This window comes from Monodon monoceros, unplaced genomic scaffold, assembly GCF_005190385.1.
Source record: "Monodon monoceros isolate NGI ecotype Baffin Bay Population unplaced genomic scaffold, NGI_Narwhal_1 Super_Scaffold_8, whole genome shotgun sequence".
Lineage (NCBI taxonomy): Eukaryota > Metazoa > Chordata > Mammalia > Artiodactyla > Monodontidae > Monodon > Monodon monoceros.
Window position 1 is genome coordinate 72827284 of NW_021703785.1, and position 144179 is coordinate 72971462.

The window sequence follows — 144179 nt, forward strand, 5'->3', positions numbered from 1 at the left end:
GGAGAACATTTTCCAGAAGGGGCTAATTAATTGTTTCCCTCTGATCAAAGATATGCTATCAGGCGCATACCAGTTTGTAAAATCACAAAGCATTGTTTCAGGGGAAGTTAACCTGAGCCTGGAGCTATGCTTCTAAACTGCAGTGTGAGATTGCAAATGGACCAGAATAAAAATTTAAGAGTTTTTACACTGGATTGGACTGGCATTTTGATGATTACCCTGGATAGGATTTTCAGTCACTAAAATGTGTCCATATTAGGAACTGGAAGATTTTCATCATCTAAGAGTGATGGGGAAGCTGGGGCCCATGCAATGCCAGATTACGTCATCCAGGGAAAGAGAGAGAAAGCACCAGGGCAAGTTAAAACAGGGATCATGAGAAGGAATAACATTGTTCTCTGCGTCCTGCTGACTCCAGCTTGTCCAATAAAACAGCTTCATTTGCCCGTCTCTATAACTGAAACAGGCTCAGAGGGTGGTCCCATGACCCCCTCCTATCTTACTGATTTGGACTCGTTCTAAAAGAAAGGACTAAAGCTTCGGCTTCTTGCTGTTCTGCATTTGATAATAGGTTCCTACAGAATGAATATAAGGCTCAGCTTAACACTTCTTAGAATACATTTTGCAGATTTCCTTCTTATCATACGTAATGGTGACGTTTCATGAACAGATATTCAACAGTTACGAAGTCTGTGCACTTTTGAAAAATTAAAATACCCATACTTATTAAAAATGAAACGACCATACTTATTCATCGGGTTAAGCAGCCTAAGACATTTCTTCTCAATGGAAAGTTAGGCAGTTAATAGAAATGAGATTTACACAGTGATAAAAACATTGAAAACTACTATGTGTTCATGGTATAATTACCATCATATTAAAAACCCTTAAATTTATGGCCATGTATAAAATTGTTGTTTGTATTAAGGTTGGTGTTAGAATTATGAATAATGTTTGAGTTTACACTTTTCTGTATTTTCCAGATATTTATTCATTCCTTCTTTTCCCTCTCTCCCTCTTTTCCTCCCTCCCTCCCTCAGTCCTTCCTTCCTTTCTTTGTATGTATTTACTGAGCACCTATTCTGTGTTAGGACCTTTTCCAGGCCCCGGGAAGCCACCAGTAACAGGAGACACTAATTCCAAATCTGAGTTTGTGTGGGGTTGGGCATGGATCAGAGAGAGAACTGGAAGAGGGGGAAGAATTAGGCAGCGACACCAAGTGCAGGTGAAAGAGGAGGGGAGTGTGAGCTGCACCAGTTCTCTGCCCCCTTTGTAAGTTCTCTTTGGATAAGCTCATCTTCTTGTGTTTCACCCAGGCCTCTGCTGTCACTTCTTAGGAAGAAGTTCTGCGACCATCCGAGTGCCTTTCCTGTCCCATCTTGCACTGCCCCAACGCCCTCCCCTCACTTAAACAGAACTGGCTGACCTCATAGCGTGAATTTATGTATCATTTGTCCACTTGTTTATTATTGTCTTCTTCCTGAAAATGTGAGCATGACATAGGGACTCTGTTTTGTTCATTGCTGTATTCCTGCAATTTAGAAGTGTGTGCCTCTAGAACACAGGAGAGGTTTAACAAATATCAACAGAGTGATTAAAAGAATGATTCCCTAATCTATATGCTTAGCTTTGACACCTTGCCTGAGTTCCAGATTTGCATTCCCCATGCTGACCAACCCTTTAAAGGATATCCTGAGTGTACTTTGAACTACAGGTGTTCAAAGCTTTTTGTGATCAGCCTCCTTCCCTAGCCAAATCTGCTTCACTTCTTGTGAAATCCTCTCCCTTCAGGTCATTTCTTTGTCTCTCGAGTCTTCACTCTGCACCTTTGTTCCTTTGCCACTACACCCTGTTTGCCTGGCTCCTTAAGGAAATCAGAGATCTGAGGGTTATCAAAGGATTGAGGTGTGAAAGATTTGTCCTGGCACTTTAGCAGAGGGCTGAGCGCTCACAGTCTTTCCACTTGTTGATATTCTAATGCACTTGCTTGTATGGCCTCGTCTGATTGAAGAAGTGAACGTGAACGTTCATCCGTTAGGGTTTTCTGGCCTGATCTTTATATTGAATTTGCATGTTCTCCTGTAATTGATTGAACATGCTTACTTGTTCCAAGTAGGGAAAAACCTGCATGACTTGTAGCAACTTCACTTTTAAATACGGTTGGAAGGAAGGGATGGAACAGCTGTAAGGGTGTTTTGTATCTTTATGACTGATAGTGATTTCTGAGTAATATTTTCTGTGGAGGAGGGGGTAAAATTGAAAAACAGTATTTAATATCATTTTGGGGGTCAACACTAAAATTTAATTCTATTAAGGGTATTTAAACAAGAAGCACACAAGTTTACCTGTTCACGACAGAACCTTTGAGTTGCCTGAGTAGACGTTGCCTTTTTTTTTTTTTGCAATGTGTCTCTTCCACACCTACGAGAGACTTAGCCGGAAGAAAGGACTGACATGTTCTGAAGCGTCAACAAGCCACATACACTTTCAAATTACAAGGCAACGTTAGTCACTCTGGGGCGATTCCATCAACTCTGAGACTCGTGCTTCTGATTTCAAGGAGCTTGCAGGTGTGATGGGAAACGGGCCACAACAACAGAAGACAATATTGCCAAAATAAGTTGCATATGTTTTAGCGCGTCATAGGATACGCTCGCGTGCATTCTCATCTATCACTTTCCTGCTGGCAGTCCTTACTCCATCAGGAAACCGAATCATCGATCCTCCTTTTGTACCTTAAAAACAAAGAGGAAACGAATCCGCGGGGACACTGTTCTGCGGCCGCCTCGTTCCCCGCTGGTGCCCGAGAGGCCACCGTCAACCTCATTTGGAGATGCTTCCAGAGACTCATATCACTACGGTTGAAGGAGACGTAGGCCCTGCAGGTCTAGTTCTGCATGTCCTGGCACTTTTGAACTCGGTCAAGGAAAACACAAGTCTTCTGTAAACCTGCGTCCCGCGTTTCCAGCGGAGTGTTGCAGGCGGTCCCTGCCTTGCATTGTCGCAGACGGATGGAGGGCGGGCGGGGGCGGGGCGTGAGGGAGGGGCGGGGCCAGGCAGCTTCTCAACTACAGATCCGGGTGGGGTGAAGCCTGTAGGCGGGTCGAGCCCTGATGGGCGGGGCGGGGCCTGAGGGAGGGGCGGGGCCTGGTGGGTCTAGGGTCTCCTCAAGGAAAGGTGAGGGAGACGCGGGGCTTGACGGGAGAGGCATCTCCTCCGGAACGGTCCATGAGGGGAGGGGCCTTAGGATGGGCGGGGCCTGGGGCGGGGCCTGGGGCCTGGGGCAGGGCCTGCGGGTGGGCCTTAAGCGCAGGCCAGGCGTCTCCTCAGCTAACGGTCCTGGCGGGCGCGTGCCCGCGGGCGGCGCCTCTGGGGCCCTTGCGGCCGGGAGCGCGCCGCCGCCTCTGCCGGCCCCTGCTCGGCCGAGGCTTCCTGCAGCGGCTCCCTGTCGGCGGGCCGGGCCGGGAGGCGCGGGCTGCGGCGGGAGCATGGTGCGGGCGCGGCAGCGCCGGCGGTGAGGACAAGTCATGGGCGACAGGTGAGCGCGGGTCGGCCCAGGGCACGGCCCCACGTGGCGCCCGCTGAGGCCTTTGCCTTCACACAGGTGGCTCCGGGTGACCGTGCTTCCCGGCTGCGTGGGCTGCAGGACGATGGCGGTGCCCGCGACCTGGACGGTGCGCGACGTGAAGCGGCGCCTCGCGGCCGAGACGGGCTTCCCCGCGTCGGAGCAGCGTCTGTGGCTCGGAGGCCGGCAGGTAGGGCGGGGACGGGGTCCCGGGGACGGGGGTGGGGCCTGGGGATGGGGCGGCTGGGGCGCGGGGCTTGGGGACGGGGCCTGGGGACGGCAGGACCGGGGACTGGGCCCGGGGATGGGGCCTGGGGACCGGGGACGGGGACCCGGGGACGGGGGCGGAGGACGGGGGGTACCGGGGGATGGGGTCTGGGGGGAGAGGCCGGGGATGGGGCGGCCGGGACGGGCGACCGGGCTCCCGCTCGCCTGGGAATGATCATGCCTGGTGGATACCGATCGAATGACGGGGCTGTGTGCCTGTCACTGCTGTGATTTCTGTCGATTTGCCGTTTCAGCATTGTTTCCCCCTCCCCCCTTTTGTCTGAATCTTCACTTCCTGAAATTAAGATACTTTTTTGATGGGCGCTTTAGCAAGAGGGGTTTTTTTTTGGTTGTTTTTTTGGTTTGCTTCTTCGGAGCCATAACCACTGAAGTGACTTCATCATTACTCATATATTTCTGACTTTGTTATGCATTTAACTGGAATCCTGGTCAGTACTTTTTCACCTTTTATGTCTTAGATGTTTCTACCCATCTCTGAATCACAGAAATTTAGGACTGAGAGGCTCTTCAGGCATACTTTTACATGGAAGCTGTGATTTTGAGGAGGAAATTTATAGTGCAAATGAATGATTTAACAGATCAAAACTTTGGAAAATTGGAGTATTTCATGTTATATATAACCTTTAAGACTGGGGGAAATACTACAGTTTTCTTAAAGGAGGTGTTAAATGGAGGCGTTTTACTAGAAATTAACTTGTTATTTTATCCTAGTAAATATCTTCACTTTTTAAGCGATAAGGAGGTAAAAAAGGGTTGAACCAGAGACACAGGACTGCTTGAACACCCAGGATGGCATTTCAAGTATTGGATTTCCTTACTACACACTACAAATATTGGGGACATGCTTGGTACCCGTGATTTGTAACCTCTCAGTGTAATCTTGGCCTTCTGTGTGCCTGGGTGCACCTTCTGGTCTCTTGCCCTCTTAGACAGATCCTTGTGTTCCTCCAGGGATCAGTTCTCCTTACTCCTTGGTTCCCCAGGGTCTTTGGTGTGAGACAGTGGCTTGATTGAGGGCTTTGGGCAGGACTGAAGAGGAAAGCTTCTCATTCTTACCTCTTTATCTGTGTCTGCCCCAGACTCTTGACCTTCCTGTGTACCCACCCGGGTCCTCTACCTACTTCTTTGGTTGTTCCTCTGGTCCTCCTTTGTCATCTTATCCCCTAGATGTGGTCAGAGCCAAAGAGTCAGTTGGGGCTCTGTCTTGCTATTGGAAAGGTTTCTGGAAGTGTCTCTGCAAAGCACTGCTGTGGGATGGTGGACGCGGGCGTGGTGTGCAGCGTGTTTCAGATTGAGTGGGTGCGCGGCGGGGAGTCTAGTTAGGAAGCTTGTGCTAGAGCGAGGGGTGAGCTTCCAGCCTTCGATCGTGGAGCTGAAACTGAGAGGAAAGGAGGCACAGCGGGCTTTGTAAAAGACAAAATTATGGTGGTTTGGTACCGGACGGGGGTGTGTATTTGTGCAGACCGAGGGAGGGGTGGTGGCGGTGTTGGATGTAGAATAAGGGAGAAGGCCCGGCCAAGGATGTTCACAGGCCTTGAGTCAGACCAGGAAAAGAATGCTCAGTTAGCAGAGATGAACAAGTTCCGGGGGATCCAAGTTTCAGTTCGCTTTTGCATATGTTTGAGCTGGTGGCAGAGTATAAAGCATCTAGGAAAATGCATGAAGAGGTAAATGACCTAGATCCTGTTCCTGTATTACCAGCGGGTAACAGAGGCCAAGTTAAGTAACATGTTAGAGTCTGTTTTCCTGTTTCTGGAAGGAATGGGATAAAATGAATTCTAACCAGTTCTGAGGTCTCTGGTGTGTAAGAGTCTAGGGCATGATCGTCAACAGGCAGCTATGGCTCTGGCACTGAAGCTCAAGGGATAGCGGTCAGGGCTGGGGACATGATTTTGGGAAGCAACTTGCTTAGTGTGTTTCTCCTCCTGCACCTTGGTAAACTCACTGGGAATATGATTAACATTTGCTGAGCACTTAACCATGTTCCACACACTGTTCTGCTGGGGACTTTCCATGTATCATCTCATTTACTACTCAGAACAGCCAGCCTCATGAGATGGTTGTGACTAGTCCATTTTGTAGAAGAGCAAAGCTAAGATTCAGAGAGATAAAGTATCAAGTCAGGATTTGAACCCACGTCTGTCTGATTCCAAAGTCTATGGACTTCTGACTGTTCCACATCAGAGAGCACCTGTCAGGCTGTCTATTGCGAATAAATAAAAGTTAAATGTAAAGTTCTTTAAAACAGAGAAGAGCTTAAACCATTAAAAGTGAACTTTGAACTCAAGGATGGAGCTCTCCTAGAAAACAGTCAGAGGGCACAGTTCTCTCCTGATGCAGAGGACGGGCTGTGACTTCTACTGAACCGGTGAACTTAGTGATGCTAACGCGTGTCATCAAGAAGGGTCTCCTTTTTATAAGCGAATCTTTCACAGAGGTGGTTTCTTTCCGTTTTTATTCAGTGCCGCTCAGAACCTCTTAGATTTGAATCATTGGTGAGACTTCTGCATATTTCAGGGTAAAAAGAAACAAAAGCTGCTGACACCTCGGTGTCACTCGCTGGCTCTGGTTGGTTTTGGACTTAGCATTGGGCACTTACTTGGTCCTCAGTCTTTCCAGGTCACCTACCATCCTTTTTCTCCTTGTCTCTCTTGCTTTTCCTGGTCTGGAAGAGGAATCTGTAAGTTCTTCCTGTCCTGTGAAGAGAGTGAAGCTGTTCGTTAGAGCTGCGTATCTTCCTGACACTTTCTCCTCGAGCCAAATGTGTTTGAGCCTCAAACCCGGAGGTTTGAAGTATTGCTTACCTTTCCTGTCTTTTAGTTGATCAGCAATGTCCTGCCTATCAGCTCTTGAATCTTGAGAACCTCCTTGTGTTCTTGACAGCTGAACAGAGGAAGAAGTGTTGGGAGATCCAATATTATACTATCTGCTTCACAACTTGGAGAGAGTTATTGTTTCCTAGTAAAAGAAAGTGAGCGTCTCTGAGGTCCTTAAGGGAGGCTTAGGCTGGCCTGAACAGAGACCCGGCGTTCAAAGTATTTTGTCATCATTCTGTTTGAAACAAAATATGAAGACTGAAATGGGCAACGTTTAAGGTTTCGTTGCCTCTGGAGGTGAACACGACCAGTGTCACTTTGCTTGGTTAAATGATTTAGGGTCCAAGGAGAGAGGCCCAAGCAGAACTCCCAAGTCTTGGCAGGCTCAGGGGGAGAAAGCAGGTAGCACTGTTGAGGTTATCTCTGCTGCTTGATTTCTCTTTGGGAGAATCACCGCCTTGCTATGGGCCACTGATTAGAATCTACCAAAAGCATTCAGTGTCAAGCTCACACAGCAGTTGGATGTGTTGTCACCAACAGGGTTCTACTCCGTGTATTCTTCATTTTCAAGTCCTCTTTAACACCTGGAGACATCTTCCTGTGTTACAGATTTCCTTCCTTCCTCCCTTCTTGCTGTTCTTCTTTAAAAGTACCTTTGCTAACTGAATTGGACTACTAGTCCTTGGCTTATGCATAGCTCTCTTTTAGTAATCAATTAATTAGTTAATTAATAATAGAATGAACAACCTTGATGACATCATCCAACTGGAGAACTAGAATGCTGTTGCCGGTTTCCTTTCCCTCTGTTCTTTTCTTCCCCAGCCTGTATGCCTGTCTCTTTTGCCTTACCTCTTCGTGTGTTTTATTCTGTTGCCTTTTTATAGTTGTTTCGATAGTTTTATCGTAAGTGTGTGTGTGTGTGTGTGTGTGTGTGTATACCTGTGTTTGTATGGATGTGTGTGTATAAGCTAAACAATATACTGTTTACTTTTAGTTGTTTATGAACTTAACAAGAAGCTTATTACGCTATATGTAGCAACTTGGATTTAGCTTTTTTCACTCAATATTATGTTATGAATATTCACCCCAATTTATGTACAGTTTAGTTAAGTCATTTTCATTGCTGGATAATATTCCACTGTATGAATATGTCATAGGATTTGGGTTGTTTCTGAATTTTTGTTGTTAACAACAGTACTGTTGTGATTATCTTTGTCCGTATTTCCTGTGCACAGAGGTTTTTTTTTACAGGCTTGCCTTAAGATTCAGTGGGAACACGTATATGAAAGTGCTTTATAAACTGGGAGCTGTAACAACCGTTAACAACCATGTTCAGATTTATATTTTAGAAATGGGGACTAGAATGAAGATGATGTACAGAAAGTAAGGAGACCAGATGGGAGATGGTTATAAAAATCCAACAGAAGTTGAGAGTCTGAACAACTGGAAGTGGAGAAGACCGAGTTAGATGTGAGGGGAACTGGGAATGGACACGCTGGTGCCACTGTCGGTGGAGGAGGGCCGCTGAAGCCGCCTTTTGGCAGGCCGAGCTCTGGGAGCCTGGAGGGCAGCCGTGTGAGGTGGGGGGTGGACGATGGAGATGGTGGAGTCGTGATATGGAGAGCAGTGTCCTTCAGAACCCTGTCCTCCCTGTCAAGGAAGGGTCAGTTGCAGAGGCAGTTCTCACCTCTTCTACCAGAGGCGAGAGCTGGGGTAGCGATTGCAGACTGTTGCCTGAAAGTCACTCCTCAGTAGCATGAGTGCGCTGCTGGGGAGAAGTGGATCTGGCTTTTTTTTCAGAAAAGCAGTCCATTACCTGCTCCTGTGGGTCATGATCACACACTGTACCCTGCATTTGTGGGAAACAGAGCAGTCACCGAAAGGAAAACGTATATTGAGGCATTTTTCAGGAAAGCCAGTTGGGGAAATCATAGACCCAAGCAGCTTCAGAGGTTGGAGTCCTCACTTATCTCTTCCTTTCACATCATAGCTTTTTTATAACAACGTCTATAAGCAGTTTACCAAAGTGTATTTCTAGGAACAGTATCTTACAAGATGCTCTTCAAAATAAATGAAAAAAAAATTACTGCTAAAATTTGTGAAATACCACATAGTATAATCCTTTTAAAGAAGGTTACCATAATATTAATATGTTGAATGCCCTAAAAACCAAATTATTCCAACAAATTAAAGCTTTTTTTTGGTCCTCTAATATCTGTCGAATCCCATGGAGCTCTGTTCTGAGTAATACTCTCTGGAAATGCCGATCAAAAGAATGATTTTGTTTATGTTGATAATCCTGATTCACCATAAAATTTTAAAAATTATTCTAAAGCAGAATCTATATATCTTTATCTATTTGTAATTATTTAAGGAAAAAGCATTTACATTTTAAAATAAAATTTATGACTAAATTTTTGTTCTCTGGAATATTCACTTCTCCAGAACAACTTATTTCCTTATATGAACACTTAACAAACAATATTTCTTTTTTGTTGTTATGCATATACATAAATCCACTCTTTTTTAGATTCTTTTCCCATATAGGCCATTACAGAGTATTGAGTAGAGTTCCCTGTGCTATACAGTAGGTCTTTATTAATTATCTATTTCATATATAGTAGTGTGTGCATGTCAATCCCAATCTCCCAATTTATCCCTCCCCCATTTCCCCCCTGGTAATCATAGGTTTGTTTTCTACATCTGTGACTCTATTACTGTTTTGTAAAACAAACATTTCTTAGGTGAAAAAAAATGAGGTAAAGTTTTGAACTTACAGAATTAGGAACTATACTGCTTGTCATAATTTTATTTTCTTTTTTCAGTTATCTGACTGGATCAGGATTGGAGATCTGACTTCCCAAAATTGTCATCTTTTTGTAAACCTTCAATCAAGAGGCTTAAAAGGGGGAGGTATAACATTGACTTTACCAGGAGTAAATTCCATTTTTAGTCGCATAAAGATTATGTTTTAAAAATAAAATGAATGTACATAACATTTGGATGTGATGAGGGGATGTCAGGGCCAGAGGAACACAGGTGTGGGTGGAGCCAGTGAGCTGTAAGGATGCATTGGGTGGAGTAGTCTGTGGGCAGGGTCCTGTGGATGCTTGGTCGTGGCGGGTAGTTGTACCAAAATGATGCAGATAAATTCATAGTGATGATTTTGTCTTAAGCACAGATTTCTTTTTTACTTATAAACAGATGTATTTTTATTCTGTGCATCTGAGAAATTATTTCCCTTCCCCCATGCTCCCTACGCTTTGCTGTCACCTGTCTGAAAGTGACCTGGTCGGTCAGTTCTGAGAATCTCCAGTTTAGGAGAGACTTTAGGGTATTTGAACTGGGCAGCCGTTGAGACATTGTGCCATGTTTCAAAACACTCAGAACATTGGTTGAGTTTGCGACCATTAAGGATGTCATAACAGGCACCAGAGTCTCTGGCTTATTACTTAGTGGCAAAGCAGCCACAAAATAGCGCCATTTATTTCATTTGCTTCGGAAAATAGCAACACCCCGCCATGCTCTTTATTTTTGAATTAATAATCTTATGTGACATTTGGTATATGTTTGAACATTTTTTAAAAACCTAATTTGTAGTTTAATTAAAAATCTTGAGATTTGATAAAATTGAGTCTGCTTTACTTTGTACTGAATCTGTTTAGTCAGGTAGCCCTCGTACCAGAGGGCTGCAGTGAAGTGTGTGAAGTCAGAACTTGCACACCTTCATTGTGTCTCAGAACCAAATAACATGTTGATAATAGGCCAGAGGACTGGACTTTCTTCTAAATTGTTTTACCCGTGTTCTCAGGTCGATTTGGTCAAACAACTCCCCCACTTGTTGATTTCCTCAAGGACATTTTAAGAAGATATCCAGAAGGAGGACAGATTCTTAAGGTGAGGTGTGGGTGTGTGCATGTGTGCATTTACATTGATAAAAATGAGACAGAGTAGTATTACTTACAAGGCCTGTTAGTATTTACATGTTAGAATTTTGTCTAGATTTGAATGGCTGTGTCTGTTTCCCTCTGCACCTGCAGTGCATACGCTGGATGTGATGGCTTGAGATGCAGTCCATGTAAATATGTGAGGTTTCAGAGGCAAAGGAGCCCCCTAAACCGCAGTGTGCTGTAGTCATGCAGTGTTGCTCTAGGAACATTTATTTGGTAATTTTATGTAATTCTATAATGTAATTTTATGTAAAACATTGTGCAGGGGCATTACAAACCAACCAGCCGACCAAATAAAATAAGACAAAACCCACATTCAGGGGCCATGAACCCATGCCTGTTTGACTCCCGTAGATTTAGAAGTTTGCTTTTTGGGAGAGTTTATTTAAAAGGATAATTGTTTTAGTTAAGTATTTCTATTTACAGTATATTCTTTTAGTTTGAATAGACTCATTAAAAAAACAAACTGAACAATCATAAAAGAATGCAAATGGAAGACACTGCAAAAGTTAGATTTTGTATTTAAGCTTAATAAGAAACTTCCTTAATTAAGTGTAAAAGTAGATCAATTATTATGCATTTTCCTCTAATTAGTTTTTATTATGTTGAATATCTTAGCTCTTATTATATTTTCTAGTTTAGATGGTAACATTTTAGAGAATAAGCACTAGGTCAGTTTAGCTTACCTTAGTATTAGTCATACTCAGGCAGGCGCTGACTGAGGAGTGCTGTACCCTAGGGAGCTTAATAATGATGAGGCACTGGGGCAGTTTAAGTCTGTCTCTGAGAACAGGCATCGGTGGCTCACAGAAGGCTTATTTGAAAGCCATTTTTATATTGAGATATTAGGAAAGTGAAGGTGGGAAGAGTGTCATTATTGGGTTATGGGGGTAGAGAGAGGTGAACAGAATAAATTTAAGACAGGATTTAGTAGGGCCTCATCAATTCGAAAATGAGTGATAGAGATCCTGTTGGCAAACAAGGCAGTGGTCGTGAGCAAGGTCTTTGTACATTCTTAGGGTCAGCAAGCGCTGTGTGTAGTCCTTCCACTTTGCTTATTGTGTAGATATGTGTGCCAGCCAACTCAGTATGATTTTTGTCCCTTGGATATTTTAGTAGAATTCTACCACTTTAGATGTAATAGGAATCTTAGAATTACCTAGACGTAGGCCACCACCTTGTGTGATGTTTGCTGAAATAGATCCAGAGAAATTTTAGTGACTAGCTCAAGATCTTACGCAAATTGGCACATTTATTGCCTCTTCTTCTCAGAGTCGGTTTGAAAGAGATCCCCTGAGAAGAAGGGCCCCATCGTATTTTTTGTTCAACTTGAGACTGATAGTTGGAATCTGGGACTTGGGATGTTATCTTGTTTTCTTCATCTCTGTTGCCTAAAATACACATAAGTCTCAAGTAGCTATCCAGATGAAAGCAAGATCCAGCCTCTAAAGTGCTGTCATCCTGTAAGTTAAACTTGCATTTTGCTACCTATTTAATTTTTATTTCTACCTTTAATATTATTTTATATTATACCCTAATGTAAATAAGATTGCTAATTTTTAGGGATTCTCCTAGACTAAGCAGGGTGGGAGTGAGTCTTAAAAGTCCCACGAGAAATAGGAAGCTGCGTGAACAGGAAGACTTCGCCACTGATGAGGAGGTAGATAAAGCGTGGCCACGTGTCCGTGTTTGGGGTTGAACGGCATGTGGGATAACTGTCCCCAGCCTTCTGGTGTGCACGGGGTGAACGAACCACCCACCTGATGTCACAACCAGCTCTCATTTGCACATTGCTCCCGCACTCAGTCTGATGCTTATCTTGTTGCATGCAGGCAGTGTGCTGTGTCACCCGCTCTGATGAAGGCTTTGCTGTCGGCATGGCTGTAGTATCAGTGTACGCCCTCTGCAGTTCCTGCCCATCCCTGCCACCCCCCACCCCCGTTAGTGATTCCAGGGTGCTGGGAAAGTAAAAAATAGTGCCCCCCAAAGTTAGAGGTTCACGAGTGTGCTAATACAGGGTGGATTATTCTGTGTCTAAAGACCCATCCATTTAAAATATAACCCCTTGATTTGGTTTGGTCTAATTCAGAGCTCATCCAGGAAATTGTCACCTGTTCTGTTTTTTTTTTTTTTTTTTTTTTTTTTTTTTTTTCGCGGGCCTCTCACTGTTGTGGCCTCTCCCGCTGTGGAGCACAGGCTCCGGACGCGCAGGCTCAGTGGCCATGGCTCACGGGCCCAGCCACTCCGCGGCACGTGGGATCTTCCCAGACCGGGGAATGAACCCACATCCCCTGAATCGGCAGGCGGACTCTCAACCACTGCGCCACCAGGGAAGCCCTGTCACCTGGTCTTTACGTTAGACTAAACTAGGTCGAATTCTACTAAAATATCCAAGGGAGAAAAATTATCCTGAGTTGGCTGGCGCACAGATCTACACAATAAGCAATGTGGAAGGAGTACACATCAGCGCTTGCTGACTGTAAGAATGTACAGAGACCTCGCTCACGACGCAAATAGTGGGTTTCCTTTACTTATGTGTAATTACTTTTTAAATATTATAGGTAAATACAAAGATGGGCAGTAGATTACTGTTTTATTAAATATTATTTTTTGGTGTATTTCTTGACTAGGAATTAATTCAGAATGCAGAAGATGCTGGGGCCACAGAAGTTAAATTTTTATATGATGAAACTCAGTATGGAACAGAGACTCTTTGGTCAAAAGATATGGCACAATATCAGGGTAAGAATCAATAATTAGTTATGGACAAGTTTTATTTTATGTACTAACAGGTGAGTTTTAGTGATTTACAATTGAGTGTTTAGTGAACAGTCAAGTTACCACCTGTCCTTCACTTCTTGGCGTATTTAACTCCAAGAGATGTTTTTCTCTGCTTTTTGTGGGCAGATGTCTCTGCTAGTTGGTATTTTTACAGAGCGAAGAATAAAAATCTTGAAACTCAGAGTAATAAGCAATGTAAATACATAAATCTCTTATTCTGTTCAGTCAACTTGTGAGCATTTATATCATTAGCGAGACAAATAGAACACTTCTGTGCATTTGGAAAGAAGTTAGAGGCTGTGGCTTTGTGTATTACTTCGTGCTTTGAGACTGCCCTTGAATTATTTTGAAGTAGGGTGAGAAGAAAGATTGAAGGAGAGAAGTGAGTAAGGAAAATGAAAGTAAAGACAGTAAGAAGCGATAACGAACGTAAAGACTGCTGAAGTCCTGCGCTTTGAAGTGCTGTGTTGAAAAGAATATTTGTAACTTTTAGTGCAGCTTTAAAGTCAGTAGGGTGATTGTGAATGACTGTGTGTGGTAGAAAGTTATCGAGAAAAGGGAGGGTCAGTTCAGACTTTCCTGGACATATTTTTAAGGAGATTAAGTCATATATTTTTTAAGAGGTTTCATGATTTAGGAGGGTAATCAACATTACTGTTAAACATCTAAATACTAAATATTTAGCATTTATGATATATTTATTATATAAATAAACACATATATTTATTCTTAGGTCATATTTGTGATATGGAAGTTGCATTTTTAAAATTCTATAAGGAGATGGGATGAGACGTAGTATGGCAGGAGGTTTTCATTCTAGCCCTGACTCCTGCCCCCTTCATGATCTTGGGCAAGTCAGCTCACCCCCATTGTTCATTTGTTCGGTGAGAGGGTGAAACCAGTCAGGTTTCCTGGCTCTGAGAGTCTGTGATTTAATGTAGTCATTGTTGAAAGATACCCCCCGTAGATATGAGGGACTTTTGTCTGAACCCTGATCCTGCACGGGGCTCCCCGTGGCCCACGTCCGTGGGGTGCTGGTGTGTGGAGTGTCAGTCGGGCCCGCCCCTCGTGTTTCCTCCCTGTGCCTGGGCGGGGCCCTGAGGCTGGCTGCCTGTCAGCCTTCTCCCCTGTGGAGCGGCGAGAACATAGTCCCCCGCCCCAGTCACTTTGAGGGTTCAAGGAGATTGTGTGTGTCACAATGCTTTCTGTCTGGTGTCATCCTGATTTGGGGAGTGTCCTGTAGAACTGTATACAGGAAGAGATCGGGAAGAGATCCTGGAAGTATTCTGCTTCACAATTCTCTCGTGTCTAGGAGTTTTTCCTTCCAGCCCTGACTTCACCTCATTAAAAGAAAAAATTATGAAACAAGATTATTTAGCTGAGTTTATGCGTAAGCATACTTAGAGAGAGGCTCTTTAAAGTGACGTCAGATTAGACAATTTTTTAAAACTTGCACATACAGAAGGAAGTGGACATGATCTTGATCTCTTTAATTAACAAATGTTTGTTGAGGGCCCTCCATGCTTGTGGTGTTTGAGGGTCTTTCTCTCTCATACAGACATGAGCGGTATCTTGGCTGGTGTCATCTTCTTGGGTCACAGTTTTTTCCCTTTACTGACATTTAGTGTTGTACACGAGAACTCTTGAGTTCAACTTGTTTGTTATGTAATGAGATTACAAAAGACTCAGAATGTCAGATCCGATGTAGAAAACTCAGAGATCTTCCCCAGTTTCTCACTTTACTAAGGATTTCAAGGATGTGGTTAATTAAGAGGTACAAGTGAAGGAGTGTGGCGAAATCTGGGGCTCCCCCAGGCCCTTTTCTGCTGTGTCTGAGGACACCCTGTGGCCTGGGTTTAGCAGAGGCAGCCTCCACGTGCTTGTCCTTCCTACAAAAGCCTCGCGGTCTTGGCCTTTTCATATCCCCACTTTGACTATTTTCCAAGTAGCAGCCACGCCATTTTTGTAAAGCAAACTGTGGCCAGCATCCCCATATCTGTGCTTGAATTCATAGGCACGTGAGAAGGGTTATTTTTCACCCTATGAAATAATATATTAACAGGGTTTCTTTAGTCTTCTTATACATTTACAGGTAATTCCATTCACAAAAATAAATAAATATTCTATTTAGGAACAAATTTAAAAGTAGTACACTGTGGTTAATTTTCTTCTTTGCCCTGTGTTTTGAGTATCTAAGTCCATAATTTTTCCTTTTTGGATTTTTGGTCAACAATACTATATTTCTTCTGCTGGTAATTTTTACCATTAATTTGTAATTTCTGTTTTTTTTTTTTTTTTGCGGTACGCGGGCCTCTCACTGTTGTGGCCTCTCCCGTTGCGGAGCACAGGCCCCGATGCGCAGGCTCAGCGGCCATGGCTCACGGGCCCAGCCGCTCCGCGGCATGTGGGATCTTCTCGGACCGGGGCACGAACCCGTGTCCCCTGCATCGGCAGGTGGACTCTCAACCACTGCGCCACCAGGGAAGCCCCGTAATTTCTGTTTTTAATGTGAAAACAACCAAACTGTAATGCTCAATCAGTCACTCCATTCATTTCTTTCCATCTTCCCATCAAATAAGCAATGTTATGTAGAGGAAGTTATCGTAAGAGAAGTGAACACCCAGGCTCCCTTCTTTCTCAACACCTGCATGTGCCTCTCGATGCCCAGGGCCAGCTCTCTACGTGTACAACAATGCGGTTTTCACCCCGGAGGACTGGCATGGCATTCAGGAGATAGCACGGAGCCGGAAAAAGGACGACCCTCTGAAGGTCGGGAGATTTGGAATTGGGTTCAATTCTGTCTATCATATAACAGGTATGGTGTTTGGCTTTTCAGTCTTGAGACTGAAAATTATTTTAGCCTATATTTTGTACTTTATTGGGTTAACTTCAGAGATGATACTGTTTTAAAAGGCATTTTTCCCAAATTCTCTGTCAGTGGCAAGAAGTATATCAATGAAATATCAGTGCGTCTTGTGTTTTCTCAGGTTACCATGGTAACTATGCCGAATCGTCATCATGTGATGCAAAAGTTAATGCATCATTTCCGGTGGAATCCGTGTAGTACATTAAGTCATTTGATGTGAGGCTTGAGATTTTACGTGAGCTGTTGAAAGCCTACACAAAATTGTTACTCTAAAAACTTTTACACTGCAGATCTTTAAGAGTCAGGCAAACTGATTTTCACAGATTTTCCTGTACATAGGTTTAAATAACAGGAAGAAGAAAGTAGAATATCCAGTGGTATTGAATAACTGACAAGGGGAGGACCTTTGAAATGACTCTGGTTTCTCACTTTCCTCATAAAAATTTTACTCTCTTTAAACTTACGAGTATTTTAACCATTACTTTGAAATCATGCTTGTAATCTAGAAAGAATATGAGGTTTCTGATTCATAGTTATAGTAGGAAATACTTGAAACTCTTAGGGTAGACACCTCTAAGGGTATATGGCTGTTCTTCCAGAATCAGAGCTCTTAGTATTTACTATAGTTTTGTGATAAAACTTTTTTATGAAATTAGCACTTGTTATCGTTTAGTTTGAAACCGTTTGTGCATTTTGAACTTGCAGGAGAAGGAGGGTTGAGCTGGCAGAGCTGTAGCTGTAGCTAGAGTGGCACATAATTTATTGCCCAAACTGGGACACTGCTGAGAGCGAAAAGAGGTGGTATTATTCTCAGACACTGGCCTGAATTGGGACTTCCCTGGGCAAGTGGGATATAGGGTCACCATCACTATGGCCCACTTTTAGTAAGCCTATTTTTTAAATTGCATTTACATTATTATGATATATTGTATGATATTGTGTTAAGTAATATTAGTTATGTGTTATGTAATAACGGTGATGAAATCATTATATAACAATTGTATGAATATTAATATTCATGTGTTCAAGTATTTGTGAGTTACTCCTCACATCTGTGTCATGTAGTAGTTTTTAAATTTTATGGGGGCACACACGTGAGTTGCATAAGCATGGAGCCAGTTGTACAGGAGTGAATTGTTTAGAGATTCCCCTGATGGCCAGCATCTGCTCTCACTGTGGATTTGTTCGCTATCGGAGAACGAGCACATTTATGTGGGACAGTGTTACCCGGGGTGCTGTTCTCTAATCCGAGGATTCGCGAAGTTCTTGAGTCCTGCTTTACAACCATCAGGAGCCTCCCTGACGTAGTTTCAATAGTGGGAGTGGAACAGGGAGTGTGGATGAGGGGGCCGTGGACCGGCGTTGCTGGTGGACATGGTGGCTCGGCCGGTGGATGTAACATTTCCTACTTAAAATACCCGAGAGCTTAGGAGTCGGCGGTTGTGACACCTGAGGCTGTGGTCAGTGACCATGCGTATTACAGGTGGACCTCACGGAGTTGTGTCTTGTGTGAAGGTTAGGCCCTCAAGCCACTGCCCATTTCTCACTCGCTCCAGGGCACGGTGCTTGCTGATCATCTGTGTTGTTCTTTCCCTTCCCTCTTTTCTCAGAGAATCTGTGGTTGAAGTTTTATTTTGAGCATAGGCTGCAACTCTGTTCTGTTTAATTGGGTTCACTCGGCTATGGGGAGAGTGTAAATATCCAAATTCTCTTTACGTATTTTAATTGTTTAATTAGTGTTTGAAGATGTATCTTAGGTTTTCACAACAATCATGTAAAGTCTCTCAATGCCTGGTACTTTTTGAATCAAAAGAGAAATCATTTCTTCTGCTCAAAGAATTATATTTCCAAAGCTAGATTTAGTTTGTTTTTAGATAAATCTGTGTAGAGTCATCTTGTGGCTCATGCTTTTTCGTGTGTAATGTATGATAGTAACTATGTATTGTAGTTGTACTTACAATTGTCCTTTAAATTTCAGAGCTGATCATGACTCGAATTTTCCTTTACAGACGTTCCTTGTATCTTTAGTGGTGATCAGATTGGGGTGTTAGATCCTCATCAGACACTTTTTGGTCCACATGAATCAGGCCAATGTTGGAATCTCAAGGAGGACAGCAGAGAAATTAGCGAACTTTCAGACCAGTTTGCACCATTTATTGGCATCTTTGGAAGCACCAAGGAGACGTTTATAAATGGCCGTTTTCCAGGAACATTTTTCCGTTTCCCCCTTCGGCTACAGCCCTCCCAGCTTAGTAGTAACCTCTACAATAAGCAGAAGGTTCTCGAGTTGTTTGAGTCTTTCAGGGCAGATGCAGACACGGTGCTGCTCTTTCTGAAAAGTGTGCAGGACATCTCCTTACACGTCCGCGAGGCCGATGGGACGGAGAAGCTGGTCTTCAGAGTGACTGCTAGTGAGAGCGCGGCCCTGACACAGGAGCGGCCGGATTCTATAAAGATCCTGGGGGCCGCCATCAGTAACTATTGTGAAAAGATTCCCAGCAACAGCATAACCTGTGTCACGTACCCTATAAATATAGTTTTAGAAGATGAGAGTGCCAGGGGTGCACAGAAAACGTCTTGGCTGGTGTGTAACAGCGTGGGTGGGCGAGGGATTAGTAGTAGGCTTGATGCGTTGGCTGATGAGTTGAAGTTCGTCCCCGTCATTGGAATAGCCATGCTGCTGTCAAGTGGAGATGAGCAGGAGGGAGGAGCAGCGTCCGAGTTCTCCGGGAAAGCCTTCTGCTTCCTTCCTTTACCGCCTGGCGAGGAAAGCAAAACTGGCCTCCCAGCTCACATCAGTGGCTTCTTTGGCCTGACGGACAATCGCAGGAGCATCAAATGGAGAGAGCTGGACCAGTGGAGGGACCCGGCCGCCTTGTGGAATGAGTTTCTCGTCCTGAACGTCGTCCCTAGAGCCTACGCCACTCTGATCTTAGACTCCATAGAACGTCTGCAAGCGGGAAGGAGCCCCGACCTGCCCCTGTCGGTGGACGTCATCTACAAGCTGTGGCCCGACGTCAAGCGGGCCACGGCGCACTGGCAGCCCGTGTTGGAGCCTCTGTTTCACGAGCTGTTCCAGCACGCAGTCCTGTATTCCCTCAGCGGCCACTGGGTCCCCTTGGAGCAGGCGTGCTTCTCGGAACTGGACGAGAGTCTGGAATGCACCAGGTCCGTGCTCAGCTATCTCCAGAGCTCAGGGAAGCAGGTCGTCAGGGTCCCGGCCCACGTGGCCGCTGCCGTTCAGCTCGCGGTGTCCAGCGTGAGGCCCGTGAGGAAGGTGACGCCCGCGTGGACCCGGCGGGTGCTGCGGAAGGCAGCGCACCTGGGCAGTACCAGCGCCGCTGAGAAGCTGCATCTGCTAGAGTTCGTGCTCTCCGACCAGGCCTACGGCGAGCTGCTGGGGCTGGAGCTGCTGCCCCTACAGAATGGAAGTTTCATCCCTTTCTCCTCGTCTGTGTCCGATCAAGATGTGATCTATATAAGCTCAGAAAACTATCCCAGGTATGCGCGGAGCCCACCTTCTGCCCCTGCCCGCACTTCCAATCGGCTGCTGTGAAATTCGTCAGCTGTCAGTGTGGATGTTACCTTAGGGTGACTTTTGCAGAGCTGCTTTGTTAAAATAGGAAAGGATACATTTTTACATTCTAAGGTGAAAGGCATCCAGATGTTTACCAGTTAAAGAGCGGGTCCAAGCAGTTGTTTTTCTTGGAAATTCCAATAACAGAACGCAGAAAAGAATGGTTATAAAGAGCTAATAGTAACTACAGTTAGTCAAAAGTGAATTATTTTGATGAAGTTAATTTAAATTAATTAAAATACCACACTAAGTAATTCTTTATAACTCAGGGTGTGTATTGACATTTCAGAAAATAAAATGAATTTTGTTCTAAGAAGTTTAGACAATTTCTGGATTTAGATATGGTCCATGATGTCCTCATGTTTTAAAGTGAAGCCTGGGTAATACTTGATCAAAAAGTGTTGCCGTGTGATTAGATGTGTGCCTTATAATTGATGTAATATAGTAATTACATTTAACTGGCTTGACATTATATGATTGAATTTCTGTATCTTAGAATTGTTAGAAGATTAAAATTGCTGTGTTTCTTTCACTCTTTAGGTCCCTTTTCCCAGGTCTCGAAGGAAAATTTATTTTGGATAACTTGAAGCCTCACCTTCTGGCTGCTTTAAAGGAAGCTGCCCAAACCCGAGGTATTATAGCTGTTTAGTTGTTGTTGTTTTTTTAATATATGTATTGATAAAAATGACAGTTTATGTAAGTTTCCTATTAAGTCGAACTGTTAGGAAATTATTAGTTATCCATTTTAGACGTTATCACTCAGCAGTTCCATGTGGTTCAACTTCACGTACTTGTTGTAGTTTAAGATGTGTCAGTGCTGGATTCTGACATCCAAAAGAATCCGAACGTGATACTGTATTTAAAAGTCTCTTGTCATGGTCTGGCGGTGTGCCTTTATGCATGTGGTCCCTGGCACGTGCGCAGTGCTTTGCAGGTTTCAGTGCTCCCCGTTTCTTTTCCATTTGTGCCCCCAGCCTCATCCCTTGTAGCCTATCCGGTGGTGAGGGCGCTCTCGTGGGTTAGAGGGCGCATACGCGGAGAGAAGGTCGTCAGCCTTGCTCTGTCCTCACACCACCTGCCTCCTCAGTTCTGTGTGGCTGTCCTGAGGCAGCGTCGAGGAGATGCAGGCTGACAAAATGACCTCTGCCGCAGGGCCAGGAAAGGGCACTCCTGGGGTCGTAGCGAAGGCTGGGTGTCCTTTATTGGGAATCCTTTTTGGGAAAAAAATCACCATGGTTCTGTTTAGTATTATCTTTCAACTTTTGTGAGCATCCTTTCTCTTGTGAGACTGTTGCCTGATCTTTTTCTAAGTTAGATATTGGCCTGAAAAATTCTAGATTTGTCCTACTAGTTGAGGTTGTAAAGCATCTTCTTTGTTATGTGTCTTTTATACTATATGCTGTTTTCTTTTCAAAGGTAATGACTGTGCATCATTCATGTAAACAGAAGGGAAAGGAGCTGGAATGGGGGAGGCAAGTTCAGGATGGAGCAGAGTGACGCTGAAGGGAGTGCGGGTGTGAACTGGGAGGGTGTCCCTGGGACACTGCTGTTCCCAATATCGAGATCCCTTCCTTAACTGGGAATTGTCATCTTCAGAGTAGCCTTTTTGGGAGTCTAAACGTGGATTCCTATTACTTTGCCATTCTTTGCTCCAAAGTTTTAGAAATCCTTACTTTTCAAATTCTCTATTACATTCTTACATAAAAACGTTACGTTGAAATATAATGTACGTACAGAAAAGTATACATATCTTAAATGTAGGCCTAATGAAGTCTTATAAACTGAACATGCCCAGATCAAAACCAGAAGACTGCCAACACCCAGGGACTCCTGGCTGCCTTTTCTGTGACCGTCCTGTCCACTCAAGGGTAACCGTGACCCTGACTCTTAATAGCACCGATTGATTCAGCGAGTTATTGTACTCCCTGTGGGGGGATCACAGTGTGCACTCTGTCCGCTGCTTTCACTTACTCCGAGTTTGTGAGATCCGTCCAGGTTGGTGCACGCAGTTGTAGATCATCCTTTCTCATGGCTGCGCTATTTCATTGTGTGGTTTTACTTTCTTTTGAAGACAGATTTTTTGTTAATGGCCAGTAGTTTCTGAGGTAGATAGGGGTTTGGAAATCAGTCAGAAGTTATTCAGAATCAAATCGGGTGAAAGGGGTAGAGAACCAGCAGAATCATACTGCTTTTACTCAAAATGTTCAAGTACCCTGTAGCACAGAACATGGCCACAACTTGCTTCTCGGGCCTTAGATGGGTGGGGTACCTACTGTAATATTTTTAGTGACAAATTAAATTCATATACTCTTAACTTTGGTAATTTGACATTGTTATAACGCTAAGTCTTCCCACTCTGTATGTCTTTTCATTTTCTCACCTGCTGTGGATTCTGATTTGTTATTGTAGGATCATACCAATACCATGTTTTATCTCTGGCTCCTGGTTAATTTTTTTTGACTGTTAAACTAGAAGAGATGTCTTCACTGTGTTTGTTGCCCGTAACCTGTGGCTCAGTTACCCCAGAAGTTGTCTTCGTGGTCACTTTTCCTATCTTGATTAAAGTATTGGCCTGCCACCCTTGTGATTATTTAATAATCCTGATCTCTAGCCTTTCCGGTATTTTTATCTGGCCATATGGGTGATGGGTAACTGCTTCCTGGGTATCTTCTCTATTGCTTTTACACCATTGGTTCCAGACAAAAATTTGTTTTTGATACTACTTTATTGCCATGTTTTGGGAACATTAAACATGAAACATGTGTAGGGGCTGATGGGGACCCAATAAATGACACCTCTGCTTTCCTGAGAGCCGCGTCAGTGAAGAGATGCACAGAGAGGGATCCAGCAGGTAGACGTCGCCAGTCTCCCCCGTGTTACTGATAATCCTGGTAGTGGGGCTCCTGGCTTGCGGCGCATGGTGGACTTGTGCTGTGACCCCTCCAGAGGCGGGTGAGCTCGCCAGGCCAGTTGCAGGGGCACTGGGAGACCTCGGGCTTCCTTCCCGGGTACACCCTGCCCCACGAGTCTCCCTGGGCAGGGGCAGAGCCTCTTCACCCTGACTGGTTGATAAGTCGTTCCTCTTTCTGGTGTGTGGGGCAGGTGGGGAATTACGAGTGGGGAGGGGAGAGGCCGAGAGTATTACGTCTGTGTAGCTCCCTTCCTATGGTAGGGAACGTCCCAGATGTCTAACAGCACTGGATCTTTTTTGCTCTAAATAATGACTGTGTGATTGTTTTGCTGACACAAAGCACTGTGGACTTCTGTTTACCAATTATCAGTAAAATCTGATTGGCCAGTTTTGAAAGTACTGCTGCATACAATTGAAGTATGCAGTTTTTTTCCTCTGCAATGGGTATTTCTCTAATTCTGTAGCCCAAGCAAAATCTGTCTCATTGTGTGGTAGTTTTACCTTTCACTTGCTTCACATTTAAAATCCTGAGCTAAGTATTAAGTTACTACTTGTACTTTCACCGTTTAGCTCTGTTGCCTCTTTCCCATTGGCAATTACATGCTTCTGTCTTTTCCGTTTGGGGGAAAACAAAACAGACCTTGACTTTGGTTCGCTTTCTTGCATGCCGACATAGTCCAGCTTCTGGAAGGAGTGGCGTGTGTCTGTTGTCTGTACTTTCTCATCATCTGTTGCCACAGCACACGGGCTTTTGCTTCTACATCATTCCAGTAAAATTGCCTGACTGAGGCCACCAGCTAATGACTGTTTAAAAATGATAAAATCTAGTGGAATGTTCTGTTCTTTTTACCTGATCTCCCTGGTCACTCCCTCTTTGAACTCCCTGGCTTTGATGATACCACTCTCTCGGTGTCCTTATACTTCTTTGCCTGCTTCTGAGGATTATTTGTGAATTCCCGTTCCTCAGCTTACCCCCTAAATGGGATTAGTTCAGGAACTCCTTGCTCAGCTCTCATTTTGTTCCTTACTTTCTTCGAGTATACTCATTCACCCCCAGGCATCCACTGTCACACATATGTAATGGTCTCCATACCTTCAGTTGTCACCCCAGTCTCAAGAGGGGCAGTGTAGTGCAGTGTAGTGGTTACAAGCCTGGGCTCTGTGGCCGCACAGATCTGGGCTCAGACTCGACTCCTCCATCGTGTGACTTTGAACAAATTACCCGACCTGTCTGAGCCTCTCTTTCCTCATCAGTATCATGGCAGTACAGGAACATCCTTCCATTAAGAGTATATCAGGGAGATCAGCTCAGTGCTTTGTGACCACCTAGAGGGGCGGGATAGGGAGGGTGGGAGGGAGGGAGATGCAAGAGGGAGGAGACATAGGGATATATATATATGTATAACTGATTCACTTTGTTATAAAGCAGAAACGAACACACCATTGTAAAGCAATTACACTCCAATAAAGATGTAAAAAAAAGAGTATATGTATATCAATTACATGAAATGCAAGATTGCTTTCTTACAAGTGGAATGAAATGAGAAAAAGGGTTGAGTGGAGGATGGCAGGCAGTCACAACTTACCAACTGAATTTTATCCAGTTTGCATTATCGCAGCGGGGCAGCTTATTGATAACCTCAATTGTAATATTTTAGTCGTGGTAGGTGTTTCTCTGAAGATCGGATGATGTGTACAGAACGTGTACAGTTTAACACGCTACCTGCTCATAAGAAATGGTGATGAAATGGCAGCTGCTATCATTCTGCCCTTGGAGTTCCTTAGGAGTCTCAAGGTCGGCATTCTCCCAGCTGGGGTCCTCATCCTCTCTCGGCATCTGTCTCTTCTTTTGCCCGGTCCTTCCTCCTGAGAAAGGCGCCCGTTACCATGCCCAGGAATGAAACCCTCGCTCGCCATCCTTGTTCTCCAGTCTCCGGGGTCTGGGGATTGCATTGTCTCTGGCTGTGCTGCAGGCCCTCTGTCTCGGGGACACGCCGTCACTGTGCCCACATCCCTCCTCTCATCACCGCCTGCCCCACTCGCGGGTTTCGAGCAGATCCTGACGCGGGACAGGCGCGGTCTTGTTCGTGTGGCCTGCGGGGCGTCCCGTGGTTGGCCCCTCGGTGTCCCTCTTCTGTTCTCGTCACCACAGGCGCTTGCAGGTGCACAAACTTGAGTTCCCTGCACCCTGTGAGACCAGAACCCTGTGAGATTTGTCACCGCCGTGCAGCACAGCGCCCACTTCAAGGTGGGTGCTTGGTAAATTTTTTTTTACCCGAATTAAGGTTTTCTCATACCTGTGTTTTGCACACGGTGTTCCTTTTGCTTAGACTACTGGCTCCCTCCTCCACTTGGCCCTGTGACTTTCCTTCACCTTCTAACCCTCAGCCCACGCACCTCGGCCAAGCGGCTCCCTTTCCCACTCTCGCGTCTCTGACCCTGCCCGGCACCGCAGACCTGAGGGGCCGTCTCTGGTTCAAGCCCGGACCCTGTCGCAGTCCATGTGCTCCCCTTTGCCTGGTCACAGGCACGTTTTCACTGTGCCAGACTACGAATCCTTGAGAGCAGGGGCCGTCTGTTACTTCTTTTGTACTCCCAGTGCCTGGGTGACAAGCTAATGCTAAGCCCCCGCGGCTGGGCCAGGTGGGATGGTGTTGCACGGACAAGGACGAAAAGGCAGACCCTCCACTGTGCCTGTGAGTCAGGATTTCTTGTGTCTTCAGTATCTCCTTTGCTCTCCACAATCCTGAGATAAGCGTCACCCTCCTTTGAGGGCTGGGGACATTGAAGCCGAAAGAATTTGAAGGATTTACGTGACCTGCTAGAGCTGCAGAGTTGGAACGATGATTCTGTTTGGTTTCGTTTTTCCTATTACAGGTCGAGATTATTTCTGTGTTAGGTTACCTGAGCAAACGGGTGACAGTCAGAAGTTAGAGGAGCCGGTCAATGGGTTTTGGAGGAAATAAACAGAAAAAAAGTTGAGTCAGACAAATGGTAGGAATGGCTAATAGTTTGGTTTTAGTTCATATTGAAATACATCTTTAAATCTTAAATGTACATTCTGCTACGTTTGGAGTTTTGTTTATGGCTTTTCTTTTACATAATGATGGGTAAGATTCTGCAAACTGTGTTATCTTAAGATACAGAATAATTCCTGTAGCCATCATGTGAAAATTGTGACAATTCTGGGTTTTTCTAAGAACGGATTTAATTATATTCTAGCACAACAACTTCTCTGGGGATATTCAGGTATGATGACTAAATGTGTTCATTTGTAGCCTGATGTTTTTGTTCATTTGATTCTTTGAATCCTGGTTTTTCATTTACCTAAGTAGCTAGAAGTAACATCCGTATTTTTTTCTGGTGGTAATTATTAAAGGAGAGAGGAAACTATACTAGTGGAGTATATAGGCGGTTGTTACACATACCACAATAAAACCATATTCAAATGACTTGGAAACATTCACTTCATAGGACATTTAGTCTCAAATGAAAGAATTATGTTGAAGTTGGTGTTTTAAGCTGTGGTATTTAATGGGTAGGTGTGAGAGTGCACACACCTATTATGTGGTGCACGTAAATATTGAGATTAAAAGGGTCAGAGGGGGAGCCGTTCTGGGATCTGTGCCGATGAAGTGAGAGGCCCTGCGTGGACTGGCCACCGAGGAGCGTGGTCCAGTGTGCCTAGTGCCCCCGGGGAACGAGCAAAGGTAGAGTGGCCGCCAGCTCCCATTAGGGACGGCCGCTGACTGTTCGCACAATGCTGAGTGTCAGTTATTGACTGTTTTTTTTTAATAACAAGTTTTGACTCAACTTGTATTATTTCCCCCCAGTTCATGTTTCACTTGGAAGATCAGAGGATGTAAGATTTGCTTTACAGAAATTGTTTTTATAGTAAACATTATTTTTTGAGTCAGTCTCTTCCTTGAAGCTGAAATAAATTTAGAAACCAAGTCATTGTTATAGTGATAATTCATATAAATATTAACTTTGGTTTCTAGCTTGTGTTAAAAGCGGCTGATCATCCACACCTGCTATGACTATATTCTTATATTTTTAAGGTGTGAGCAAAGAGGAAGACAGGCTCTTGATGTCAGCAGGCTGCACAGTTAGCGCCTGCCCTGGGGACTCTCTGGGTTGTGTCAGCCATCTCCCCGCTTGTTGTCCGTCTCCTATTAGGGATGGAAACTAGGAAGCCGAAGCAGTGTCAGTGATGACTTCTGGAGAGAAGTTGATCACGAGTGCTATTCTGAATGACGCTGGTGCCTTCCGACGTAGAATGAGGTTTCCGCCAGCCCCCTTGGGGTGTTAGGTGCTGCCGCCAGGCTTGCAGAGAGCCCAAGGGAGTGCTGAGCCTGCCGGCGGGCTGTCCTCGCCTTCCCTCTGTGCTCATTTTCTTTCCCTTTTTTCCTTTTCTTTTGAAGGTTTGCCTGACTGATGGCATACCATTTAATTGGCCCCTCACCTTATTTTGAAGTAGACTGTAATATCCTATTTCCATTCATGATGAAAATCTTTCTCAAAGTTAGGACTGAACATAAACACATAAATAAACAAAAAACGTAGTGCAGTCCTTGAATAGTGATTCAGCATGTCGATGTGATTATCTTGAACCGATCTATAGGAAAGCACAAACTACCCTGAGAAGAGCTATTTCTAAACAGACACATCTGTTGAGAGTTTAGATAAGCACTTTCTGTCTCCAGGGACACCTAACAGTACTACTTAACCTCTTTTGACAGTGCTGATGACTTTAAAGGCTAGGCCACAGAAACACAAGTCATTTATTAAAACACTGTGAAATTATTTTACTGATACTGTTGGAGATGCTTTACAGTTTCAGTGACTTTCTAATCCAGGGCAGGGAGACTTCTTTCTGTGTTAACATTTATATTTTAGGGTAAAAGCTAAAGGCTTAAATATGAAATAAACAGAAATCGGGACTTCAGATTGAATTGACTTTTGTACTTAGAATTGTGTCCTACTACATTTTCTCTCTCCTTTGTTTTCCCTGCTGTTTTTTCATTTGAGCATGACTGGTGTTAATCGCATGTTACGTGTGGTGTGCAGGTTTTATTGGCATTTTATTTATACATTGATATTAGATAACTTTCCTGAAGGTAGGCATGTTTTATAAGTTCCAAAGTTCATGCAAGGATACTGGATAGGATTATCTACAAAATGCATGTCATGTGCCAATTATTAACGCAGGACACAGTGTGGTGCGTATTTGATTTTTTTGTTGAGTGTTCTGATTTTTAACTTCTAACCCTTTTTTGTATCTTTGGTATTGTATCCTTGCCTTACTGGTGATTTGGAAATTCTATTATAGTTAATTCAATTCAGTAAGCATTTTTTAGAACATTAAACAAATTAATTAAAACAATTATATCTTAATGGGACTCATAGACCGAGGAGGCTATGCTAGTCAGACTATTGACAAGATTTTATGACTTCTTAAATATTACTACTTGACTTACCCTAAGTCACACACACAGTGTAGAAACTGATAATAATCAGAATGTGGGTATTGATGTCTTCAAAAGTTGCAAAAGTATGCCCTTGCTTAAACTTCTATGGCAGTAATTTTAAATGTCTTACTGTAACATGAAAGATAATTTTCTTGGTAGAAAGTAAGGTCAACTTCCTGATGTGTGAGTCTGTGGAACAAGGGTGTCCTTCCTTGGTTAACAAATGCTGATACAGAAAAATTTCAAGGGGCTTGAGGTGTGCCCCCTTTATAAGTTTTTCCAAAATTAGTCTTTTAAGAGTCTAGAAATTACGTGTACCTAGGGAGAAAATGGAATATTCGTTTTCCATAAGATTGAATTTGAGGTGCTTTTTATTTCTCTATATGGGCAAATAACATACCTATAGGTACCTAGTGTTATTTTAAAATTTTGTTACTCCTGGTATTGCAGATAAAATACTCTGAAACACAACATGCACTTAGAAATAAAATGTTATTTTCTAGACCACTGATTAAAAGTCAGCAAAAATCTTTTCTTCCCCAGAGAAAACCTTATTAGTCTCCTCGTTTATAAAACATCTGGGAGTGGAGCTGCCTTGTTGGGGGTAACCCTGCCTTCACAGCACGGCCCGCTTCCCCTGTTGCTTGTCCCTGAAGCACTTCTGCAAAGCCCAGATCCCAGAAGAACACACTTTACTTTGTGCTAAGTACCAAGTAAGCACTGCCTCGGAGGGTTGTGACTGTGCTCCGTACCCGGACACGTGCACAGAGCAGTCTTAGAGCTAGAACCTCAGCCTCATCCTTTCTCCAGATGAGAGACTTCCAGTCCCAGAGAGGCTGCGTGACCCCTAACTCCTCACACATCTAGTTACTGGTGGAGAGGAAAGTCCAGTGTCCTGGCGGCCTCAGCTCCTGGCAGCCTTGGTCAGCTGGGACAGGGTGCTAGCCCCCGTGCGCTCACTTGGGCCTTGCTTTATCCTGTGGCCACCCGGCTCCTGGAAACTGGGCCTCCTTATAAATTACTTACCCTTAAATAAAAGGGTATTTATTTAAACTTTATCCATATTTTCTTTGGTGCTTTTATTTGTGAACAAATCACCACTAAAAATTATTTTCCATGTTGATTCTATTTGTAGGGCATTATAGGATAATTTTTAAAACACATCTAAATGCATTTTAGATATTTATTTAAAATAAGCACTTTCTCCAGAGAGAATTATCACTCCCACAGGCTATTATAAATATGGATTTATGTGTGATCAGCCCAGTTATGCCCTATTTTTGCGTTTTCACGGCGTACTTAAAACTCTCAAAATGACTTTCTAGTACTATTTAATCTGTCTAATCTATGAGAATAGAAAGTTAAATAAGTTACAGTAGAATTGTATGTATTAATAACATTTCTTTATGTGATTTACAGGAAGACCGTGTACCCAGCTACAGCTTCTAAACCCAGAACGTTTTGCACGTCTTATCAAAGAAGTAGTGAACACATTCTGGCCTGGCAGGGAGTTGATTGTTCAGTGGTATCCATGTGATGAAGACAAAAAGCACCCATCTATTTCATGGCTTAAAATGGTGTGGAAGCATCTCTATATACATTTTTCAGAGGATTTGACTTTATTTGATGAGATGCCACTAATCCCTAGAACTGCACTAGAAGAAGGTCAGACGTGCGTGGAACTCATCAGACTCAGGATCCCCTCATTAGTCATTTTAGATGATGAATCTGAAGCACAGCTCCCAGAATTTTTAGCTGACGTTGTACAAAAACTTGGAGGGATTGTCCTTAAGCAATTAGATGCCTCCATACAACATCCACTTATTAAAAAATACATCCGTTCGCCATCTCCAAGCGCTGTTCTGCAGATGATGGAGAAGATGCCTCTGCAGAAGCTGTGCCACCAGGTTGCGTCGCTCCTTCCAACGCACAAAGACGCCCTAAGGAAGTTCTTAGCTAACTTAACTGATAGCAGTGAAAAGGAGAAAAGAGTAATTCAGGAACTGACAATATTCAAGCGCATTAACTATTCATCCAGTCAGGGGATCTCCTCCTACACCAAGCTGAAGGGCTGCAGGGTCCTGCACCACACATCCAGGCTCCCGGCGGGCCTGCGGCTCTCCATCTCAGTCGTGGACAGCAGTGACGAGGCCACCATCCGCCTGGCAAACCTGCTCAAGGTGGAGAAGGTAAAGACCACCAGCTGCCTAAAGCTTATCCTAAAAGACATCGAAAATGCATTTTATTCACACGAGGAGATGACACACCTTATGCTGTGGGTCCTCGAGAATCTATCCTCTCTTAAAAATGAGAATCCAAATGTGCTTGATTGGCTAACGCCATTAAAATTCATTCAGATCTCACAGGAGCGGCTGGTGTCGGCCAGTGAGCTCTTTGACCCTGATGTGGAAGTATTAAAGGACCTCTTCTATGATGAAGAAGAAACTTGTTTCCCACCCTCAGCTTTTACCTCACCAGATATTCTTCACTCTTTAAGACAGATTGGTTTAAAAAACGAAGCCAGTCTCAAAGAGAAAGATGTTGTGCAAGTGGCTAAAAAAATTGAAGCTTTACAGGCCAGCTCTTGTCCAAATCAGGAAATTCTCCTGAAGAAAGCCAGAACACTCTTACTGGTCTTAAATAAGAACCACACCCTGCTGCGGTCACCTGAAGGGAAGATGGCCCTGAAGAAAATAAAATGGGCTCCAGCTTGCAAGCAAAGGCCTCCAAACTACCCAGGATCCTTAGTCTGGAAAGGGGATCTCTGGGATCTCTGTGCACCCGCGGACATGTGCGACGCGGCCCATGCCATTCTGGTCGGCTCATCACTTCCTCTTGTTGAGAGTGTCCATGTGAACTTGGAAGAAGCTTTAGGTATCTTCACAAAACCTGATATCAATGCTGTCTTAAAGCACTTTAAAATTGTTGTCGATTGGTACACTTCGAACACCTTTAGTGATGAAGACTACTATCAGTTCCAGCACATTTTGCTCGAAATTTATGGATTCATGCATGATCATTTAAATGAAGGGAAGGATGCTTTTAGAGCCTTAAAATTTCCATGGGTTTGGACTGGCAAAAAGTTCTGTCCTCTCGCCCAAGCTGTGATAAAACCGTTTTATGATCTTGACCTTCAGCCTTATTTGCACAGTGTGCCTAAGACCATGGCAAAGTTCCACCAGCTGTTCAAGGCCTGCGGTTCAGTAGAGGAGCTGACGCCAGATCACATTTCCATGGTCATTCAGAAGGTGTACCTCAAAAGCGGCCAAGACCTCAGTGACCAAGAAAGCAAACAGAATCTTCATCTTATGTTGAATATTATCCGATGGCTTTATAGCAATCAGATTCCAGCAAGCCTCAACACACCAGTTCCTATACATCATAGCAGAGATCCTTCCAAGCTTATCATGAAGCCAATTCATGAATGCTGTTACTGTGACATCAAAGTTGATGACCTGAATGACTTACTGGAAGATTCCGTGGAACCAATCATTTTGGTGCATGAGGACATACCCATGAAAACTGCAGAGTGGCTGAAAGTCCCGTGCCTCAGTACAAGACTGATCAACCCCGAAAACATGGGCTTTGAGCAGTCAGGACAAAGAGAACCACTGACTGTAAGAATTAAAAATATTCTGGAAGAATACCCTTCAGTGTCAGATATCTTTAAAGAACTTCTTCAAAATGCTGACGACGCAAATGCAACAGAATGCAGCTTCATGATTGACATGAGAAGAAACATGGACATTCGAGAGAATCTCCTGGACCCGGGGATGGCAGCGTGTCATGGGCCGGCTCTGTGGTCATTCAACAACTCTCAATTCTCAGATTCGGACTTTGTGAACATAACAAGGCTAGGGGAATCTTTAAAGAGGGCAGAAGTTGACAAAGTTGGGAAATTTGGTCTTGGGTTTAATTCCGTGTACCACATCACCGACATTCCCATCATCATGAGTCGAGAATTCATGATAATGTTTGATCCCAACATAAACCACATCAGTAAACACATTAAAGACAGATCTAATCCCGGGATCAAAATTAATTGGAGTAAACAGCAGAAAAGACTTAGGAAATTTCCTAATCAGTTCAAACCATTCATAGACGTATTTGGCTGTCAGTTACCTCTGACCGTGGAAGCACCTTACAGCTACAGTGGGACTCTGTTCCGACTGTCCTTTAGAACTCAGCAGGAAGCCAGAGTGAGTGAAGTTAGCAGCACCTGCTACAACACAGCAGACATTTACTCTCTCGTGGATGAATTCAGTCTCTGTGGACACAGGCTTATCATTTTCACTCAGAGTGTAACCTCAATGTATCTGAAGTACTTGAAAATTGAGGAAACCAACCCCAGCTTAGCTCAAGATACAATCATAATTAAAAAAAAATTGTGCTCTTCCAAAGCACTGATTGCACCTGTCATCAGTGTTTTAAAAGAAGCTGCTAAGCTCATGAAGACTTGCGACAGCAGTAACAAGAAGCTCCCCGCTGACGCACCCAAGTCAGCTTGCATCCTTCAGATCACAGTGGAGGAATTTCACCACGTGTTCAGAAGGATTGCTGATTTACAGTCGCCACTTTTTAGAGGTCCAGATGACGACCCAGCTGCTCTCTTTGAAATGGCTAAGTCCGGCCAATCCAAAAAGCCATCGGATGAGTTACCACAAAAAACAATGGAGTGTACCATGTGGCTTATATGTACCTGCATGGATACAGGAGAGGCTCTCAAGTTTTCCCTGAGTGAGAGCGGGAGAAGGCTGGGAGTGGTTCCTTGTGGGGCTGTGGGAGTTTTTCTGGCTGAGATCCAGGACCGGAAGTGGGCTGTGAGACCACAGGCTGGAGAGGTGTTCTGCTATTTGCCCCTACGAATCAAAACAGGATTGCCGGTTCACATCAACGGGTGCTTTGCTGTTACTTCAAACAGGAAAGAGATCTGGAAGACAGACACGAAAGGACGCTGGAACACCACCTTCATGAGACACGTGGTTGTGAAAGCTTACCTAGAGGCACTCAGCATCCTGCGTGACCTGGCCATGAGTGGGGAGCTGATGGACTATACTTACCATGCAGTGTGGCCTGACCCTGATCTGGTTCATGATGACTTCTCTGTAATTTGTCAAGGGTTTTATGAAGATATAGCTCACGGGAAAGGGAAGGAATTGACAAGAGTCTTCTCTGATGGATCCACATGGGTTTCCATGAAGAATGTGAGATTTCTAGATGAATGTATACTTAAGAGAAGAGATGTTGGTCCAGCAGCCTTCAAGATATTTTTGAAATACCTCAAGAAGACTGGGTCGAAAAACCTCTGTGCTGTTGAACTTCCTTCTTCAGTAAAATTAGGATTTGAAGAAGCTGGCTGCAAACAGATACTGCTTGAAAATACATTTTCAGAGAAACAGTTTTTTTCAGAAGTGTTTTTTCCAAATATTCAAGAAATTGAAGCAGAACTCAGAGATCCTTTAATGAATTTTGTTCTGAATGAGAAAGTCGATGAGTTCTCAGGAATTCTTCGTGTTACTCCATGTATCCCTTGCTCTCTGGAGGGGCATCCTCTGGTTTTACCATCAAGATTAATCCACCCTGAAGGACGGGTTGCAAAGTTATTTGATACTAAAGACGGACGATTTCCTTACGGGTCTACTCAGGACTACCTAAATCCTATTATTCTGATTAAACTCGTCCAGTTAGGTATGGCAAAAGATGATATTTTATGGGATGACATGCTAGAACGTGCCGAGTCAGTAGCTGAAATTAATAAAAGTGATCACGGTGCTGCTTGTCTAAGAAGTAGCATCCTGTTAAGTCTTATTGATGAAAAACTAAAAATAAGGGATCCTAGAGCAAAGGATTTTGCTGCAAAATATCAAACAATCCCCTTCCTCCCATTTCTCACAAAACCAGCAGGTTTTTCTTTGGACTGGAAAGGTAACAGTTTTAAGCCTGAGACCATGTTTGCAGCAACCGACCTTTATACAGCTGAGCATCAGGATATAGTTTGTCTTTTGCAGCCAGTTCTAAACGAAAATTCACATTCCTTCAGAGGCTGCGGTTCAGTGCCACTGGCTGTTAAAGAGTTTTTGGGGTTACTGCGGAAGCCCACAGTTGACCTGGTCATAAACCAATTGAAAGAAGTTGCAAAATCAGTTGATGATGGAATCACATTGTACCAGGAGAACATCACCAATGCTTGCTACAAATACCTTCATGAAGCAATGATGCAAAGTGACATCACTAAGATATCAATTATTGAAAAGTTAAAAACGTTTAGCTTCATTCTAGTTGAGAGTGCATATGTTGACTCAGAAAAAATTGCTTTTCATTTGAATTTTGAAGCAGCCCCATACCTTTATCAGTTGCCTAATAAATATAAAAATAGTTTCCGTGAACTTTTTGAAAGTGTGGGTGTGAGGCAGTCTTTTACTGTTGAAGATTTTGCCCTTGTTTTGGAATCTATTGCTCAAGAAAAAGAAACAAAACAAATAACAGAAGAGAATTTTCAGCTTTGCCGGCGAATAATCAGTGAAGGAATATGGAGTCTCATTAGAGAAAAGAAACAAGAATTTTGTGAGAAAAATTATGGCCAAATATTATTGCCAGATACTAATCTTAAGCTTCTCCCTGCAAAATCTTTATGCTACAATGATTGTCCCTGGATAAAAGTAAAGGATAGCACTGTAAAATACTGTCATGCAGATATACCCAGGGAAGTGGCTGTGAAACTAGGAGCAGTACCAAAGCGGCATAAAGCCTTAGAAAGGTATGCGTCCAACATCTGCTTTACAACACTGGGCACTGAATTTGGACAGAAGGAAAAACTGACCAGCAGAATTAAGAGTATCCTTAATGCCTATCCTTCAGAAAAGGAAATGCTGAAAGAACTTCTTCAGAATGCTGACGATGCAAAGGCTACAGAAATCTGTTTTGTGTTTGACCCTCGACAGCATCCAGTTGATAGGATATTTGACGACAAGTGGGCCCCCTTGCAGGGGCCAGCACTGTGTGTGTACAACAACCAGCCTTTCACAGAAGACGATGTCAGAGGGATTCAGAACCTCGGGAAAGGCACCAAGGAAGGAAACCCGTGTAAAACCGGACAATACGGAATAGGATTCAATTCTGTGTATCACATTACAGACTGCCCTTCTTTTATTTCCGGCAATGACATCCTGTGTATTTTTGATCCTCATGCCAGATACGCACCAGGAGCCACATCTGTTAGTCCTGGACGCATGTTTAGAGATTTGGATGCAGATTTTAGGACACAGTTCTCAGATGTTCTGGATCTTTACCTGGGAACCCACTTTAAACTGGATAATTGCACAATGTTTCGATTTCCTCTTCGTAATGCAGAAATGGCAAAAGTTTCAGAAATTTCTTCAGTTCCATCATCAGACAGAATGGTCCAGAATCTTTTGGACAAACTGCGGTCAGATGGGGCTGAACTTTTAATGTTTCTTAATCACATGGAAAAAATTTCTATTTGTGAAATAGATAAAGCTACGGGAGCCCTAAACGTGCTGTATTCTGTGAAGGGCAACATCACCGATGGAGACAGGCTGAAAAGGAAGCAGTTTCACGCATTTGTAATTGACAGTGTCACTAAAAAGAGGCCGCTCAAGGACATACCGGTTCAGCAGATCACCTACACTATGGATACGGAGGACTCTGAGGGAAACCTTACCACCTGGCTAATTTGTAATAGGTCAGGTTTTTCAAGTATGGAGAAAGTATCTAAGAGCGTTATATCAGCTCACAAGAACCAAGATATCACTCTCTTCCCACGTGGTGGAGTAGCTGCCTGCATCACCCACAACTACAAAAAGCCCCACAGGGCCTTCTGCTTTCTGCCCCTCTCTTTAGAGACGGGGTTACCGTTTCACGTGAACGGCCACTTTGCTCTCGATTCAGCCAGGAGGAACCTGTGGCGGGATGACAACGGGGTGGGCGTTCGGAGTGACTGGAACAACAGCTTAATGACGGCCCTGATCGCTCCCGCGTACGTCGAGTTATTAATCCAGTTAAAGAAGCGCTATTTCCCTGGTTCTGACCCGACGTTATCGGTCTTACAGAACACGCCTATTCATGTTGTAAAGGACACCTTAAAGAAGTTTTTGTCATTCTTCCCAGTCAACAGGCTTGATCTACAGCCAGATTTATACTGTCTGGTGAAAGCACTTTACAGCTGCATCCACGAGGACATGAAGCGCCTTTTACCCGTTGTGCGGGCTCCGAACATTGATGGCTCCGACCTGCACTCTGCAGTTATAATCACCTGGATTAATATGTCGACTTCAAATAAAACGAGACCATTTTTTGACAATTTGCTGCAGGATGAATTACACCACCTTAAAAATGCAGACTATAACATCACCACACGCAAAACAGTGGCAGAGAATGTCTATAGGCTGAAACACCTGCTTTTGGAAATTGGCTTCAACTTGGTTTATAACTGTGATGAAACTGCTAATCTGTACCACTGTCTGATAGACGCCGATATTCCTGTTAGTTATGTCACCCCTGCTGATGTGCGATCTTTTTTAATGACGTTTTCCTCTCCCGATACTAATTGCCATATTGGGAAGCTGCCTTGTCGTCTCCAGCAGACTAACCTGAAACTTTTTCACAGTTTAAAACTCTTAGTTGATTACTGTTTTAAGGATGCAGAAGAAAACGGGATTGAAGTGGAGGGACTGCCCCTTCTCATTACATTAGACAGTGTTTTGCAAACTTTTGATGCAAAACGACCCAAGTTTCTAACAACATACCATGAATTGATTCCATCCCGCAAAGACTTGTTCATGAATACATTGTACCTGAAGTACAGTAATATTTTACTGAACTGTAAAGTTGCAAAAGTGTTTGACATTTCCAGCTTTGCTGACTTGTTATCCTCTGTGTTGCCCCGTGAATATAAGACCAAAAGTTGCACAAAGTGGAAAGACAGTTTTACAAGTGAGTCTTGGCTTAAGAGTGCATGGCATTTTATCAGCGAATCCGTAAATGTGAAAGAGGATCAAGAAGAGACAAAAGCAACCTTTGACACTGTTGTTGACACCCTAAAAGACTGGGCATTGCTCCCTGGAACAAAGTTTACAGTGTCAGCCAATCAGCTTGTAGTTCCCGAAGGTGATGTTCTGCTTCCTCTAAGTCTCATGCACATTGCAGTCTTTCCAAATGGCCAGAGTGATAAGGTTTTTCATGCTCTCATGAAAGCTGGCTGTATTCAGCTTGCTTTGAACAAAATCTGCTCCAAAGACAGTGCATTTGTTCCTCTGTTGTCATGTTACACAGCAAACATAGAGAGCCCCACAAGCATTTTGAAGGCTGTGCATTATATGGTCCAAACCTCAACTTTTAGAACTGAAAAATTAGTGGAAAGTGACTTTGAAGCACTTCTGATGTATTTCAACTGCAATTTGAATCACTTGATGTCCCAAGATGACATAAAAATTTTAAAGTCACTTCCATGCTACAAATCCATCAGTGGTCGCTATATGAGCATTGCGAAATTTGGAACATGCTATGTGCTTACAAAAAGTATTCCTTCTGCTGAAGTGGAAAAATGGACACAATCATCGTCCTCTGCATTTCTTGAAGAAAAAGTACACTTAAAAGAACTATATGAGGTGCTTGGTTGTGTACCTGTAGATGATCTTGAGGTCTATTTGAAACACCTCTTACCAAAAATTGAAAATCTCTCTTATGATGCAAAATTAGAGCATTTGATCTATCTTAAGAATAGACTCTCAAGTATTGAAGAATTGTCAGAGATCAAGGAACAACTTTTCGAAAAACTGGAAAGTTTATTGATAATCCATGACGCTAACAGTCGACTAAAGCAAGCCAAACATTTCTATGATAGAACTGTGAGAGTTTTTGAAGTTATGCTTCCCGAAAAATTGTTTATTCCTAAGGACTTCTTTAAAAAATTGGAACAACTTATAAAACCCAAAAATCAAGTTGCATTTATGACATCCTGGGTAGAATTCTTAAGAAATATCGGACTAAAACACATCCTTTCTCAGCAGCAGTTGTTACAGTTTGCTAAGGAGATCAGTGTGAGGGCTAATACAGAAAACTGGTCTAAAGAAACACTGCAAAATACAGTCGATATCCTTCTCCACCATATATTCCAAGAACGAATGGATTTGTTATCTGGAAATTTTTTGAAAGAACTGTCTTTAATACCATTCTTATGTCCCGAGCGGGCCCCTGCCGAATTCATTCGATTTCATCCTCAGTATCAAGAGGTAAACGGAACGCTTCCTCTTATAAAGTTCAACGGAGCACAGGTGAATCCAAAATTCAAGCAGTGCGACGTGCTCCAGCTGTTATGGACGTCATGCCCTATTCTTCCAGAGAAAGCCACCCCCTTGAGCATCAAAGAACAAGAAGGGAGTGACCTTGGGCCCCAAGAACAGCTGGAGCAGGTTTTAAGTATGCTGAATGTGAACCTGGACCCCCCTCTGGATAAGGTCATCAATAACTGCAGGAACATATGCAACATCACAACTCTGGATGAAGACATGGTCAAGACTAGAGCAAAGGTCTTAAGGAGCATATACGAGTTTCTCAGCGCAGAGAAAAGGGAGTTCCGTTTTCAGCTGCGGGGCGTTGCTTTTGTGATGGTGGAAGATGGCTGGAAGCTTCTGAAGCCGGAGGAGGTGGTGATCAATCTTGAGTACGAGTCTGATTTTAAACCGTATCTGTACAAGCTGCCTTTAGAACTGGGCACCTTTCACCAGCTGTTCAAACGCTTAGGCACTGAAGATATCATTTCAACCAAGCAGTACGTTGAAGTGCTGAGCCGCATATTCAAAAATTCTGAAGGAAAACAGTTAGATCCTAATGAAATGCGCACCGTTAAGAGAGTCGTTTCTGGCTTGTTCAAGAGTCTACAGAATGACTCGGTGAAGGTGCGGGGCGATCTCGAGAGCATCCGGGACCTTGCACTCTACCTGCCAAGCCAGGATGGGAGGCTGGTGAAGTCCAACATCCTGGTGTTTGATGACGCCCCGCATTACAAGAGCAGGATCCAGGGCAATATCGGTGTGCAGATGTTGGTGGATCTCAGCCAGTGCTACTTAGGGAAAGACCACGGGTTCCATACTAAGCTGACTATGCTCTTTCCTCAGAAACTCAGACCTCGTCTGCTGAGCAGCATCCTCGAGGAGCAGTTAGATGAGGAGACTCCCAGAGTCTGCCAGTTTGGAGCGCTGTGCTCTCTTCAGGGCAGGCTGCAGTTACTCTTGTCCTCTGAACAGTTCATCACAGGCCTGATCAGAATCATGAAGCATGAAAACGATAACGCTTTTCTGGCCAACGAGGAGAAAGCCGTGCGACTCTGCAAAGCTCTAAGAGAAGGCTTGAAAGTGTCCTGTTTTGAGAAGCTTCAGACAACATTAAGAGTTAAAGGTTTCAATCCTATTCCTCAGAGCAGAAGTGAAACTTTTGCTTTCCTGAAGAGGTTTGGGAATGCAGTCATCCTGCTCTACATACAGCATTCAGACAGTAAAGACATTAACTTCCTGTTAGCCTTGGCAATGACGCTTAAATCAGCGACCGACAATTTGATTTCCGACACTTCATATCTAATTGCTATGCTAGGATGCAATGATATTTACAGGATCAGTGAGAAACTCGACAGTTTAGGAGTGAAATACGACTCTTCAGAACCATCGAAACTTGAACTTCCAATGCCCGGCACTCCGATACCTGCTGAGATTCACTACACTCTGCTTATGGACCCAATGAATGTCTTTTACCCCGGGGAATACGTCGGGTACCTTGTTGATGCTGAAGGTGGGGAGATCTATGGGTCGTACCAGCCGACATATACATACGCCATTATCGTACAGGAAGTTGAAAGAGAAGATGCTGACAACTCTAGTTTTCTAGGAAAGATATATCAGATTGATATTGGTTACAGTGAATATAAAATAGTTAGCTCTCTTGATCTGTATAAGTTTTCAAGGCCAGAGGAAAGCTCTCAGAGCAGAGACAGTGCCCCTTCCACACCCACCAGCCCTACAGAGTTCCTGGCCCCTGGTCTACGAAGCATCCCTCCTCTTTTCTTTGGTAGGGAGAGCCACAAGACCTCATCTTCGAAGCATCATTCCCCCAAGAAGCTTAAGGTGAATTCTTTACCAGAAATTTTAAAAGAAGTGACGTCAGTGGTGGAGCAAGCTTGGAAGCTTCCGGAATCTGAAAGAAAAAAGATCATTAGGCGGTTGTATTTGAAATGGCACCCTGACAAAAACCCAGAGAACCATGACGTTGCTAATGAAGTTTTTAAACATCTGCAGAATGAAATTAACAGATTAGAGAAGCAGGCTTTTCTAGATCAAAACGCAGACAGAGCCTCGAGGCGAACGTTTTCAACCTCAGCATCCCGATTTCAGTCAGAGAAGTACTCATTTCAGAGATTTTACACTTCGTGGAATCAAGAAGCAACGAGCCACAAATCTGAAAGGCAACAACAAAATAAGGAAAAATGCCCACCTTCAGCCGGACAGACTTACTCTCCGAGGTTCTTTGTTCCCCCCACCTTCAAGTCAGTTGGTAACCCAGTCGAAGCACGCAGATGGCTGCGACAAGCCAGAGCCAATTTCTCAGCCGCCAGGAATGACCTCCACAAAAACGCCAACGAATGGGTGTGCTTCAAATGTTTCCTCTCTACCAAGCTGGCTCTGATCGCCGCTGACTATGCTGTGCGGGGCAAGTCCGACAAAGACGTGAAGCCGACTGCACTCGCGCAGAAAATAGAGGAATACAGTGAGCATCTGGAAGGCCTGACGAATGACGTCCATACCTTGGAAGCTTACGGTGTAGACAGTTTAAAAACAAGGTACCCCGATCTACTGCCTTTCCCACAGATCCCGAATGACAGGTTCACTTCTGAGGTTGCCATGAGAGTGATGGAATGTACTGCCTGTATCATCATAAAACTTGAAAATTTTATACAACAGAAAGTGTGAACGCATTTAAAGAAAAAGCAGAGCTGGGTCTTGAATGTGTTGTAGCACAAGTATGAATTGCTGTCCTTAAGCTTCCTTGCCAGTTATTTAGGAATTGCGAAGCACACTGCAGACTGTTTGGGGAGAATTTTGGAGTTGTTATTAACATGAATTTCAACAGAAGACGTTAACTGGATCTAAGAACTATTTTGAGGCTGGTGGTGAACTGTGGAATTGCTGGAGGCAGCTGGCCGGCTGGGGTGGCGGCTCGTTGGACTGCACTTTATACAACCAAAGCTCAGCAGTTTGTTAGACAAGAGTCTGTCTCTGTCTCTGGTTAGGGTGAAGTTAGTTTTACGTCTTCCATGTAGTATTTTTTGAAGCAGCTAATGAAACACTGGACATATCATTGGTTTAAACAAATGAGGGGAACTAAGTCTTTGGAGCTTATTATCTCTTTAAGTGGATCCTCTTGGGTGTGTTATTTTCTTATCAGCTGGATCCGATTATGAATTTTTTGCAATTTTACCTATTAGACCCTCAGTACATGTATAACATGGTACAGTACTTTACTCCTGAATATTACCTGATTGAGACTCTGCAGACGGTACTGCTGGGACGCACTGAGTACACTTTACATCCTTGTTCTGGATGTCCTCCCGCCCTGGGTTTACAGCTTCCTGGTTCGTGAAGGTAGCACGTGGGAGACCCCAGTGGTGGCCGTTCTGGCCTCTGGATGTGAATACTGCTTCCAAGAACTGCCTGCCAAAGCGACATCTGTCACCTGTTAGAACATTTGCTTTATGTTTGTTTGTACATATTTTCCACAAACGTCATAATTTATATAGTGTGGTTGAACAGGATGTGACCTTTTGTTGTCTAAAGGTGCTGCAGTAAACATTTTTTGTCCTTCAGCGTGGCACTTAGTGGAGTTTTTTGGATTTCACTTTGAAGGCATTAAAAAATTGTAAAATCATGTGACAATAAGTTATAAAATAGGAATTATCAGCTTGTGTTTTCCCCATGAACAATTCAGAACTGACATTTAATTTTTATCATGTTTGAATGTCCTACGAACATACTTCTTTTGCAGAATGTAAAAGAAAGGTGATGATAATTAGTTTCTATAAGTGTGCTGGCTGTAAATGATGCTAAATATAATATTTTATGCAATTAAGGGCTTATGGAACATATTAAAACTTTTTTACTTTTATTGGTAATAAGGAATGTTTGCGCCTCCACTATTGTATTGCTTCTGGATGTGAAGCCATGTGATAATTTCTGCTATTATATTAAGTGCCACAATTTTAATAAAGCAAATGTACATATGAAATCATTGTAGCTGGTATTTCCTGAGAAACAGTTCCTTGAAAATCAAACTTAATATCTTCCTATATGAAGTTCTGACCTGTGTGTATTTATTTGTGCGTTTATTGGAAATAGTAGGATAGAACTTTCCTATATATTTTATAGTGGAATTTTAATAGGTTCCTTTTCTTATGATTGAATATAAAGTACTTGGCATATACTAGGTTTATTAGGTGCTCACTGATTTTGTTGATTTTATTTCGCCTTTCTAGGGAATAAAATTTGTTGACATATGTGGTATACGTATGTATTTGGAAATACGTTAAATATGGTTCTTCTCTAGGTAGAGGCTGGATTGATACCGACCTTGCCTCAGGGGAGGGCTGTGTGCCTGGGGCCAATTCACACCTGAGCCCTAACAGGTAGGACATGTTCATCTTTACACCTCAGGCACAAGTCTTCTAAATCCGGCAGACCAGGCTTGGAATTCTCTGTTCCGGGGCGACCCAAACGCTGGGTCTCCAGCTGTCTGGGACTTTCTTAAGTTCTTGCTACTTTAAAACTCAGATTCGACACTTGGAATATGTTTCATTGCTTTTGGATATTAAAATGTACACAGAACACCCTGTCTGGCTTTCGTGGTAGTTGATCTAGGTGGAGTTTTGTGTTTTTTTCTAGACTTCCTTTAAAAGAAAAAATACAGGTCCACAGTCCCTGATATGAAACCCTTGCCTCCAAATGTTTTTCAGAATTTGGATATTAGAACATTAATACCAGTGCATATAAACTGGGTTTAATGAGGCTTTTCCATCAGAGTTGGGCAGCTCCCTTTAATCAAACACATTAGTATTTCTGCAGTGAGACCATGAATACCCACCCACAGTAAACTACACAGACATGAGAAGTAGCCTCATCTAAATTTAGGTCAGGTTTTGCCACCCATAGTTTGCAGTAGATGTATTTGGAAAGTTTTCATTTTTTGGAACTTTTTAGATTTTGAAATTCGGGGTAAGGAATTTTGGACCTGAACTATTTTTTGTATTAGGCTCCCCTATTTTGCTTTTTTTATTAAAAAGAAGGTGGAAACTACCAGCCGGTGTGGGCGTAGCTGCTCCTGAGAAAGGGGTTGGAACAGGCCTTCTGCACTCGGGAGCGGGTTCTGTGCCTCCCCGTGAGCGGAAGGGCGGAATGCTCCACAGCCTCCGGGGGGAGACCAGGGACGAGCCTGAGAATGATGGTGGGGAAATGTTCAAATAGCGTTCAGTCAAATAAAGGGAACAGGTCTGCTTTGGGGACTGGTGGGGTTGTCTTTCATTAGCGCCAGCTGACATCTTCTGTCCTTCCAATATTTTGCAGACCTCGAGGATAAAAGCTAGTAGAAAACAGCAGTTAGATGAGATTTTAATGAGTCATGTATGACTCCGGCTTCTACCAGAGACAGAACCAGCAGGAGACACATGGACACAGACCTGGGAAGAGCTCTCCTTCCAGGAGCTGACTCGCCATCGCGGGGGCCGGCAGGTCCGCATCCTGCAGGGCGCGCACCCCACAGGCAGGAGCTGCAGTCGGCAGGTGGAATTTCCTAAAACTCTGGCTTCTGACGCTTCTTCTCCATTTATCTTGTTTTGACAAGTTTGGCCTAAAGTGTCATCACTCCTTCATCGGTCTGGAAGCCGGTCCCGGGCCCCCCGTGCTGTCAGGTGTGGGCGAGACTGGGGAAGACTTGGATACCAAAGCCAACGCGAGGTACATTTTACTGAAAAATAAGAGCTATGTGTTTAAAATTTGGGCTTGTTTCTCCTGTAGCTGCTAAGTGGCCCGGGAAGTGCCCTCATTTATTCTGGATACAAAGCCCAGGACAAAAGGTGAAGCTGCACTGACTGTTCAGCTCAGAATCCACCCTTTGTCCTCGGTGCCCTTAGACCCGCTCGTTCCACCGGCTTGTTTATACGTGACCCAAAGTTTGTTCGGTTATTAAACCACAGCCAATTTGCGGTGGCATTTACAATACGGAGAAGCCAGCTAAAGCCAAGGGAGAAGAGGCGTGTTGGATCAGGGAAGGGAGGGGACGAGAACCAATACAAATCGACCCAGCCTCGCGGGAGCTCCCACCCTGCTTCCCTGTCCGCGCACGAGTGGAGATTGACCTGGGGGTGCCCGGGAGGGCAGGGGGACCTGAACTCGTGTAGGGGCTGCGGAGTCGGAGCCTGCAGGGGTGGGAGAGGTTCTGGGTTGTTCTGCTGAAAGGTCTTAGCAAGTCCATTTTGCTGCAAATCCAACTTTGCCATTAAAGCTGATATTTTGATCTTCATCTTTTTCACTTGTGCCTGCTTCTCAGTCGGTTCGGAAATTGGAAAAGAAACAAGGGCTGTTTTGCGAGGTCACTAAAATTATGAGCACTGGACGGTCGGTAAGCGCTTAGTGTGTAGGGCTGCCCGTGTGTATGCCTCATTGGGTACATTCATAAGCATGGCCTTGCACCTTTAATGGAAATTTAAGTTACGCTGTATAATGTACTTAAGAAGACAGGTTTATGTAATACATCTTAGAATACAGCCCATCTAAAAGTTCTTATTCTAAGCAAGGAGAAATTCCTGATCACTCTGTAGAATGAAGCTAGAAACAACGTTAGTGATGATTCCATTATAGCAGAGGAGCAAAAAGATCTGATTTACACCTTTTGTTAAAAAGGTTCTATTCCCCATACTTTCTCTTTGATTGTTCTTCTCGACCTCACTTTATCATCGGCGTCGTTTTTTTTGACATGTACACACGTTCTGTGAGAACCAAACTAGTTTAGAAATGTTCCATGGTGATCCTGTGTTCCATCTACATCAACTGGGCTGGAAGACATTTTTCTTTTGCACAGACATGGTACAGGAAAGTACATATGACACAAAAACGGCAACATTATTTACTATGACAATAGGAATGTTAGAGCAAGAGAGCAGACATTAATTTTAAAAATCGGGACTCAACTAAATGGAAAAGGCAAATACCAATTTATAATCTAAAGCCCTCCCCTGCCCCCAGAAACTAGGAGCATTATATTCAGAGTTGAGTTTGCCCTTCACTGCTTAGGAAACACTGTACTTTTGTTTTGTAATCTCAAGTGTTTATGACACTAGTAATTTAAAAGTCGCGGAGTTGTGAGAAGTGGGCTGCACTGTTAACACCTTGTCAAAACAGCACTGGAAATAAAGACTCACTTTTCTCTCAGTTCTGAGACTGCGGAAAGTGAAACTGAAGTTGTGTTTATAGTTATAAATCCTTTAATTAGAAAGTTGCAGTGCTGGGCTTCCCTGGTGGCGCAGTGGTTAAGAATCCCCCTGCCAATGCAGGGGACACAGGTTCGAGCCCTGGTCCGGGAAGATCCCACATGCCGCAGAGCAACTAAGCCTGTGCGCCACAACTACTGAGCCTGCGCTCTGGGGCCCGTGAGTCACAACTACTGAGCCTGTGAGCCACAACTACTGAAGCCCACACGCCTAGAGCCCGTGCTCCGCAACAAGAGAAGCCACTGCAATGAGAAGCCGGCGCACCGCAAGGAAGAGTAGCCCCCGCTCGCTGCAACTAGAGAAAGCCCACGCACTGCAACAAAGACCCAACGCAGCCAAAAATAAATAATAAATAAATAAATTACAAAAACCCCCAAAGTTGCAGTGCTGTTGGTCCCACCATGTCTTGTGCCATGTGGGGATTCTAATGCTAACAACTGGTAAACCACAAACCAAAACCGACACCCATGGCTCTGTGTGCCAAAGGGCATTTTACAGAGTGAGTGAGTGGCCTCTACAAAACCAACGTGCTCATGGGTTCAGTGTGCCCACCGGATGCAAATACACATCACACAGCCGACGGTGAGTGTAAGAGGCTGACTCCGTGAGGTCCCACCTGGTCCCTCACCTGTCCCGTCAGGTGAGCATGCCTGCTGGGCACCTGGGACCCCTGCCTACTCGCGGTGCGATTCTGGTGGGTGACAAACCCCTTTGGACTTTAGTTTCTCCACTTGTCAAGCGAGCACCAGCCCATCTGCGCAGGTATCAGGTAGACTGGTGCCGCGGATGGAATGAGACACAGGTCAAAGTTGTCTGAAGTGAAAACCGATGTGGAAATGCAGGGTCACAGTTTAGTTTAATTTTAACAGATACTGTGTGACCTTGTGACTTGTCTCATCGGAACCTTTTTTATCACCAGTAACTGGGGGAAAAGTAGTACCTACCTCAAAGAGTTATGAGGATTAAAGAAAGTAAGACAAACTGTGAAGTCTGTGAAAAATGTAGATTGATTTTCATCGCTCATTGACTATATAAAGAAAGCACGGTTTTGTATAATTTATTCCTCTGACTACATATTGAAAATCAAATCAGCCTTAACGTCCCTTCAAAACTTGAAGATTTTCCTGTGAAACCTGACACACGTTGCATTAAGATGAAGAGAGCACTTACAGGTTTTACAGAGGAAAACCTCATGGAACTCTCGCGGCACCTCAGCAGGACCACGGCTACTCTCATGGGGAGTCAGATACCCACAGCTGATATTCCACACAGCAGTTAAATATTTCACTGTAGATCGACGCGTACAAGAAAGGGAAAGTCACAATGGTTCCGATGGAAATGAATCAGTCTAGTGGAATCAACACATTCTCCTGATAGTCCTTTGACTTTTGTGTCTAAGGTCCAGCCGCCACTTTGAGATCATGGAGTTTCATGGGAACACTTGCACTGGTACATTTTTCTTTCTGAGCTCCTTTCGAAAGCAGGTCCTAGTTCCTTCCCATGTGCCAACTCAGCTTTACTTTGTCGAGTTGCTCCAGGTGTGAAGGCTTGAGGTCAGCACTCCAAAGCTCACCGAAACGAGGCAGGTAGCTCCGTGGAAGACGCCCCTGGTTTAGAGGCAGATGTGACTGTTCTCGTGGCACGTGGTACCCACGCCGGCCACAGACAGGTAAAGCTTCCCATCTGGACACGCACAGATTTCGTAGAGTCCCTGCAAGCTGCTTGCGGGACCCTGAGTCCCCTGAGCCAACTTGGGTAAACACATGGTTTCAGCATCGAGCACAAGCTGCTTGGGAGAGAACGAGAGATGAAGTGGTCAAGGAGGAATGGACGCAACAAGCACGAAATTAAATGCTCAAATCGTTCCAAACAAATTCGCTGTTTCTCTGCAGAGAAAATGAAGGAGGCACCTGGCTTGACCGAAATCCTATTACAATTAATCTGATTCTTTACAAGCCTATTTCTAGTTTACATCCAGGCAAGGGATAAACAGTCCTTAGGAACTGGAGGGAAGTCATTTTTTTCTTTTACTCATTGTGCTAGGCGAGCTAGAAAAATGTATGATGCGACACTTTTATGCAGACCTTTCAGAATTATTTGACCAAAATGATACAATTCTTTGCCTGATTCACGTTTACCTTGTGTTCCACTTTGACCTTCAGCTTCTCCTCCCTATTAGGATAAAGTATTGATACAAGCCACAGAAGTAGATTCATCTTAGTCATTTTAACCTGTGATTGTTGGAATTTCTCCTGATTTTATTTTCCTGTGAGAGGCAATTAAATTCATCCTAATAGCTGTCAACCATTTCCCCAGCTTTTAAAATATGATTTGAAACTCTACTGCCTTCTATGAAATGCAGGAAAGCAGTAGACACACAGACGACTAAAATAAGATGAAAGCCACTGGAGTTTTTTGTTCCTATCGAGGTTTAGTTGAACTGAAATACAAACAAATGGCCATTTATTGAGATCTGGTGATCTGACAGCTTAAGGAAATAAGTGTGGTCACACAGAGCAGCCAAGCCTGACCAGGGCGATCACTTATCGGAAGGAATTAAACCATGTTTGGGAAGGTTCCATGTTATCCCTCGCCAACAAGGTCGGACCCCTCCTTTGTTTCACGTGGCTCTCATCCTGTATACTCCAAGCTCTTAATAAACTGGCGTTTGCGTCTGTGTCCCCTCTCGGGATGCTGACCTCTTCATGGAAGCGGTGGGTGACAGTACACGTGCGTGATAGGCAGGCTTTGCCCTGGGGTCTGGGTCACTGTCAGAGGAGGAAGTCAAGTGGGTCTTATTTTTTTAGAGCAGAACCTATTTAGATTATTGTCTAATGCTTTGGGTTCTGCCCAGTTCTTTGCTTTTCCCTAACTTGCTGGCTTCTCCTCTCTCCTTTTTCCCGGTTAATTGGTTAATTTTTTTCTAGCTATTTTTTTTTCCTGTCCTTCCAGCAAACTCTGGTCACTGATGGTCCATATACTGCTTTGTTGTTCATCTTCATTTGCCTTTTTGGGAGAATATTTTCTGGGAGGCCAGACATCTCTTCACTTTGAACTAGCTCCCAGTAATAAGGGGTATCAACTTCAAGTACGGGTCGGGCTGAGTGCTACTTGTAAAACGACACCCAATTCATGAAAATAAGTAATATTATTTCAAAACTAAGATCACTATAGATTTTTTTCAAGGTAGCACGTTTTCAGTACGTAGGGACGTTATGATTTAGTAATAAGATTCCAAAATTCCTGGCTTCCACTTTTGCATTTATCTGCTCCATGCATCAACACTTTGTAAGTTACAACCTGCAGGGGTTTCGCCTGATGACTTTGGTTTCCCACCAGCGGGCTGCCCTTGAGGGTCCTGTGTACTCGGGAGCTGCCTTAACAGCAGCTCCCTCTTACTATTAAATTAGTATCATTTCAAAGCTGTCTTACCGCACTGGGGTCTCATGACCCTGTGACACTGTGATGTAAATACTAGTTCCCGTACTTGACCATTGAGGGGGTAGGCCCAGAGGGGCCTGTTAACGTCCCTGAATTCACACAGTAATTGGCAAACTGATCTCGCACTAGAAAGGTCAATGGTGGGGAGCCTGTACCCTGCTGCCCGTTATAGCCACAGTTCGTATCAGCGATGTTTTGTTTCTGGACCTGAGGTTCCGGGTTTTTTCTTCCTGTAGCTCTTACTTTTCATATTTAATTTTCGCTTACCCAGAACTTGGTGCGAGCGAGCACCCCTGGCAGTAACGGCTGACGGTTGTCACAGGTAACTCCTAGTGACAGCCCTACTGAGGGAAGTTGGATCACCAGGAAGTGACAGTACTGATGTTCTCTGTAAGCTCTGAGAGTCTAGTACTTTTTCAAAGCTGAAAATAACAAGAGACTTGACAGCACAAATACCAGACAAAGCAGTCTGGATCCAACACAGAATTATTTTAACCTTTCTTGGCCCTTCTTTCAGTGCTAAATTGTCTTCTCCTTCCTTTCACATTTTCTGTGCTATGCCTTTCATGACGTTTCTTTACAAACTACCATAAATTTACTATGCCGATGCCTTAATGGACAAGCGTGTCATCAGTGCTCAGGGGACGTGAGGCTTGTACAACGGGAGGCCCACCCCGCCCCCATCTATTGGACTCACTGTCCCATCACTGCTGTGAAGAACGATGTCCATCTGGGAAAGGGCCTCGATTTTCCCTGCAGCAGCTTGAATATGAACGCCTTTCGGGGCGTCCATGCTGAGACTCCGTGTCGGGGATTCTAGTCTGAAATGAGGGAGAGAAACCAGGAAAAAGAGCATAAAAAGCAGCCACCCCAGGAATCCCCCAACCAAGGGCTTAGCATAGAAAATATAATCAGTAAGGTATGTGGTATTTTCACTCATTCTTGAATGCTAACATAGGGCACGTTACTCATGGATAAATCCAGAAATAAAGTGCAGTAAAGAATTTTAACTTCCCATCAATGGAGTCCATGAAATTAGCATCCTCTGAAAATAGATGCAAACATTAGACAGTCCTAGCCCTGTGCAGTAGCTTTGACGGCGTGGTTAGCACTCTGGCACACCACAGCAGAAGAAAATGCTATTGGTGAATATCTCTGGAAAACTATATTTTAGCCAAAATACAAACTTCTTCGGGAAAAAGAGAAATTTAAGGGCAACGCGTACATTTGCTAACACGTTCACAAAATAGGATGTAAATCTGGACTCTAGGTGTTGTTTGCTTTTTTTTTTTTTCATTTAGGAAGATTACAGGGCAGATGCAAAGATTTCTTTTGGAAAAATACTGAATTAATGGAGTTGACAGGGTGGAGACTGGCCTCCGCTGGCGTTGTTTTTGTAAAACGTATCAGCATCTCCTTGTGATGTAGTCAAACACAGATACAGAACCAGGAACACAGGAGCAGAAAAATTCTCTTATTTGCCTCCGCCTGGAAAAGACTGAGTTTCCACCAGATGGCACAACGTGATCACTGGGCAGGTCTTTCAGCTGCGCCAACCTGACTCAAGCAAAAGCTGAAAGGGTGACTTCCTTGAAATGTGCAAAGATCCACAAGAAGGAGAACACAAGGTGGAGGGGGGCGGGAGAGAGAAAGGGTGACGTTTAAGAGGAGAGAAGGGCCTGGTAATGAATTTGCTGCTGAACTGAGTGATCGACTTTTACAATTCTTTAAAATTGAAGTCGAGTTAATTTCTGCTGTACAGCAAAGTGACTCAGTTATACATACATATATTATTTTTAATATTCCTTTCCATTATGGTTTATCATAGGATATTGAATATAGTTCCCTGTGCTATGCAGTAGGGCCTTGTTTTTATCCATTCTATATATAATAGTTTGTACCTGCTAATCTCAAACTCCCAATCCCCCCCTCCCCCACCCCCATCCCCCTTGGCAACCGCCAGTCTCTTCTCTATGTCTGTGAGGCTGTTTCTGTTTTTCTGTAGATAAGTTCATTTGTGTCATATTTTAGATTCCACATACAAGTGATATCATATGGTTTTTGTCTTTCTTTGTCTGACTTACTTCACTTAGTATGATAATCTCTAGTTGCATCCATGTTGCTGCAAATGGCATCATTTCATTCTTTTTTATGGCTGAGTAGTATTGATCGACTTCTAAATCAGGTGGATTGTTCCCTCTGATCAGCAAGTTTCTTGTCTACCACTATTTGTTATGGAAAACAAAGCTTCCTTATGTACATCTCAGTATGTAAGACCTGATCTGTTACACATTTTAAAATATTACTTTGAGTGCGAGGATACAGAGACATTCCTAGAATTTATCGGTCAAATTCTGTTGGGTTTAGGTGTTGGGGAAACACGCTGTATCTTCATGAGCCTGGTCTGCTGATCGCGGGCCCCTTCTGACTTTGCTAACTGCCTGCATTTCTCCAGCCAGAGAGAAAGAAAGGGGAGGGGAGGGAAGGCAGGGGAGGGAGGTGGATGGGTGAGCAACTGCACAGGTCGGGCCTGTTCCAGGGACCGTGGTGAGGGTGAGTCTGCTTCAAAGACCAGTTCTCAAACCGCAAACGACCTCAACAGGCCCTGTGACTAGCTGTTAACGGCATTATACTGCGATACTCCTGGGAGAGCAAGCTTCGTCCCCTTTGCGTCATTTCTATCCTTGAAGATGAAACGTTTCAGTGCAGCACAGGTGTAGACACATTTTACCCAAACGGCTGAGATCAGAATGCTCTGAAGTGCACCTCTCTGTGAACGCATTCAACAGTGGCCGGATATCAAAGACCTCACGTTCATGTGGGAAAATAAGCAACAGCAGACAGAAAGGGTGAAAGGGAAAAGCTGCAAGAGTGTGTGTATGTGTGTGTTGTGTGTGTGTGTGTATATGTGTGTGTTGTGTGTTTGTATCGTGTATGTGTACACCTGTGTGTATGTATGTGTATATGTGTACATGTGTGTATGTATGTGTACATGTGTGTATGCGTGTGTATATATGTGTATGTGTACGTGTATGTGCGTATGTGTGTCTTTGTGTGGCTAGCCCTACCAGACACTGAAATATCTTTTAAAGTTTATTTAAGTAACAAAGTTGGTACTTGGACCTGAATAGACAGCTGAGCAGGACAGAGTAGAAACTGTAGAAACAGACCCAGATGCACAGGGAAATCTTATATATGATAAAGGTTACATTTCAAATTGTGGTGGCAGTTACATAATAATGCAATTGCTGGCACCTGGTTGGCCAGCTGGAAGAGAGAAAATTAGACCCAGATTCTTGTATCTGTACCTCATACAAGAATACACTCCAAGTGGATCAGCGATCCAAATGTAAGAGAGAAAGCCATATAAGAAATGTGGCTGGCGAGTTTCTCTTCCTGTAGGGAAAGTCTTTTAATTATGGCTTAAAATCCAGAAGTAATAAAAGAAATGATTAATAAATTTCAGTATATAAACATTAAAAATTAATAGAAATATAATAGGAAAAAGGCTAATATTCTGAATATGTATATATTTTAATCCCTACAAATCCATTTTGAAAAGTAATTAAAGAAGCAAAGAGATGAAGAGTCAATTCACAGAAGAAGCAACCTTAATAACAAAATAAAAATATGAAAGATGCTTAACCACACTAGTCATCAGGGAAACAAACAGTAAAATAACACAATATAACACACATCAGATGAAAACTATCATAAACTCTGACAGTGCCGAATATTGGTAAAAACGTGAGGAAAGACCAACTCTTACTGCTCATGAATTAGACATCATTGCAAGCACCCTGAGGTGTACGTTGGCAAAGTTGGTAAAACTGAGTATGTTCATCCCCGAAACCCACACATTCCAAAACTTGGTAGAACAGAAAGCCAAGCAGTGCGCGTCATGGCTGTCCTAAAAGAATTTTGAAAAACGAGGCACCCATTACATATTTTAAGTTAACATCTAAATGCTTTATCATACATTTAAGTATCTGCAAAAGATGTAATTTCTTCCATATTATAAACATTGCTATTTTTTTAAATGAATCTAAAAATCATGGAGATTTGATACCTGCCAACCTTCAGTTGACTCCTGTGTTCCTTCTGACATACCCTCATTGTTTGGGTTTTTGAGCACTTCTTACTTATTGGCTATAAGATGCTCTAAATGCATCTACATTCCCAGTCCTAGAATGAGCCAAGGATTTCTCCAAAGAATCCTGATTCCTTTTGTTGGAGAATGGTATGAGAAACCAAGTTCTGGCTGCCACTGATTTTAATTACTCAATCTCTCATTCCTAGAACTTCTTCTTGTTATTTTCCAAATATTCTGTTTTCATCTTGTCTTTGCCTTACCTTTGTATTCAAGTTTTTTTTTTTCTTTCTCTTTGAGCCTTTTATTCATACGTGTTTTAAAATCTCTTTGTTTTGCTCTACTACTTGGAGTTTCAGGGGTAACCTGAAGTGGCTGCTAATTCTTCCCCACGGTAGTTCAATTCCTTATTCATTTGCCTTTTTCTTCTTCTTTTAGTAAGTTCATCTTCAGCAAGATTTTTTTTTTCCATGAGTGTTTTTATGCCATTAATATCTTCAATGTAGTTTCTCTCTCTCTCTCTCTCTCTCTTTTTTTTATCACTATTGGTTTATAGACTTGGTGCAATTTTTTTTTTTTTTTTTTTCGGTACGCGGGCCTCTCACTGCTGTGGCCTCTCCCGTTGCGGAGCACAGGCTCTGGACGCACAGGCTCAGCGGCCATGGCTCACGGGCCCAGCCGCTCCGCGGCATGTGGGATCTTCCCGGACCGGGGCACGAACCCGTGTCCCCTGCATCGGCAGGCACACTCTCAACCACTGCACCACCAGGGAAGCCCTTGGTGCAGTTTTTAATGTTAATTTTCCAGCTTAGAGCTCCTGCACAATGAGGTAGTGTGGATTTAGTCCTCCTAATGCTTGCAACCCATGATTTCTCCTGGGTAACTTTTTCAACCCATAGCCCAAGATAGCGACTTTCTTGCAGCATCCTTGGGCTAGTAGGTAAATTGAAATACCTGTTTCACAGAGGCCAAGATTTATGAGATATCTCAGTTTGAGCATTTCATATACACTAGGCTATACCTTAGAATCTCAGTCCCCATAAAATATTAAAGTCCCAGCCCCTAATCTCTATGGGATCCTGATTTCTCCCTGAGTACCCTTGACTTAGCTTCTACTGTGCTCTGACCATGAATTTCCTCTTTATTACTGGGACCTGGGAACTAGCTTTCCTTGGTTTCTAGTTGAGCAATATTTATAAACTCTTATTAAGCAAACCAATATTTACAAGTGTTTGAAACAGGAACAGATATTTCCATGTCTGCTCATTTTACTTAACTAATGAGGACACATATATATTACTGACTATGTGCTAGGCATTGTTTCCACAAATTTACAAATAATAACATATTTAATCACGTCACATCCCTATTGGGTTGCAGAGGCTTTGCAATTTACCCTACCGTATCCACATCTACTGATTGCTTAAGTTTCAGTTCACGTGCCTCCTTATCTGTGATTTCATCTCAGATCACCCTGAAGAATTCATGCTCTTTTTCTTATGCTCTCACTATAATTTGTACCTTCATCATAGCAAAGAATTATGTTGTTTTAACTTGTTTGCATGTTTCTTTTCTCAATAGACTTTAAACTCACTAAGGTCAGGGACCATGCCTTTTATCACTGTAGAACCAACATCTATCATAGCCTCTGGCATATAAATACACTTAATACATTTTCACTAAATTAAAAAAAAAGATGGAATTATATCATGTGTGAATGAGAAGTAGCTTTAAAACAGTATGTCAGAGTTCACACTTTTTTTGAGGATGATTTTGCCGTAAGAAGTGTAAATCTAGCTTAAATACAAGTTAATTATATTTTTGTCTTAACTAAAATAATAATTGTTACCCTTTCATGACTACAATTTGAGCAAATACCAAAATCTGAGTTGTGATATTTAAACGTGTATATTTCAGAGATCTTTTTATAAATGCATCATGATCTTAACCCAACAAAATCCACATTCAAAGTTTTCATGGGTCAGTTATGATATTCCAGGAATATCTTTTTACTTTACTCAGGCCAGCAATAGTAATGCTACTGGACAGAAATAAAAAGGGAAAGACAGTTTACGGCAAGAACTTACAGAAGAAAATACGACTCTCGTGTACTCAATCAGTGGAGCCTGGTAGTAAATCAAAGAATAAATCAGTGAAGGGTTCACTTGCATGGTAGAAAGGGGGAACAGAGTGTATATGGATGGGCTTTGGGGTCAGAGCTGAAGTTAAGTCATGAGTTGGTTACATTTTTTTCCTTTGTGCCTTAGAACACACTACTATCTAGAGCTCAGTGTTCTCTTTTATAAGATGGGGATCGAGTTGATACTTTTCAGGTCGAATTGATGAGTAAACGAGATAAATTATGTGACCGCACCTTTCCTGACCATGGAAGGCATTCGGTACATATTAGTTCACGTCTTCCATCCAAACCTCATTCCTTATTGTAAGCAATTCCTTACAATTTCGTTACATTCTCAATCACTTTTGTTGTAACATTTGGGTTATGTAATCCTCGCTTAGTATCATCCTTTAGAAAGCCAGAGAATAATACCCTTCTGCCATTTCTTTTTTAGTAAGGGACTGCTGTAGAAGCCAGCAGATTTATTTCCTAATGGGAAAACGTATGATGAATTGTTCAATTTTGAGACCTATAATTTTAAAATAGTGACATTTATTTCAAAGAGTGGCTTGGCATCTCTACAATTTACACTATTTTATAATTCCAAAATGGTTTTAATGGGATGATTTTTTAAAGATATTGAATCATTTTCCTCTCCTAGGAAAATAAAATGTTCTTTTCCCCTAACTATAATAGTTCTGTAATATTAATCTTATGGTCTTTTATCAAAATCAATGAAATTGTTATAATTTAATTGTCACGATGTATTTTTATGCTGCCAATGTTCTCTAAGTGGGTAAGATGAATTGAACTCTCATTTGCTTTTGATGAATATTTAATTAGACATTAAAATTAAGAGAAATGCTGAATTTCCTAACCCCAATTCCATTTTGTGTGAATATCTACTTGATAATAAAAATGATTATTTGTATTCCACTTTCAGTTTAGAAAAAATATTTTTAACTTAATAGCTTATTAATCTTTCCTAGAACACTCTGAGATGTGCATTACTAACAACTTTTTTTAAAGATTTTTTTTTTGAGGTGGACCATTTTTAAAGTCTTTTATTGAATTTGTTGCAATATTGCTTCTGTTTTATGTTTTGGTTTTTTGGCTATGAGAGATCCGTGGGGATCTTAGCTCCCCGACCAGGGATCAAACCCACACTCCCAGCATTGGAAGGCGAAGTCTTAACCACTGGACTGCCAGTGAAGTCCCTATCAACATTTTATATATGAGAAAAAATAGCCTCAAAAGGTTAGTTTGGCCAAGGTCACCAAGCTTGTCTGTAAAGCTGGGATTCCTACTGTACATTATTCCCTATTATACATAATATGTTAACATGTTAATTGTCTCCTGAATATTTTTCAAGTTCAAATTCTAAACATGATTTTAAGTGACATTGTAGACTTTAAGACATTTGTTTTTAAAAATATTGTTTTTGTTATAAAATACAAATATACTATTGGAATAAACAGTTACAGCAGCAAAGAACATTCAGTAGCCTAGTAATAAAGTGAAATACACACAGTCACACAGAGACTCTGTATAAAGAATAAACTTATATATGGAACTGGGTGATTTTATATATTCTGCTATGATGTAAAGATATACCAAAGGTTGAGGCTATTGTGCTAAGTGAAATAATCCAGTCACAGAAGGACAAATACTGTTTGATTCCACTTAAATGAGGTACCCAGAGTCCTCAAATTCATAGAGACAGAGACTCGGATGGTGGTTTGCAGGGGTTGCGGGGAAATGGGGAGTTAGCGTTTAACGGGCACAGAGTTTCAGTTTTGCAAAATGTAAAGAATGCTGGAGATGGAGGCGGGGGACGGCTGCAGAACAATAAGCGTACCTTAGACTTTTGAACGGTACACTTGAAAGTGGTTAAGATGGTAAATTTTATATTACGTGCATTTTGCCACAATTGAGAAAAAGATATATCAACTTTTTTGCGTATATGAATCCGTCAAGGTTTTATAACATTCTTGTCTCTACTAACAGTGCACATATTTAAAAAATGTAATGTAAACTGAGATTTTTAAGAATGCCTTTTGCAAATTTCAAGCCCATATAAGACACCGTCCTCTTTCACTAAAACGTGCAGTGTTTGCCTCAGCTGATGCTCCTCAGGGAAAAATGAAGGGTCTGTGGACCACATGAACCACAGCCCCATGCGTGGCGTGGGACCTGAAGTGTGAGGACAAGCAGATGTTCGTGGGGTCTCCAAGGGAAGGGGGGCACCCCAGTCAGGTGGGACAGCGTGTGTGGAAGTGTGGAGTCCGGGCCCGGCAGTGGCTCAGTCTCAGGACGGGTGAGGCAGGAGGCCCCAGGGTGCCAACCTAGAGAGCCCCAAGGAGCCTAGGTCACAAGCCAAGTGCCCCAGTAGCATTCTGGACTTTACTCTGGCTGATGTGGAATCAACGAAACATTTAAATTAGCTGCATTTACACCCCCATGTTCATAGCAGCATTATGCACAATAGCCAAGACATGGAAGCAACCTAAATGTCCATCCACAGAGGAACAGATAAAGATGATGTGGTACCTGTAGACAATGGAATATTACTCAGCCATAAGAAAGAATGAAATAATGCCATTTGCTGCTACTTGGATGGACACAGAGATTATCATACTAAGTGAAGTAAGTCAGAAAGAGAAAGACAAGTATCATATGGTATCACTTATATGTGGAATCTAAAATATACACAAATGAACTTATCTACGAAACTGAAACAGACTCACAGACATAGAGAACAGACTTGTGGTTGCCAAGGGGCAGGTAGGGTGGGGGAGGGATGGATTAGGAGGTTGGGATTAGCAGATGCAAACTATTATATATAGAATGAATAGACAATAAGGTCCTACTGTAGAGCACAGGGAACCGTATTCAATATCCTGTGATAAACCATAATGGAAAAGAAAAAAAATTCTTTTAAAGTGTGTAAAGTATAAATATGTTCTCAACTGTACACTTAAAAATGGTTAAGATGATAAATTTTATACGTGTATTTTACCACAATTTAAAAAACTCGAAAAAAATAAATAAAATAGCTGCATTTAGCCAAGTCCCTCAGATTTTCTGGAGGCAGGAATAGCTATTGGAACAGTACAGGCGGCACTGGGGCAGGGGCAGGGCTAGTAAAGAGCTCAGAGACAAAAGGACGGGACATAGAGTAGGACTTCTAACCTCCTTTGGATTTTTGTAAGAAATGACTTGTTATGGGCGGAAGTTCATCAGAATAAAGACAACTAATGGAATAAGAAACAACCTGGTAATATCTGCTAACGTGTTATTCTAGCACATAACCAGGTATCTTCTGTAAGAGAGTTTGTTTATATTTGAACAAAATTCTTACCTAAGGTCCTGGATTGGGTCCGGTTTTATGAGGGGCGTCTCCACTGAATGTTCAAAAAGAGCCCCTTCAGGCCCTAAACACAAACCAAAGATGAAGCTTTTACAAAAGTAAAACAGCAGCCCACAAATCGAGCATTTATACTGCATTATTACAGGACACGTAGGTTCTGATCGTTGCTGAATTCGTACAGATGTTTGAGTTGCAGGAAAAAAATAGGTATAACTGCTTTCCTGCTTTTCCAAGGATACCACGATTTCATTAGATGTCTATAAACAAAATATGATTTTTAAAGTAGTTACAAATACCCAGGCTTATTTTAAAACCAGAAAGCAATATTAGCCCTCAAATTGAAAGAAATTTCAGTTGAAAATTGCATTAAGTCCATATATTTTCGGTAATAGTAATTTGATTCATTCTCTAGATTTTACGTGTAAAAATTGTATCTTGTGTCATCTGTTTCTTAAGGCACATCAGGAAATTTATAGAAAAATCCAAATTTTGAATATTTAAAATTGACTTTCTAATTTGTATGAATCAGTATGTTCCCAGTTGTCTGGTTAGTCCGAGAACCTAATTATGTGCAAGACATGGTGTGGGTACTGGGTTAGGGTGCAGAGATTCGAAGGTGATATATCCTAACTTGGTTAGTAGTCAGAACCCTACAAGGCAGGTATGATTATTTTCCCATTTTACTGAAGAGGAAACTGAGGAACAGAAAGGTTAATTAACTTGCCTAGAGTTACACAGCTAAGTGGCCGAACTGTGATTTGACTTCAAAGCCCACACTTTTAACCTCTGCACAGCAGGGTTATTCACAGATAAGTGCTCATCATGATTTACCTAGGTCCTTCTGCCTGGCCTAGACCACACCCCTGTCTTGGGCTCCACCCGTCAGTACAAAATGAACTTTCAAAATTACAAACCAGGGCTTCTCTGGTGGCGCAGTGGCTGAGAGTCCGCCTGCCGATGCAGGGGACGCGGGTTCGCGCCCCGGTCCGGGAAGATCCCACATGCCGCGGAGCGGCTGGGCCCGTGAGCCATGGCCGCTGAGCCTGCGCGTCCGGAGCCTGTGCTCCGCAACGGGAGAGGCCACAGCAGTGAGAGGCCCGCGTACCGCAAAAAAAAAAAAAAAAAAAAAGAGAAACGCAAGCAATTTAATATGAGGAGAACTTAGGCTGGAACGACAACTTAAGGGGCACAGACCCCCTGAGGCCATCAAGGTCCTCGTATGGAAGTTTGGAGAAGTCACTGCACAAGGAAGTGACCCTTGGAATTGATGGGACCATTCACCACCACTGAAAGGGGAAAGTCAGGAGAGAAGCAGAACTGGAGGAAAATACCGAATGAATCAGCCTGGAGACCTCCTGTGGGATCATGTATGTCCTTAGAGTTGAAGCCAGTTTTAATTGGGCCTTTTGTTCCTTTCAGCTGAAGGGCTGTTAACTGATGGAGCAGGTCATCAACTGTCCACAGAGCTGCATGACTGGGTCTGGAGCCGGATGTGTTGAGCGTGTGCTTGAAGGATGTGGTCCTCTCTAAGAAGCTGCTAGAGATCCGTCTTCACATCTGTAAGGGACATGGACTCACCACCTTCACTTCTTCTTCAGTGGCAGAAACCTTACTTTCCAGGTCCTCTTTTGTGGGTGGCTTTGTGGGTGACTCCAGAATTTCTACGTCGTCACTTGTGACATATGTAATCCCGTTTAGCTAATCAGAGAAGGATGAAGGGACTGAACTGCCTTATTGCTAGATTGTGTCTTTCCCCTTAGTGATGAGACTGGATACTCTTACAGGGCCCTGTTTTCCTTCCTAAATGTTGGGGAATGGACCCCGCCCAGCGAATCACTGCCAAGGAACTGAAGTACCCAACCGTGCATCATCTTCCAGAAGCCGGTTCTGGCAACGGGATAAAATAATTTTTTTGAAGATGACATTTTGATGCTGCTCCAATAACATGTTCTGTGACTGGGGTTAGTAAAAGAGACATGCTGATTTCGGTCACTTGGTGACGATTCTACTTTTAGGGGGAAAAATGAGACTGCTGAAGGCCGAGATCAATTTCAAACTGGGGTGGTGAAATTGTTTAATCTCCTCCATGAATTTGATTTAAAAATGATTTTTCAGTTTCCCCGTTGACTAGAGTATACATGGCAGCTGTTTAAGAATGGACAAGGGATTTCACGTTACTCTTTGAGTTCTTGAGACAAAGGCAGCAGCAAGAAAGCACTTCTTGATGTGTGTTCAGATCAGGATGTACTGCAACTCAGGAATCTGGAGGGGCCACCTTAAAGAAAGACCACTGAGTCCCTCCCCTTACGCCCCATGCTCAGGCCAAGTGGCCAGAGGGAAGAGTGTATAGCCAAGCATTGAATTCTCTTTCTCTGCCCCCAGAGTGACCTGGTTCTCTGTCGCTTCTCACTCCTCTTTCCTTGGTTGTCAACTGCTGCTGCTTTTGCTGATCCAAGAAACTCCAAAGGCTACTTGAAATCAATCCATTTAACACAGAGATCAAACTTTTATAGTACGTAGTGGAGAAAAGCTTGAATGGGAATTTACTTGGAAAAATTAACGTTTATAAAAATATTCTTCTCGTATTTTATATATTTAACGAAACTTAACCACCATTGTAGCAACTATGGAGTCGTATGACATAAAGAATAAATCAAGTTTTGTTTTTTGGTGCAATTTTCCCAACACAGTTGGAATTATATGATGGCTGTGGTAGTTTTCTGTTTCTGTGTAAAGCCTTTGGGTTACACCAATTGGAAAGAGATAAAAGGAAACAATATGGTGGGGAAAAAAAAGTGGGTAAAGATTTGTGAGGAAGATTTCATTCTTCTAAGAGAGTGTCAAAGAATTTCAAAAGAAATGACATGAAGAAAAGTCAACAAATTCAAACTACAGTACTTTTTCTTATCGGCCTGAAATATTCCACAGTAAACTTCCCAAAACTGCAATTTGCTTTTGCAGAAGTGCCCTCCACGCGATACTGTTTTTCTTAAGAGTTACTACAGATGAATGGATACAGAAGATGTGGTATATACACAATGGAATATTATTCAACCAGAAAAAGAAGGAAATCCTGCCCTTTGCAACAACATGGATGGACCTCGAGGGAATTATGCTCAGTGAAAAAAGTCAGAGAAAGATAAGTACTGTATGATCTCACTGATATGTAGAATCTAAAAAACAAACAACAACAAAACAAAAACTGAACTCACAGACATAGAGAACAGACTGATGGTTGCAAGAAGTGAGTGTTGGGAGGTGGACAAAATGGGTGGAGGTGGTCAAAGGTACAAACTTACAGTTATAAGACAAATAAGTCGCGGGGATGTGATATACACCATGGCGACTACAGGTACCACGTATTGTGTATTTGCAAGTTGCTAAGAAAGTAGATCTTAAAAGTTCTCGTCACAAGAAAGAAGTTTTAAGTATGTGTGGTGATGGACGTTAATTAGACTTATTGTGGGGATCGTTTCACAATATATACAAATATTGAATCCTTATGTTGTACACCTGAAACTAATGTTGTTTGTCAATTATTCCTTAATTAAAAATAAAGAGCTACTACATACCAGTTACTCGAAGTTTATCTGTACCAACCACAACTGCCTTTTCATCAACAGTAAACAGGGGCTTGCTGTCCTTGGAGTTGATCTGAAACTGCTGACTCTGGACCTCTACCATTTTGGGACCTAAAGAATGAATTAAAACATTTTATTATAAAGTGTGTAGTCTCTGCAGTGTTAAAAGCTCTACTTTTACACATGCCATGGCACCCAGTAGTACCAAATCACCAAACAGTTAAGATTTGTTACCAGTAATTTTTTTGATTCTGTGATTAAATTTTAAGTCCTAAATCTATTATATTATTAAAATTAATGTAGGTCACATGTATGTTGATCTAAATCAAATATATGTATGAATGAATTATATAAAAATTTTTTCAGGTTTTTAAAACTTGCCAAAAATAATATGATTCTTCTGCGCGGATTACTGAAATGGGTATTCTTTTGAGTACTAACCAACTGAGGATTTTATATTCTGAAATGTGAGATTTGTGAAAGACCATCTTATGAATGGCTTCCTTCAGTGGCCAAAGTTCACGCAGACAATGAATGAGTTGCACTCAGATTCTTGCCTCTGCCCTAATCCTCACCTCCTACTCCATGGAGCAAACAGACATCACCATGGAAACACACCCTCAAGTTTCTGCCCTTCACCTTCATCTCAGCCATTTCTGTCTTCTCCAGCCCTTCTTTCTATTTCAGGGACAGGGCATCCCTTTCTCCTCCAAGCTTACTCCTTTCACATGAACTTTTTCTGTTTGTTTGTTCGTTTTTGCTGTACAGCAGGTTCTTACCAGTTATCTACTTTATACATATTAGTGTATATACGCCAATCCCAATCTCCGACCCACTGGCTTTTAAATTAAGACTGTGCCCAGCAGACGTTTAATGTGTGCTTCTGCGTGCCAGGCACTGGGGACGCTGTACCTTCAGCGTGTGAGATCTTGTTCAATGTCTCTCATTGGTACAGTTGGGTATCCATCATTTTATGTTTTCTGATTTCTCTGTCCTTCTAACCTTAGCAGCAGAATGGATTCATCTCTCTAGAACATAGCGTTCAGCATTTGCTTAAGGAACTACGAGTGTTCCTTCATTCTTTTGTTAGTTCTATTTTCTTATCTAGAAAAGTAAGTTTATTGTGAAGTGGATACTTGTAGATTCCGTGTATGTGTCCCTGTGTCCCCCACAGTACTCATTCAAGTTGACTGGTACCTGCTAGAAATTAAACAGAAGCTTTTCAGCTAATACAGTAATCAGTCTTGGATATTGTCAGCAACACATTCTTACGTTTTTTCACTAATTTGTACCTCAGAACCCTCCAAAGATTCTTCATTTAAATGTGCGTGTGTTCACATGTTACAAAGCGGAACACAGTTTTTTCTCTCTGTTTTATCTCCTTTCTCTTAAGGAAGCCTGGCTTTTTGTGAGAGTTGCCTGTATTTTTGCTCTCCTGAGCTTTCACTCAAACTCAGTTATCCTGTGATTCGGTGTCACTATTTACCTCTTCTGGGTCACTGATATGTCTTACATATTTCTCATACAAACACTGATTTGCATTAAGTGATGAATTTGAAGTTATTTGAGTTTAGAATCAAGAGGAAAAAACTGGAGTAATTTATCCAATAGGAGTTCACTGTTTAGCTTATTGGAGGTTCATATAACAATTCGAGGAGAATTTATCAAGTGAAAGTGGTTAAACTAAATGACATTTTTTCTGTAACCATTGTTTCATATACATTGATGAAATATTCAACAAATGAGTTTAGTTGCATAATTTTCATGAGTAACAAAGCTACATAAATCCTCAAATCAAAGAAAATTCAGGAAAGTGAGTCTCCTCCATTCAGCACAAATTTATTGTATGCTTTTATGTTCAAGGTTTCGTGCTAAGAATTGAGGCTACATAAAAGAGGAGATGCAGTTCACACCTTATAGGATTTCATAGTCTACTGAAGAAAAAAGCATATAAATCTAGTCCCAGGGCAATTTGATAAGTGCCGTGATACAACCATGGACAGTGTCCAGTGAGAACCCTGACAAGGAATTCCTGTCCCTCCTGGGGGATCAGGGATGACACCTCAGAGAAGGGGATGTCTGGGCTGACCTGGAAGAGTTCATGTTTCCCTGATGAAGGGAGAATGCGAGATTCCAGGTAGAGGGGGCTACTCAAACAAACGCACAGAGGTGGATAAAATTCCATCTTCACTTTATAAAAAATACAGACATAGAATGTTCAGTTTAAATATGTTTTCCACTTCAAAAGAAACTGTGCTCCAAGTGATAACAAGCCCACCACAGGAATAATCATCTCTTAAAGTAAGTGAGTTTATAATTAAATCTTTTAACTTTCATTAATATTCTACTAGTCTTTATAACCTTGCTGGACATGCATTAGAGCTGAGTGCAGCAGAGTTCTTTAAGAAATAAAACTCAGGGCTTCTCTGGTGGCGCAGTGGTTGGGAACTCGCCTGCCAGTGCAGGGGACACAGGTTCGAGCCCTGGTCTGGGAGGATCCCACATGCCGCAGAGCAACTAAGCCCGCAAGCCACAACTACCGAAGCCTGCGCGCCTAGAGCCTGTGCTCCGCAGCAAGAGAGGCCATCGCCATGAGAAGCCCGTGCACCGCAACAAAGACCCAATGCAGACAAAAATAAATAATAAATAAATTAATTTAAAAAAAGAAGAAATAAAACTCAAATACTTTCTTTGTGATTAAAAAAGGAGCTATCTGGTAAAATCACAATTTTAATGAAAGGTTTTGGTACAAATAACGAGGGAAATAAATAAAGGAATTAGGGCTTCCCTGGTGGCGCAGTGGTTGAGAGTCCGCCTGCCAATGTGGGGGACACGGGTTCATGCCCCGGTCTGGGAAGATCCCACATGCCGCGGAGCGGCTGGGCCCGTGGGCCATGGCCGCTGGGCTTGCGTGTCCGGAGCCTGTGCTCTGCGACGGGAGGGGCTGCAGCGGTGAGAGGCCCGCGTACGGCAAAAACAAACAAACAACATCAACAAAAAAAGCAAATGTCACAGAGTCCTTTGAGAAAAGGAAAGATTTATTCTGCTGCTGCAAATATCGTATCACAGAAAATACTGGACTGGAAGTATAAAGCTGTGGTTAAGTTCATTCTACTAATGTTTTGGTATCATCTTGTATTACTAGGTTCACCTTTATAAGCCTGGTGTCAGTGACTCTTATCTGTATAGCTTGACTCTATTCTTTAGGCTAGTCTGTTACATCCAAGCACATGAGTTCATGGACCTATAATAACCAGGAAGGGGCTCCAGTGCTGTTCACAGCAATTGCCTTGGATGAACCCACTGTTTTTTAAAAATTTATTTTACTGAAGTATAGTTGGTTTACGATGTTGTATTAATTTCTGCTGTACAGCAAAGTGATTCAGTTATAAATACATTCTTTTTCATATTCTTTTCCGTTATGGTTTATCACAGGATATTGAGTATAGTTCCCTGCGTTATACAGTAGGACTTGTTTATCCATCCTGTATATACTAGTTTGCATCTGCTAATCCCAAATTCCCAATCCGCCCCTCCCCCACCCCCTCGGCAACTGCAGTCTGTTCTCTATGCCTGTGAGTCTGTTTCTGTTTCATAGGTAAGTTCATTTGTGTCATATTTTAGATTCCACATATGAGTGACATCATATATTTGTCTTTCTCTGTCTGACTTACTTCACTTAGCATGATAATCTCTAGCTCCATCCATGTTGCTGCAAATGGCATGATTTCCTTCTTTTTCATGACTGAGTAGTATTCCACGGTATATATACACAATGTGTATCTATATATATTGTGTGTCTGTGTGTGTGTGTGTACACGACATCTTCTTTATTCATTCATCTGTCTATAGACACAGGTTGTTTCTATGTTTTCACTATTGTGAACAGTGATGCTAACCCCTTGTTTTTTACTCCTGACTTTCTTTGTTGAATTTCTCTTTTCTGTTTTACCTGAGAAATTTTGAGTTTGTTTCCCACTCATGACCCCAAGTTCCTCACAGCTGTGGCTCAGACTTAAACTTGAACCCTTGTCCACTCTGGAGCACCCTGGACAGGCCATCTTCCCCCACCCCATCTCCTAGAACTCTCTCCCACACTTAAGCTGGCTTTCCAGTCCATCCCTTCCTACACAGTCTTTTATTCATTCCTCCATTCATTCATTCACCAAGTATTTATTGAATACCTCCTAAATATATGAGTGGCCTGAATTAAGAACTGTGTCATTGACTGAATGGAATAACCTAACTCCAATTTTTGAGTATTACATAATCAAATTATTGTGTGTGTGTGTGTGTATATATATATATATATATAATATGCAACAATATTATTGTATATTGTATTTACAATAAATATATTTATAATATAATTTTATAATTATATTTACAATTATATATATATTCCTTGGACTATTATGTAGCCATTAAAATAATGCCATTGAAATGGAAGAAATTAAAAAAACAAAAAGAGAGTACTATGTAGACTTCTATGCAAATAAATTTGAAAACCTAGATGAAACAGAAAATTTCAGGGAAATAGGAATTGCCAAAATTGACCCCATTCAGCTAAAAAGTCTTATTTTGAAGCTAACCAGAACTGGTTTCTATTATTCGAAGTCAAAAGAACATTAACTGTAGTAACCAGAGCTGCATTTATAACTAGTAAGATTCCACTGTCGTTCACAATTTGTTGTCTGTTAGTTCCAAGATTTGAAATGCTAGCTGTTGATGCTTGCTTTCCTATGTTTGATTCCTTTTGGAATTTAAGACTTTTGGCTTTGATTGTATTGGTTGCCAATTTTTTCAGTGGTCTTAGTAATAAACAATTATTCATTTAATTAAATGGGATTACTTTGTCTAGTTCACATAGATCACACTTTAATATCCAGATTGGCTAAATTTAACTTCTCCCAGGAAATGTGAGGCTGGAATGAGTGTGATTGTGGGAAGTCATTTACTGAAAATCGTCTCGGATTTGGTGAGCTGAATATTTCCGAGTTCAGGATTCTCAGTATAGCAGAGGCTTTCCAACCAAAGGTTTAATAGAAATCACTTATTTTAACTCTACCTCAGGTATGAAACACTAAGGTTAAGACTCAAAATTTGAGGTTAACAGTTTAAAGTAATTCTGATGGGAAACTTTTTTTTTAAAGTGAATTCCTTGGTGACAAAAACAACACCATATTTGCAGCAACTAGGACAGTTCCCGGTGTGCCATGATTTAATGAAATCTGAGTAGAGAGGGAGGGTGGTGGAAACACCCCTGTTGGAGAAGCAAGTCCTAAGGTGACTCCTGGTTTGGCTTCTCTACTAACTAGCTGTGTGTTTTTGAGAAAATTAGCTTTTCAGTGCTTCCATCATTCCATCCACGAAAGTGGAGACAGATTTATGTTATCTTTAACTCCTCTATATATGAAAATCCACACTTAGCAAAAAATTAAATGTGAAAATGAGTATTTGTGTTAAATCATTTTCAGAAGAATATAAAATGAATCTTTTACTTTTGGAACTCCTAAAAAATAATTACACACTCTAAATGTTATTAATTACTTGACAGCATATAGAAAGTAGCACATAGGCATTCAATAAATGTTTGTTGAATGAATGACAAAAGATGGGTAAAAATCCCTCAAACATTTTTTTTTTTTTTTTTTTTTTTTTGTGGTACGCAGGCCTCTCATGGCTGTGGCCTCTCCTGTTGCGGAGCACAAGCTCCGGACACGCAGGTTTAGCGGCCATGGCTCACGGGCCCAGCTGCTCCGCGGTATGTGCGATCCTCCCGGACCGGGGCACGAACCCGTGTCCCCTGCATCGGCAGGCAGACTCTCAACGACTGCGCCACCAGGGAAGCCCTCCCTCAAACATTTAAAAGCTATAGTCAGTTAAAAATTTTTAAGAAATTTAAGAAATGGTAGACACAATTCATAATACAACATAATTTATAAAGAAATATGATTTGGTTTAGACAAGTATCATGAACATGTATGCTGTGTAAGCTCAGGTTCATCTCTAGATTTATTGAGAATTTCACTGGACTTGGTGATAAAACAAGCTTCTAAGCAAAACAGAAATACAATTTATCATTTAGAAAAAGTTATAAAGATTGGATCAGAACACAGACTATGGAACTCATGTATTACTGTAATAAAGAGGAATCATGAAGTTAAGATACGGCTGTACCTTCCAATGGAATATTATTGTTCTGTAACAACAGCCATTTAAAAAGGGGGACACGGAAGGTTACCTGCCTGTGTTGGTAGTACACTTGTCATCTATTTCCCCATAATCTGGAGAGCCATCCAATTTCTTAGATTTAGCAAATCTATAAAGTGTTGATGGTGTAGAGAAGGTATATTCCTTTCACCAGCTGTTTGCTCTTTTGTTATTTCTTCCATCGATATTCTTTCTTTCTAATCCTTTTGCTCTCTGCGCACAATTCCAAAGGACCTCTCTCCCACGTGACCATATTCTTTGGTCTTAGCTGATCGGATGGGTGTACATGGCTCAGCCAAGGGCAGTTGGTTGAACAGAGTAATTGGGCCAATTAGAGTACTTTGCTGTGAATTGAGAATTCGTGACATTGAAGACCAAGTTGGCTGGTGTTGAGAACTATAGCCAATCGGATGAAGAACCAGAGAGTCCTGTAGAGTTAGAACTGGTGCAACCATGATACCAAGTGAAAATCATGGACAGAGATTCATGGAAAGGAGGGGAACATGGTAGAGAGAAGGAGAAAGGGAGGGGGAGAGAGGGAGAGAGAGGATGAATACTTTGATTCTCCGGCCCTGGTCTTTCTTTTCTTGAGGGCAGCTACTTTGTTTCCTTTCCTCAGTCTCTGTGAGATTATTTTGTATCCTGCCAACAATCATTGTTTCTTGTACTACCTTAAATGGTCCTCTTATTTCTTGGAACCAAAATAACTTCACTTAAAATACTTCAGACTGTCCTCCCACCACCTGAACTAGTCTCCGTGGTCCACACAGCATGATATTTAGAAAACTCATACTTTGATTGCTCATAAATAACTTTGAATTCTCTAGAAGAAAAAAAAACAAATGGATCCATTCAGCACAACTGTTCATGGACCACACACATGCAAAGCACTGTTATGAAGCTGGACTCACCCACTTTTAACCTGCCTGTAACTTCTCCTTCTGGGTTGCGTGCATTTACAGTCACATTCTGTGTGGACTGCAGAAGCAGAGATGAGTCCTAAAAACAGATTTACAATGTTAGCCAAATATAGACTATTTAAAATGACTATACCTTTGAATTTGTATATAAATTGAGGATTTATACAAAATAATTTCCCCAATGTCATAGATCCTGTGAACCTCTAAATTTGTGGCTAAAACTATTTTTTAAACTTGGATTATATTGTGTGAAGGGGGTAAATGCATTATTTCTTTTCCCCCCCACAAAATACAATAACCTCCTGGGTTTACAGAGCCTGTGTGCACTGGCTACAATGGACCAAGTCCGTTCTCAAGGTGAAGATCTGAAACAATGAAGTTTTAATCAGTGTTTTGTCTTTTCCAAGGAATTAAAATTTCATTTCTCATAATTTATGTCCAGGACATGATATATTTTTAAAAGGTAAATCAGAGAGTGGTTAGCTCTTCTATAAATAAATACCATATTACTTATTTTCAAAACGCAAAAGGCTTCTCACAATTTCAAAAGAGCTTTTAAAATCTGTTGGATGCCTACGTTTTTAGAGCTTTTTGTTGGAAGATACAGTGGCTTTATGAGCACGTAAGTGGGGTCATAGTCTGAGCGGAGGCTTTGTCTCACAGAATATTGCTGGCTCTTCTATAACAGTTTTCTTCAAAAGGAATGCAGTAATTTGGCTACTGGATTCAGGTGGGTTTATGCCACTCAGCGGGAACCAAATATCTTCCAAAGTTGTGGGGTATAATATGATTTTTCAGAAGGAAAGAAGTTTTAGGAGTGCTTTGAAACTCTAGCAGGTCAGAAATTCTCCAACTTGCTTTGTGGAAGCAGATGGATTTACCACTGTCTCACCTTTTTCCAATGGTGTGACCTTACTACTTGTTTTTGCTGTGTTTTGAAATAACCAGCATGATAATAAGAGCTAATAATTCACCAACGATTTTTACCATCCAGCCTCTCCTTTTATCTCCACATTTTGAAGGAGGTAGCATTACTCCTCACATAACAGATGAGGAAATTGAGCTCAAAGAGATTAAATGGCAGCTCTCCCAAAGTAACAGCTAGCAAGTGACAGTTCCATGACGGAACCGTCTTCAGGAGCCAACTTCCAGGCTCTTTTTTTTTTTTTTTTTTTTTTTTTTTATCATTTTCCCTGAAAGGGAGGACATGGCCCAGGTCAGAGCTGTGAGGCCCACTCCCGGGCCTAGACAAAGTAAGTTGTCCCAGGAACCACTCTGGTCGTCTGATCCAATGGATGCTCTCCAACACTACTCTTTTTCTGGCTTCCACCGCAGGGGCTGCAAAGGCTAAATGCTTTCTCAGCCTGTCCTGCAGGGAGGGAGACCCAAGCGATACAATTCTGGTCAATGAGATGTAAGCAGAAATCCGCTGGGGCGGGGCTGGGGGTTTCCAGGCAAGGTTTTGGGTGTGACCATGGCGGTCACTCGCTAGGGCCCACCCAAGGCACGTGGCCAGGGAAACATGCAGTTGTCGACGCATGCACACCTTTCATCAGAAAAGCAAACTTTCTGTGTTTCACCATTATTTATTTCTCATGAAACACAAATTATTTAAATGCGTCCTCATTTGCTTACCACTCTGGAGTGTATTTCTTTGGCATAAAGTGGGAATAAAAACTCCGATTCCCCCTCCAGGCGAAGTCCATCTTCTGTAACATGCAGGTGGCCCATCCCTGTCTGTTAAAAAGAGATTTGTTATTGCTTTCTTCTTCACTTCTTTTAGTATCAACTTAAATCATGTATGCATTTTCATAGATTTCCTATCCGCACTTTACTGTATTTCTCTTAAACACTTTATTTAAAACTTTAGTTGTTTTTATTCAATATTCAGTATTTTATTACGTCTTGTGTAAATACAAAGGGCTGTTTAGGAAATGCATATAAGATTTAAATAATCACTTTATAACAAACATGCAAGAGCCCACCAACATGTCAGAAAAAAAAATCTTACCATTACTATTTAAAATTTTTTAAAAATTAAGATGCAATAAAATGGACTCTTAAGGCTTATAGCTCTATGAGTTTTAACATACATACAGATTCGGGTAGCCACCAACACAACCAGGATACAGCACTGCAATGAAAACCAACACGCTACAGTTCGCAGTGAAATTATTTAAAAAAGGTAAAAAAGAAAAGTGAATGTTATATTATTTTTTGCTACTGAAAATTCTGATCCAGACAGGAAACCAACATTAACTGCATGAAAGGAAGCTTCTGTTGATACAATGTGGATGGAGTGACTGCACAAACGAAACAAGAACATGTTTATCAGGAAAAAAAAAATACTTACTGGGGAAAACCACATCACTTTAAGAATCCAAATTGTAAGAGCAAGATTCACAAGGAGGAGGATGAGCAAAAGAAGAACAAATAAGTAGAGGCAACGCTTTCTCCAGCCATAGATGCCGATTTTGTAGACAGACTGGTTCTCTGGCCGCTCTATGCGGGTGCCTTCTGTGGTCATGGTGTATTGTTCACGTACCATCTGCCACCGGGTGGGGGGCAAGGGGGGGTGAAGGGAGGGGGGAGGGGGGAAGAGGAGGGTAGAGGGAGAGAGGGAGAGACACATGGCCAGAAAGAGAATTCGTTTGTCAGTATTGATTGACCATTAGTCCCACAAAATACTTTTTACCCCAATAACAAATTTCCCAAATTAGTGATGTTTAAAATGAGCATTGGCTATTACTTTGAAACATGTCACTGTATTTCAACCACAGTGATAATCTGTCATGCAATGTATTTAGATATGACAAATTCATTTGAAATCCAGTGATTATATTTTCAGATTTTGATCAACAAAATCAATACATATACAGCTTTCAAAATTCTGCAAGATGAAACTTGGAATTGAAGCATCAACCTACAACAATCAAGTTATCACATTCTTAAAAGATTCAGTGGGAGGAAAATCAAGCTGGTACCTAAGAGCCTTCTGGAGAAAAAATCCAATTACTCAACTTTATGCCAAATGATTAAATTACATCTTCCTTCAGCTACTAAATTATTCAGAATTAAAAAGGCTCTTTTCAAGATACCTACTACACCAACTCTGGCCTATAATAAAGCTCCCAAGTACTGACCTACTTCAAGAAAGATCAAAATGTGTACGTGTACAAATGTTTACAAACATTCACTGTTTTATGTAAATTAGGTTAAGAGTTTTAGTAACAATTTCAACGCTATGAAGAAATTTTTAAAAGTTGCTCAATTTCCCCCTTTACACAAAGAAAAAAAGAACATGGTTTTAACTGTTTAAATTAAGATCAGAAATTATGATGACTTTTCTGATTGTAAATGTAGCAAAATGATGAATCATATAAAATATTCTCCTCTGAGATTTTTTATGCATTTATTTTTGGGAATGATTTGGAGCTGTCCTTATTTAAAATGTTATGGTCAAAATAATTCTATAAATTTCCTTCCAACCAAACAACAGGCATTGCCCCGTGTTCTAGCTGGTTGTATAAAATGGTGCTAGTCATCACTCAGTATTTTCAAACACTCAGGACTGACAATCTGCATTATTCAAAACCTAAGGGGTTAACAATTTCATGAGGGCATTCTTCACTCACTCACCTTTGACCCCTCCAGTCTTTTTTTGGATTAGAAAGTCCATCACCACCCACACAGCCCCACATCAGCTCTGCCTTCAACCTGCATCCCAAATCTGTCTACTTCTCTCCATTGCCACGGCTACGGCGCTGGTGCCAGCCACTGCGAACTGTCAACTGCACCACTGCAAACCTGCTTCCCTTCCTTCCCCTCTGGAAACCCCTCTCTACCCACAAGCAGACATGTGAAACGTAAGTCAGCGCCTGTCACTCTACAGTTTCACACCTTCCCGTGATTTTTCCCCACTGAGAACATCCAACCTCCTCCATCACCTCCCAGACCCTACGTGAGAGCCTTTGCTCACCTCTTCACCTGCAGCTGTTGGTCTTTTGCTCACAGCGCCCTGTTCACTCTCTATCAGCCCAGGTGAACCCTCAGGTCAGGACTCACTCCTGGGCATCCCTTCCACCTGAAACCCTCTGCCAGCTTCCTCCTCAGCTTCAGACCTGCTCACATGACACCTTCTCAAAGAAGTCTTCCCCAGACACCCACTCACTCCCAACACAGCACTCTGTTATATTTATTTCAAAGCACTTGTCATCTAAATAATGGTGGCAAAACCACACCTTCTGTAAAAGATAGGCTAAGAGTCTGCGATTGGATTGGGAAGGGTGGCCAGAGAATCTGAATTTAAAGCAAGTGCATTATTTTACAGTATTGCTACAGATCGATAAAAACAGCAGTTTTCTAAGTGTGTGTGTATACACATGCACACGCGCGCACGCACACGTATGGTTTCCACTCGCTACGTATTTCTATTCCTATCTAGAGCTTCCTGTTGCTGGTGTAAAGCTATCACAAGCCTAGTTTAACCCAACATAATTTTATTATTTTATAGTTTTGGAGGTCAGAAGTATGAAAATGGGTCTTCCGGGGCTAAAAATCAAAGTGTGAACAGGACTGCTTGAGCGGCAGGCACCTGGGCCTGAGTTTCGGTAACAAAGCCACGTTTTGTGATTGCCCCCCTTAACTCTTTTGGTTAACCTGCCATTAACCAGTGTTAGATGTGTTGCATTGAACAAGGATAGGCATGATTTAAAATGAGGAGGCAGAACACTCAACTCCAGTTTTTTTTTTCTAAAAAGTTGACGTTGTTATTTTAATAAATTATTAGCTTATATTCTAACGGTGACTCATGGTGGCTTCCATTTTTATTTGACACTGTCTATTCAATTTTTTCTGTTAGAGACTTTCAGAGGCTATCAGGTTCAGCTAGCTTCCTTCAGATATGTGTTAAAATTAGCATTGGAAAGGACACCAGTTCTTTATCACTTCGAGGTCAGATAACTGTAAAGTATTAGTACTCATGCTGGCAAGAAACTGCTCTGGAACAACGCATTATGCTTTATGATCTACTTATAGACCCTTTACAAAAAATTAATAAGATAACATTTTATGTTAGAACTTAAAAATCTATACTCCAAGGTAAATAATTTTGAGTTTTACTACATCTTGAGCAAAAATTGTTTTCATAGGCTCCTTTATTTCAAAAACAATTTATGGGGACTTCCCTGGTGGCTCAGTGGTTAAGAATACACCTGCCAATGCAGGGCACACGGGTTCGAGCCCTGGTCTGGGAAGATCCCACATGCTGCGGAGCAACTAAGCCCGTGCGCCACAACTACTGAGCCTGCACTCTAGAGCCCACGAGCCACAACTACTGAAGCCCACGTGCCACAACTACCGAAGCCCGCACGCCTAGAGCCCATGCTCCGCAACAAGAGAAGCCACCGCAATGAGAAGCCCGCGCACCGCAATGAAGAGTAGCCCCCGCTCGCCGCAACTAGAGAAAGCCCGCATGCAGCAACGAAGACCCAACACAGGCAAAAATAAATTAATTAATTAACTAAAACTTTTCCCACCCCTTTCCCTGTTAACCATCTTTAAAGTATGTTGATGGTATCCTTAATTTTGATTAGCTTTAAATGCTTCTCTCTAAATATAGTTATCAATATTTTAATGCATAAGGCTCCAGACATGAAACATTATAGTATGTTTTGCAAAAATATAAGTTTTCATATGCTCTCGAATTCATGGTTACCTATTTATTATTTAAAATAAAACCATCTTAAGGATAGAAATTCTGCCTTCTACATTCTTTGATTCTTGTCATAGTACATAGTATAGTAACTGAATACAGCGTCCACTACATAAATGTTATTAAATGACATTGTTAATTTTAACTAACATTTACTGAATGCCTGGTCTGGATAGGCTGTTGCCAGGAGTCTGAGACACGGAAATGATAAATACATGGTTGATGCTCAAAAGGAACTAATATAAAAGGATTTTTTAAAAAGGTGGGTTTGAAAAAGAACTAAACAGACTCCTCAGAAATGAGTTCAGTTATATTTTATTTTTTATTTTTATTTTTTTTTTGTGGTACGCGGGCCTCTCACTGTTGTGGCCTCTCCTGTTGCGGAGCACAGGCTCCGGACAGGCAGGCTCAGCGGCCATGGCTCGCAGGCCTAGCTGCTCTGCGGCATGTGGGATCTTCCCGGACCGGGGCAACGAACCTGTATCCCCTGCATCGGCAGGTGGACTCTCAACCACTGCGCCACCAGGGAAGCCCAAAACTGTGGTTTTAAAAGTCATGTTTGCTTAGTTCAGATAGAGGCTTATTTTAAAGCAGTGTTAAGTTTATAGAGATGGGCAATTCAAATATATTTTCTTAGTGTTTTATTCTTGGTTTTATTAAAGAAACTCAGAAATCTGAAGCTTTTACCATGTCCTTATATAGTATTTGACTAAAGGGTAATATCAAGGTCCAGAAGTTGAAGTTGGTGGAAATAAGGCCAAGATAAGGATGTTTTATTCACTGTTTTGTTCACCACAATATAACCAGCACCTACAGTTGTGCCTGGAACTGAGTAGGGACTCAACTATACGTATTTGTTAAAGGCAGGCAGGCAGAATGAAGTATATTCTCATTTATGATGTATTTGCGGAATAGGTCCCCATGTCTAGGTCCAATGTTATGATTGAAAACCGAAATCATTCCATCTTTACCACACTTCATATATGTCTCATACCAACTTTAACAGAAACTCCATAAACTGCTAGGAAAATAACCGGAATCCACAGAGCAAAAGGGGAAAATAATAGGTTTACACGTTGCTATTTTCCTGGCGCTTTTATCGCCATAATGAGGTGACTGGTGCACAGATCATAGTTTATAGACTGACAGTTCCTGCATTTCACATCCCAGTGACCATCATACTACTTCATTTTCTACTAGGAATGTTCATCCATAAGCACTCTGTATTTCAACAGTGTATTTTAAGGTTCAAGATCACATAAAGTTCTACCTTGATAGATGAGTTGGATTTGGGAGGAAATTAGCATCAGAAAAGCACTGCTCCTACCTTTGCTTTTCAACCATACTATCTTAGGTATTTCCCTTTCGCTACCATATAAACCAGACTGAGTTCCAAAGTCCTGCCTTCTTAGCTCTGTGATATGATCAATTCTGTCCACCCATCAACAATCAGTTGGTCAACTGACCAGCTCAAGTGGTCTATCAGGCTTCTGGACAGTGTGCTTTTTCAGAGATGTTTCACATGTAAAACTCACTGCGAATGTTTACAATAGAGTTAAAATAGTCACAAAGGTGAGGCTGGGTTTTAGGTACGGTCTCCATGGCAACGACTTCTTCCTGCTGGTTCTCCCTCGGGGTCTGTTTTCCAGACCTCAGCTGAGGCCATCTGTCAATGTTTTACAGCTCTTCTCTCCTCCCTCCACGCCCCTTATCCAGTCTCCATGGCAACCAGAGTGACCTTCCCCAAGACTAATTCCATCCTAGTGGCTTCAGGACAAAGCACAGATGCCTTGGGCACATGCAGCCCTTGGGAAGCCCATCTCCTTCACCAGCGTGCACAGCACATCAGCCGGACCAAACTCAAGCGGACTCGGGCACTGTGAGGGGCTTGGGGAGAAGTCTCAAGACCGACCCTTGCAAATCCACAGATGGCTAAACACTCCTGCATCTATTTTCCCACAAAATTCCCCAAGGCACAATAACATGTGAAATAGGAGATGAGCCTGGAGTCTGGAATGGCAAGGACAGTGGGTGAGGAATTCTACAAAGCTCATGAGAGCACCAGAGAAAGATCTGGTCCCGAAGCGGGTCCAGAGAAGAGCAACACCGGATGCTTTTGAGGCTGGGAGGAGAAGGAGGTGGGAAGGACAGAAGGAAGCGGGAGGCAGGTCCTGAGGGTTCCCCACCGGGAAACCACATTCATGGTGGGTGAGCAGGGCTGGGCTGGCTTGAGAAGAAGCCACGGAGAAGACCCTACCCGGGTCCAACAAAATGTGCAAAATTCAACCAAATGGGCACCCATTCATAATTTACAATTATCCTTTGAGTTTCATCTTCAATATAATAGCAATCTAGTTTAGTGACTAGAGTGTGTATTTTTTTAAAGGACATTATAGAACAATTTCATTTGCAGCATTTTAGCTGCAAGCTTAGCCAGCATGTTTGGGAAACTTGGATTTGTTAGTCTTTGGAATTTGATATTGAAATATATTGAAATACTACTTTTCCTTTGGCTTTGAAAGAAACCTCAGATAAATTCGAGAGCCTCTAAGACTAACACCAACTTGAACCATGAGGCGGTAAGTGGCTCTGTGGATCCAAAATGTTTCCAAGAAAATAAGCAAAAAATAAACACAGTATGTTTTGTAGTTCGTTTCGTACCTAGTGAGTTACTCCATCCTGCTGACACATCTTCCAGCCAGCTGAGCTATTTTTTCCCCATTATCTTTCTTGACCACTTTCTTTACAAACTTGTCTTCTAAGGCCCCTAATTAACTTAGGATCCACCAAAAACAACAGACACTTTAAACAAGCCGAAGCACACCACAGTTTACCTTGATTCTACTTCTTTTTACTTTTTCATACATATTTTGAGCAACACGTTATTTATTCCAGATTTAGGGAGAGATACATTCTTCCCTTTTCATCCAAGGAGGGCTGGGCAGCCACACTTGGTATTTTACTCTTGCTTTGCTTATTCTCAATGTATCAAACTACCTGGACTTCTGTTCTCATGAACTTTACCCTGTTTTTAAATGTCTGTAACGAAACTATGGACAACGTGTAAATCAAATGTAATTCTGCCACAAAAGTTTAAGAGTAGAATTAGCAGCAGGTGATCTTAAAGATTATCCTTTGTCTAGATTAATTACAGTATAACGACTGAATGCTCGATAATACAGAAATGCTATCATGGTATTCTATTGATACAAATTAAAGCTATTAGAAAGGGCATAATCATGCTAAAAACAGGTAGCATATTAGTAGTTGTAATAACTTGAAAGAAACTTGAAATGAGACGTTAAGTACAGTTTGTTGATACTTAATCATTTTGAGCTAAATTTATTCAACATTTAAAATTCATTTTCTATTATGATACCTATGAAGGTAAAAAATAATCAAGAAGCCTCATACCTATTTGGTTTTTAAATTGAACATTATAATTATATAAGATCCAAGTAAAAACCGATTACTTACCTTAGATGTTGTAAAAAGCACACTGTGAATTAACTGCACCGCTCCAGATCCTTCTGAGACAAGAGTGTTTCAGGCTGTCCCACGACTCGCTGAGTGAGAGGGGACAGTTCAAGTTCACCAACCAGCCTGGAAGAAAAGGCTCCCTGGCCTGGCCTTGTCTCAAGTTTCATCCCCGGTTGTTAGCAACAGGCGCATCTAATTTTACTTAGTGACACAAACAGCTCATATACCACACTTAAAATTGTTTGGGCACCAATTCCAGAACACAGCACTAAGTGTGCCAAGAGGGAAAAAATTCCTACGAAACCACCAGTTAAACCCTGAATCAGGACAGTCTTACGTAATTGTAACTTTCTAAAATGAACTTTACCTTAAATGAACAGCAAAAACTTCTGGGACAAGTTTCCAGTAGAATCTAATGTTGACAAAAATCTCATAAAAAATCACTTCAAATTCACAGGCAACATTGAGAACTTGTAACTTTATTGGTATTAAATGTATACTGTTCTCCTCCAGGTAAACTGCATATTCTCATGTAACAGTCACTCTTTAAAAACCACTTTCCTTAGGCTTCTTTTTAAGTGAAAAAACTTTAACATTTGAGAAAACCTTAAATAATGATCATCATAATAAACAGAAGGTAAACTCTACATGTTAAAATTATCACAGTTATTTTCTAAGTAAACTAAATTTATATGTTTAACAAATTATGTGAACGTAACAAGGTGATGTTATGTTGTCTTACCTTTATTTAAAAAGAACAACAAGTAGATCATTCAATTTTTATAAGGTGTAAAGAACACAGAACAAATATCAAAATCTCAAATAACCTTAATCTTTTATTTTGCATTACTTTTAGAGTCTGAATTAAAACTGGCTAAATTATACATTTAAATTCACATTTTAGCACTAAACCTTGATCATGAGAAGCAATGTAATGATAATCCATATAGTTAATTTTTATTTTCTTCTCAGGAGACCTTTTCTCTTATTCTATTCATTTATGCTGTAACTTCTTTTGAAATTTGATGCTTCTTAATACCAACAGCTGCAGGTCTTAAAGGAAAAGCTGATACAGCTTCAACTAATCGTACATTTATTTATAAGACATTTAAAAATCTTCCATGAATTCTTCACACATTACTACTCTTCTTATCATGGCAATTCGTTTAGACATAAAACCATGGCACAACTACCGATTCTCAACAAAAATATCTACTATGTTTAACAGTGATGTTATGAGATGTACTTCTGTATTACTGTGTGTCTGAAAAGTCAAAATTTGAAACTTCTAACTCAATATTCTGGTTGAAATGTCACACTGAAAGGTTACTTACTGAGGAACCTTTCAACCATCAGTTAACTGGTTTATAGCAATGAACTTTTCAGCATTGGGGGCTGCTTTGTAAGGCCATTAGTCAAGTTGTGTGTTGGATCTCCATTCACATTCACAGATTCATTTAACACTATTGACTTCTACTTTTGGTCCTGCTGGAGGATGACTTCGAGAAAAGAAAAATCTTTTGATTTTTTGGCATAGTTGAGATTATTGAAACGAGATCTTCAAAGTTTCCACTATAGGTCTAATTCGGGTTTGTAACTCACATACACGTCTCATCTGTTTTCAACAGAAACATAACATCTTAAAGCTATAAGGGTCCTTAAAGAAAACTAGTCTAACCCTCCACTAGATGTAAAGTAGTTTGTTCAAGGTTAGAGCTGCTAAGGGAGTGGAGAGAAGTGACTTTCAGATAAGATAATTCGAGGTTTGGAAAGAACCGAGAAGTCTGGTGTAGTTGCCTTGAAGAGTTGGCAGGAAAGTTACTAGTGGGACCTATTAGGCCACGTTCCGGGCCCAGCTGAAGTTGACGAATACACAGGAGTCCCATTTGAAACAGCGCCTGTGGCTTTATACGCTAACTGTAGCTGTGAGCACCTACATGGCAGAATCTCCCCAGACCAGGCCACAATTTTATCATCCGCCCAGACCCTCTCTTTCGTCCATCCTCCACAAAAACCAGGGGCGACAGATCTGGGAATCTCCCTCTCTAACCAGCCTGCCAGGCCCTAAGCTCCCCAGTTCCTGCTGCCTTGCCTCCCTCTCCACCCATCAGTGCCCCCCTGACTGCGGGACCTTGTCTGTGTGTAGCCGACCGGCTTCCCTGCTTCTAGGCACCGCTGTGCTCACCTCATACCCTGGGGCTGCCAGAGAAACGCTGAGGACAGGTAATTCTGTCCTTATCACCGTCCTGCTTCAAGCCCTTCAGCAAGCTGTCAGGATATGGTGCCAGGTTCTGGACAGGCACACGCACCTTTGCCGTGGAGCCCTGCCCATCTCACCTGTCCCCTTCCTCTGGGCGCCATAAGAAACCACAGGAGTCACAGTGCTGTCGGCTGCCAGGCTGTACCTCGGATTAGAGTCACCTCTCATCTTTTTCTCATCTTTTACGTTTTCAGAGCCAGCCTTGTATATGGATTTTTAAATGTATTATAATTGTTTGTATTTACATTGCCGTCATTGGTTTATCGACCTGTTCTCTCTGCTGGACCATGAACTCCCCGCTCAGCACCCGCCTAGAGTCAACCCTCAATTAGTTGAACTTTGTAGTTACACCAGACTCTGTTTTTTATGATATCAATTCTATAGTGCACAGTAACATTAAAAAAAAAAAAATAGAGCTAACATATACAATCAGGATGACATTACAAGAATTATCCAGAAGAGGTCAGTATAACAGCAATAAGGGATGGCTTTCGGGGCAAATGAAATGTGAAATCAAATTAAATTCTTTTGTAAGTGATAAACTTTAAGCCTTTAAAAAACACCATATGAATTATTTGCACTTTAATTGAAGCTATACGTCTTCAAAATAGGTGGCCACAGACTTTTCAAGTAAGCAAAATGAAGTGATCAAATGATTCCATACACAACTGAAAACTCAGTTTTCATCTGGAATGTAATTAATGTAATTACCTGGACGATTCTCACCCAGCTTCTCTGATTATTTTTAAATAGGGATGATCCAAGTGTATGCATTGTAACAAGGATAATTCATATTCCCTTCAGCGTTGCCATGTCAATAAAAAATGAAACTGAATGTAGGGATTCTATGTTTTTCATGGTACTCTGGGGGAATTTAGAAGTCAATATTTAGTATAAAGGGCTAATCCAGTGTTTTCAGGGAAGACAGAGGGGATAAAACCATCGGGATGCTGGGGAAATAAGAGATAAGAAAAGGAAAGACTAAAAGGAATAGAAAACTTTTAGATTTCAGAAGAGAAAATGGAGCATGACCTGAAATTTCAAAAGTTATCTGATGGTAATGTCTGAAGTGAGTCATAATCATTAAAAAGTATTATTCCATGAACATATAACTTTGCATAATTATAGGGAACAGATCTTGCAGCTCCAGTAAGGACAGAGTTTTTGGGCAGAGAATGGAAGTGTGGTGTGTGCCCATCAGAATGACAGGAAACCCACTGAGTAATTACCAAGGCAGAACCGGCTCACGCTGGAGAGGAAATCCATCAGAAGGGCTTGTGATAAACCCCGACGTCTCCCGCCTCTCCCTGCCATCTCCACGTCCACTGCTCTGAGGTCACTACTTACATCTTCCTCCCCATACTTACCTCTGACCTTCAAATAACTTTATATTGCTATAGCTCGATTTACTAACTCCAGACTCACCCTGTGGGTTGAGTTCATATATGTTATCACCCAGTAGCCTTCCTCTCCTTTTCTCTATTGTTGTTTTACCCGTGGTCACGTCTGAAATTCCAGTCTATGTAAGCATTTGTTTCTTGGTCCCTAATGACAGAGCATCTCTCCACCCTTCTGCTCTCCAACCGAGGACATCAGCATTTCCCCTGCCCACTTTGACATGATCAAACGGATCACATTCACATTCCATTCTGAAATGATCATCTCCTGTATCTCCTACAATTTGACCAGATGGATTCAAAATATAAAAATGCAAAAAAAACAGTGTTCGCATTTTTTACTCCTCTGGAAGAGTCTGAGAAGAAATTGCATTAATTCTTTAAACGTTTGGTAGAATTTACCTGTGAAGCCAGATCTGGTCTCTGGCTTTTCTTTGTTGGGAGATTTTTAAATTTTGATTCAATCTCCCTACTTGTTATTGGGCTCTTCAGATTTTCTGTTTCTTACTGATTTGGTTCTGGTAGGCTATATTTTTCCTGGGAATATATCCATTTCTTGCAGGTTATCCAATTTGTTGGAATGTAATTGTTCATAGTAGTCGCTTATGATCTTTTGTATTTCTGTTCTATTGTTTGTAATGACTTTTTTTTTTTTTGGTACACGGGCCTCTCACTGTTGTGGCCTCTCCCGTTGCGGAGCACAGGCTCCGGATGCGCAGACTCAGCGGCCATGGCTCACGGGCCCAGCCACTCCGCGGCATGTGGGATCTTCCTGGACCGGGGCACGAACCCATGTCCCCTGCATCGGCAGGCGGACTCTCAACCACTGCGCCACCAGGGAAGCCCTGTAATGACTTCTTTTTAACTTCTGATTTTGTTTATGTGAGTCCTCTCTTTTTCTCTTAGTCTAACTAACGGTTTGTACATTTTAATTACTTTTCAAAAAACCAGCTCCAAATTTCATTGATCTTTTCTATGGTCTTTTTAGTTTCTATTTCATTTATTTCTGCTCTGACATTTCTTATTTCCTTCCTTCTGCTAACTTCGATCTCCTTTTCTAGTTCTTTGGGCTATAAAATGAAGTTATTTATTTGAGACCTTTCTTTTTTCTTAATGTAGGCACTTTTGCTCTCCACTTTCCTCTTAGCATGGCTTTTGCAGCACCCCAAAGGTTTTATGTTGTGTTGTCATTTTCATTTGCCTCAAGGTATTTTTTCATTTCCCTTTTGATTTCTTCTTTGACCGATTGGTTGTTCAGGAGCGTTTTGTTTAACTTCTACGTATTTGTGAATTGTCCAGCTTTCCTCCTGTATTGATTCATAGAGAATATTTTTTACCTGCCCCATTATCCTCTGTGCTGTCTGTTCATCTCTTTCACACCGCTTCCCTGCATCTGGCAACCTCTGCTCTTTTTTCATTGTCTCCATAGTTTTGTTTTTTTTTTTTTACATCTTTATTGGAGTATAATTGCTTTACAATAGCGTGTTCGTTTCTGCTTTATAACAAAGTGAATCAGCTATACGTATACATATATCCCCATATCTCCTCCCTCTTGTGTCTCCCTCCCACCCTCCCTATCCCACCCCTCCAGGTGGTCACAAAGCACCGAGCTGATCTCCCTGTGCTATGTGGCTGCTTCCCACTAGCTATCTATTTTACGTTTGGTAGTGTATATATATCCATGCCTCTCTCTCGCTTTTGTCTCCATAGTTTTGACTCTTCCAGAAAGTCATATTATTTTAATCATACTGTATGTAGCTCTTTCAGATTTCTTCTTTCACTTAGTAATATGCATTTAAGTTCTTCCATGTCTGTTTGTGGCTGGATACCGCACTTCTTTTTATCACTGAATAACATTCCATCGTCTGGATGTACCAGTTTGCTTATCCATTCATTTATGGAAAGACATCTTGGTTGTCAACAAATTCTGAAAATTATGAATAAGGCTGCTATAAGCTCCTGGGTGCAGATTTTTGTGTAGACATAGGTTTTCAACTCCTTTGGGTAAATACCAAGGAACACGATTGCTGGATCATATGCTAAGAGCGTGTTTAATTTTGTAGAAACTGCTAGAGTGTCGTCCAAAGTGGCCGCACCATTCTGCACTCCCACCAGCAGTGAATGGGAGCTCCTCTTGCATCACATCCCCGCCAGCACACTGCTCAGGTTTTACGGGACACTCTTGCTACTCTAACTTACACACAGAAATAACCCTCAGAGGCATGTGAGCACCACCACACTGAAGTCATCTGCCTTTGGAACAAATAGGCTATACCTATGGGATTCTCTGGGTTCTGCTGTCTTCTCCTGTCCTACTCCTAGTGAAGCACACCTGCAGGCCTTGCATTTACCTTCTAAATCTAATAAAAGTAGCGTAGGGCTTCCCTGGTGGCTCAGTGGTTGAGAGTCTGCCTGCCGATGGAGGGGACATGGGTTCGTGCCCCGGTCCGGGAAGATCCCACATGCCACGGAGCGGCTGGGCCCGTGAGCCATGGACGCTGAGCCTGTGCGTCCGGAGCCTGTGCTCCACAACGGGAGAGGCCACAACAGTGAGAGGCCCGCGTACCGCAAAAAAAAAAAAAAAAAAAGTAGTTTATTTGCAGGAAAATATTCTTAACCAAAGTATATACAGATACCTTCCCTTTCATCACCCTGGGCATCTATTTTATTTGAAAAAAAAATCTACAAATAACCGAAATCTGTAAGTTGGAAAATATCTCCCAACTGTTTAAGGTGTAGCAAATAAAGGATAACATCACATTTCAATATGTAGCTAATATTTTTTAAATTAAGCAACATAGAAAAATCTGGAATCCTTTCCAGTATGAAACTAAGAACATTTAGTCTAATGAAATTATAAAATCTTACAAATGCCAAAAAGGCAAACTTTATAAAATATTTTTTAGGGTTTTTTTTTTTTCTTATTTCCAATTCTTATTTCTTGCTTATTTTCTTAAAGAACAATTACTCACCTGGCTCACCTCATTTGATTATTGTATGAAGTAATAAAAATATAAAATCAAAACTATGCACATGATCATGGTTTACTGAGAGGTACAATGCAATCTCCCCTTTAAAGTATGGGTCACTCATATAGTTTTCTATGCTGTGCATTGTTGCAACAGTTTTGCAGAGTGACGGAACTTAGGGATGATTCTTAATGTAACGCAACATGTAGAGTATGTTCTCAGTGATGCAGCTACTACAATATTATTTTTCAAAAAAAAGAGAAATGCTTATTTGTACTAATTTTTTACAACCTGGGCATAGTTTACAAACATTAATTTACTCAGTTTGAATTCTTGGCTCCAGAGAGGAAAGCAACGTTTTTTTTTTGTTTTTTTTTTTTGCAGGGGGGCACAGGGGTTGTGTATTAGCTCATTCTCTGAAGCGAGAGGTGAGAAGAGAAAGCAAAGTCAGGATAAAAGGGACTAATTCCTTCTTTGCCAAATCTTTCGAGGATGGCTAAGCAGTATTTTGTATGAGGTGATTTCTCAGAAAAAGAATGTTTACATATATTCCAGTCTATGTTGAAAAATATTTCACATTTAAACATATAGAAATATGACTATAATTGACTGCTTTCATTAGTATGGGTCAGGGTTTGGTAAACAATGGCCTGTGTGTCAAATAAGGCCTGCCACCTGTCCTTGTAGGTAGAGTGAGACCAGGTCACAGCCATGCTTATTCTCTTAGGGATCCCCATGGCGGCCAACGCTGCACAGCTGAGGACAGGGACCTTATGCCCACAAAGCCTAAAGTATGTATTACATGCCTCCTTACAGAAAAAGTTTTCTACCTCCTGATACAACCCACTGGAAATAAACTGTATTGTGGGTCACGTTTTACTTTGGTTTTACTATTTTAAAAATAAATTTACTGTGTCTAATTAGCATTGTCAATTCAAGAAGTGAATCTGACAGTTATACTACATTCTTACATCCCCTCCACCTTCAAAAAACTAAAGTCAACTGTACTGTCATAAAAAAGAATGAAATAATGCCATTTGCAGCAAAAGGGATGGACCTAGAGACAATCATAGTAAGTGAAGCAAGTCAGAAAGAGAACGACAGATGTCGTATGATATCACTTATGTGTGGACTCTAAAAATATGACACAAATAAACTTATTTACAAAACAGAAACAGACCCACAGATATAGAAAACAAACTTACGGTTACCAAAGGGGAAAGGCTGGGGGGAGGGATAAATTAGGAGTTTGGGATTAACACACACACACTACTATACATAGAATAGGTAACCAACAAGGACCTACGGTACAGCACAGGGAACTCTACTCAATGTCTTATAATAAATGATAATGAAAAGGACTCTGAAAAAGAATATATATATATAAAATGTATAAATGAATCATTTTGCTGTATATCTGAAACTAACACAACATTGTAAATTAACTATACTTCAATTTTTAAAAAATGATTTAATTAATTAATTTAAAAGTATATACAGTCGAACTTATAGGAAAGAGTGGAAAATTCTCAAGGGCTAGAAATACGGACGGAAGTCACAGCCAGAGACAGTGGGAGGTGAAGCTTCCCAGGCGCGGAGGCAGCAGGTGAGGAGACCCACTCTCGGGCCCAGAGGCCCAACAGGGATAGCTGGCCTCTGGGAAGAGCAAGGCCAGAGCTCCTGCCATGGAAGGAAATACAAGGAGAGGCCCCTCCCTCCTCAAGGCTGTGGACGGAAAGACAGCAAAGTCAGAGCCTGTACCAACCACGAGCCTGCACCGTGTGTGCGTGTGAGTTTGACCAAATTTACAACAAATATGTGCTCTAAATCCCCCCATGAAATGTACAGAAAAACTGGTCTAGGACCCATCAAGAAAGGACAGGAAAGGAAAAAAGGAAGACAGGCAAAAATGGGGTAGTGAAACATGATCCTGTGTAAAGGACGACAGAGCTGTCCTAGGCGGATGGGGATAAATGTTAATAAAACTCAAATCTTTCATAAAAAGGAAGTACAGTGGGCTAAACCACCCTTCTACTATACTCAACTCACCTCGATACTTGCTAATAGAATACTGTGTTAATAAGATATTATTCTATCAATCTCCTATATTTACCTGACTTACTAAAAAGTCAAAGAAATACACTTAACGAGAGGAGGAAGACCTAAAGGAGGTGTCTACAGAGTTTCCAAAGACAGATTCTGTGAGGTTTTAAGGGCGTGAAGGTTAGTGGTGCTTAATTTTTATATGACGTCACTTTAACCTTAAACGTTGGTCTTCTTTTCCCTTGATTCAAGGAATCACTAGCCCTAGTTACATGGACTGGCTGTTTGAGCTGTTTTGCATCCATAAGAAAAGTGAAATGCAGGGCTCGTGGGAAGGTTGTCCTGGGCACTGTGCTGCAGTGGGAACCACAGGTTTGGGGGCAGGTCTCTGTTATTACCCGGCTCTGCCCAGCAGCCACCTGGGCCAATGACAGCCTCTGTGGCCCAGTTTCCATCTGTGTAAAGGGGGGCCCTAATCACAGGGTGCCTGTGAAGATGGGATGAAATGGAATTCCTCAAGTGCCTGGGTTAAAGCAGGAGCTCAATCGATGGCATGGACACAGCCCTTTTGTTGTTAAGGCAAATCCCAGAGGACACAGGTAAAGGAGCAAGCTATTAGGGGTACATCTGAGAAGGAGATTCTCTGGAGAATAACTTATTGGATATTTCCCTCAATTCATTCTGAATTAAGAGATTTTAAACAAACAGACTGAGTCATGAATCTTAAAGGAGAAGGATACAGAGGAGGAAACCGTGTCTACCAAGAGGGGCCATTGGTCAGGAACCTGAGTTCCAACACAACCCACAGAATTGCACCTAAATAGCTCCACGATTCATATAGGCATTCTTTGTAAGAATATAACTTGTAAACAGCCCTAGCTTTTTCATATCTGTTTTTTCCTTAGGTCTTTGTCTTCAGTGCAATATGATTTCAGTTGAGTTTTTCAAATTTAAAAATTCTTCCTTTTCTCATTCAGAGACCTTATTTTTGAAAAATAGGGTTTAGCAACCAACATTAGACAAAGATAATAAGCACATTTTTATAAATTAATACCTGGTTCATGTTACTTTTCCAATTAAGTTTTCATTGTTTTATTATTAAGGTAATTATTAATGCAGTTATGTTTTGATATAATGGAATGACTTAGGGTTTTGTACGTGCAGCAACGAAGCCTACTGACATGCTAAAAATCTAATTTAAGTGATCTTGGTCGGAGTCCAAGACTGGGCTTAGAGAGCTGTTAACCTCTTGAAATTGAATCCAAAGTAGGTATGCATGTCCAGGCATTTTCTAGCACATCTATAACTATCACCAGACTTTCAAAGGGGTCCATGACTTTAAAATACTTAGGAAGCATCTCTTTACTATCTCCTTTTCCTGCGGCCTCCTATTCCAGTACAAATATCTCCCTCACATCTAACAAAATGATATGCTAAAAAGACACGGTGTTATATGTAGTTATTTTGTTTCCTAATTTGGAAGGTGTCATGTTCAGAAATTTATATGCAAATATACTTCGAAGGAGGGCTGTCTATACAGAGAACACTGTATTCATATCACTGAGAGCACATAACCAGTTGTGTTTACTTCGTAGAAGTTTAACTAAGAAGACAATGAAATGGGCATTTTTTAAAAAATCACAAAGCACCATTTCCTAAGTCTAGAAAATTAAATGTTTGGGTTGTTACACTACAATGATCATTCCCACATAAATCACTTTCTAACAATACAATTCTGGAGAAAGAAATACAATTACCTTTTTTTGCTTAACTGTAACTATGTCTGTAGATACTTGCAGATGTTATCCACAGTAAGACAGGAGCTCTTGCAGGGCACAGTCTTAAGTAGTAAAGGCTAAACACGGGTCTGATAAATTAAAAAAAAAAAATCAGGACTTCCCTCGTGGCACAGTGGTTAAGAATCTGCCTGCCGATGCAGGGGACATGGGTTCGATCCCTGGTCCAGGAAGATCCCGCATGCCGTGGAGCAACTAAGCCCGTGCACCACAACTACTGAGTCTGCTCTCTAGAGCCCCCGAGCCACAACTACAGAGTCTGCATGCTGCAACTACTGAAGCCCACGCACCTAAAGCCGATGCTCTGCAACAAGAGAAGCCACCGCAACGAAGACCCAATGCAGCCAAAAATAAATAAATAAAATTAAAAGCAAAACTCTAAGTAATCTACAGGTTTATTAAAAAAAAATCAGAACCAAGAAAATGAAATGGTGCCGATTAAAATGTAATAGTACGTATATATTTTTAATATAATATATTTAAAATATGATCTAGCCACAGGAATAAAATGCCTCTTTAAAAATGAAATGAGCATTATCCTCATTATCTCTGAGAGAGGTGTTTTCATAGTTTAAAAAAGCAAACAAATTATTGGTTAAATGTGAGTTTTATTCCTTTTATAGTCTGCTATGTAGTTCTAACGAATTTAATTTGTTCAATGGATTATTCATCACTACATTTTTTTCTGAGATTAAAGAAACATTATTCATAGATTACAATTGTTATGCAGGGCACCTTCTTATGCTTCTAAGCCTGAAGTGTAAGTGTACTATCCGTGTTAATGATTTATGTGCAGTATCTACTAAATATTGTGTTTAATGTCTGATTCAGCTCTAACAAACACTGAAAATGGAAAGAACATAAGATTCAGAGAAAGTAGAATAATTGAAAACATGATTGTTCTACAACCTCAAAAGTTCACTGCGGGATGTTTTACACACGTGGACTGGGGGCCACTTTGCAATCATTTTGTTTGGAAGCACATTCTCTCCAGAGGAAGTTTTAATACCAGACACACGGAACCTTCCAGTAAAATAGCCCATCACCGAGAACCAAGAGATCAGCTTAAGTAAATATCTGACAAATACTGTAAAATCTATTTTTCATAGTTTTTAAATAACCTGCTCATGTTCAAGGAAGAAAAGCACAAGAGAGCCATAGAAAAAGGCTTACTTGAAAAAATACAATTCCCTTGTTTTACACAGATTTACTCGCTTTAAGGGACACCCAACGGCACTAGTACAACAATACCACGCATCTACACAGAGTGCCATCTCTATAACATCTGCTCCTACGACAGCAGGTATCACGGGACGAGCAGCTGTTTCCCAGAAAAACCGTACGTGACTGTCCCAGTCAACTATCCAGCGACGGCTGCTATCAACTTTCTAATTAATCCCGATTTAACCAAGTGATAACACGCAAATATGTACCTACCAACCATGGGTACTCGGTGGGTAGTGGCTGAGGCTGGAGGGACCACCCCAGGGAAGCGGGTGTGAGACACGTGACTTCAGGGCTCTCTGCCTCCACCCCCCGTCCCGCCCCGCCCCGCCCCGGGAAGCCCAGGTCAGCCCCCAAGTGTGCTCGCGCCTAACTCCGGGGGCGGGCCGGTCAGTAACCCAGGGCGACGCGATGAGCAAAACCAATTCACGGAACACAAGTCACTCCCCCGAAGTTAAGTCCAGTCCGAGGGCGGCTCGGCCGGCAAAACTCTTTGGGGCAAAGGCAGGCGGACGGTCCCAACTACACTGCGTGGCTTTCCCCCGGACCCGCGGGCCGCAGCGGCGGAAGGATCAGGTGCGGGGTCGGGCTGGGGGCGCCTGACCACGCGCGGGCCAGCTCAGGGGCTGGAAACCGGGCAGCTGACGGCGAAGCGGTGGCCCGCGGCTGCGCTCCTTACCTGCGCTGCTCTCCGCGGTCCGGCGGCGACCGGCGCCGCAAGTCCCGTCGTCCCAGGCGGAAGGGCCGCCGTCTTCTCCCCGGACAGCGCGGGCCGCGGCTCCGTCTTGCGTCCTCGGCGGCCACCGCGGCGACTGCGCTCCCGGGCGGGAGGGCCCACATCCCTGCGCGGGCTCGGGGCGCCCGGGACCCGGCGCCGGGCGGGCGGGGGTCGCAGACCTCGGCGGGGCGCGCGGGGCCCCCGAGGCGTCTCGCCGGCCCGCCCGCCCACCCGGCGCGCGCGTCCACGTGCCAACCCCGCGTCACGTCCCCGTGGGTCGCTGGGCCCCGGCCCGTCTCCTCTGCCGCCGCGGGGGCGCCTTCCAGCCGTTCCCGGTGCAGCGGCGTCGCGTCACGCAGTGCGGGTCGGAGCTCCGGTGTTCCCGCCTCGGCCCTCGTCCCACGAGGTACCAGAACCGGCGCCGCCCTTTCCGCGCGCGCCAGGGCGGCCCTGCTGGGGACCCGGCCCTTCGCGGGCTCCGGTGTGTCCCCCGGCCTGTCCCCGGCGAGCCTCTGCGGCTCCGGACACCGAGCAGGGCCGGGGCCTGGCAGCTGGGCGGCCCCCGCGGGGTTTGCAGAGACTCTGTCCGCAGCACCAAGGGGACTGCGCGCCCACCCGCTGCTTTGAATAGCAGCTGTACTACGATTTGTTTTCTTTTTTAAAGCCTGGAGCGGTTCGCTCAAATGATGATAAGGCATAGGGTTTTCCTGGTAGTGCTTCTGTGTCTGTCATCTGTTTACTTGTTGACATCTCCGCACGGGAGAGTGACTGGGTTCCAGCAGTTTTGTGTCTGGGGAATGGCCGGGGTGTCTGCAGATGTGGTGAACGAACTGAGGAGGTAAATTATCAGACATTCCTGAAAGGGTCCTGCTGGTGTATCCTGTGAATTTTTAAATGGAGATGACGCTGTTTTATCTGGAAGCAAATGGAAACACCAAGACGCTGGGGTATTTAAAAAGGTTTTTCACGTAACCAAGTGGATAATTGCAAGGCAGAAATGTTTACAACTCTTAGATGACATTTTTTTTTAAAGCAGACTTTTCACAGGTGGAAATCAAAAGCCATTTTCCCAGAAAAGTCCAATGCAAATTTTCATTAATTATTCTCCACCTCATAGGTGATAGTGACAACCATTCTTTAAAAAAATTTACTCTCACAGGGATAAGTAAGATTGCTGTAGATTCAGATATGCTATTAAAGATGGATAAATAATTTTCTACATATTTCACAGGCAGCATAGTGAAAAGAATTGGGAATTGTTGCTCTAAAAATGTCCATACTATCCAGTAAAGGTTGCTGTTTTTATATTTGTGTCAAATAGTGTAAAAGTTGTTAATGTATTCTACTTGCCCAAACTGACACGACCCCAGAGCCAACATCATCTCTCTCATTGGCTTAGGAAAAAAGAGCTGGCAATAGTCTCCTGCTGGGGATGATGACAGCGTCAAGGACCCAGAGCACGTGCCATGATTTCCCTGATGGAAAAGGTAAATATATCCAAAGTGGAATATGGAAAAAGCCAGGGGTGTGTACAGGGTCTGAACTCTCCAAATGGTTTTGATTGAGCACCTTATGTGAGATACTTTGATCAACACAGGACATGTACAGTTATTTGCATCTTAAACATATTTATGAATATATTACATGAAGAAAGTTAATGTATTACTTAGATTGTAAAACACAAAGGGAAAATTTTAAATGAATGATAGAAGGGAACATAAATAGAAGAAGTATTGGAATGGTGATGTGAGGCTCTTTGTAGACCCTCTCTCCAGGAAACAATCAAAAGTGAGCGGTGAAAATTATTTTAAAAACATTTATTTAAAGTCTCTGGAAATTGTCCTGAGGGTATACAGTAAATGGAGAAACATTCATTCATGAGAATCTACTAAATCTTGGTAAGAACAGCAAGAATCTGGGTATTCGGTCTAGGACTGAATCTGCGCCACCCCAGCTCAGTGTGATGCGCTGTGTGGGTGCAGCCAAGAAGACGGCCTTCCACTCCTCCAGTTCCCAGTCTCCGTTGCTGGCTTCTCCTTGGAAGGGGCAGGCCTCCAGCATCCTCAGCCCCCTCCCGCAAGCTGCAGGCACAAGCTTCATTCCAGGCAGGTGTGGCCAACAGGTCTGGGACTTCCCACGTACCTAGCCACCACTCTAGGGTGGAACCTGTCTCCCAGGTGTGGCAGGCCAAGGATATGGGGCCACTACTGTCCCCATCTTGGCTCCCTCGTAGGGGGCAGTTCCATACTCGGAGAGGAGAGGAGACTAGGGGTTGCAGTCCCTAATCAGTGCCCTAGTCGTAGGGTGGGAGGTCATGGTGAGAGAGGAGGCCACTGTGCCCGCCTCTAGCTCTGGAGCAGTGGGGCGAGGTTCTGCCTGGGGCAGAGGCAGGCTAAGCAGGGAGTTCCACAGCCCTCCCTGAGGAGATGGATTTTATTTGGAGGAGATGGTGGGGAAGGGCACTCTCAGAAATGATGGAGAGCTTGGTAATACGCAATTGAGAAGAAGCTTGTAGCTCCATGATAGCAAAGAGCTCAGTGGTAGACTAGCTAGAAATTTAACAGAGAAAACCAAGGATAAAGAGAGAAGAATGCTGTGGTAAATAGACTCCATGCTTAAAGAGCGCATACAACATCTCACACGCTGCAGGACCCAGGGCAGAACAGTAACTTGGAGGGAGCCTGGGTCAGACCCACTTGCTGATCTTGGAGAGCCTCGCAGAGAGGCAGGAGGTAGCAGCGCTCAGCCTGGGGTGAGGACTCTGCAGCAGCCATTGTGCAGAGCTCATCCCACCACGAGGATGCTGGTGTTGGTAAGCGCCATTTTGAAATCCTCCCTCTAGTGCCAGAGCCCAGCCCCACCTACCAGCCGGTCAGCACCGGTCCTGGGCTGCCTTAGGCCAAGCAGCTAGGTGGGCCCAGAACCCAGCCCTACCCACCAAGGGGTGAGAACCAACCCTGGAATGCCCTGGGCCCTTGTCCCGCCCATCTGAGAGCTAACACCGACTCCAGGACCCTCAGGGTCCTGCAGCTAGAGACCTCAGGACGTGGCCCCATCACCAGCTCCAGGACACCATGGACCCTGCGGCCAACCACGACAGGACTGGCCCAGCCCACCAGAAGGTCACCCCCTCGTGACTCAGCCCCACCCGCCAGCAGGTTGGCACCGGGACCAAGACTCCCCTGGCCCTATATCCAGCCGTGCCAGGACTTGGACCTGCCAACCCACGGCTGGCTGGCAGCCTCTGCACAAGGCAGGGCCTGGCAACCGACTGGAACAAAGGTCAGACAAGCCTCCTAGCATGCCCACAGTAGTCAGCCTGCTACAAGAGAAGGGCCCGGGCAGCCCACATAGGAGGAAGCCCTACAGCATATAGCTCTGGTGACCATTACTGCAATGGAATCAATAATTTTAAAAAGCCCAACAAACAGAAGTCCAAGACCAGATGGCTTCACAGGTGAATTCCACCAAACATTTAGAGAAGAGTTAAGACCTGTCGTTCTCAAATTATTCCAAAAAATTGCAGAGGACACAGAACGTTTTGGAACACATTCTGTGAGGCCAGGATCACCTTGGTACCAGACAAAGATATCATAAAAAGAAAAATTACAGGCCACTATCACTAATGAACATAGATGCAAAAATCCTCAGCCTAATATTAGCAAACCGAATTCAACAATACTTTCAAAAGCTCATACACCATGATCAAGTGGGATTTATCCCAGGGATGCAAGGATGGTTCAGTAGCCACACATCAGTCAATGTGATACACCACATTAACAAATTAAAGAATAAAAACTATGTGATCATTTCAACAGATGCACAAAAAGCTTTTGACAAAATTCAACATCCATTTATGATAAAAACTCTCAACAAAGTGGCTCTAGAGGGAAATTCCTCAACATAATAAAGGCATGTATGATAAGCCCAAAGCTAATATTATACTCAATGGTTGCATTTCTATACACTAACAAAGAACTACCAGAAAGAGAAATTAAGAAAACTGTCCCACGTACAATCATATAAAAATTAATAAAATAACAAGGAATAAATCTAACTAAGGAGGTAAAAGACTTGTACTCAGAAAACTATGAGATGCTGATGAAAGAACTAGAAGATGACACAAACAGATGGGAAGATATACTGTGCCCGTGGATTGGAAGAATTACTGCTGTTAAAATGACCATACTACCCAAGGCAGTGTACAGATTTAGTGCAATACCTACCATGTGTGATGGATTTTGATCTGAGACTAGCTTTTAAGTGAAGCCTGCAACACACATCTGTCCTGTTGTCAGCCACCAATATTTACCAAAAGGAATCTTGCTGCTACCACTGCCAAGAATGCCTTTTACTAGCTTCTTGACCTGGAGCTAGTATTCATTTTAGTATTGTAATCCTTACGTACATGTGTTAGAACCAATCATTTACTTCTAATCTATAAATTTAGTCCAGGTTTAGAATTAAATTGAATTCTTATTGCATTTTCCATCTTAGTCTTTCATGGTTTAATTAAGCAGATTTAAACATATATTTTAGTCTATCATTTCTAAAAATTACCTTCCACGATGTGTTAAGAATTAAATAATTACTGTCAAGTTGCTGCAAAATTAATTGTTACCATTTTAATATAACCACACGAAACAGGGAAATGTTACGGAGTCTTAAAGTGCTTCTTAAAAATTTTAGTTAAGAGATTCATCAATGCTGACATCTTAATTTTATTCTACTCTTCAACTGGTGCATTTATGTTTATGTAATTGTGAGCTGTCAAAGGTCCTTTTCATAACAACAGGTTTTATTTGCTTCACTGAACTTAATGAAATCCATGTGCATAAGTGAATTTTACAGATGTATTTAAATTCAGTACCTGAAATTCTTGTTTCTAATGGTGTCTAATATTTTTAAATATGTGGGCTTTTGAAGAAAGGAAATCGTAGAATCACAAGAAACAAGTTAAAAGATACTAAAGAAGACATTTAGCAGATTTTGATAACTTCAACTGGTTTTATACTTGCATCATTTTAATCTCTTGTATAACTAATTTAGCCTTAACATTTCCAGAGAAGATTCTGCAGTCTTCTTTGGAAATACGTTCTATTGTCAGAAAGAGTTTTCTAAGAATTAACAGGTTTGTTTTGGTTCCTACATCACCTTAGAGGAAGTGTTTGGGTCATTCAGTGTCTTCCATAACGCGACCACTCACGTTAAACGTTCTGTGAGTTTTAGACCAATCTCAAGATTTGGGGGTTCTGAGGAAGAGATACTGTTACCGAACGCAAGTTCATGTGCCCAACGCACAGTGAGACCAAACAAACTGAAACGTTGGAGTTTGGAGCAGAGAAAGGTTTATTGCAAGGCTGTGCAAGGAGATGGGTGGCTCATGCCCCCAAATCCTCTAACTCTCTGAAGGGTTTCAGCAAAGCATTTTTAAAGGCAAGGTGAGGGAGGGAGGTGGTTAGTTGTTGCAGACTTCTTGGTGTAGGATCCTTTGTTCTTGCAGCTGTCAGGTAGGTCAGGCCGTGATGTTCCTGTGAACCTCCAACCAGACATTCCGCAACTGTGCCTCTACATGAATAGACTCTTAAAGGCCAGAGCTTTGAGAGTAGGCTGTCCTTTGTATTTCAGGCTCTAGGCAACGTTCTTTTACAAAAGGTGCAGAGCCAGCCTGACTAAGCGCAGGCAACAGAGCCCAAGGGTTAAAGCGAAAGGAACAGATCTCACATGGAGCCAGAGTCGTTCTTCCCTGTTGCAGTACCTGTGCAGAGTGTGGTCCTCCTGCCGCCCCGCACCCTGCCCTGCTCCTCTTCTCCCACCTCTGTCCTGCCCTCTCCCAGTCCTCCCTCGACTCAGGGTTCCAAATACTTGTCCCTCCTTGTGCAGATTGGCGTTCGCTTGCTTCTGAAACCTTGGCTCTTCTACTGCGGCACCTCTCCTTCTCTGCACGAAGCATCATCTGAGCACGGTCCGTCTTACTCCAAGTAAGATCTCGGTTAAAAAACCGAGATAATGTTTGTTCCTTTTATAGTTGCCTTATGGCAGACTTTTATTTTTTATATTTATTTATTTAGCTGCACCTCGCAGCATGCGGGATCTTAGTTCCCCGACCAGGGATCGAACCTGTGGCCCCTGCAGTGGAAGCTTGGAGTCTTAACCACCCGACTGTCAGGGGTGGTTTCTCACCCTTTCTCTTCTCTTTTTTTCTTTTTTTAAAAAATATTTATTTTCTTATATGGCTGTGTTTGGTAAATAAACACCAAATATTTATTTATTTGGTTTAGTTGTGGCACTTGGGATCTTTCGTTGTAGTGCGCAGGCTCTTGTGGTGCACGGGCTCAGTAGTTGCAGCACGCGGGCTTAGTTGCCGTGTGGCATGTGGGATCTTAGTTCCCTGACCAGGGATCGAGCCTGCACCCCCTACGTTGGAAACGTGCAGTCTTAACCACTGGACCGCCAGGGAAGTCCTGTGGCAGACTTTTCTATCATCTTCACATTTTCACTTAATTGGGTAGATTAAGCCGTGTTAACCTTAGCAGCAGCGTGACTTTTTAGACCAATATTTATTTCTGTGCCAGTAAACCCGTTTCTCCCCCTCCCCTCCCTTACCTCCCTCTCTTCTCTGCGCCTCCCCCACTTCCAGCAATCACGTGATATTGATGATCTTCCTCACTTTATACATTTACTTTGGCCACTCGTATGCCTAGGCTATCACTTTTTTTTAATTTTAAATATTTATTAAACAACCCATACATTGTTAGTATAGACATCGTGCAAGGTTAAAACATATTCAAACATCAAGATCCACATTCAGGGCTTCCCTGGTGGCGCAGTGGTTGAGAGTCCGCCTGCCGAGACAGGGGACACGGGTTCGAGCCCTGGTCCGGCAAGATCCCACATGCCGCGGAGCGGCTGGTCCCGTGAGCCATGGCCGCTGAGCCTGCGCGTCCGGAGCCTGTGCTCCGCAACGGGAGAAGCCACAGCAGTGAGAGGCCTGCGCAAGTTCTGGTTTGTTTTGGTTGTTTTCTACTAAATGTATTATGCTAGAGTTATTACACCTATCATTTCTGTCTGGTTTAGCCTTTATTCCATATCTAATGAGAACTTTGAATTGTAATTCTGCGTTTTCTTTCTTGTCACCTCTTCTGAGTTTGAGTGCAGTGCAGGAAAAAAGCATTGAACTCAGACAGCACAGGCTTGGGTGTCAGGCTGGCTTGGCCACTAAAGTGTTGAGTCCTGGCCCATTCTGGGCTTTGGTTCCCAGTAAGGGGACTGAAGTAGGTAAGGATTCTTAACCTGGGATCTAAGAATTGGACTTCAATATTCTTTGAAATTCCTAAAATTGTAAGCAAAATTTTGTGTAAGCGTGCATTTGTTTTGATAGTGTCTGTAACCTTTATGAGTCTCAAAAAAAGATTCCTTGAGTAAGAAAACTTCATGGTCATGGTGTCAGATTCTCCTTCAGATACCTTTGTGCTCTAATAAACAGTTTCAAAAAAATGTATTAAAGTTTTGCAGTCTCTGGACTGTGCTAGAAATTTAGAAAGTCGTATGGCTTAGCGCACTGGAACAAACATGAGAGGCCCTAAAATATTTTAAGGAGGTATAAGAACATGATTACATGTGCTCGCTCACATATCTATAAACTTAAGACATAACTTAACTTGAATTGGAAGTCACAGGGTTTCTTGGCTATGGGATTTCAAGCTGTCACGCTCTGTAATATGCAACATGTAAATTCGGTGAACCTAAAACTGCTTCACCATGAATAGTCATGAACAGATTTCAAGAATAACATCATCATTTCATATTAAAACCATAGTCTCAAAGGTTCATTAACTTTAATGATGAGAAAACTCTGAATTTGCTCAAACTCCTGTAGCGTGTTTTAAAATTTTACCCTTTTGCTTTTTGTTGGTTTTGAAAAAAAAAAATCATTTAAAATGCTTTGGAATAATCTGTAATAGAATAATAAGGACTTTTTGGATGGAAGAAAATAGGTATTTTATAGTTTTCCTGTCATTTCGTTGGCTTCAACTTCAGTGATTTTAAAAAAGTTTTCCTTCTTAAATTTTATGAACATTTAAACTTTGATTTTATATCTTCAATTAAATAAAATTAAACAAATACAGTAGTACCTACTACATATCAAAAATTGTGCCAGCCAAGAGAGGAAAAACAAAGAGAAAGACATGGGAAATTTCTTAAGCGTGAGTTAAACAACTGACTTTGGAGTGTAAGGAAATGAGGTGGTGTCAGATTTCCCATAAGGAGTTTTTAAAAGAATCTTGTTAAGATTTTATGCACTGAGAAAAAGTAAAGTAAGAAGCATACGGAGTATGATTAGATTTAGTTGTTGAGTATGTTGGTTTTGGAGTGTACAGTGTTTTAGAGAAAATTTTGTGCTGTTCATGGGAACATGGCCGTGAAACAATTTGTTATTACTCAGCTCTGTCTTGTTAGATAAGTTAAAGGAACGGTACAGATATTCGGAGACCTAACTTGGATCCCATAACTTTCTCCTTAATAATTAAAGACGGGGTACTAGCAGCAATGAACACATAATCTCTGAGGGAATGGTTGCTGTCACATCCAGTGTTGGCAGCCTCCATCCTGATGCAGGTCCCTCAAACTCAGGCCAGTCTACTGGGTCCTTGGGGGCATAAAGAATCCAGTCCCTTCTTTTCCAGTTTTGCCCTTTACACTTAATAAATTGGGTTTGCTTTACATTTTAAAGTGCCTGGTATGGAATTCTCAATTTAATTGGATCATGAGGTTGGGGTAGGTGCACAGGGGTTCCAATTTCTCCACATCCTTGCCAACACTTTTTTGTTTTGTTTTGTTTTTGACAGTGGCCATCCTAATAGGTAAGAGGTGACATCTCGTTGTAGTTTTAATGTGTATTCCTCTAATGATTAGTGATGCTGAGCATCTTTTCATATGCTTGTTGGCCATTTGTCTATCTTCTTTGAAGAAATGACTATTAAAATCTTTAGCCCATTTTTTAACCAGGTTCTTTTGGTGGTGGTTGTTGAGTTCTTTATATTTTCTAGATATTAATCTAGGTACATGAGTTGCAAGTATTTACCATCAGATATGTGAGTTGCAAATATTTATCAGATGCGTGCGTTGCAAACATTTTCTCCAGTTCTGTAGGTAGCTTTTCACTCTGTTTGATTCTTTCCTTTGCTGCACAGAAGTTCTAAAGTCTGCAGCTGTCCCATCTGCTTATCTTTGCTTTTGCTCTCTGTGCTATGAACATTCTTCTCTATGTCTTTGTACACAGATGAATGCATTTCAGTTAACTATGTATCTGGAAGTGGATTTGCTATGTCATAGGGTATGGGCATGCTTTCCAAAATGGTTTTGCCAGTTTACCACTTTGCCAGCAGTGTATAGAGGTCTAAATTATTCCACATCTTTACCAGTACTTAGTTTTGGTTGTTATGTATTTATTTAGCCACTCTGGTGGTTGGGTGTCTCATTTTGCTTTTAATTTGTTTTTGCTTAATGACTGAATATTTTGAAAACTATTTCATGTAGAGTGACTGCTTAAGGCGTTTCCCCATTTATAAATTAGGTGATATCTTTTTTTCCATCAATTTTTTAGGAATTCCGTATATACTATACTCTGAATATGATTCCCTTGAACAGATACATGTTTTGCAAATGAATTTTTTTTTTTTTTGCCTTTCACTCTCTTAGTAGTGAATTTTGTTGAACAAAAGTTCTTCATTTTAAGAACTAGATTTTCTTTATGGTTAATGCATTCATGTTCTGTTGAAGAAATCTTTGCCTGTCCAGCACCACGAAGAACTCCCCCTTATGATAACTCCTAGAGGTTTATTGTTTAATATCTTTAAATCTGTGTCCCATCTGTCCTTTTATGTATGGTATGAAGTACATAGTGGGGCACTTTTTTTTCCGGAATAGATATCTAGTTAATCCACTTTCACTGTTGCAGAGAGCGCCCTTTCCCCACTATGGGGCACTGTCCCCTGTGTCATAATCAAGGGACTGTAAAGGTAGCGTCTGTTCCTCGGCTTCCTGTTTGATTGCACTGGTCTGCCTTAATGACCACTGCTTGCTCACGAGTCTTTGTATCTGGAACTCTAACCTTCCAATTTTGCTCTTTTTCAAAATTGACTTGTCCCGCCCTTAATTTTTACATTTCTATTTCTACGCATGCACGTGTACACACACGCCTGATGAGATTTCGATTGGGGTTGAATTACATTTATACTTCATTTTGGGAAGAATCAACTTAAATATTAAGTCTTCCAATTCATGAATGTGGAATATCTCTCCATTACTTAAATCTTTTCTTTCTCTCGGTGTGTTTTATACTCTTCTGTGTACGGGTCTTGCTTATTTTTTGTTAGACTTATTCCTAGGTATCAGTTATAAATTATAGTGTTTTAAAAATCAAATAATTAACTAATTGTTGCTGGTATATAGATACATACAATTGTTTTTTCGTATTTATCTTATACCAGAAGCCTTGCTAAATTCTCTTACAGCACCTAATTGTTGTCTTTAGTTTACTGGATTATCTAAATGTACAATCTTATGATCTTCAAATAAAGATGGCTTTACTTCTTTCTTTCTTTTTTTTTTTTTGCGGTACACGGGCCTCTCACTGTTGTGGCCTCTCCCGTTGCGGAGCACAGGCTCCGGACGTGCAGGCTCAGCGGCCATGGCTCACGGGCCCAGCCGCTCCGCGGCACGTGGGATCCTCCCGGACCGGGACACGAACCCGCGTCCCCTGCATCGGCAAGCGGACTCTCAACCACTGCGCCACCAGGGAAGCCCCGACTTCTTCCTTTCCAGTGTATAAGCTCTTATTTCTTTTCCTTGCGCATTTTCTTGGTAGGGACCCATGTAAATCCTCTGACTTTGTTCTTTGAGGTTGGTTGGACACTGGACTAGGTTCTAGAAGAGAGATCTTATACACTAAGATCTAAGAGCTTTGCATGCTTAGCCTCCCTTCATCTTCTCATCAACCTTAGTGATAGACACTAGGTGTTATTAGCATCACTAGTACCCTCCTGTAGAGGAAGAAACCAGACTTACAAAAGTTAAAGTGCGAACATGATGAGGAATGGCTTTCCTTAATATCCTTTCCCTGCAAATACGAAGAAATGCTGCATGAAATATAAAGATTTTCCAAATACACAGCCAAGACCAAAAAAAAAAGAGTCCCCAAAAACCCTAAATGAAAAATAGGAAATTCTCAGTTGCCAGAAAGAAGGAGGACCCCAGAGCTAGGTTCTGAGTGCGGGCTGCACCGCCGTGGCCCCTGGGTTATCACTCCTGGAAACAGACCCTGGGGCTGGGGCAGGGGCTTCAGTTCCTACATAGAGTGAAGTCAATGTATAGGTTCTACACCAAATTTTGAGCTGGGCTTGAGCCCCCTGCCTAAAACCAGACTCTGGTTAGGAAAATGGGACTGAAATACATAAGTTTGTTCTAATTCCCACATGAAATGCTCAGACTTTATTTATAATAATACTATTGTCCTGAGTTCTGAAGGAGGCAGTCTCAGCAAGAGTAGTGACTTCTAATACTTAGGTCGCCCGGTTAGGACACGGCGGGGTCCAGGTTCGCTTCAGAGCTGTGCTCCACCTAGTCTGTGTTGACCCCTGTCGCATTCCACAGATCCCTGTGCCCCCACTTCCTGCTGGGGGGCAATTTCCCCAACAAGAGAAACTCCTATCTCAGGAAGATGATTTTTCCAGGGAGTGTAGAGGCTGACGTTCTCAGTATACATCGATTGCTTTGGGTAACGGAAGGCAGGTCTTATGTATACCATCATCCCAGGAGCTTTTTTTTTTTTTTTAATCTTTTTAAATTTTGTTTTTGTATTGGAGCATAATTGCTTTACAGTGTTGTGTTAGTTTCAGGTGTACAGCAAAGTGATTCAGCTGTACATAGAGATGTATCTATTTTTTTTCAAATTCTTTTCCCATTTAGGTCATTACAGAACATTCCATGGGTTCTGACAGCGTGTACGCTTGGGTAATTCAGAACTCTGTTCAGATGTGGGGCACGACCACCACCTAAGAAAGTGCCTTCGTGTCCTTAATCCTTATAGGCAAGCACAGTTCTGAGTTTTTCTATTCTAGATTAGATCTGCCTATTCTAGAGCTTCCTATAAATATCATCACACGGTGTCTATTGTTTTGAGTAAGGCATCTTTCACTCGGCATAACGTATGTGAGATTCCTGCATGTTGTTACGTGTTTTAGTAGTTTGTTCCTTTTTATTTTTGAATAACATTTTTCATTGAAACAATTTGTTTTTCCATTCCCCTATTGATGGACGCTGGCTTCTTTCCAAATTTTGTCTCTTATGAATAAAGCAGTTACGAACGTTTCTGTACAAATCATTCTGTGGACACATACTTTATTTCTCTCGGGTGAATACCCGGAAGTAGAATTGCTTGTCGTGGGGTAGGTGTGTGTTTAGTTTTTTAAGACACCATCTTACATTTTTCCAGAGAGGTTTATCATTTTACGTTCCTACGCATAATGCACGGGAGTTCGGATTCCGCTCATCCTCACCAACGTCTAGTGCTGTCAGTCTTTTTAATTCTAGTGGGTGTGTAGCTGTATCTCATTATAGTTGTATGAGCATTTCTCTGATGACTAATCGTGCTCAGAAATTTTGCACGTGCTTGTTGGCCATTCACCTGTGGTACTTTGGGAAGTACCTATTCAAATCTTTTGCACGTGTTTTGTTAGGCTGGCTTTTATTATCGAGTTGAAGGCATTCTTCTATATAGCGAGTCTTTGTCAGATAAACAGATATTTCCTTTCAGTATGTACTTTCTTACTCATTTTCAATAGTACCTATTTATAAATTCGTGAGTAGAGTTTTTCATTTTGATAGATTAATTGTTTCTTTTACGGCTTTAAATTTGTGTCCTATTAAATAAACCTTTCCCTGCCTCTTAAGTCATGAAGATATTCTGTTATGTTTTCTTCTAGAGGCTTTGTAGTTCTGGCATTTAAATGTAGGCCTGTAATCCATGATGAGTCATGTTTGTGTTTGTTTTGAGGTGGGCGTTACAGTCTGTTTTTCCGGACGGTGTTCAGTTGTTCCTGCCATCCCTGTTGAAAAGGTTCTCCTCTCTGTCGTTGCTTTGCTGACTTTGCTGGTAATCAGATGTCAGTACAGATGTGGGTTTGTTTCTGGGATCTTTTCTGTTCCGTTGATTTATTTGTCAATCTTCAAGCCAGTGTCACCGAATCCTGATTACTATAGCTTTATAATAAGCCTTGAAATCAAATAGTATAAGTCCTTCAACTTAATTCTTTTCAAAGACTGCTTTGGCTATACCAGATTTCTACACACTAGATGGTTTCATATTAATTTTAGAATCAGCTTGTCAATTTCTAAGAAAAAAAATGAAAAATGCCTGGTGAGATTTTTATTGGGATTGCATATAATGTAACTAAGTTTTAAAATTTGATGTAATAGCGATCAAGATACTAATAAGTGGAACTTGACAAACTGACTGCAATTTGAATGAGTAAGCAAAGAACCATTAATAGTCAAGAAAAGTTGAAGAAGAAAAATGAAGGTATATCAAACCAAATATTCAGGCTTAACTTATTTATTAAGTTGTTAAAATAGTGTTTGTATTATAGCTGGAGAGGCCATAAATAGACCCATAAATGTAAGGAAACTTATTATATGGCAGAAGGACATTACAAATAAATAAAGAAATCTAGACTCTTTAACAAACTGTGCTGGGGGAATTGGCTTGTGACATGAAAAAAAGTTAAAATAGATTTTATTCTTACCCCAAACTAGGTACTAAAATAAGTACCAAATGGTTTATGACCCAAATGTAGATACTAAAATTTAAAGCATTTGGAGGAACAGCAGAATATGACTTTTGGAGAGCACAGATTTTCTTAAAAGAGACACAAAAATCACAGTTCATGAGACAAAGGCAATAAATTTGACTATATTAAAACCAAAAACTTCTATGGTTCGAAAGACTCTGTAAAGTGTGAAAAGACCAGCCATACACTGGGAAGTGGCATTTGTGATGCATAAATTACAAAGAATTATTATTATTATTATTTTTATTTTACATTGGAGTACCGTTGATTAACAATGTTGTGTTAGTTTAGGTGTACAGCAGAGTGATTCAGTTATACATACGCATGTTATCTATTCTTTTCAAATTCTGTTTTCATTTGGGACCTACTGTAGAGCACAGGGAACTCTGCTCAATACTCTGTAATAACCTAAATGGTTAAAGAGTTATTCTTTGGGAGCAATATATAATTCCTATAAAATTAACTAAAACAATTACAAAAAGGCAAGCAGCACGACTGATAAATGGACAGCCTTTGAAGATGGCTGTGGTCAGTTCCTTCCTCCCTTCTCTGTGTGCGTGATGCTCTGTCTGTTTAGAGGTGGACTCTATATTTCCTCCCCTCAAATCAAGGTTGGTTTTATGAATTACCTTGACCAGTAAAATGTAGCAGACATGATGGTGAATAAGCAATTGGCAGAAAAAGAAATCTGAAGGGCCAACACGATGAAAAGATATCCAGCCTCACTAACCATCAGGGAAATGAAAACTGAATATCTGATGACATCATCTCACACACATCAGATGGTCACGTTCATCAAGCCTGACAATCAAATGATGGGGAGGGTGTCACTCACTGCTCGGGGTGCAGTAAAAGTTGGTACAAACACGTTAGAGAACAATTTTGCGATATCTAGACAGATTGGAGATGAGCATTTCCCCAATTCTGTTTTCTGTATATATCCTGGACTGATTTTCACATAAACCTGTGGAAATGTGTATGAGGGTGTTTGGCTTGGCATTATTTATTAAAGTAAAAGATTGGAAATTAACTAAATGCTTATCATCAGGGGAAGCATATGTGACGTGTTTGTGCAAATGAGAAAAAGCAAGTTGCAGATCAATAACTTACATTATTGAAGCTGTTACAGGTTGTGGGCATAACACCTCTATGAATACTGTCATTGTCATTGCCGCCATCCTTCCCATTTTACAGAAAAGTGAAGTATCTTCCCAAGATGTACAGCTAGTAAATGGGAGAGCTGGGCTTTGCACTCAGGAATCCAGACTCTTCTTAATGACTGCATTACGCTGTATTTGGAGAATTGTTGAAGACAGTGCCTTTCTCCCCTCCTGACTCCTTGTACCGCATCTCTGAGATGGAGGCTGTGTCAGGACAGGAGAATGTTAGCTCATTGGAGAAGATAAGCTTCTTGTTATATAAAATCCTTAAGAGTCGTAAATTAACTCTGAACATTCAGGAGAAAAAAAAACCCCGTAGATTTTCTTATATTCAACGAACAGGATCAGCTCCCGTGTGTGAGAGGAGACAATCAAATCAGTAGACTTAATACAGTATCAATCATCTCAATAACAGTAGTAACAGAGAGGCTTGTTGTAAGGACTCAACGAAATCCTGCACTTCTAAAGTGCCTGGCACATGGCAGGTGCTCAATAAACGTTCTCTTCTTTCATCTAAAATTTCTAACTCTTTGTAGTGCTATTGTTTATGTTAACACCTCAGTAAACCAAGGGGTTTCATAGAAAAGCCCTTGAGGTCTGAATTTATGAATTTGTATGTGCTGATTTCAGCATGTTCTAAGTATACAAGCAAAGAAACAAGAAATGATCATGGATTTGGAGTAGCTGTGCAAAGTCAGCAGCCAGAAAGAGATCCAAAAACCAGTACAAGTTTATTACCAAGTGGGAGAAAGTGGAGGTCATTTAGTGGCCAAGACCAAATAAGTTCTAGAAATAGTGGATAATTCCTATCTGCAGTGTACCCTTGAAAACAGTCATGAATTTCTGTCACCTTGATAGGAGAATATTTGTTCCTCTTCAAGATGATGAAGTATAGCATTGAATAAAACAAAGACCTCAGCCACCATGAAGCTTGGTGCCAGACAGATACCCATAAATATGTAAAATATGTGTCATGTCAACATAGGGAGAGATGGTGATGGGTGTCCTGATGGAAAATAAAGCAGGAGAGTGCGTCGTGGTGTTCAAGGTGAGGCTGTAAATTAGGCAGGAAGGTCTCCTAGAGAAGTGGCACTTCCGTAAAGGCCTGAGAACAGTGTGAGAGGGAAGGAGAGACTCTTCTGAGTAGAGAACTGCAAGTCCCAAGAGTGTGCCTGTTCGTTCCGGGAACGGCAAAGAGGCCAGTTTGCTTGAGTGCGGGAGCTCGGGAGAGAATGGAGACAGGGTGGCCACACCCGGTACTATTTCCCCGGCCACTGAAAAGATACTGGCTTGTTTTCTGAGTGAGACGGGAAACTGTTGAACGATATACCATTATGGACTGACTTGTGTCCTCCTCAAATTCATATACTGAAACCCTAACCCCCAATGTAGCTATATTTAAGGATTTGGCCTTTAAAGAGACAATTAGTGTTAAATGAGTTCATTAGGGTGGGGCCCTAATTCAGTCTAATTGGTGTCCTTGTAAGAAGAAGGGATCAGGACACAAGAAAGACACTAGGGGTGGGAGGAAAAGGGGGAAAGACTGTGTGAGGACATAGCAAGGAGGCAGTCCATCTTCAAGACAAGGAGAGAGGCCGCAGGAGAAACCAAGCCTTGATCTTGGACGTCCAGCCTCCAGACTGGGAGATGTAATCTGTTGTGTAAGCCACTGACTGAGTAGATTGCAGTGATCGGGCAACGTGACAGACATTTACCGTGACAGTCCCGGTGGGAGGTGACGACAGCCCGGGCAAGAGTGCGGGTCAGTGTGGAGGACGTGTTGCCCAGAGTCAATGCGTTTGGTGATGGGTTGGATGTGAGGTCAGAGGAAAAGAGCCAACTTGGAGCAAACTTCACATTTTTGCCCCAAACAGTGATGTGTGATGGTCTCGTGGGCTGATTTGGAGATGGCTGGAAAAGCAGCTTTAGGGGAGTGATGAGGAGTTTGGTTTTGGATTAGCTAAGTTTGAGTCCCCTGTAAGACACCAGAGCTGATGTGTCTTGTAAGCACACGTATGCATCGGGAGGTGATGCGGGAGGCTCCTGGCTGGAGCTATAAGGATGGAAGCTGGGACTTAAGCCCTGACACTGGATAAGATACCTAAGGGCTGGAGTGTAGTTGCAGAGAGAAGAGTCTGGAAGACTCAGTCCTGGGTCCCTCCAGCATTTAGAGTTTGGGGAGAGGAGGAGATGTGTAGTGAGGAGTCCCCAGTGAGATGGGAGGAAGATGAGGAATACATACAGGGCACTTGGCGTTCAGAGCCACGTACATGTGGCTTCTCACGGGTAAGCGGGCATCACTGCGGTAAGTGAGGCTGAAAGGCTGGAGGACACGGTGGTCAAACACGAAGAGAAATCCCCAGACAGATTTCTCCCAGAGGAGAAGTTGCATCCCGATGCTTCCTTGGCTGTGGGTGGGATGATGTTAGCTGTTGGGAGTGAAACGTATGGCTCTGAAGGATGGATGCCACTTTCTTTGAGGGTCTTTTTGGGAAAAGCAAACTCTGATGGTCAGGAATTTCAGTCTTAGATCATAGATAGGATTTGGGTCCCTCTGATATGATATGAAGTGATACCTAAACGTATATACTGCATGATATCTCTCCCTGAGATGTGACATATATCCGTCTGATGTTACACACGCATATATCCTTCTGGTACGTACCAAGTAGATTCCTGTGGTATGTATTTATATGCTGTCTCTAGAATTCCAGTTTTGCGTGGAATACACCTTTAACTTCTCCTTGATTAGAGGGAGCTAGAAGGGGCCATAGAGTTTTGTAGGAAATTTCCGTCTACCTGTATTGACTTCTGAGATTCCCCTGGCTACCAGGCTTCTCCGCTTCTGTGCTTGCAGTCAAAATCCTTCCCCTTCTTCAGGCTCTTCCTGGGTCCGACCCCTCTGTGCAATCATCTTGGATTCCTCTACCCCTTCCTGAGGGTCTGTTCTCTGAGCCATTTATTAATTATTGCATCATGTGACTTGGTTGGTATATGCCATCTTATATATTTCACATTTATTTCATCACTTTTAGTAGATTGTTTCTTTTGATGTGTTTACCTTGCTAGGTTGTAAATTTACTGGTAGCGGCAATCATGTCAATTTTATTTTATATTCTTAAAAATATGGAGCTCACAAATGTTTAAAGCTGTGGTTAGGTAATTATTCTATGTGAGATAGAAAAACATCTCTAAAATAAATTGTACAGATGATTCTTTGCTTAAAGGAATAAATTGTTTTAATGCTTTAAAAATAATCTTTTAAAGAGAAATCATTTTCCCATTAATATTAAATTAGAGATGTGTTTTATTGGAGTATTTTGTTCCTGCTTTATGAAATAAAATCACATGAAGGAGGGGAAAATGTTCTTCTGAACAGGTGTCAACAAGACATTCCTAGTAATTACTGGAGCATTCTGTTCTGAATAAAGAATCCAGATTCACAGCACGATGGAAGGGAATAGGGTGCTGTCTGGTAGTACAATATCTGGGTCAGCGTTTCCTGTCCTGTTTACAGAGGTTATAATTTCAGTAATTTAAATTATTTAATTACATTTTTTCATGATTCTCAAATTGCCTTAACATTTTAAGGTCATTTCCAAGGCAAAGTTTAGACATTTTAAAAATAGCTTCCCTATTTTCACACGTTTCCCCAGACATATGAGAATTTTGTGGACTCTCTTGAAGAGAGACAATGAGAAGTAACATCAAGGCCTCTAATCCCTTGCTTAACTGTTCATTCATTCATTCGGCATTATTTATCGGGTGCTTCTGTGGGCCAGTGAGAGCGATGAACAGGATGCAGAGGGCTGAGCCCTCAACCAGAGACTCATTTACCATACCCGCACTGAGCAGCAGCCCTCTGCTTAGGTGCTAGTGGAATGGCGAGGTCACGATTGATTGGGTTAATCCTGGGGGCTGCATGATGGATTGTTAGTTGTGGGTGCCAGATCTCTCTCTGCTTCGGGGCTTCTCTGAAACATTAGGACCCTTCCCCTGTAGAGCACACACCAGGCTTTAGCGTGCTGTCAGCTCCCCATTGACCTGGAGCTCTGTGATGATTGTGTTCACTCACCTGGTCGCCAGTATCTCATCAGAAGCTGGCACACAAGAGCGTGTAAAAAGTTTTGGTTCACAAGTGGATGCGTGCATGAATAAGGGTGTGATTCTATACAACCTGTAATTTAAAAGCTGTCTGCTCTTTAGAATGTAGTTATAAGTTTATTTTTCTCTCTTTCATTTTAAAACTGTCATTTTTCTGAAGCAAGCATGTCTTTAATTGTGCTCAATTTCCAGAGTTATCCACGGTCCAACACATCCCTAATTTAACGTGCTGATCGACGAATGTGTGTTTTTCTGGAGGTGTTCCTGTGTCTCCTTGCATGTGTTCTGCTGTTTGGAAAGTTTTTGTATTGTAATTCCCATGGACATGAGGAGATGCCCAGTTTTACCTGGATTTGCGTTGTTTGTTTAATAAGATAAGACCAGATGTGCTCAGATAGTTTAAACAATATGTATTTCAGTACCAGATGTGCCTCTGTTAAATTACCAACTCAGGGTAATAAATACGCTGCTGTTGTATGTTCACTTTCATCGAAATCTATCTCTAGGCAATTTATCTTTATTAATTTGTGATATTTTTTCCTTGAAAATGGCCAGAATATTTTGGCCAAGCAATTCAGACTCCTTTCTGACCACAGAATTATACATCTGGTAGCTCTTTTGAAAGCAGTCTTCATTCATCTTGCAATGGGATAGCATCTCTTTTTCTTGTATTTTCATTGTTATTTAATATGTATGATATTTATGATCTTGATACTATTCACATACATTGTAGAAATTTTGAAATATAAAGAAAAATTAATGTCAGTTGTAACCCCCCATCAACATTTTAATATACTTTTGCACCATCTTTTTTCCTATGCCTTTAAAATGATCTCTATTAAAATTTTCCCTCAGCACTCCCTCTAGTGAAATGACCAGTGTCATTCTGGGGAAAGTTAAAAAGCATCTGTTAGAGTTAAATCCAGGTACAATAAAATCCTTTCATCCCCCATGTGTATTGAGACATTGCCTTTTTACTTTGCACTCTGTGGCTGTCTCTCTTCTATGACTTTAAATTTTCTTCCATTGTCTATCTGCACCTTAGAAAAGATGCAAAGTAAGTGTCTTAATAACATTTTGGCTTTATTTTTATCTTAATAGAATCTTAGTCTTTACCAGAGGTGGCTAACACAACCCCAGTTCCATTGTCTCTTGAGACAAATAATTCTTTATTCAACTGTCAACATTACATGGTATCACATAATTGAAATTTGCTAAGAGAGTAGAACTCAGATATTCTCACCTAAAAACAACAGTAAATATGGGAGGTGATGGCTGGGTTAATTAACTAGATGGGGAGTCCTTTCACAATGTATACATGTATCACATCACTCGGATGTGTACTTTAAATATCTTATAATTTTATAGGTCAATTATACCTCAATAAAGCCAAAATTTGAAAAACCCCACTAAATGGGCATCTTTCAGATACTTACTGAAAGAATGTTCTCTAGTTCTGTCTCCAATATTCATCAAAAATCTTGATTTCAAAGATGACCCAGCCCATCTTATGCTCTAGATGTGAATCATTCAACTGGGATGTTTCCTTTTCTCTGTCGGCTGCTAAAAGCTTAACACAAAATACAGGATCCCTACTGTCTACTTGTGCATTCAAAAAGATACAAAGCAAATGTCTTAATAAAATTTTACCTCACCTATTGGCCTCATTGTGTGTCCTTTCACATTCTGGCCTAATTTTTCTTTAGTTCGTGTCATATTGTGGTATTTTAAGCCTTGTATTATATGCTCCTTACCAGCCTCTTTGAAGTGAGATTTTTAGAATAAATAAAGTACGCTTATTTAAACCCTGATGTCATGATTAGATTTTATTCCTTTGAAAATGACTTTTATGTCATCTGAAATCTAACGACTCAGTGGAATTTGTTTGGAAGTCTGCTTTATTTTTATTTTCTACACTTTTCATAAGTAGCATACTTGTAGAAGGCTGGGAGTTCAAGAAGCATACTTACAGAGTGGACTTCAGTTTTGCAATTCCAGTGAGCATAACGTGAAATTTGTAGTCTCGGCAGATGTTTTACGCACACCACCCGGGAATACAGTCCTACCGTTGCAGGGCTCCTCCCCACATTACTGAAGTGAAGTTTGAAATGCAGAGCCCGGACGGCTGGACTTAGGTACCGTGGTTTTGGCTGGGCTGGATGGGAACACTGTCATCGGACTTCACTTCCCTCCCCTTTATTCAGCTCCCTTTCCCACAAGAATCAATTCCATTCCAGAAATATTTTGTGGACACTTACACGCCATATGTTAAGCAAGCCAGAGCTCCTGATGCAGAGAGCTTTCAGTCTGATAGGAGACAAAACAAACATCCAATTAGCTAAAACACAAGAAAATAGAATACTCTTTGTGTAAGAATGGTTCTGAGTGCTTTGGGGTCTGCAGAGGGTAGATCACATCTGTTTGAGGGGTGGGAAAGGCCCCAGCCACGGGGAAGCGATCCTGCTTATTCTAAAGTCTGGGCTGTTTCCTGACCATCAGAGGTCGAGTGACGGTGAGAATGAAGCCCAGCAGGTAAACCCAGGTGGTGCGGTAACAGAGGGAGAAGGTGTCCAGTGCACCTGGAGAGCGGGGGAGGGGTGAAGCCACCTAATAAGGTGCTGTGGGGATGCTCACTTCCGGGAAGGAGAGGGGCTGCGTTGGGGAAGCCATTCAAGGGATGAGTGTGGGGAGATGGTGGAGTGCGAGAGCGCTTTGTGTGTTTCTCCAGCTTTACTGTGCATGCAAGTCACCTGGGGATCTTTTTTTTTTTTTAAAATGTTCAGCCTTCTTTTAATTTATTTATTTTATTTTTGGCTGTGTTGGGTCTTCGTTTCTATGCGAGGGCTTTCTCTAGTTGTGGCAAGCTGGGGCCACTCTTCATCGCGGTGCGTGGGCCTCTCACTGTCGTGGCCTCTCTTGTTGCGGAGCACAGGCTCCAGACGCGCAGGCCCAGTAGTTGTGGCTCACGGGCCTAGTTGCTCCGCGGCATGTGGGATCCTCCCAGACCAGGGCACGAACCCGTGTCCCCTGCATTGGCAGGTTCTCAACCACTACGCCACCAGGGAAGCCCCACCTGGGGATCTTTAAAGTGCTGTTTCTGATTCAGGGCCAGGGTGGGTCTGAGGTGCAGCATTTCTCCCCTGCTCCCGAGTGAGGTCTGTGCTTCTGGCCCATAAGTAGCAAGGCTGCTGGAAGCAAGGCTCTAGGCTGTGATGCTTAGTGAAGGTGCCTCTCAATGCCCCTCTTGATTGTTTCAGTGTTTTCTAAACTTGTTTCCCAGATCCTGAGGCCTGCGGGGTTGGGAGTAATTTTTGTGCAAATAAGTACATTTCAGTCTGATTTAGTTATTGGGGTTCTGGGTTTAAGATTTTCCTTGAAAAAGTGGGGTGGGCTGCACATGTAGCTTGAAAACCACTCATTTTGATCACAGGAAGCCATCAAAAAGTTTTTGAGAATGAGTACATAGTCCAAAAAGAGAGCTGCAGCAGCTAGGAGTAGGGTGGATTAGAGGGCTTAAGACTTGCAGACAAGGAGTCCAGGTAATTTTCCATCCTCGCAGTGTTTATTAGGGTAGTGCTGGCTTTGGATGGGATGGTGAACATGGGAACTGAAAGACAGGGCGTGACGACGTGAAGTAGCATATTGGATCTGGGCCGTCAAAGGCAAATCGGGGCTCTGAGACATCTCCAGGATTTGCGGTCTTGAAAAAGGAGTTTGGATTATACGCGGTGTTTGACCCGTGGTGGGCCCTAATGTCTGCCCACTTTCCCCAATCTGGTGGCATTCGCGTTGCCAGGCGCCTCCCACACCCTAGCACCACACCCATCACGGTGGGAGCAGATTCCTTCTCTGAACAGCGCCTTAACACATCATGGTGTTTTCCCCCTTTGTTTTTGTAATTCATGAGATTTCCTCCCTAATTGGGTTAAGCATTCTTCTGGCCAAGAACAGTGTTTAGTTTTTTGTTGCAAACGTAAGACTTGGCACTTGGTGCTTGGAAAAGATACTTTGAATGCATCAACATAGAAAAACGCATTTCAGTTCCTCGTGCCTGAGTCCAGGTGCTCAGGAAATCCATATGGAAACATCGTAGATTAATACTAATATGAAAGGAGCCCTGAATGTCCTAAGAGACTGCAACTTGGAGTCAGGCTGACCCACCATGTATATAAGCTATGTGACCTTGGCTGAGTTATTTAACGTCTCTGGGCTTCTGAGCTGGTGAAAAGCTTTCCAGCTTTCCTTTAAATGAAGATCAAAATGTTCATATTTCTTTAAAGACAGCCTTCATTTTGCTGTGTAGCGTTTTACATTTTTCCAAGCTGCCATACCAGGGATAAAAATGTGAGTAGATTTGGGTACTTAAGTGGACCTCAAAAACAACGCTAGAACAACAGCAATTTCAGAAGGGATATAATCATCCAAAGTGGTTGGCACTGGAGGGGAAAAATAGGGACAGTTAATTTTTCAACATGACACTAAGTGTCCATCAAAACACGTACAAATCTCCTAGAGGGACAGACCATTCGGTGCTATGACCATCTGAATCATCACATTCGAATGTGATAGTATCTAGAATGAACTCAGAGTGGTTGTCATGAAAATCTACAATAATAAAGATCCATTGAAACAGCTCCTTGTATACGTCTAGAGACAGCTCTATACCAAATGTAGGAAATGGAGTTGCATTATTCCAGGGATACTGCCTCCCATAATAAAATGTAATAATGGACGTGGAAAGTGTAAAATGCTTGCCTTTGAAACATATATAACTTTCGGACTTAGAGGCTTTCATTTCTTATCACACAGGATAGAAACCTTTTAAAGCCCATCGTATTTGAAATCCCATTTATATTCATAGTAGTCAGTACTTAAAAAAATTTTTTTTAAATGAACTAATTTTTTTTTTTTTTTTTTTTTTTTTTGCGGTACGTGGGCCTCTCACTGTTGTGGCCTCTCCCGTTGCGGAGCACAGGCTCCGGACGCGCAGGCTCAGCGGCCATGGCTCACGGGCCCAGCCGCTCCGCAGCATGTGGGATCTTCCCGGACCGGGGCACGAACCCGTGTCCCCTGCATCGGCAAGCGGACTCTCAACCACTGCGCCACCAGGGAAGCCCCTAATTTTTTTTTTTTAATTTATTTTTTGCTTCATTGGGTCTTCATTGCTTCGCGCAGTCTTTCTTTAGTTGAGGCGAGCGGGGGCTACTCTTCATTGCCGTGCTCAGACTTCTCATTGCTGTGGCTTCTCGTGTTGCAGATCACGGACTCTAGGTGCGCGGACTTCAGTAGTTGTGGCACGTGGGCTCAGTAGTTGTGGCTCGCGGGCTCTAGAGCTCAGGCTCAGTAGTTGTGGCGCATGGGCTTAGTTGCTCCGAGGCATGTGGGATCTTCCTGTACCAGGGCTCAAACCCTTGTCCCCTGCATTGGCAGGCGGATTCTTAACCACTGGGCCACCAGGGAAGCCCGGTACTTTAAACTTCTTAATAGGTACTTTCATTTCTAAAGAGAAGGGTTTGTATATGAAGACCATCATGTACTTTGTCAATATAGTTTCCATAGAGATTTAAAGAGACAAATCAGGAGGATCTTTCCTATTTCTGGTTAATTGCCTTGGAGTTTGCTCAGTTTTTCTCTTGCCTCTGTATGTGCGATTATGAGATGAAACATTGATATATAAGAAAAGCAGGATTAATCTTAGCTTTGTATATAATATATGCAAAAATTGCATTGTTTAATGACCTTGGTCAGGGACAGTGAGACAGATTCCTTCCAATACCTTAATGAATGTCTGATACTAAATTAAGTTCCTCTTTAAATTCACTGAAGTGCAACTGATAGCACTGCCGCTCCTCCAGGCTTCTCCCAGGGATGCCCCAGGCAGGGCTAGAGTCTATCTTCTGAGACATTTCAGAACTCTAAGTTCTATATTTTTTCAGTGGCTCAGCTCTCAGAAGATTTCCAAAGTGTTTGATGAAATGCTATTTTAAAATATCTTACGTTTTGGTCGATGGTATAATCAAAATTTTGGTGGCTCAACATTGCCTAGAGGAAGAATGCTAAACCCACAGGGCCCTTCAATCTGAGGTCACCCGTCGTCCCAGTCTTGCCAAAGCATTGCCCCACATTGTCTGTCCCTGATTAAAGTGAATCCACAGCATGGTCTCGCTTCCAGGTTCCTGAGAATCTGTTTTCTCTGCTTGGAAAACCGTTCTTCCTTTGCCCTTTGGGAATCCTCTGTGACCCAACTCCAGGGTCCTCTTCTCCACAGCCTAGCTACTCATCTTGCTCTGTCCCCCAGAGCTTTGGACATACCTCCATCATAGCACCTGGATGTTGCATTTTAATTATTTATAATTACCTCACCTTCACACATAGGAGGCAGAAACTGCGTCTCAGTCATGCCTCAGTCCCTATCGAGCAACTTATACAGAGTTGGCGTGTAGTAGGTGATTGATAAACGTTTCTTTAATTCATTACAATTTCATATGGGTTTTTCTCAAGGTTTTACAAATTTAACTGCTAACAGTCCATCCTCTCTCCTCATCTTGCAAAGTACACAAAGCACCTACTAGGTCTCTGTCGCTAGTCAAAGGCTTTACAGGTGTTATACCATTTAATTCTCAAAGCGCCATATCACGTGAAGTACTATGATTTTTCTAATACAATTTTATACTTATAAGTTCATTTGCATATGTCTTTTAAATAGCATCTCAAAATATTTTACTCCACTACCAACTGAGTCTAGGTTTCACCAAATTATTCTCTGGTATGTGTATATACTGTAGTATGTAGAGTAATTATCAACCAGAGAATTTCCTGCAGCTGAGACTATTATGCCTTGGGTCACTTCTGCCTCACTGACACATGCTTTAACTTGCGTGAAAATACTTTCGATTAGCAAATTAAAAATAGTGATCAAGTTAATTCCTTTGCAAACTTTTGTTGAAGACCTACTGTGCATCAGACGCTAGGATACAAAACTGAATCACAGTGGCTCTCATCTTCCTGAACTTTGCACTTTAGGACTGGGAATAGCTTCTACGTTCAGAACAGATTTAGGAGAAGGTAACAGGTCTTTGCTCAGAAGTTTGCCCCAGTGTGAGAGGTGTGCTTTCTGTTGCCGGCATGGTCAGATCCAAACGTAAATTTGAAGGAAGAGCTCTGTACTGTTTCATAGATTCTTCAGTGTTCACTCCGTCTTTATTAGCTTATTTAAAATCATTTCGTAGATGCTTAGCCACGCTCATTTTCAAGACCACAATAGAAATGTTAGCATAAAAAGTAAGAGCTCTGGAAATGGTTTGTTAGCTTATACCTTTGCTCTTACTACGGGTTTAGTCCTAGAATTTGTATCTAATTAACCCTAGAAATGACATATGATCAGCTCAACCCAGGGAAGCTTTTGGGGAAGCTGGCTCAGTATAGCGGTGCTATAAACTACTGAGGCTAGTTTTCAAAGTAGAATGATAATTTTATAATATGTATAATATTATATAATCACAGTAGTAAGTATATGCACACTGGAAGGAAAAGTTCTATATTTCTGAAAACTAGGGGCAAAACTTAAAATGTCTACAGCGTATGACAACTTTAAAAAGGTTATACTGTGAATAAGTGATTCAAAACAAAACACGTGATTGTGTTTCTCATGTCCTTCTTGAGTCTAAACTCTTAACGCCCTAAGGAAGGATTTCAGACCCAACAAGGCATCTACAGTGATAATATGCTCTGTGAGTTTTACGGTTGACACTTTCCCTCCCATTTGCCAAATTGCTGTGTTCAGAAGGATGCCAGTTTATTCTAAGTTGATTGACTCTTAGATCTTCTTCTGTCCTCCTGGCTTCTCACAGTTGGTACTTCAAGATAAAGGGAAATTTTGAAAATAGATAAATAGAGTTATTTCGTCAACTCAGGCCTCTTCACATAGAGTCACGTGTGTACCTGCTTGGGGTCGCGGGGGTGATGTAAACACTGACCCGCCCTTAGGGTTTCGCTGTTCGGACCTGCTCAGGACGAGGATATTTCAAACTTTTCTCTTAACATTATAGAACCTTAGTAGATGGGACTGGGGAAGGATTTGGTTTAGTCATGTTCTGTGGGGTGATAAATTCACTTCCGTGGTAACACATTTCCTCCTCTTAAGAGGGAAGTAAATTATTTGAAACGTGGTCTTCCATGTCGGTCTCCTCCTAGCTTGTGAATTCCTTGAGGGTACGGACAGCATGTATTTCTCTCTCCATCTCTGACATCTAACATAGAGCAGCCCGTGACATCGACACGCAATACATTTTATTGATTGAATTAATGAAATGGAATAACATGGCACCAGTGCATTGGGCCATCTGTTTTTCCTTCTGAATACTTCCTCATTTCAACTAGCGGTAACTCCATCCTTGTAGCCGTGCAAACAAAACAAACAAGCAAACAAAAAACCAGGACCAGTGCCATCAGTAAAGCCCTGGAGTCATCCTTGGACCTCACTGCTTCTCTTACCCACATCCCATCTCTCAGCAAATCTAACTGGTTCCACTTCCATCCCGGCATTCCACCCCACCGTCTCTCCTGCTACCAAAGTTCCTTGTCCTCCTTTGCTGGGGTTATTAAAATCCCTTCCTAACTGGTCTCTCCTGTCCTTGTATCCTTTGTTGTGGACAGGTCTGTCCACAACATGGCAGCCTGTGTGATCATTTAAAATCTTGAGTCAGATCATGCCATTCTCGTACGCAAATCATGCCCGTGGCTCCACCATGTTCAGAGTGAAAGCCAGCATTTCAACAGGACTCCGTGAACCTGGGCCATCTCACCTCTAGAACCTCACGCCTACCTTGTTTCCCTCATTCCCTCTGCAGTAGCCACACTGCCTAGTTGTTAAATTCAATGGACAATTTCAGTCTTTATCTGACGCCAACGGGAATAACCATTGAACATTACCACCTTAAAATTAACAAAAAGTATGAGATCAAGGAGGAAGTATTTCCAAATAAGATCCATTGTTTTCCTCTGAGGAACAGCCCCTGAAAAGAAAGTGTGCGAGTGTGGTAATCTCCCGCCCTTCATCACTGGGTTATGGTCACTAGTCAGATGTTTGTCAGACATCTGAGTAGAGTCTGCTATTCTTTTGGGGTCTTTTTCTCCTTCTCGGAAATGAACAGCTGGAGGTTTTGATTTATGAAGCCCATTTCTCTCTCCTGCTCATGGAAAGTCATGCGTGTGACTCTCATCAGACTTCCGATGCAGGCAGGATCAAGTTTGGGCAAGTTGCCTGTAGTTTTTTTTTTTTTTTTTTTTTTTTTGCGGTACGCGGGCCTCTCACTGCCGTGGCCTCTCCCGTCGTGGAGCACAGGCTCCAGACGCGCAGGCTCAGCGGTCATGGCTCACAGGCCTAGCCGCTCCGCGGCATGTGGGATCTTCCCGGACCGGGGCACGAACCCGTGTCCCCTGCATCGGCAGGCAGACTCTCAACCACTGTGCCACCAGGGAAGCCCTGCCTGTAGTTTTTACAAGAAAGACAGGTTCCGTGGGCCCTTGTAGTTGGAGAAGGCTCTCAGAATTCCCCTTTTCACCTGGATATGACCTGAATCCCCAGATGACCTCCAGGGCCGGGCAGTAGCACAGCGTTTAAAACCAGACTCCAGGCTCTGGGTAGATGCCTGGGTAGATGGCCCACTTCTACCACTGGCCTGTGTTACTCAACAATCTGTGCCTCAGTTTCCTAATCTGTAGAATTGAGATTATAGTCGTAGATTCTTATTTGTGTTAAAAAAAGATAATCCACGTAAAGCATTTAGAAAAGAGCTTGGTGTCTAATAAGCACTCAGTGAACTTTAGCTGGTATTAGTATTAGAATTAAAATCAGAATTAGAGGTACGATGAAAGTAGCATCAGTAATAGTATTAACATTATTTCTGGGCTGGCTTTAAGTCTAACAGTGAAACCCCATGTCTAATTATTAGGAGGGAGGTGAGGAAAGGAGATCCTATTAATGACAGTAAAGATGGGTAAGGCCAGAGCAGGTGACAGCTGTTTATGTAAAGAGTACACCTAGACGTACGTAACTCAGGATATACCTGCTTTTAAGTTACAGATAGATGTTCCACAGACATCACCTGTCTTCATGATCAAGAAGTTCCAATTACTTTGAAATACAGAATCTCAACTATAAACTTTCCAATGTCTCTTGAGTGCTATTCATGATCTACTCTGGTGAGTTACTTACCAACTGACGTTTAGAATAGAAAATATAGTTAGTTTTAAAGGCTGATGAAAAACCATTTCTACCTCGTTTCTAAAGGAGCTGAGGTTATGGGTAACCCTTTTAAAAATTATGTTTTCATAAATTATAATAAGTTGTTAGTCTTCTGTTATGTAAGGCATTGCTCTTCATGCAAATATGAATGCAAATTTTCCACTAAAGGTGTGGAAAAGTCTACAAAACAAGGGACTGTACTTACTAATTGGGATGATCTGCCTGGTCCCTTGCAGAGCTGTTACTGTCTCTGTGACTCTAGGTGTAGAGCAATTACACAGCCACATCTTCAAGCTACTCCTGAATTGCTGTTGCTGGAGGGTGCCATAATCATGCTATGCAGAAAAAAATCATGGCTTGGCACCATGGAGGCTGGCTGTTGGTTTTCAACACATTCTAAGTAGACAGCAACTTACTTTTCCTTCAGAAGGAATTTAACATGACCCTGACACTGTCATAGTCACAGAGCACTGATTTCCCACTGAGATGATGAGGGAAATATGAAAATAAACACTTAATGGAATCGGTATGGAAGAACTAATTTCACGTAAGAAAGAAAAACTCACCTGTTAATCAAGGAACCACAAAAGAATCCTACAAATCTCCTTTCTGTACACTGTTGACTATTTAAACAAAAATACAATCACTTGAAAATTAAAATAACATTCTCCAAAATAACTGTTTGGTAGCAAGGAAATTACTACAATCATTGGTAATTTAGATGATTAAATGAGAATACTGCACATAAAAACTTATGGGGTATTTCATGTTCATGGATTTAGAGATTTAATGTTGTTAAGATGTCCATACTACCCAAAGCCATCTACACATTCAGTGCAATTGCTATCAAAATTCCAGTGACATTTTTCACAGATATAGAACAAACAATCCTAAAATTTGTGTGGAACCATAAAAGACCTCGAATAGCCAAAGCAATCTTGAGAAAGAAGAACAAATCTGGTGGCATCATGCCCCCTGATTTCTAACTATATTACAAAGATATAGTAATCAGAACAGTATAGTATTGGCATAAAAACACACATGTCAATGGAACATGACAGCCCAGAAATAAACCCATGCATATATGGTCAGTTAATTTACAACAAAGCAGTCAAGAATATATAATGGGTAAATGAGAACTTCTTCCATAAATGGTGTTGGGAAAACTGGACATTAAAACATAATACCAAGAGAACTAAAAGATATAAAAAGAGCCAAATGGGAATTCAAGAGCTGAAAAAAACAGCAACTGAAATGAAAATTTAACTGGATGTGATAAACACCAGATTAGATGAAAAACTCATAAAGTAGAAGACACAGAAATAGAAATTATCCAAACAGAGACAAAGAAAAGAGACAGAAAAAAAACAAAACCCACCCAAACCTAGAGGCTCAGTAACCTGTGGGACAATGTAAAGCAATGTAACATGTCTGTAATTGGAGAGCCAAAACAGCAGGGGCAGAAAAAAGTTTGAGGAAATAATGGCCAAGATGTATTCCAAATCTGATAACTACTATAAATCTGCAGATTCAAGAAGCTTAAGAAACACTTAAGCTATATAAACTAAAAGCTTAACCAAGAATGATTTGTTGACTCTCCTGAAATAAAATTCTAGAAATAAAATTGCCATCTGGTTATCTCCTTTACTAAAGTGGCAATTTGGATATTATTTTTAAAATCATGAGAACAGGAGAATAGAATAAATGTGCTTATGTGAAGTACTGATTTCTTTTTTTGCTTGAGAATTTTAAAATGCTCTAAATCTGAAATAAAATTGAATTCTTTTTTTTTTTTTTTTTTTTCCGGTACGCGGGCCTCTCACTGTTGTGGCCTCTCCCGTTGCGGAGCACAGGCTCCGGACGCGCAGGCTCAGCGGCCATGGCTCACGGGCCTAGCCGCTCTGTGGCATGTGGGATCTTCCCGGACCGGGGCACGAACCCGCATCCCCTGCATCGGCAGGCGGACTCCCAACCACTGCGCCGCCAGGGAAGCCCTGAATTCTTTCTTGATGGAAATGTTTAAGTTATTCACTACATACGTAGACCCATGAAGCTGTAGGATGTTAGCCATGCTTTTAAGGATGCATGTGCAGCACGTTGTGGAGGTCCCTGTGGTTCTTCAGTAAGATGTGCAGCTCCTCCAGGTGGATAATGCAGTGTTCACCCGTTACCTGTTGACATTCTTCCTAGATGGACTCAGCTGGAGCATTGCTCCTGATTTCACCTGAGCGAGATGCCAAAAATCTTAATTTAGGGCCCATTAGCGAGGACAGCAGCAGGCGTTTCTGTTGCTATCAGCCTAACAAGTTCCCACACGGACCCCATTGACTCTTGATGTGTTTATGCAGGATGGCCCAGGGTGATGCATCACCACGTGATGGAGAAGGGGAAGGAATTTGTGCTGAGAAGCCGTAAATCAGACTAAGAGAAGGGAGATACTGTCTTGCTAATAATGAAGAGGAGAACTGGTATCAGCTTTCACATCACACAGTTGTTTTTTTACAGTGCCTGCACCATTTTATATTTCCACTAACTGTGTATAAGTGTTCCAGTTTCTCTACTTCCTCACCAACACTTACCTCTTGTCTTTTTTGATAATAACCATCTTAAAAGGTGTGAGGTGATACCTGATTATTGTTTTGATTTGCATGTCCCTGATTATTAGTGATGTTGAGCATCTCATATAGCTTTGGATTTGTATGTCTTCTTTGAATTATTTTAAAATCAGGTTTTTTTCTGTTTTTTGCTATTAAGTTGTAGGAGGTTTTTTTTTGTTTGTTTTTTTTGGCTGTGTTGGGTCTCCTTTGCTGCATGCAGGCTTTCTCTAGTTGTGGCGAGTGGGGGCTACTCTTTGTTGCCGTGCACGGACTTCTCATTGCGGTGGCTCCTCTTGTTGTGGAGCATGGGCTCTAGGCACGCAGGCTTCGGTAGTTGTGACATGGGCTTAGTTGCTCCGTGGCATGTGGGATCTTCCTGGACCAGGGATCGAACCTGTGAACCCCACATTGGCAGGCAGATTCTTATCCACTGTGCCACCAGGGAAGCCCCAAGTTGTAGGAGTTTTAAAAATACATTTTGGAGATTAACCCCTTATCAGATATATGGTTTGCAAATATGTTCCCCCATTCCATAGGTTACCTTTTCACTCTGGTGGTTGTTTCTTTGTTTTTTCTCTGCAGAAGCTTTTTAGTTTGACGTAGTCCCACTTGTCTGTTTTTCTTTTGTTGCCTGTGCTTTTGGTGTCATAGCAAGAAGTCATTGCTAGATCAATGTTACGAAGCTTTCTCCCTGTGTTTTCTTCTAGGAGTTTTATACTTTCAAGTCTTAAATCCATTTTGAGTTCGTTTGTGTATGGTGTAAGGAAAGTGTCCAGTTCCTTTTTTTTTTTTTTTTTTTTTTGCTCTTGGGTATCCTGTTTTTCCAACACTATTTGTCGGAGAAACCATCCTTTCCCCATTGTGTAGTCTTGACACACTTGTTGAAGATCATTTAACCATATACACTGGATTTATTTTTGTGTTCCCTATTCTGTTCCATTGGTCTATATGTCTGTTTTAATGCCAGTACTGTACTGTTTTGAATACTGTAGCTCTGTAATATATTTTGAAGACAGGAAGTGTGAGACCTCCAGGTTTGTTCTTTCTAGATGTTGTTTTTGCCTATTCAGAGTCCTCTGTGGTTCCATATGAATTGTAGAATTGTTTTTTCTATTTCTGTAAAAAAATTCCATTGTGATTTTGATAAGAAAATCTGTAGATCACCTTAAGTAGTAATTTTAACAATATAAAGTATTTCAGTTCATGAACACAGGATGTCTTTCATTTATATGTCTCTTCCTTAATTTCTTTCAGTAATGTTTTATAGGTTTCAGTGTGCAAGTCATTCACCTCCTTCGTTAAGTTTATTCCTAAGTATTTTATTCTTTTTCATGTTATTGTAAATGGGACTGCTTTCTTAATTTTCTTGTCAGATTATTTGTTGTTTGTCTATAGGGTTGCAATTGATTTCCGCATGTTGATTTTGTATTCTGCAACTTTACTGAATTGTTTATTAATTCTAACCATTTTTTGCTGGAGTCTTTAGGGTTTTCTACATATAAGATTATGCCATCTGTAAACAGACATTATTTTACTTTTCGTTCAATTCGAATGTCTTTTATTTCTTTTTCTTGCATAATTCCTCCAGCTAGGACTTCCAGTACTATGTTAAATAAAAGTAGAGAGAGTGGGCACACTTTTCTTCTTACTAGTCTTAGAGGAAAAGCTTTGTTTTTCCACCATTGAGTATGATGTTAGCTGTGCACTTGTCATATATGGTCTTTATTATGTTAAGGTAGTTTCCTTCTATTCCTAGTTTGTTGAGTGTTTTTATCATGAAAGGGTGTTGATTTTTGTCAGATACATTTCTGCATCTATTGGGATGGTCATGAGAGTTTTATCCTTTGTTCTGTTAATGTGGTATATCACATTGATTGATTTTTGTGTGTTGAACATCCTTGCATCCTAGGAATAATTCCCATTTGTATGATTCTTTCAATGTGTTGTTTAATTTGGTTTGCTAATACCAATACTTTGTTGAGAATTTTTTGCGTCTATACTTATCTATTATACCTATAGTTTTTTTCCTTTTCATGTCCTTTTCTATCTGTGGTATCAGGGTGATTTTGGCTTCATAAAATTTGGAAGTGTTCCCTGCTCTTCAGTTTTTTGGAGGAATTTGATGTTAATTCTTCCTCAGATGATTTGGTAGAATTCATCAGTGAAGCCATCTGGCTCTGGGCTTTTCTTTGTTCAGAGACTTTTGATTATTGATTCAATCTCCTTACTAGTTATAGGTCTGTATACATTTTCTATTTCTTTATGATTCAGTCTCGGTAGGTTGTAGCTCTAGAAATTTGTCCATTTCTTCTAGGTTATCCAATTTGTTGGATAATTTTTGTATAATTTTCCAAAGTGGTCTCATAATCTTTTAATTTCTGTGGCATTGGTTGTAATGTCTCCTCTTTCATTTCTGATTTTTTAGAGTCTTCTTTTTTCTGATTTAATCTAGTTAAAGGTTTGTCAATTTTGTTGATCTCTGCAGAAAGAATTTGATTTTTTCTGTTGTTTTCTATTCTCTATTTCATTGATTTCTGCTCTAATCTTACTTCCTTCTTTCTCTTAACGTTGGCCTTAGTTTGTGCTTCTTAGTTCCTTGAGGTTTAGTTCGTTTGTTTATTTTAGATCTTCTTTTTTACTGTATGACTTATTTTTATAAATTTCCCTGTTAGTACTGCTTTTGCTGCATTCCGTAGTTTTAGTATGTTATAGTTTTGTTTTCATTTGTCTCAAGATATTTTCTAATTTATCTTTTTATTAATTTTTTGACCCATTTGTTGTTCAAAAGATTGTTATTTAGTTTCCACTTATTTGCAAATTTTACATTTTTCTTTCAGCCATTAATTTCTATTTTCATTCCATTGGGGTCAGAAAAGATACTCGATATGATTTCAATGTTCTTAAATTTGTTAGACTTGATTTGTGGCCTAATATTTGGTCGAGATTGAAGAATGTTCCATCCATGTGCGCTTGAGAAGAATGTGTACTTTGCTGCTGTTGGGTGGAATGTTCTGCATATGTCCGTTAGGTTCATTTGGTTTATAATGTTGTTTAAGTCCTCTGTTTCCATATTGATATTCTGTCTGGATAGTCTCTCCATTATTGAAAGTGGGTTATTTAAATTTTCTACTATTATTGTCTTACTCTCTTTCACCCTTCATTTTTATTTATGTGTGTCCTGATTTTGGATGCATGTATTCATAATTGTTTTATCTTTCAGGTGTATTGACCCATGTATCACCACATATTGTCCTTCTTTGTCTCTAGTGACAGTTTTTTTTGTTTGTTTGTTATTTTTAATTTTTCGGCTGCATCAGGTTTTAGTTGCAGCACACGGGATCTTCGTTGCGGCACAGGGGCTTCTCTGTAGTTGTGCCGTGTGGGTTTTCTCTCTCTAGTTGCGGTGTGTGGGCTCCAGGGCACATTGACTCTCTAGTTGAGGCACGTGGGCTCAGTGGTTGTGGCACATGGGCTTAGTTGCCCTACGGCATGTGCGATCTTAGTTCCCAGGCCAGAAATTGAACCCACCTCCCCTGCATTGGAAGGTGGATTCTTTACCACTGGACCACCTTTCCTTTTGATTACCATTTGTATGAAATGTCTTTTTCTATCCTTTCACTTTTAACCTGTGTATGTCCTTAAATCTAAACTGAGTCTCTTGTAAACAGCTTATAGTTGGATCTTGTTTTTTTAATCCATTTAGCCACTCTTTTGATTTGGAAGTTTAATCCATTTACATTTGAAGTAATTATTGATAGGGAAGGACTTACTATTTCCATTCTGTTAATTGGTTCCTGTCTGTCTTACAGCTTTTTTGTCCATCTTTTCCTCTTTTCTTGCCTTCCTTCTTGATTCTTTGATTTTTTTTTGTAGTGACATGCTTTGATTTCTTTTTTATTTTCTTTTTTGTATCTTCTATAGATATATTTTTGTGATCACAATGGGACTTATTGTAAAACATCTTATAATAATCTATTTTAAGCTGATGACAACTTAACATCAATCATGTACATATACTCTCCACTTTTACTTCTCCCTCTCTCCACACTTTGTTATTGATGTCACAGATTACATCTTTTTGTATTGTGAATTCATTAGAATATTTTTATAGTTGTAGTTTTTTTATACTTTTATCTTCTGCATCAGAATTAAAAAAGATTTATGCACCACAGTTACAGTGTTCCAGTATTTCATATTTGTCTATATAGTTACCTTTACCAGTGAGTTTTATACTCTCATGTGCTTTTATGTTGCTGTTTAGCATCCTTACATTTCAACTTGAAGGACCTGCCCCTTAGCGTTTCTTATAAGGCAGGTCTGTTGGTGAAGAACTCCTCAGCACTTTTTTTTTTTTTTTGGGGTATGCGGGCCTCTCACTGTTGTGGCCTCTCCCGTTGCAGAGCACAGGCTCCGGACACACAGGCTCAGCGGCCATGGCTCACGGGCCCAGCCACTCCATGGCCTGTGGGATCTTCCCGGACCGGGGCACGAACCCGTGTCCCCTGCATCGGCAGGCGGACTCTCAACCACTGCGCCACCAGGGAAGCCCTCCTCAGCACTTTTTATCTGGGGAAGTCTTTAATTCTCCTTCATTTTGAAGGATATTATTGTATTTCTCAGCTCCAGAATTTCTGTTTGGTTCTTTTTTTAAAAAAAATATTTTCTGTCTCTGTTGATATTCTTGATTTATTCATGCATTATTTTCCTGAGCTAATAGAGTATCGTTATGATAATTATTTTGATTTCTTTGTTAGGTAATTTATATACCTCTGTTTCTTTAGAATTGGTTTCTGGAATTTTATTTTGTCCTTTTTTGGGGCTGTGTTTTCCTGTTTTTTTCATGTGTCTTATAAATTCGTGTTGGAATCTGCACGTTTGAAAAACCAGCCAATCTCTCCCAGTCCTGTAAATTGGCTTCATGCAGGTGAAGACACTCACCAAACAGCCCAACTACAGATTTTAGGTGTATCTCAAACATTTTTGGGGAGGATGTAACTTCTCTTGGCCTGTGCATGCATTTTCTCAAGTAGAGGGGCGTGGCCAGTTTCTTTTTCAGGAGTCTGTCGTCTCTTGCTGCATCTGGTGTCTGTGTGTGATGCTCTAAGTTCTCTGGTTCTACAGCGGTAATCAGCTAACTCTCTCCTGTTCTCAGTGGCCACCAGGCATCTAAAGTATACCGCTTCCCATCAGTGTCCCAAGGCAGGAAAGACAGAATCCAGTCCCCAGGCTGCCATTAGAAAAGCTGGAACACTGGACACGTGTTCCAGTTCCTCCCTCCCCTCTGAGGGAGAAGCTTTGAGCTGTACATCCTCTCCCACTCACGCGAGCTGCGCCAGCAAGACGCTCTCATTTCTCTGTGCTTTCAGTGGCTCACAGACCTCCAAACTGTGCTGGCTCCATCAACGCTCCAAAGAGGTGAGACAGAAGCTCTGCCTTGGGAAGCCCTCTGAGGAACCAGAACGCTGAATTGCTTGCACGTGCTGAGGGAGAAGCACGGAGCACGGTGTTTTCTCCCAGGGCTGCGCTATGCCAGTGGGGGTGGGGCCGAAGCAGGTAAAGTAAAATTGATCTTCTAACCCATTTCAGTGCAGCCCTCTTAGCTTTCTGCTCCCCCAGGATACTGCAACTTCTTACGTGGATTTTGGGGTCATCTGAATGCCAATTTTTTTGTCCGCCTATCACTGTTAAATCCATTTTTCTGTGGGGAAGTAGGGCTGGGACTTCCTATCCACCATGCTGCTGACCCCACTCCCTAAGTTATTTTATTGCAAGGGAATTCTTCTGTTAGTTTCCTAAGCAATGTTGTATCTTTTCACATGTATGTGTAGAGTAGATATCCACTGTTTGAGCTGCCCCGAATCAGGCTTCTGTGAAAATCACCATCCCCCTCTCCACCCATCTTTTTCTCACAGAAGTTTCCTTTTTTTTTTTTTTTTTTTTTTACACGATCACTATTAATGAAGCCATGTGAAGTTCTTCACCCAAACTGCATCCATGAGCGTATTTCCTGGTAATTTTCAGACTTGGGACCAGAGAGACTGTGAGGGAAATGTCTACCAGGTGATTGAGGTCATAAGACGTACAACTTTGGGGTTCTCAGAGCTCCTGTTTTCACCATGTAGAGAAAACCATCCTGCAGTAAGAACAGCATGAGGTCGGCACGCTGGGGGAAGCAGACAGGAGAGACAGCCCGTTCTGGTGGTGCTCTGTGCCCTTGGCCTCTTTTTCTGTGTCCTGCATGCATCCCTGCTCTTGGTGTCCATGAAAACTTTCTTAGTTAAATAAAAAAAGGTTCTGAAGAACCCAGGGGCAGGACAGGAATAAAGACGCAGATGTAGAGAATGGACTTGAGGATATGGGGAGGGGGAAGCTGGGACGAAGTGAGAGAGTGGCATGGACATATATACACTACCAAATGTAAAATAGATAGCTAGTGGGAAGCAGCCGCATAGCACAGGGAGATCAGCTTTGTGACCACCTAGAAGGGTGGGATAGGGAAGGTGGGAGGCAGATGCAAGAGGGAGGGGATATGGGGTTATATGTATATGTATAACTGATTCACTTTGTTATAAAGCAGAAACTAACACACCATTGTAAAGCAATTATATTCCAATAAAGATGTTTAAAAAAAAATTAGTGAAAGCAGGGCTTTTATTTGCAACCCAAACAGCCTTAATTAATGCAGGATTCAAGGGTCCTAGAAAAAATATCCCATATACCAAGATTAATTTGAGCCTCATGATTTTAAGTGTTATATCACATTGCTGTGGGATCTTAATCTACATTGTTTATTTTCTTCTCTTTTTTTACTCAGTAGGTACAGTCAAATAAACTATTTAACTTTTTGTTTGTTTTTTGCATCTGCCTTAATAGAGTAAACACTGAACCGTTCTATAGCAGGCTATCAAAAAGTTGTCTGGGGTTGTAGTGTTAAAATAGGTATTTGACAGAGATGGGTGTGCATATACCCACCAAAGAAGCATACTGTGGCATGTGTCTGTAAAGCCACACCCTTCATGTCCTTCTGTCTTCCTCCCAACCTGTGCTTTTGCCAAATAAATATCCGTCCTTATAAAGATTGTGCCTATAATCCTTTCTTTTCCTCCTTAATAATTTTCTGTTTCTCTAAGAGATCACGCTAAGGCCGTTTTTGATGTGTGAGCTGTCCTTCCCGAAGATGCATTAGTCTATCTATGGCTCTGAAAGTAACTATAATGACTTCTAATCTTTATCATCTTGTCTCCTGGATGGTTTCCAAACGGTTCTAGGATATGCTGCAGACAACACATCTATTTCATGGAACGATGCTGTTCCTAATGGCGCTGAGGCAAGGGCTCTTCGGCTGTCTAACCTGCTTACAAGAACGTTAGGCGAGACTGTTTGGCTCAGGAAGAATGAGGCTGCACGTTTCAGCATGAGGAGGGACATGCTGTTGTGAGACAGGCAGTTCACTCTTCTTTTCTGAGCAGAGTACCGAAAGGATGCTTTCCTTTTGTATTGCCAGATGTTTAATCGTATCATCGCGATAACATTTTTAGAACACGGTTACACAGGCAGCATCCTCAAGAATAAATAAAATTATAATCTTCACTGAATTTTCAAAAAGTTTATGGAAATTAAAAAAAAATACAGAGCAATCTATGTCCCAACTTCTTATAATAAGAAACTGCTCTAAACTTGGTGAAATCATAGTCATTTTTAGAGCTTGAAGGGACTTTGAGATCACCTGATCATAAGACTACATGGAGATAGTTTAGAAGGAAAATTACAAGCACACAGCAGGGAGACGTAGTGTAGCTCAGAATGTCGGGAGGACATTTGGAGAAAGAAACTTTAAGTCCCGCAGGATCAGAGAGGGGACAGCGGGAGTGGATGACTGAGGGCAAAGTGAGCGTTCTGGCTGTTGTGAGAAGATGTGTGTGTTCAAGAAACTGAACGATGTCAAGGTTGGTTATCCCCAAGAACTGTGTAACCCTGCGTCAAATTATTTAATTTCTGTAAGCCTCAGGTCCTTCCTTTTATTTATTATTATTTTTAATTTTTATTTATTTTTATTTTTTTTACATCTTTATTGGAGTATAATTGCTTTACAATGGTGTGTTAGTTTCTGCTTCATAACAAAGTGAATCAGTTAAACATATACATATGTTCCCATATCTCTTCCCTCTTGCGTCTCCCTCCCTCCCACCCTCCCTATCCCACCCCTCCAGGCGGTCACAAAGCACCGAGCTGATCTCCCTGTGCTATGCGGCTGCTTCCCACTAGCTATCTATCTTACGTTTGGTAGTGTATATATGTCCATGTCTCTCTTTCACTTTGTCACAGCTTCCCCTTCCCCCTCCCCATATCCTCAAGTCCATTCTCTAGTAGGTCTGTGTTCCCTTTAAAAATTGAGATGATAATAGTACCTATGTCCTGGAATTGTCAGGATTAATTAGAATGCTATAAATAAAGCCTTTGTCACAGTGCCTTGCACATAATGTTTCACTAAAGAGTAGCTTTGATGAGAAAAAATGGAAAGATTTTAAGTAGAGAATGACATGATTAGATTTTTAATATTTTCATTTTTTTAATTGGAGTGTCGTTGATTTACAATGTTGTGTTAGTTTCAGGTTTACAGCAAAGTGATTCAGTATATATACTGAATAATTACACACACACACACACACACACGTAATTCTTTTTTAGATTTTTCTCCATTATAGGTTATTGCAAGACACTGAATATAGTTCCCTGTGCTATACAGTAGGATCTTGCTGTTTGTCTGTTTTACATATAGTAGTGTGTATATCTTATTCTATATCAAAACTCCTGGAAGGAGTTGTCTGCATTTTCTATCACAGTTTCCTCTTCTTCCAATCTCTTCTGAATCTGTACTAATCAGGTTTCAGTCCCCGTCACTCCATGAAAACTGTGTGCGATAGCGTCACGAACAGCCTCTACATTGTTAGATCTAATGATCAGATGTGAATCAGAGGTTATTCCATGTTTTTCCCTATGCATACCCAGAATTTCGCAGCCCTTTTTCTCCAGGAGACCATACGCTGTGCTTCCCATACTGTCCTAGTCATAAATCCAGTGCCCACGTGTGAGCTCTCACTTCTGTCCTATTGGTCTGTCTGTCTCTGCACCCAATACCATACTGCTTCACCACCGTCGTTTAGAAATAAATCTTGATGTCCATTAGAGCAAGTCATTCCACCCTGTTCTTCTCTTTTGGCTACTCTTGGTCCTTCACGTTACCATGTAGATTTTAGAACCGGCTGCCAGTTTCACAAAGGAACCTATTGGAGTTTGAGTGATAATTCATTGAATCTGTAAATCAATTTGGGGAGAATGAACATCTTGACAATGTTGCTTCTTCCAGTCTATGAACATGGCATGTCCTTTATTCTTTTTTTTTTTTTAATAAATTTATTTATTTATGGCTGCATTGAGTCTTCGTTGCTGCACGTGCTCTTTCTCTAGTTGCGGTGAGCAGGGGCTACTCTTCGTTGCGGTGCGCAGGCTTCTCATTGCGGTGGCTTCTCTTGTTGCGGAGCACGGGCTCTAGGGTTAGCGGGCTTCAGTAGTTGTGGCACGCGGGCTCAGTAGTTGCGGCTAACGGGCTTTAGAGTGCAGGCTCAGTAGTTGTGGTACACAGGCTTAGCTGCTCCGCGGCATGTGGGATATTCCTGGAACAGGGCTCGAACCTGTATCCCCTACATTGGCGGGTGGATTCTTAACCACTGAGCCACCAGGGAAGTCCTCGCGTGTCCTTTATTCTTTTCCTTCATTCTTTATTTCTTTCAGTGTTTTACAGTTTTCTATGTAGAAATTTTGCACATTTCATTAGGTTTGTTTAAAATTATTTTTTTAAATAAAAAATTCCCTTTGTTTTGATATGGAGAAAGAGGTTTAGTCTCATGTATTAGCCTTATATAAAATAACATTACTAAACTCAAATATTAATTTTAATGTTTATTTGTAGATTATTTTTTATTTTTATGTGCATAATCATGTTACCTACACAAAATGTTGATCACATTCCTGCATTTCTAATCAATGCTCCTGATTTCTTTTTCTTGTTTTACTGCTCTGGCTACCATCTCCAATACTGTGGTGAATGGAAGGGGAGACTGAGCATCCAAGATGGTTTCCCAGTCTTAAATAGAAGTGTTCAGCATTTCACCATGGTGTGTAATGTTTTTACAGCTATTGTCTTTTAGACTAAAGGAACTTCCTTCTATTTCTAGTTGCTAAGATTTAAAATTATCAGATGATGTTGAATTTTTTTCAAATATTTTTCTGCATAGATTGAGATAATTCTATGCGTTTTTCCTTTATTCTAATTTATTCTATTTAATTTTCTCCTTTATGAATTACATTGGTTGATTTTTTTCTGATGGTAAGCCAACTTTGTGTGTCTAGAATATGTTCAGCTGGGTCACTCATGTTATCCCTTTATATGTAACTGGATTTGGTTGGCAGGTATTTTGTTTAAGAGTGTTGCATCTATGTTCGTACAAGAGACGGGCTAATTTTTTTCTTGGAATGTCCTGTTCAAGTTTTTTAATCAAGGTTATGCAGCTCTCATAAAATGAGCTGGAAGGTGGCTGTTCATTGCCCGTTCTCTGAAAGGGTTTGTGTAGAATTAGCACTAACGTCTCCCTAAATGTTGGGTAGATTCCATTACTGATCGATGTGCACTGCTCCGACCTCAGTGTGCTCTCTACCGCAGCATACTTGGAGGAACTGAGATTCCGGTAAAGGGCTCTTATTACAGAAAACGCAACCTGCTCTTGCCTCCACCTCTGCCCCTAGAAAATGAGTCCTTGACTAATTGAATTACCTTGTTGCCTTCCTCTTAAAATAAGCTTATATTGGTATTTATTTGGTGCTGACCATGTGTCAGGTGCTCTCCTAAGAATTTTATCCACATTATCTCACTTAATCCTCTAACAAAACGATGAGAGCCCTAGTTCGCTGATGGGAAGCCTGAGGCACGGAGAGGTGAAATACCTCCTGAGGACCAAGTTGGAGAGAGGAGGATTCTACCCCAGAGCCTGGCTCTGGAACTCATTCCACATCCCCTGGCTTGATGCTCCTTGCTGTGCGTTTGGACCACTGCTCTTTCTACTGTATTGAATTGACTCCTTTGCTCATATATTTCCCATTTTTCTCCATTTCTAGTAAATGCCCTCACAGTCAAATTTTCCTTGATTAATGCTTTGTCCAAATTCTGTGTTTTGATATATGGTGTTTTATTCTCACTCATTTCTGAATAGCCTTTAATTTTAAGTTTTTCTTTATCCTGAGTCATTTAGAAGAGCGATTTAACATTTCTGAGTGGAAAGTTCTTTGGGGCTAGCCTTTGGTTGTTCACTGTCTGGTTTTGTGACATTGTAATCAGAACTTGGGCTGTGTAATTTCTGCTTTGGGACTTTCTAAAAGAATTTTTTGGTAACCTAACATCTGGCTAATTACTGCAACTGTCCCATGGTGTTTGAAAAGAATGCATAGTTTCAGTTTGTTTGCTACACAATTATATATATATAAGTATATATATATATATCTCATACCAAGCTGGATGTGTGTGATATTCAGATTCTTTATACCATTATTTTTTTCAGCGTGACTTGCCAGTAGTTCTGGTTTTGACAGTTTCTCTTTGTATTTTTTGAAAATATTTTCTTTATATATTTCAAAGCGATGCTGTTCAGTCCTTAAGTTTTTTGACCTTTCGATGAAGGTACCTTTATCAATATAAAGCATTTGCCCTCATCACACTCAATACTTTGACCCTGTCCTCAGTTTTGTCAAATATACATTTCTCGAAGTCAGTTTTCATTTTTATAGCAATTACCTGGCCGGTGTTTTCTCATCTCTTTATTTTCAAATTTCCATGTCTTAAACACATCTGCATTGGCTCTGTCATGGTCCCCATCTTACTTGGGCTTTGTCCTCTCTGGTTATGGTGGAGTCCTGTATGGATCCACAGTGACTAGAGATCAGTGAAGTCTTGGGAAGGTGCATTTCCTCTTTTCAAGCTGGTAGGTTATAATTTAGGAAAACCTGTCTGTTGTCTGTTGTGTGTTCATCTCAGCCTGTACTTTCAGTGGGACTTGCTTTTATTGCACAGAGGTCTTCCAGAATGTTTTAGAACATAAATCATTTTCTAAAGCCTTTCCCTGACTCCTGCAGGAAAGTAAGTCCATAGTTTGGCAGCACCTCAAGGTCTCCTAAGTTGTGTTTTCTTTCACTTATGTCTCCGTATTTTTTCCATCATTTCCATGCTATGTTTTACTAGGTATTAACTTTCAAGCATGGACAGATCTATTCCGCTGAAGTCTTCACGGCTGCATTCCATGTGCGCGTGGGGACTTGCTGGAATCTTCTCTTCCCTCTGCTCCTTGTCGACAGATCATGTGGTGCACAGCCCTGGTTTTCTCCTTCTTTACCTCCCAGGAGTCATCAGAAATTATTAGAAGAGAAATGAATAATCATAGAATTCATTATCGCTCCTCTGATAATACTTGGTACAACCCTCTGTTATAGCACCTACACTCTGCGTGTTACGGGGTTTTTGCTTCGGTGCCTTCCACTAAATTGGAGGTCCTAGAGAGCAGGACCTGTGCCGCATCACCTTTGTGCCCTGGTGTGTGGCATAGTGCCTGGCACAGAAGCATTCAGTAAACCGGATGCATGAGGTACATGAAAGTAGACCAATGCATTCGTAGACACTTAAGGTAGAAGGCCACCGGAGAGTAAATATGAAGATCCGGGTGTCTTTGCTTCTACCCTCGGCCCCTGATAATCTATTCTTCACGTAACAGCCAGAATGATTCTTTTAAAACTTTTTGGGACATTTTTTGTCCCAACCCTTTTTTTTTTTTTTAAAACTTTTAAAACTTAAGCCCGACCCTGTCACTTCTTTGCTCAAAATATGGTTCCTAGGTGGTTCCTATCTCACTCCAGGTAAAATGTAAGTTCTTAACTTGGCCAACTGTGCCCAGCACGAATATAAATGTATAGTAAAGAACTCATGTAACTCAATAGCAAAAAACCCAAACAATCCAGTCAAAAATGGGCAGGGTATCCGAATAGACATTTTTCCAAAGAGGACATACAGGTGGCCAACGGGTACATGAAAAGGTGTTCAGCATCACTAATCATAAGGAAATGCACATCAAAACCACTATGAGACATCACCCCACACCTGTTAGAATGGCTGTTATCAAAAAGACAAGAGATAACAAGTGTTGGTGAGGGTGTGGAGAAGAGGGAGCCTTTGTGCACTGCTGGTGGGAATGCAAATTGGTGCAGCCACTGTGGAAGGTAGTGTGGAGGTTCCTCAGAAATTTAAAAGTAGAGCTATCAGCAATCACACTTCTGGGTATTTTTCTGAAGAAAAAGAAAATATTAACTCAGAAAGGTATATGCACCCTCAAGTTCAAATTCAGTATTATTTACAATAGCCAAGTTATGGTAACAACCTACACGTCCATTGACGGATAAATGGATAAAGAGAAGATGGCATATTTATACAATGGAATATTACTGAGCCATAAAAAAAGAAATCACGAAAAGTCTTGTCATTTTTGACAACACGGATGGACATTAAGGGCATTATGCTAAATGAAATATGTCACACAGAGAAAGATAAATACCGTACGATTTCACATATTTGGAACAGGAAAAAAAAAGACAGCTCACAGATACAGAGAACAGAAGAGAGCAGGTTGGTTTGTGGTGGCCAGAGAAGGGGCTAGGGGTGGATGAAGTGGGTGAAGGGGTCAGACGGTGCAGACTTCCAGTTATTAAATAGCCATGGAGATGTAAAGTACAGCATCGTGGCCATAGTTAACAGTACTGTGTTGCAGGTTTGAAAATTGCTAAGAGAGCAGACCTTAAAAGCTTTTAATCACAAGAAAACAAATAACTGTGCATGATGAGAGATGCTAACTAGACTTACAGCACGTACAAATATCAAGCCATTATATTGTTCACCTGAAACTAATATGTTGTTGTGTGTCAGTCATACCTCAGTAAAAAGATGATTGCATTCTGCTTCAGCACGCTCTGTTCCGTTATTTAAAAAAATATTCTAGTTAAATCTTTAGTTTCCAAACACTTTCTTAATATTTCTAGACGTTTAAAACCTTGTTTATGTTTTAAATATCGAATCATCTAGAATTTAATTTTGAATATGATACGTAATAAGTGGTCATCATTTTTCCCCAGATAGGCAGTCATTTCTGGCAACATAATGGGATTTACAAAATGTGTTTTCTGCACGTATCTATTTTCTCATTTATTCTTTATGCTGAAACAGACCCTACAAATTTATTTTGTAACAATTTCGTGTGGTCATCAGGTAGTCTGTTATTACGTATTCACTGCTTTTTAAAATGACTAAAAATGATATGTGTTACTTATTTCTAACACATCAATGAATGTTTTATTCAAAAATACATTCTAGTGTTAACATAATCGGGTTTGAATTTCGACTCTACCCCTCCCTACCTGTGCAACCTCTGCAAGTTACTTAACCTCTCTTTACTCAGTATATTCACTTGTAAGAAGTGTTTTACATGAATAATATTTGTTTTGAAGGGTTGCAGTGAGGTTTAAATGCGAGAAGCAGATAAAGCACTTAGCACAGAGCTCAAATCTTATTTATCGGTAGTCGTGGCATTATAATTTTTTGCAATAGTAATCGAAATATTAATTTAATTAAAATATTCCAGTGCCTGGGCTGTTTGCCACAGTTCCCATTCAGCATCAACAGTAGGCAGATGACACAGTGTAATTCTCAGCTGGACCTTGTGAAAGATCTACAGGCAACAGCCTTGTAATAAGTGTTGGCGCAGTGCTGTCAATAGGGTCTGAAGTTTGAAATACTCGGTAGTACATGCAGCCGTTATTGCTAACACAGTCGTAGCAGATGCACTTTATTGGTATGTATATATGCAGATACCAGCCATCCTTTGGTCCATTTCTTTGAAATTCATTTTGTACTTTGGTGAGAGATTTGAGCTTTGAATGTTCAGACATGAAGTGAAGTTTAAGAGTTCATAGACAGGATGACATTATCGCTGAGGAGGTTACTTTGCAAAAGCCACCAGTTTATACAGAATCCCATGTTAAAAAAAAGATACTAACTTTAATGGGTTAAGTTATCCATGTTTATCTAGATATCTGTCTATGTGTTAATATACAAATATTCATATGCGTGGGTAATTTTGAGGACTTAGTGATATTTTGAGAACATGAAGGTTTTCATGGTGGTAAAACCCAATCAAATAATTTCTGAAAGAGTAGTATTTCGGACATTTAAGTCTCTCCCTACGTGTTTCCTAATATTTTACAAGCCCTATTGACTTTTTCATGACTTACCCTTGATCAATGTATAATTTATTTTTCTCTTGCCGTTTCATAGAGTTAGCGTTATCTACAATGAAAGCCCTGGTTTAATTAGTCCGTGTTTAGTATGATTTTTCACTGGAAGCCAATGACCTAAAAGACTCTAGCAAGTTTTTAATTATTTTTTTGTGTTGTTTTGTTTTATTTTGTTTTTGAAGATACTCTGGTGATGATAATCCCTTACACTTTCAGTATTTTAATTACTTTTTTGGCTTCTCTCTTCCAGGAAGTTAAAAGAATAGCATGATAGAAAAAAGTTTCTCTTAACCCAAATTTTTAAAACAATAACCTTTAGATAATTAAAATTCTAAAGTCTTTTAAGAGACATTGTAATTGATGTCTGAAAGTTTTTTAAGCAGATGACTTATTTGCATTATGATCATTCTTTGGGGGCAATATTTCTTATTATTTAAGGTCATTCATTCATTGTTTACTGTCCTGAACCAGTAAACTGTGTACCTAGGTTACACAGATTTCGTCCTGCATTTAAGTTTCTTTTCCACAGCTGTAGTTTATTGTAATGTCCATGACTTTCACAGAGCATGTGTCCTTTGGACCGTGCTAAGTTTTAAGTCCCTCTGAAACATGCAGGTGGAGACGCCAAATGGAAATCAGGACATAGGTCTGGAACTCAGCAGCCTAGTCTCACTCATTCTCAAACGGGAATTGTCTGCTGGTAGGGGAATGTGTTATTTTCTTATTGCTCCTGTTATAAATTACCACAAATGTATTTGGCTTAAAGCAGTGCATATTTATCATCTTACAGTTCTGGAAGTCAGCAGTCTGAAATGTTTCCCCGAGCTGACGTCGACGTGTCAGCAGGCCTGTGTTCCTTCTGGAGCCTCCAGAAGTATCCATCTCCGAGTCTGTTCCAGCTTCTAGAGGCTGCCTGCCCTCCTCAGCTCAGCGACCCCTCCATCTTCACACCGTCCAGGTAGGAGCTGCAACTCTCTCTCTCTGATCAACACCCGTGCTTCCGTCATTGCGTCACGTTCTCTGATTCTGACCCAGATAATTTCAGATAATCGCCCCATCTTGAGATCCTTAACCATATCTGCAAAGTCCCTTTTGCCATGTGAAGTAATTTATAGCCTTACACGGTTGTGAACATCTTTGGGGGTCTTTATTGGGTCCAGCACAGGGAATTTGAAGCCATGAGAGAGATGAGATCTCTTAGGGATAATGTAGACAGGATGGAGAGAAGAGGACTTGGAAGTAGGAATGCAGAATTGAAGAGATTCGAGATCTGTCTTGGCATCATAATGAACATGACATAGACACACAAAATGCACGACATGTATACACTCAGAATACAGTAGAATTTATGAGCTTAGATCACGTGGGGGGCTATTCTGGTGCGTACTGTACTTTTCTGTTTCTCACTGGGGAATCCCTAGCCCACCAGTTTTACACACAGCTAAGTAGAATTATTATTTCTACAAAGGACTCTTGTAAAGAGACTGAAGAAGATCTAGACAATTTCACTGGAAAACACCTTTTTTTCCAAATTTTCTTTTTCTTTCAGTCATAACCTGATTTTAGTATGAATTTGTATTTTTTAAAAAATCATGGATGCAGTGGCATTCTGCTACAGTCACTTGCAAATATACCTAAATGATTGTTTAGTTTGGCTTCATGCCAGAAGGTGAATATGTGTGAGTGGTGAGTCTATGAAACAGAATTCTTTTATAATTGATATTAACATCCACAGTCCCTTATCCAGAATCCTTGAGAATAGAAGTTCTTTTTTTAACTGATGGAAATATTATGTTTTTTTGAATCAAATGAATCAATATATCTGCAGAGAGTTTGAATGTATGATGCAAAATATATGATTATCCTCACTGAGTAGAGGGTATATGAAGACTATTTTATTTTTTAACATCTTTATTGGAGTATAATTGCGCTACAGTGGTGTGTTAGTTTCTGCTTTATAACAAAGTGAATCAGTTATACATATACATATGTCCCCGTATCTCTTCCCTCTTGTGTCTCCCTCCCTCCCACCCTCCCTATCCCACCCCTCTAGGTGGTCACAAAGCACCGAGCTGATCTCCCTGTGCTATGCGGCTGCTTCCCACTAGCTATCTATTTTGCATTTGGTAGTGTATATATATCCATGCCACTCTCTCACTTTGTCACAGCTCACCCTTCCCCCTCCCTGTGTCCTCAAGTCCATTCTCTAGTAGGTCTGTGTCTTTATTCCCGTCTTGCCCCTAGGTTCATGATCCTTTTTTTTTTTTTTTAGATTCCATATATATGTGTTAGCATACGGTATTTATTTTTCTCTTTCTGACTTACTTCACTCTGTATGACAGACTCTAGGTCCATCTACCTCACTACAAATAACTCAATTTCGTTTCTTTTTATGGCTGAGTAATATTCCATTGTATATATGTGCCACATCTTTTTTTTTTTTAACATCTTTATTGGAGTATAATTGCTTTACAATGGTGTGTTAGTTTCTGCTTTATAACAAAGTGGATCAGTTATAGCACAGGGAGATCAGCTAGGTGGTTTGTGACCACCTAGAGGGGTGGGATAGGGAGGGTGGGAGGGAGACGCAAGAGGGAAGAGATATGGGACCATGTGTATATGTATAACTGATTCACTTTGTTATAAAGCAGAAAATGAAGACTATTTTAAAAAACACACGGACAGGAAGGAGAAAAGAGGACCCAGGAAGTGAGGAGTACAGAACTGAGTTGATCTGAGATATATTTAGGCATTATGATGAACAGGGCACATACACACAACACACACACAGCACACAAACACATTCAGAATACAGAGAATTATTATTATTTTTAAAAATTTATGTATTTAATTTATTTAATTTTGGCTGCGTTGGGTCTTTGTTGCTGCAAGCGGGCTTTCTCTAGTTGCGGCGAGCGGGGACTACTCTTTGTTGTGGTGTGCAGGCTTCTCATTGCGGTGGCTTCTCTTGTTGCGGAGCATGAGCTCTAGGCACACGGGCTTCAGTAGTTGTGCCTTGCGGACTCTAGAGTGCAGGCTCAGTAGTTGTGGCACACGGGCTTAGTTGCTCCGCGGCATGTGGAATCTTCCCAGACCAGGGCTCGAACCCATGTCCCCTGCATTGGCAGGCGGATTCTTAACCACTGCGCCACCAAGGAAGTCCCAGAATACAGAGAATTATTGAATTTGATCACATGGTAGAATTTTTTTGCTGTATACCTGACTTTCATATTTCTCATTGGGAAGTCCCTAGCCCACGGATTTTTATGAGCATATAATCTTATATCAGATTTTGCTTCCAGATAACTTTATAAAATCCTATTATTTTAGTTTCAGAGCATTTTGGATTATGGAAAAGATTATGAATGTGTATAGCACTTATATGGGTAACAGTCTCTTGTCATACTCTGACTGAAGACTTTCTGGTCTTGCAGAATATTTGTAAAGTTTCTATAGGAAAAAATATGAGCACATGGATGAGTGAAAACCTGTTATTTGTTTAGATAAAGACATTCTTGCTAAGATTAAAATGGCAAGCCTTTCTATGTAGTATATACAATAGAATATATAGTATATTACATGTTGTAAGTCACATAGTGTATATCATAGTAGCACAAATAAATGTGAAAATATTAAAACAAAAGATATTCACAAGAAAAGGAACATAAATGGATGATAAATATTAAAAAGCCAATCCCTTATTATTGAATGGAATGTCAAATAAATTTACTTTATCAAATGAGCTGTTACTGGTGAGGATTTGTGAAATTTGGTTGGAGCATTTTATCCATTTATATTTAAGGTAATTATCGATATGTATGTATGTTCCTATTACCATTTTCTTAATAGTTTTGGGTTTGTTTTCATAGGTCTTTTCCTTCTCTTGTGTTTCCTGCCTAGAGAAGTTCCTTTAGCATTTGTTGTAAAGCTGCTTTGGTGGTGCTGAATTCTCTTAACTTTCGCTTGTATGTAAAGGTTTTAATTTCTCCATTGAATCTGAATGAGATCCTTGCTGGGTAGAGTAACCTTGGTTGTAGATTTTTCCCTTTCATCATGTTAAATATGTCCTGCCACTGCCCTCTGGCTTGCAGAGTTTCTGCTGAAAGATCAGCTGTTAATCTTATGGGGATTCCCTTATATGTTATTTGTTGTTTTTCCCTTGCTGCTTTTAATATTTTTTCTTTGTATTTAATTTTTGATAGTTTGATTAATATGTGTCTTGGCGTGTTTCTCCTTGGATTTATCCTGTATGGGACTCCCTGCACTTCCTGGACTTGATTGACTATTTCCTTTCCCATATTAGGGAAGTTTTCAACTATAATCTCTTCAAATATTTTCTCAGACCCTTTCTTTTCTCTCCTTCTGGGATCCCTATAATTCGAATTTTGGTGTGTTTAATGTTGTCCCAGAGGTGTCTGAGACTGTCCTCAATCCTTTTCGTTCTTTTTTCTTTATTCTGCTCTGTGGTAGTTATTTCTACTATTTTATCTTCCAGGTCACTTACCCATTATTCTGCCTCAGTTATTCTATTGATTCATTCTACAGAATTTTAAATTTCATTTATTGTGTTGTTCATTATTGTTTGTTTGCTCTTCAGTTCTTCTTGGTCCTTGTTAAACGTTTCTTGCATTTTCTCTATCTATTTCCAAGATTTTGGATCATCTTTACTATCATTACTCTGAATTCTTTTTCAGGTAGACTGCCTATTTCCTCTTCATTTGTTTGGTCTGGTGGGTTTTTGTCTTGCTCCTTCATCTGCTGTGTGTTTCTCTGTCTTCTCATTTTGCTTAACTTACTGTGTTTGGGATCTCCTTTTCGCAGGCTGCAGGTTCATAGTCCCTGTTGTTTTTGGTGTCTGCCCCCAGTAGGTAAGATTGGTTCACTTTGTGTAGGCTTCCTGGTGGAGAGGACTGGTGCCTGTGTTCTGGTGGATGAGGCTGGATCTTGTCTTCCTGGTGGGCAGGACCACGTCTGGTGGTGTGTTTTGGGCTGCCTGTGAACTTATTATGATTTTAGGCTGCCTCTCTGCTAATGGGTGGGGTTGTGTTCCCGTCTTGCTAGTTGATTGGCATGGGGTGCCCAGCACTGGAGCTTGCTGGCCGTTGGGTGGAGCTGGGTGTTAGTGTTGAGACGGAGATCTCTGGGAGAGCTCTCGCCAATTGATATTATGTGGGGCCGGGAGGCCTCTGGTGGTCCAGTGTCCTGAACTCGGCTCTCCCATCTCAGAGGCTCAGGCCTGACACCAGGCTGGAGCACCAGGACCCTGTCAGCCACATGGCCAGGTATATGGGGATTTTCTTGCCTTTTGGGAAGTCTGAGATCTTCTGCCAGCGTTCAGTAGGTGTTCTTTCAGTTACTTTCTGTGTGATGCTAAGGTTATCAGTATCCTCTCTTCCTTGGGTCCAGGGCCCTCACCATGGGCTCTGGGTACAAGAGATGTGAGAATGATGTAATGTCTACACACCCAGCATGCTGCCCCAATGCTCAGAGCCTTCTCCTCACGTCCTGGCCCAGCTCCCTGACCTCCAGCGCAAGCTGCTCCCGCAGGAATAAAGCACTTCTTCCCAGTGGCTGTTTCCTACTCTGGGGCCTTATCCCCTGCCTCAGCCACAGCACAAGTCAGAGGGCCCCCCACATTAAACAATTCAAGGGCTATTCACCGAGCACCTATGGGCCAGGGACTCTCCTAGGAACGGAGTTGCTACAGTGAGGGGGCCGCTGCCAGCACGCACGCAGCTCG

General features: G+C 41.7%; 2 protein-coding genes across 2 annotated transcripts; one reads left to right on the plus strand and one right to left on the minus strand.

Annotated features, from left to right (window-relative positions):
* The first annotated feature begins 3413 nt into the window (after positions 1 to 3413).
* On the plus strand, positions 3414 to 42748 carry SACS (sacsin molecular chaperone). Its single transcript, XM_029210392.1, has 9 exons — positions 3414 to 3538; positions 3605 to 3755; positions 9495 to 9582; positions 10481 to 10566; positions 13250 to 13361; positions 16069 to 16215; positions 18276 to 19767; positions 20384 to 20475; positions 29645 to 42748. The coding sequence occupies exons 1-9, from the start codon at positions 3528 to 3530 to the stop codon at positions 41200 to 41202; spliced, it is 13737 nt and encodes a 4578-aa protein (XP_029066225.1). The 5' UTR covers positions 3414 to 3527; the 3' UTR covers positions 41203 to 42748.
* Positions 42749 to 47379: 4631 nt separating this feature from the next.
* Positions 47380 to 78723, minus strand: SGCG (sarcoglycan gamma). Its single transcript, XM_029210261.1, has 8 exons — positions 78692 to 78723; positions 71855 to 72049; positions 71137 to 71238; positions 69493 to 69580; positions 62360 to 62479; positions 58779 to 58851; positions 49906 to 50029; positions 47380 to 47553 (listed from the first exon to the last, which is right to left on the minus strand). Exons 2-8 carry the CDS (start codon positions 72047 to 72049, stop codon positions 47380 to 47382), a joined length of 876 nt encoding a protein of 291 aa, XP_029066094.1. The 5' UTR covers positions 78692 to 78723.
* Positions 78724 to 144179: the final 65456 nt, after the last annotated feature.

What these genes read in the sequence shown, in the direction of transcription:
- SACS (XM_029210392.1), top strand. An exon ending in AAGGAGGACAGATTCTTAAG is followed by an intron (nt 10,567 to 13,249) that starts GTGAGGTGTGGG and finishes TTTCTTGACTAG; the next exon opens with GAATTAATTCAGAATGCAGA. An exon ending in GGAAGCTGCCCAAACCCGAG is followed by an intron (nt 20,476 to 29,644) that starts GTATTATAGCTG and finishes TGTGATTTACAG; the next exon opens with GAAGACCGTGTACCCAGCTA.
- SGCG (XM_029210261.1), bottom strand. Translation starts at nt 72,049, where the DNA reads ATGGTACGTGAACAATACACCATGACCACAGAAGGCACCCGCATAGAG. An exon ending in AAGTGATGTGGTTTTCCCCA is followed by an intron (nt 71,239 to 71,854) that starts GTAAGTATTTTT and finishes TCTTTTTAACAG; the next exon opens with ACAGGGATGGGCCACCTGCA. An exon ending in AGATAAACTTCGAGTAACTG is followed by an intron (nt 58,852 to 62,359) that starts GTATGTAGTAGC and finishes GTTTGTGTTTAG; the next exon opens with GGCCTGAAGGGGCTCTTTTT.